This window comes from Meles meles, chromosome 8 (assembly GCF_922984935.1).
Source record: "Meles meles chromosome 8, mMelMel3.1 paternal haplotype, whole genome shotgun sequence".
NCBI lineage: Eukaryota > Metazoa > Chordata > Mammalia > Carnivora > Mustelidae > Meles > Meles meles.
In genome coordinates, this window is record NC_060073.1 from 89,862,308 (window position 1) to 89,990,376 (window position 128,069).

The 128,069-nt window shown below is 46.1% G+C and overlaps 2 protein-coding genes across 4 annotated transcripts; one reads left to right on the forward strand and one right to left on the reverse strand.

Moving 5' to 3' along the window:
• The first annotated feature begins 34,871 nt into the window (after positions 1-34,871).
• B3GAT1 (beta-1,3-glucuronyltransferase 1) lies at positions 34,872-64,768 on the forward strand. Of its 2 annotated transcripts, none has more exons than XM_046017460.1 (7): positions 34,872-35,180; positions 55,587-55,682; positions 55,848-55,994; positions 59,294-59,802; positions 60,519-60,815; positions 61,584-61,684; positions 62,859-64,768. In XM_046017460.1, exons 2-6 carry the CDS (start codon positions 55,679-55,681, stop codon positions 61,668-61,670), a joined length of 1,044 nt encoding a protein of 347 aa, XP_045873416.1. In that variant the 5' UTR covers positions 34,872-35,180; positions 55,587-55,678; the 3' UTR covers positions 61,671-61,684; positions 62,859-64,768. The 2 variants fall into 2 exon arrangements, with proteins under 2 accessions (XP_045873416.1, XP_045873417.1); XM_046017461.1 differs by having other exon boundaries at positions 35,034-35,180; positions 55,587-55,699.
• Positions 64,769-67,129: 2,361 nt separating this feature from the next.
• GLB1L2 (galactosidase beta 1 like 2) lies at positions 67,130-115,787 on the reverse strand. 2 transcript variants are annotated; one of them, XM_046014106.1, is made up of 19 exons: positions 115,648-115,787; positions 101,069-101,266; positions 99,488-99,556; positions 98,841-98,936; positions 96,986-97,094; positions 92,046-92,138; positions 89,362-89,443; positions 82,372-82,442; positions 79,328-79,412; positions 77,579-77,716; positions 76,927-77,007; positions 76,406-76,512; positions 75,592-75,732; positions 72,236-72,307; positions 71,900-71,978; positions 69,528-69,615; positions 69,116-69,227; positions 68,574-68,690; positions 67,130-68,298 (listed from the first exon to the last, which is right to left on the reverse strand). In XM_046014106.1, exons 1-19 carry the CDS (start codon positions 115,731-115,733, stop codon positions 68,212-68,214), a joined length of 1,911 nt encoding a protein of 636 aa, XP_045870062.1. In that variant the 5' UTR covers positions 115,734-115,787; the 3' UTR covers positions 67,130-68,211. The 2 variants fall into 2 exon arrangements, with proteins under 2 accessions (XP_045870062.1, XP_045870061.1); XM_046014105.1 differs by lacking the exons at positions 67,130-68,298; positions 68,574-68,690 and having other exon boundaries at positions 68,700-69,227.
• Between the last annotated feature and the right edge of the window lie 12,282 nt (positions 115,788-128,069).

The following is a 128,069-nucleotide window of genomic DNA, read 5'->3' on the forward strand; positions in this document are numbered from 1 at the left end:
GTTCACCTGGTAACTTCACCCTCTGCATAACCCACTTCTAAGTCATGAGGAGCCCAGGCTTCCCAACCTTCAACTCTGTTCTGTCTGATGGCATCACACACCTGAATCATTCAGAAGATTGCCTACAAGTTATGGAATGCCATTCCTGACCTCTGTATTTGCTTTCTGTTGCTGTGGGACTAAATCATCACAAAATTAGTGGCTTAAAGCCACATATATTTCTTACCTTATAATAAATATTCAGGAGGTCAGGAGTCCAAAGCAGGTCAGTGGAGCTGTTTTCAGTGTTTCAGAGCACCTCTGTGCCCTCATTTCTCGACTGGTGTCTCCATCCTCCATCTTCAGATCTCTCTGTGACCCTCTGATCCTACTTCTGTCATTGTATCTCCTCTATCTCTGACTGTCCTGCCTCCTCTTACAAGGATCCTTATGATCACACTGGGCCCATCCAGATAATCTGAGATTATCTCCCTATCTCAAGATCCTTAGTTTGGTCAACTGCACACATTCTAAGGGCCCAGGAATTAGAATATGGACATCATTTGGGGCCACTGTTGCCTACCATTATGTGGATCTGGAGATTCAAAATTACCCAATGGCCTCCTATTTGAAAGAAACTAATGCCCTGACAAGGCCTGCACAATCAAGTTCCCAATTACCTCTTTGATGTCGATATCTAATATTCTCCCTTGCTCACTTGGTTCCAACCACATGAGCCTCCCCAGGATTCCTTAAGTATACCAGGTCTGTGCTCACCTCAGGACCTCTGTGTGGAAAGCCCTTCTCTCACACATGCACATGGTAATACCCTCTCCTTCAAGTATTTGGCTCAATATCACCTCAGTGACAACTTCTCTCACCATTCTTTTTAACACTGTCACTCCCTCCCTCCTCAGTGCTGCCATGGCATTTGCTATCTCCCTGTGCATTGTCCTTTTTCACCCTTATCACCTTCCAGGATGCTATATATTTCCCTTTCTCACTTGTTTACAGTACATCTTCCCTCATTAAGGAGTTCCATGAGGGAGCTTTTTTCTCTCTGGGTCTAACTATAACACCAGAGGCATCCAATTGTCCCCAAAATTCAGTGGACACTCAATAAACATCTGTGGAGTCTCATTATTCATTCAAAATAATCTCTTAAGCACCTACTGTCAGGGCCACTGGATCACACAACTCCAGGAGGCATCGTCCACATCATGACCCATGGACCAGTCCGTCTGGTGGGAGAAGTCCTTGGGCTTTGTGTTCCAGGCAGGAAACAGACATGAAGGAAGGCCTCTGCCCTCACAGAATAGGACATCTAGTGGGGGAGGTTTGTACAAAATCAAATAACAGCAACATAATGAGGCAGACACTAATTCAGGCAAGTATAAAATATCATGAGATTATTCCTCACCTCATCATCTCGTGTATGTGCTAACATCACAAGACACCATGCATGTCCTCAGCCTTCACAGCCACCTGCAGTAAATAGCTGGCTTCCTTCACAAGGCCCAGAAAGAAGATACGTGATGACTCAGAAGGTTTTTCCAACAGGAGTACCATAAAGCAACCCAATATTGCTGCTGCCGCCTGTCACAGAACTGGGTCAGCCCATCAGAGGCCATCAGTCATGCGGCCACCCATCAGTGAGAAGCTGGATCCCCACACCTCCTGCCCCAGCTCACCAGGAGCCATGGAAGACAGCCAGAGCCTGGGACTGGTGGTGGCTCCCAGCCCCTGTGCTTGTGTAATTGAGTAGACCCAAATATATGAGAAGGACATTTGTCATCTTTTATGAGGACACCTCTCCTTTTGGCTTCAAAACCCACATGCATCTTTCTTATCTCCTCTTGGAGATGCAATACACAGCTAAAATGAAAGCAATTAATTGAGGCCTTTTCTTAATACTAAAGCTTTTTTGAAGTACCAACTTAATTATTTAATAGCATAGAAAGCAAGTTGTGCAGTGCACAACAGAGGGTGCAGTGCACACATGTGAGAGGCCCCATTGGGAGGGGGCCTCCCAATGACCCCTCAAAGGTAAGGGCACTCCAGATTGGGCTGCCATTGCCTTTGGAAGCCCAAAGGCTAATTCCAAACCTGGAGCATTCCCCCTGTACAGCCAAGGAAGCCTGTCATCTGAATCAACTGCTCACATTTCTCCCACTAAATGGACTACTCAGGGATCCTTCTTCTTCCTTATCCCAGGAAGGTGAGGGGCAGAAGAGACTGCTGGACTCTGCTCATTCTGATCCTAACAAAAGAAAGATTGCTTTGGAGGACATTAGTGAGAGAAAAAGGCAGAGCCAATATTAAGCCTGTGACCAATGCCCCACATGGACCAGTGCGTTCTTGGTCCCATAGTCCCCACTGGCCACCAGGCAGCAAGCACAAGACTTCAGGAGTGAATTAGCCCTAGTTAGACAGAATTCCTGGAGTACTTAGGATCATTTAGTATCACACACTTACGTTGAGACAGACTTTAAATAGAATCTGTGTACTGAAGATTACACAGACAAAGTAGTTGGGATAACAAATCCTGCTCACTTGATACATATACAACTCTGGGAGGCACATAGGAAGTGGCAAGTAGACAGTTGAAAGAGTAAGTCCTTGGGACCCAGAAAATGCAGAGGCGAAGCAGTCAGAGAATGGCTTCCTGAGGGGAATGGAGATGAAGTTGGGCTTGCTATATAATCAGGATTTGTCAAGGCACACCAGTGGGTGGAAGAGAGGCATGCCATGTGCACAGACAAGGCACAAATGTGCCATATCAGGAGGACAACCCACAGACCCCTCTGCCTAGGACAACAAACTTATGCCACCAAAGTGCAGGAGGCAAGTTTACAAGGCAAACCAGAGATTCAGTTGGTTAGCATTCTAATCCAAACCATCTCCAACATCGGTATGCCTACACCACCACCATGCCACTAACCACTTACCAGTCTGGAACATTCACTGTATCCAAGCACTATCTAAGCACTTTTCAGGTCCTAAGGCACTTATTCAAACCAACCTCGTATACTAGATACCATTTCATACCCATTGACAAACAAGAAAACTGAGGCCCAGAAAGGGAAAGTAACCGAGCCAAAGTCATACAGCCAAAAAGTGTGGGAGCTAGATATTGAACTCAGGAAGTCTGGCCCCAGAATCCACCAAGTTGTTTTTATTCCCAGTGCCTTTATTTATTCAGAAGTAGCGTCTTTTTCATACAAATGGCTATCAGACACATGAAAAAATGCTCATCATCACTAGCCATCAGGGAGATTCAAATTAAAACTACATTGAGATACCACCTAACACCAGTTAGAATGGCCAAAATTAGCAAGACAGGAAACAATGTGTGTTGGAGACGATGTGGAGAAAGGGGAACCCTCTTACACTGTTGGTGGGAATGCAAGTTGGTGCAGCCACTTTCGAGAACAGTGTGGAGATTCCTCAAGAAATTAAGAATAGAGCTTCCCTATGACCCTGCAATTGCACTGCTGGGTATTTACCCCAAAGATACAGATGTAGTGAAAAGAAGAGCCATCTGTACCCCAATGTTTATTGCAGCAATGGCCACGGTCGCCAAACTGTGGAAAGAACCAAGATGCCCTTCAACGGACAAATGGATAAGGAAGATGTGGTACATATACACGATGGAGTATTATGCCTCCATCAGAAAGGATGAATACCCAACTTTTGTAGCAACATGGATGGGACTGGAAGAGATTATGCTGAGTGAAATAAGTCAAGCAGAGAGAGTCAAGTATCATATGGTCTCACTTATTTGTGGAGCATAACAAAGAACACGGTGGACATGGGGAGATGGAGAGGAGAGGGAGTTGAGGGAAACTGGAAGGGGAGATGAACCATGAGAGACTATGGGAGGTTGAGGAACCAGTTGGTGGGTAATAGGGAGGGCACGTACTGCATGGAGCACTGGATGTGGTGCAAAAACAATGAACACTGTTACGCTGAAAATAAAGAAATTAAAAAAAAAAAGAAGTAGCGTCTTTTTAATCATTACTCTATGTTGTAGCAGCATCAATTTTAACAGAAAACAATTATCCATTGTCCAACTCCACAAGTCAAAACTGTCCTGTTTCCTGTTTTCTTCTCTTCCCTTTCACTGAGTGACGTATTTGCTCCCGTACTGGCTTTCCCCTCTGCCCACTCTTAGCACCTCCTTAGGACCTCTAGGCCTCCCCCCTCCAGCAACTGAAAGATTAATACCTGACACATTTTTAACTGCTGTGATATATTGCCTCTTGCAGACAAGTGCTGATGGTGTCCAGAGGGAGTGATTACTTATCCCTCTTGAGTACAATAAGCAGGCTCCAGGTGGTACCCAGGAGGAAATGGGCCTAGATGTAAGTCAGAGCCAGCAGCAGCCATGTGAGATCAGACCCAGGAGAGAACATCTTCCGCAGTGGCAGCTCAGTGCCCTACATCTCCAGGTGCCTGCTCTCTCCTGCCATAGGAGGGACTATCGTGGACCCTGTAAATGTGGGACCTTCGGGGCTGGTGACAATTTTGATGGGCTGCACTAAAAAAAATCTGTAAAGATGGTTAAGATTTAACATGACTGACTGCCTAAATGCTTCTTTTTATGTGTCTATAAAAATGATATCATCAAAGGAGAGCCTTGGGACGATTAATCTGCCTGCAGTCTGCAGGGAGCCCAGGCAGAGATTATTGCCCGGGGCTGGGAGGTGTGGCCAGAGGGCCTGAGTCAGGGCTGTGGATCTGGCAGGAAGGAGGTGGGCAGGAAGCAAGAAGGAAAAGTCAACAGGTCACAGAGACTGGATGGACAAGGGTGAGGGGCAGTGGAGTTCACTGATGACTTGGGTTTGAGAAGTGACCGGGAAAGGGGTTTTATTTTTATTGTGATGAGCTGGAGGTACAGGTCAGCCTGGAACTTGGGGAAGAAGGAAGAGACTGTGTCTCCCTTAAGTTTGAAGGGAGAGTTTGAAGGGGGAGTTCACACCTCATTCCCATGGGCATACTCTGTGCCTGAGGTTTTGTGCTCTGGAAAGGAGTTTTTGAAATTGCAGGGAAGGGGATGACCCCTGTGGGAACATGCATGGAAAAAAGAAGGGTAATGAGGAGAAGTCCTCCAGGCCCCCCACCCCAGCAGATAGGAAGCCAAAGGGAGACCCATTGGGGGAGTAACAAGTGAACCAAGCATCGCTGTGTGCTGCAAGTTCCAGCTGGCACAGGCTGCCCAAAAAGGACAAAACCAGCCCAGTCCACCACCAGTTCTGCAGAGGTGATCCTTCCAGGAGATGTACTGACAGAAATGACCCTTTTAACGATGGTTCAGTCTCTGCACAAGAGTGAGAAGATCAGCGGTAGGCCCATCAGCCACCCAGAAACCAGAGCAGGGCTGGTGCTTGTCCTCTCTCTGGGCAACTTTATCACCTGTTCTCAGACCCTAGGTCTTCTTTCTTTTTGTGGATTGGGTTGGGGTCTGCCTACAAGGTCTATTTCTTTAACTGTTTCTTTCTCATTCTTAAATTCATCTTTAGGGGGGCGCCTGGGTGGCTTAGGGGGTTAAAGCCTCTGCCTTCGGCTCAGGTCATGGTCCCAGGGTCCTGGGATCAAGCCCCACATTGGGCTCTCTACTCTGCGGGGAGCCTGCTTCCTCCTCTCTCTCTGCCTGCCTCTCTGCCTACTTGTGATCTCTGTCTGTCAAATAAGTAAATAAAATCTTTAAAAAAAAAAAATTCATCTTTAGGGAAGACAAATCCACCATCATCCCCCCTCCCCACTTAGAAAGAGAAACAAGAGTAATCCCTGTGGCAAACCACAGAGGTGGGAGGGGTGCTGGGAGCCATGGAAGGACCACTCTGCCCAAAACCAACTGGAGGTGAAGCCGGTGGGTGGTCACTCATTTCTGGATGGTGGGGGCTAAATAGTTCCTCAATGTGCCTAACAAGCTGGATCTTGAGGTTCACCCAGGTTTATGAGGACTTGGGGGACAGAAAGGCCACCACCGTTAGGAACTATCCACAAACTGTGCATCTTTTAGTTCTCAGGTCATGAATATGAGCTGTCCAATCTGATGATTAGAGTGTAGAGGCCAGAAGCACACAGTCTCATAAGGAATTTTTCCTAAAGCTTCCAATATGCCCCTTCCACCCACAATCCCCGAAATAGGACACTCCAGCAGAGAGCAGACCTCCAAATCACTGACCATTGTAAAGGAACTCTGGTTCTCACTAATGCGGCTTTGGTGCTTCAGCCAAGAGCAGCAAAAGCCTCAGGGAAAATGCGGAGATTAGATGAAGGCTTTCTTATCTCTAGGTGGTTTAAGAAGCTACCATTACCAGGGGCGCCTGGGTGGCTCAGTGGGTTAAAGCCTCTGCCTTCGGCTCAGGTCATGATCCCAGGGTCCTGGGATCGAGCTCTGCATCAGCTCTTTGCTCAGCAGGGAGCCTGCTTCCCTCTCTCTCTCTCTGCCTGCTTCTCTGCCTACTTGTAATCTCTGTCTGCCAAACAAATAAATAAATAAAATCTTTAAAAAAAAAAAAAGAAGAAGAAGAAGAAGCTACCGTTACCCAGAGCACCAGCTCTCACATAGTCAAATAGTCAAAACTTTAAATTTCTGGGACCGAAGAATCAGGACCTCCCAACCCAAAAGCATCTGGGAAGTCCCCTGACCCTGAGGTGTGACTTTGGAGACGGAGGTCCCCTGACCCTGAGGTGTGACTTTGGAGACACTGCCCCTTATCCAGGCTCACAGCCAAGAACCCATCTAGTCCCAATCACCAAAGGTACAGTTCTATATTCTGTGTCTGCCCAGAATCACAGAGCTAGTTCAGAATGTAGGAGATAGAAATGTCATGCCACTCCAAATGCCACAGTGGCTTCCCCAGAACCAGTGGGGTGACAAGACCCACTAGCTGGACAACAGGGGTGAGGACACCCAGACAGTGACCTCAGTGCTGTAGGAAGACACTCTGCACCACTCTGGGAAGAATGACCACAAGGGACAGAGACTGCAAAGGGTTTCATCCAAATTACCTGACTAGATTCTCCAACTACTCTCATTTCATGGGTAATGAAACAAGCTCAGAGAGGTTTAAGTGAATGGCCCAGGAAATAAGGGGCAAGCCCATGTTCTGACTCAGATCTGTGTGACCTTGTGGGGAGGGGATGGCTCCAGGAATAAAGAGAGGGGTCCCCCAGCCAAAGGGATCTAGAAAAGTTAGCACTGCCTCAGAAGTATGATACAACCTGAAGACTTCTGTCCACCCCAGGGTGGTCTTTCTAGCCAGGTCTCTGAAAGGGATGAGGCAGCGTCAGCCCCCTTACCATAAACCCGGCTCAGGAATCAGCCTGGCATACCCAAAAAGGAATGGGGGTCTGTGTTCCATCTGGACTTCCCAGAATTTTACCTGACCCCAAATGGACATTATGCCATCCATTTCTTTCTCCACAGGGGTAGATTTGAAAGGAGCAGGAACTGCGTGGGTTGAGAATCCAAATTTCTATTCCCAACCCACCTGGCTTTGCTTCCTTAAGGAGTCTGAAGCCACTGCCATCTGTCTCTCTTCTGCATGTTCCCATCCGTCTACTGTTGCCAGCTCTCTTCTTATCCCTGTGCCCTATCTCCTTCTCTGAGTGGCCTGGATCTACCTCCAAGTCCTTCTACAACTCAGTCACCCAGCAAAGATTTCTGCCAGAACAACATGACCCAAACTCATGGTGTCAGGGCTCTTCCTATGAACCAGGGCTGGCTGGGGTCTGAACAGTAGCCTGGGAGCTGGGACCACTCCAGAAGCACCCTGTGCCTATGACCTGGCAACCAGCCAAGGCCCCTCACACCAAGGATGGAGGGGAAAGTCTGAGAGACTCTCTCCCTGCAGGATCTGCTCTCTCACAGAGGCAGGCTCTCCAATGGCTGTGATGCCTCAGCAACTTTAAAAAATAATGATCTCTGTGCATGCTTCTTTCTGAGAGCATAAGACCAAAAGAACAGCTCTAGTCGGGGGGGGGGGGCGGGGGGGGGACGACAAGAGACAGAAACTGTCATGTTAAATACAGCCAGTCAAACAGCATGACTCTGCTGAGCTAGAGTTTTGGGGGGTTTGTTTTATTTTTCTTTTCTCTTTGCTAAGATGCTTCGTGAGACTACTGTGGAGCACAGACACCTCCTCTCACTAAGATGTTCCTCAGGAAAAGGGAGGGAAAAGCTAAGGACTCTGAAAAGGGTCCGAATTAGCCACCTAGGCTAATAGCAGGTCCAGAGCTCGGACCCCTGTCTTAAGGGGTAAGTCAGAGTAGTAAGTGGGGATTTCCAGCCCCCTAGGATTGTTCAGGCATTTTTTATCCCAATTCTAGTCCTGTCCACAGCTGAATGTGTCATATAGGCAGGCAGGCAAAGGAGAAGTAGACCCAAACATCTGCTCCTGCCACCTGAGGCCCTCACAGGACATGATGGACCTGGGTGGGGAGCTCTGTAAGAGCAGGTCACCTTGGGACAGCAGCTGGACCCTAGTCAGAAGACCCTCCTCCAGATGCAGACAAGGGTTGGATTTAAATCTGGCAGTCCTCTTTGCAGATCACAAGGGTCTTCCTCTATAAACAGAAACAGCTCCAGAAAGAAGTCTTCCTTCATGAGAGGGAAAGGGATCAAACATCTACCTCATTCTGACAGACTTCTTTCAGGGATGGTAATATTGATGTTAATACTAAAGTTATTAATACATATATTGCAATTAATAAACATTTCATATTCATTAAGCACCTATTATATGCACAGTATTTCCTGTGTATAAAAACAAGAGCAGACCACAGCCAACCCATAACCTTTAAAGATTTTTTTTTTATTTGTCAGAGAGAGAGACAGAGAGAGAAAGATCACAAGTAGGCAGAGAGGTAGGCAGAGGCAGAGGGAGAAGCAGGCTCCCTGCCGAGCAAGGAGCCCGATATGGGACTCGATCCCAGGACGCTAAGATCATGACCCGAGCTGAAGGCAGCCGCTTAACCAACTAAGCCACCCAGGCGTCCCCAACCCATAACCTTTAACACACTGAAATATCCTCAAAAAGCACTCACTCATTTCCATTCATTCACTCACTGACTCAGCATTTAATTGCATCACCCTTGAGGCCCCAGCACACAGCTGGGCACCTCAGGAAATGCCAGGATAAGTCAGATACGCTTTCTAGACTTACCAGGAATACACTCTGGTGGATAAAAAGGAATTTTGACTCACAAAAAAAGCAGAGAGGAAGCCCAGGACTTTTGAGCTGGGCCTGGGAGCCATTTAGTAGGAGTTCTGCGGATGGGAAAGAGAATGGTCACCTTCTAAGTAAAGAGAATAGCATTACACATTGGAGAGGGGAGTTGCAAATACAGTAACTAATAACGGGCAATAAAGGGCAGATGTGATAAATGTCAAATGAGTGTTTCTGACAGTAAATGTCAGACAAGTTAGAGAAAAATGCCCATTTGAATTGGGGTGGTAAGGAAAGACAATAAAGGGAGTGAAGTTTTTAACAGGATCTTGCAAAACAAGCAGGCTTTGCTCGAGCAGCTAGAGAAAAGTGAGCACATTCCAGACAGAGGGTAAGGTTAATGAGGGCCAAATATCAGGACATCTGGAACCCATGGCCACCAAGGCAGGAGTTTGCTCATGGATGTAGCAGGAGTGAAATGTGAAATCCAAGGGAGTGGCTTGAGGAGAGGAGCATTTTCCCCATTCAGAAGCAGAAGATCCTAGAGATACGGTGCTGTGATGCCTAGCAAGTTCGAATAGGCACGGAGAAGGCAGGCCAACCACCAAGTTCTGCTCAGCCAGCTCCTGGAGGTGTGCCCCTTGCCCCTCAGCCACCAAGAAAGCAAGCACCTTTCTTCCAACATTAGTCATACCATGTGGAGCGTTTGCTGCTCTTTATCCAGAAAGAGGTTTTTCTATCAAAAGCAAAATGGAAACATCAAGGTCTCCTGAGCACAGTTTATCTTGAAAATACAATTTTCCACTTTGTCTCTGTGGGTAAGGACTCCCTTCTTCTTCCCTTATTGCTCTGGGCACTGTCTTCACAAGATACACCATTTCTCTTGAAGCCCTGGGAGCCCAGATGGCTGCCTCTTGTTGGTGCTACGGTAGCTGGCTGCCCGGTGGCCAAGCCTGAGGACTCACCAGCAGTTACTGGGGGAACCTGGGAGGAGAAAGCAGAGTTTAAAACTCTGCAGCCTCACTTCCAAAGAGAGGAAAAAGGCAGGAAATGAAGGCCATATATAATCCCTCTAGCCACGGTTAGCAGTTTAACAAATTTCCTCCTAGCATGTTTTTACAGATTTTATACTGCCAATGTTATGTTATACGTACAGTTGTATATTCATTTTCTTAAGCACTTCCTAATGTCTGGCATTTCTTCCAGGAAGACTTCTCCGACCACTCTCACCTCAGGTAATGGTCTCTCTTGTGGACTACCTCAGTCCTGACTTCTTTTGCCAGAGGCCCTACCAACAGTGTAAGAATTTCCTTGTTATGTGAGGGCCATGACGACAAGAAATATGACTGTCTTAATAATTCATGCCTCACATAGTTCCTGATACATATTGGGCATTTAATAAATATTTGTTGGATGGATGGATGGATGTCATTCTTTATATTTAATGGTCACATAATATTTTATTGTAAGGATATACTATAATTATACCATACTTGTTAAACAGTTCTATTTTTCTTTTTTCTTTTTTCTTGTGGTTTTATTAAGACATAATTGACATATAAATTGTACTAGTTTTAAGATTACCACCTAGTGATTTGGTATATGGGTATATTGTGAAGTGATTGCCACAGTAAATTTAGTCAATATCCATCATCTCACATGTTACAATGTTTTTCCTTGTGATGATGAATAGTCTCAGTTGTCTCATTTTGGTTCTTGCCTCCCACACTAAATGGTTAAGTTCACAAAGCACAGGAGCTATGTCCATTCTATTCACCAACATGTTTCCAACATCAAATATAGGATTTAGAATATTACCAGTCTTGAAATTTATTGAATAAATTATTTTAAAAAGAAATGAACATTTGGGTTGCAATTGTACTAAACAACAGTGGGATAAATATCCTTGTGGATGAATCCCAAACACAAAGGAGAAGTGTTTACTTAAATTGCTTAGACATATATAAGGGCTTTTAATATGTGTGTCCACACTATTTGAGGTAAAGCAGCACCCGCTATGCTCCTATCAGCAGCCAGCATAAGAGAATGATGCTACTATGTCCTCAACGCATTGCAGGAAATCCAAACTCTAACTTTTAAGTCTCTGTAAATGTAGTTGGTGAAACAGTATCTCGTTTATGTCAGTTTGCCTTTATTTCACTCCAAGGAAGAGTTAACATTTTTTAAAGGCATTGTTATTGTGACCCACCCATGTATGATTTTTGCCCATCTTCCTGCAGAGGTCTTAGTATTTTTCTTACTAATATAGGCATGAGTTCTTCAGATCATTTAATCTTTGTTTTTGATAGCTTTAACTTCTCCCATTATATTTGCCTTTTCATTGCCAAATATTTTTGATGCATGGAGTTCTTAAAATGTAATCAAATCCATTGTTATTTATCTCATCACTTTTATGCCTAGAATACCCTTTTTCACTTAAAGGCAAGCATGGACTTAAATTTTCTTCTAATTTCAATATGGTTTGATTTTTTTTTCCTATTAACATACATCTCTTTTGATATACAGTATAAAGTGAAATTCTTAGCTGCTTAGTTTTCCCAAAGAAAAAACCATTTTTTCCAACAATGTTCAATCACTCACCCCTTCCCATACTGAGATGCCATACCACCTATATTATATAAAGGCCTTTACCTGGGTTATCCTGTGCTGTAAATCTCTCTCCTCCTCCTTAACTACTACACAGTCTCAGTTAGTGATGATTTACAGTATGTTCTAATGCATGGTAAAACAAATCCCTCATTCAACTTCTCTGTCATAATTCTTAGCTATTTCCACCTGTGTATTTTTTCAAATGAACTTAAAATTTATTTTTGTCAAATCTTCTCCACCCCGTGAAAAAAACTGGAGTTTGAGGAAAAATTAAACCTATGAGTTAATATGAGAAGAACTGATATATTTATGATATCCAGTCTTCCCATTTTCCTTTCTTACTCAGGTTCTCCCTGCATATGCTCTGCTCTATTTAGGTGGGGCACGAGGGCAGGCAGTGGGTTGTGCTACGACTCTAGGGAGCACCCAGCCTTCTTGAGGCAGAGAGCACAGGGCAGAGCTATGCCCATCCTGGTGTGTCAGTATGAGCTCCATGTACCAATTATTCAGCTAATTTACAGCCCAAATGAACATTTTGATCTGAAATAATTCGGTAATTTGGGCCAAAATGAAGATGAGAAATAGGATGCAGAAAGTAGCAACATCATGGCATAATTACAAAAAAAAATTTTTTTAAAGCACTCGTAAACATGAATCCTATTCTTAGCTCTTCTGCCTACCAGCTGCATAACCAGAGACATCACTTCCCCTCTCTGGGCCTTGGTTTTTGCATCTGTGGAGTGAATAGGTTGGATTAGATAATGTTGAAATTCTTTTTCTTCTCTGAATTTCTACCAGCCAACTTGCAAACTATTGTGGTTACATTTCTTACTGATTAGAAAAAATTGGAAGATCCCATTCATTGGTTCCTAACTCCAGTTATAAAAAACACAATTTAACTTCAGCATTATTATCTGTGACCTTTACAGTCAAACCTAAGACACCTACAAGACATTGGACTGGATTCTTTGGATGTTTGCCCCTATGCTGAGTCAGGGCATAGGGACACGAGTCAGGGGATCATGACTGGATAACAGTGATCTGGCCAATCTCCTTTCCTCCATGACCAATGAAATGGGACCAGCATGGGGGCCACAGCCAAAGTGACAGAGCTTGGGAGGTTCTGAGAGGAGCAGGCACAGGGGACAGCTTATTACTACAGGACAGTAGTATGCAGAAAGTACTGAGTGCCACGGACACTGTAGTGGGCTCAAGGTCTTGAGGGTAAGTCTTCATACTCCTACAAAGTCTACAGTCAGATCCCCAGTGACTTCTAGTGACTTCTAGGGGAAGGACCCATTACCCAGGTCCTTGCTGCTGCAGAGCTGAGTTCTAATTCTGAAACAGCATGAGCCCAAACAGACAAGGCTCTGCAGAGGCCCACCAAGTAAAAGCCTGGCTAAAATAAGTAAATAGATAAAATAGCCGACTCCTCTACAAAGCTCTATCACATAGACCTAAGTAAGCTCTCAGTGCCTGAACCCACAGTATGCGTAGTGCCTGAATCACACCAAGTGGCAATTGATAAGGACCACAGTCCTGTTCCAGGGCCAGAAGTATCTGGGGACACCGTTCGAAGAAGCATGATATGGTGAAGTTGGATGTGAAGCTAAATCCCAGCTAACCACTCAGCAGCTGTGCAGCATTGGGTATATTGTTTAACTTCTTTGAGCCTCTATCTCTTCACCTATAAAATGGGTTTAGTCATTAAATGAGTTGGTACTGGCAAAGTGCCTACACAGGAGAGGTAATCAATAAATATAACTTTCTTCCTTTGCTCTTTCTCAAACCAGAGCAAAAATAAATCAGAAAGAAATGTGGTCAAAAACATTTCACATACCAGCTCCCCACATATGAACCATGTAAACTGGACCCTCTGCTCAACCTTCCCTTCCTCACCAGTGAAATGAGAACAATGATGCACACAGAAGACGGGAGATCAGTAGACAGGTGTGAATGTTCCTTACCCAAAAGAGTGCCTTGATAAGGTAAGGGAAGACTCTGGTTTTTAAAGAATGGAGAAGGGCACCTCTCTGATGACCCCATAGGGCATGCAGTTGATGTGTGGCTGCATGTGGGGTCACTTCATGGTAATTAGCGCCCAATTCCCATCATTAGACAGATCCAGCGGGCAGCCTGTGTCTCTGAGAGGAGCCTTCTGCCTGCTGAAGCTAATGATGATGTTGCCGTGTTAACCTTCCCCAGGGGTGTTCTCCTTTGCTGGGCAGCCAGAAGATGATCTATTTTCTGGCTTGGCTTTGCTCTCACAGCTGGACAGCCGCCTCTGGGCTGGAACCACAGGACTCTCCTACAGTAGTTTTCCTTCACTGCAACATTATTGTCCAAGAAAATAGGATCAGAGGATTCAGATACACTCCCTGACTCTCTGAGAAAAATTAATGTAGATGGCATGTTCCTCAGGTCACTGGCCATCTGTAGCTCCCCATGTGTGGAATGCCTTCTCCCAGTCCCTCTCCCCTAGGACTCCCCATTCCCCTTCAAGTCTCAGTTTGAAGGGTCCAGAACCTACCACATATATTCTGTTTATCTATTCTCATACTGTTTATCTGTTCTCGTTCCTAGGAGTGTAAGCTTCTCCAGGGAAGACTACACCTTATTCATGTTCGTGTCTCCACTCCATGGCTCATAATAGACACTCAGCAAAAGACAAATTTAAACAGACCTGAACTCCACCAAAAGTCTATGCACCAAGGACCTAGAGCTGCCTAACAGTTAACTTCAGGGGGCAGGGGCAGTGGGCAGGAGGGATGTTATGGACACTAAGGAGGAGAGGGACTGCCAGGAAATTGGATGCTTTCGCGATGACCCAGAAATACCATCCCACAGTGGGAGCAGTGTCCTGCTTTTGCCAAGAGATCCCTAAATTTTGAGTTCTACCTATAATGACCATATTTTCTAAACCAAAATCTAGAAAATTAAGATAAAAATTAAATAGCATATGGTGACCCATTTAAGGAATCCAATTACTGAAGTGAATATAATCAATTGAAGTCAACAGTTACAAAACCCAGTACCCAAAATCCTCTTAGGGGAGGGGATGTATTATCTTCATTATGCTTTGGGTTGGGCTGTGACAAACCCATCCTAAGCAAAACTAATAAAATACTTAGCAGGTTAATGCACTGACTGCTGATTTTGGCTCCCAGGCAACCCTGAAGCAGAAGTCATGAAAGACTATAGATTCACCTTCCTAATGCCCAAGGAGAAGAAATTTAACTGCAGAGAGAAGAAATTCCCTCAGATACCATCTCAGTTGACCAGACATATTAATTTGACTCACTGAAGGACCGAGAAACCTGGATCCTATTCGAAGTTCTTAGTCTGTGGTCTTGGGCAAATCACCTGAAGCCTCAGTTTCCAAGTCTAGAAAATGGGTGGATGGGATCAGTCAATGGTTTCTAACATCTTCTGGAGCTCCCCTGAGGTACTTGGAACACTGCAGGGTTCTCCAAGCCCTGCACCTGCCCCACCCCATCTCACCCCCAGCTCACATGGCTTCCCTGAAGCAGAAAGAGCAACTCTTACCTTTTTTTTTTCCAATTCTGTTATTCTTTTTTTTTTTTTTAACAATCTGAACTTTTAATTCTATAAGGTTGAGAAATCACAGAAGGTTTATGACAAGAAAGAAAGTTTTTGGAAATTACTTTTAACAGCTAATGTTTTGGAGGGATATATATATTATTATTATTTATTATTATTATGTTCAGTTATTATTTTTATTATTATTATTACTGTTTTCTTTATTTTATTTATTATTTTTATTTATTTTTTGTTATTATTATGTTCAGTTAGCTAGCATACAGTACCCATAAGCTTTTGTTGTAGTGTTCAACAATTCATTAGTTACATATAACACCCAGTGCTCATCCACAACAGGTGCCCTCCTAAATACCCTTCACCTAGTTACCTCATCCCCCACAGCCCCTCCCTTCTGTAACCCTTAGTTTGTTTCCCCATGTCCAGAGTCTCATGGTTTGTCTCCCTCTCTGATTTGTTCCCATTCAGTTTTCCCTCCCTTCCCCTGTGATTCTCCACACTTTTCTTTATGTTCCACATGTGAGTGAAAACATATGATAATTGTGTTTCTCTGCTTGACTTCTTATTTCACTCAGCATAATCCCCCCACCCAGTTCCATCCATGTCAATGAAATAGTGGGTATTCATCCTTTCTAATAGCTGAGTAATATTCCATTGTATATATGGACCACATCTTCTTTATCCATTCATCTGTTGAAGGACGTCTTTTACCCGTTTTAAATACTGGAGCATTTCATACAATTTTGTTTGGAAAAATCAAGTATGTACACCACTGGACTGGATGACTCTAAAAATCTTTCTGGCTCTTGTTCCTCTGGTATCCTCAGTGGACCTGGAGAACAGAGCAGAGCCTGGATAAAGTCAGTATCCTGGGCAGCCCCATGAGGAGACATCCTTGCAGAAGGAGGTGGAATGAAAGGACCAGGATGTGAGGCAACGCTTTCCCCACAGAGCAGAATAGCTTCAACCAGAAAGACTTGGGGCCTATTGCCCTCCTGCTACAGTTATGTGCCCTAGAGCAAGTGCTTTAGCGTCCCTGACATTTGGTTTCCTCATTTGTCAACTAACAAGAAAATGCTTCCCTGAAAGATCAGTCTGATACATGGAAGCACATGGGAGAGCCTTCCTGGGGGCAGATCTCCTTCCTCTCCTACTGAAAGGAAAGAACACTGGCTTGCTACCTCTAAGAAATAGCATTCCTTTGTTCAGAACTCTGTTTTTGGTGTTTTTCTTTATAGAGGCTTAATTGGGAAGAAAAAATATATAATCTTCTTGCATTATTATTAAAAGCATCAGTTAATCCTGCTGTGAAGAGCTGCAATTTACTTGGGAGGGGCTGAGAAACAGTGAGTCCTCCAGAACAGAGCCATCATTGGTTTATAAACCCTCCAGGCTGGGTTTATAAACCCTCCTGGCTTCTAGCTGGGCATTCCACTGTCCCTACTAATATGCCAGGTGCAGGGGAGGGTAGGGAGTAGTATGACCCCACCCTGATAGACATTCACAAAAGGGAAGGTGAGCTGGGTCCTCCCCTCACTTAGAGTGTGTGAGGTCCCTCAGCTAAAGATACTTAACACCCAAAAAGCAGGCTTGGATAGGGGTGTATTAGTACCTGTGAGCCCTGTGCATTGTATGCTCAACAGCAGTTCAACCCTCAGCCTCCTAGAAGCATCCCTGTCTGTTCCCTGCTCAGCAACTGCTTTCCTCTAGAGCTGTTCCTCTAGAGCTGGTACCCCTACCGTTTACCCAACCCCTTGGACAGACTAGAAACTTCAGTCCATACAGGAGGTGTCTTTCTGCAGCCACCAGACCTTTCTGTATCCGTGTCCGATAGCCTGACCTTCTCCTGGGTTCCTCTGTTCCAAGCTTCCCTATCTGCCAGGCTTTTAGCCTACCTCAGATTTGCATGGCCTTTGTGAACCACCTGGCTGGTTTCTCTGCTGCATAAACCTGCCTTATTGGCTGCCCTGCACTGCCCCATCTCTCGACCTCACCATCCCCAGATGTACTTGCTGCCAAGAAAAAGCCTCAGGTCCTGGAGACCTTGGCTCTAGAATATGCCCAGTTCCTTTTGAATATTGTCAAGCCCATCATCATGCCTCATTTACCTGAGGATCAAGGTTCTTTATCACTGTGATGCTAAACTGACTATGTCAGACTAATTTGCTGCAGAGTTACTAAGAAGTAATCAGTTTAGACATAGCCATACATGCAATCGAAGACATTTAGAATTAAGAAGATTCTTAGACCCAGCTCGCCTAGACCAACCACCCCATTTCAGAGTTAAAAAGACTGAAGGAGGGAAATAAGTGCCACCAGTCACACAGCAAGCCAATCACTTATAAAGGTAATAACAATTCCTCTGGACCCTGCAGCATGATGGAGATGGGTTAGGTATCTCCTGCTTGGAGACAGGAGCAGGATTAAATGGCAGTTGTGGAGACCAGGGCTCAACAGCAGGAAAATGGAAATGACACTTGGCTAATGGTACGCTTCTCTGGGCCCTTCAAGGTCAGTGTTGATAGAACTTGGGTCCTAAGAGATAAAAGGAAGGTTCTGAAAAACATTTGGTCCATGCCAATGCCTCCAGTCATCTCAGTGTGCTCACAGGCTTTCTTGCGAGCAAATTTGTTTCCATTCTCTTTCCCTTGTACTCAACTCAGCTAACATGGGCCAACGAAATGTACCCAATGAACCCGTCAACAAAGGTAAATGAAATCTGGGTTCCTGCATTCCTGAATGCTCATGGACTATGGGCATAAGGACAAGTGCAATTGGAGAATACACTCCTCTGGGTGACCCCACTTTCCACCTGGTCTTTGATCCAGAGCTGCACTCCCAGGGAGGTAAGATGAGGAAGGACATCAAGCTTGACCAAAGGAATAGCTTATACCTCCGGTCTTTTGTGTGTGTGTGAGGGGCCCCAGACCCGCAGGGCCTGATGGCTGTGTCAGTCTAAGTGGGTTGTAAGACAGGGAAGGAATTTGAAGCCCCACATGCTGAAGGATCCAGCTCAGTCTGCAGCTTGCACTCAAAAGCTAAATGACACGTAATTCAGTTAAAGGAGAAGGAAGCAAACCTCATCACAACAGTTGAAAACATGAAAACAACAAATAAACAGCTGCTTTGAGCCTGCTACAAGGAGGCCAATTTGATCTTTGCAGAAAGAAAAGTGCCATCTTGCATGTGCTCGCGCGCGCGCGTGTGTGTATGTGTATGTGTAGGGAGGGGCAGCTCTCTTCAAGAAGCTGCAGCTGTGAGCAGTTCAGAGCACAGCATTAACCAAGTTCCTGGAACAATTTGCTAGATTAGAACTATAGCATTCATAGCACACAGAGTAGGGTCCTGGGTTGCAATACTAATGTACTCACTGTAACGCCCCCACCACGCACACGCACACGCATTCTCCCTGCCCTGGCTGGCCTAGAAGAGGAGGTATCTGGAGTCTGAGAGCCAGCAGTCCTGGTCCTGAAAATGCACTCCCACACTCCTCCCCCCTCCCCCCCCCCCCACCCTGGTGAACTGAGACAAACTCTTCCCACTCAATGTGTATGAGGCAAACAGCCTGTCACAGAACCATGAAGCACCAAGTGAAAAGGCAGATTCCTGGGCCCCCTCCCAAAATAGTAAATCAGAATCTCCTAGGGTCCTATGAGTCTGTTTGCACAGGAACCTCAGTGTTTCTTTGGTACACAAAGGTTGAAGGTGTACTGAGTGACATATTGTCCAAGAGCATCAGTTAGCTATTGGTATAATAATTCTACATAGTGAAAAGAGACCCGCAAAGCTTCAGTGGCTTAAAACAAGTCATTTGTCCTCACAGATGATCAGGCCAACAGGGGCAACTCAACTTCGAGTTATAGGTCTGCAAGTGGGGGGTTCCACGTGTAGTTATTCCAGGGCCAGGCCTGGAGGGGGCAGAAATTCATCTCACAGCCCTGGTAAAGGTAAGAAGAAGAGGAAGAGGAAGAGGAAGAGAAAGGGATGGAGAGGGAGAGGGAGGGGCAGGGGCAGGGGGAAGGGGAGGGAGAGGAGGAGACACTAGTTTTTAGACCACTTTCTTCAGCCTGCACCTAGGATTTGGGTCCTTATGCATTTCCATGGATTCATGAATATCACAGAAGGAATGTAGCCTAAAGCCACTCCATTTCCCCCTCATCCCTTCATAGGAATGAGGAATGATGAGACCCACTGAATCCCTCCCAAAGCTCCTCTCAAGGTGGATGTTAAGGATGTCAGTGTGCTTAGAGATACTCATCTCCCTACAACTGAGAGAGATGTGGTGAAGATGAAGACATATGTTTTGCCTTTCTCCAGTGGATGCCTAGGTGGGAGATTTTTGTCAGTCTCGCCTAGAACTCATTGAGCTGTTTCAATCTTCAGACTCAAGTTTTTTGACAAACCAAGACAATTTTTCTGTATTATTTCTTAATTTATTGCTTCTCCATCTGTTTGGATTTCTTCTTCTGGCACTCTTGCTATTTGCATGTGAAGTGTCCAGAATTTGTCCTTCAGATTTTTTCTTCTTGCTTTTCTCCTCATATTTTCCAGCTCTTTATATTTTGCTTCATATTTGAGGCTTTTCTTCCCTTTGATCTTCTAAACCACCAATCTACCTCTCAGGAGTTGTTGCCTTCTTCTTTAATTTAGCTACTGAATTTTTCAACTAGGAAAACATGAGTTTTAGTCACAGAAAGTTTCCATTACATTAGTTTTAATCTCACTTGTTACCCTGGTTTTGTAGTTATTAAGGTTAGATTTCCCCTGTGTTCTCTAGTACAGCCACCTGCTCTGGGCATTCTGATTGTTCTCTCTCATGCTGAAGGGCCCCCCTCAATGTGCTTCAGTTTTCCATTGCTACCCCACATTTACCTTGTGGGTTTTGCTAAGCCGATGAGGTTTCCTGGGTAGTGACAAACCAGGATTCCTATGAGTCCCAGGGGTAAGCTGTCAGTCTTCCATCAAGGTTCATATGTCTCCAAAGGCAAATGAAACAAAAGCGAAAATGAACTTTGGGGACTCCATCAAGATCAAAAGCTTCTGCACAGCTAAAAAAACAATCAATAAAACGAAGAGACAACCCATGGAATGGGAGAAGATACTCGCAAATGACACTATAGACAAAGGGCTGATATCCAAGATCTATAAAGAACTCCTCAAACTCAACACACACAAAACAGATAATCATGTTTAAAAATAGGCAGAAGAAATGAACAGACACTTCTCCAAAGAAGACATACAAATGGTTAATAGACACATGAAAATATGTTCATCATCATTAGCCATCAGGGAGATTCAAATCAAAACCACATTGAGATACCACCTTACACCAGTTAGAATGGCCAAAATTAACAAGACAAGAAACAACAAGTGTTGGAAAGGATGTGGAGAAAGAGGAACCCTCTTACACTGTTGGTGGGAATGCAAGTTGGTGCAGCCACTTTGGAGAACAGTGTGGAGATTCCTTAACAAATGAAAAACAGAGCTACCCTATGACCCTGCAATTGCACTGCTGGGTATTTACCCCAAAGATACAGATGTAGTGAAAAGAAGGGCCATCTGTACCCCAATGTTCATAGCAGCAATGGCTACGGTTGCCAAACTGTGGAAAGAACCAAGATGCCCTTCAACGGATGAATGGATAAGGAAGATGTGGTACATATACACGATGGAGTATTATGCCTCCATCAGAAAGGACGAATACCCAACTTTTGTAGCAACATGGACGGGACTGGAAGAAATTATGCTGAGCGAAATAAGTCAAGCAGAGAGAGTCAAGTATCATATGGTCCCACTTATTTGTGGAGCATAACAAAGAACATGGAGGACATGGAGAGATGGAGAGGAGAGGGAGTTGAGGAAAATTGGAAGGGGAGATGAACCATAAGAGACTATGGACTCTGGATCAAAATTCCACCGATATTTTTCAAAGAGCTGGAACAAATAATCCTAAAATTTGTATGGAATCAGAAGAGACCCCGAATTGCTAAGGAAATGTTGAAAAACAAAAACAAAACTGGCGGCATCACGTTACCCGATTTCAAGCTTTACTACAAAGCTGTGATCACCAAGACAGCATGGTACTGGCATAAAAACAGACACATAGACCAGTGGAACAGAGTGGAGAGCCTAGATATGGACCCTCAACTCTATGGTCAAATAATCTTCGACAAAACAGGAAAAAATATTCAATGGACAAAAGACAATCTCTTCAATAAATGGTGCTGGGAAAACTGGACAGCGATATGTAGAAGAATGAAACTCGACCATTCTCTTACACCGTACACAAAGATAAACTCGAAATGGATAAAAGACCTCAACGTGAGACAGGAATCCATCAGAATCCTAGAGGAGAACATAGGCAGTAACCTCTTCGATATCAGCCACAGCAACTTCTTTCAAGATATGTCTCCAAAGGCCAAGGAAACAAAAGCAAAAATGAACTTTTGGGACTTCATCAAGATCAAAAGCTTCTGCACAGCAAAGGAAACAGTCAACAAAACAAAGAGGCAACCCACGGAATGGGAGAAGATATTTGCAAATGACAATACAGACAAAAGGTTGATATCCAGGATCTATAAAGAACTTCTCAAACTCAACACACACAAAACAGATAATCATATCGAAAAATGGGCAGAAGATATGAACAGACACTTCTCCAATGAAGACATACAAATGGCTATCAGACACATGAAAAAATGTTCATCATCACTAGCCATCAGGGAGATTCAAATTAAAACAACATTGAGATACCACCTAACACCAGTTAGAATGGCCAAAATTAGCAAGACAGGAAACAACGTGTGCTGGAGAGGATGTGGAGAAAGGGGAACCCTCTTACACTGTTGGTGGGAATGCAAGTTAGTGCAGCCACTTTGGAGAACAGTGTGGAGATTCGAAGAAATTAAAAATAGAGCTTCCCTATGACCCTGCAATTGCACTGCTGGGTATTTACCCCAAAGATACAGATGTAGTGAAAAGAAGGGCCATCTGTACCCCAATGTTTATTGCAGCAATGGCTACGGTCGCCAAACTGTGGAAAGAACCAAGATGCCCTTCAACGGATGAATGGATAAGGAAGATGTAGTCCATATACACAATGGAGTATTATGCCTCCTTCAGAAAGGACGAATACCCAACTTTTGTAGCAACATGGATGGGACTGGAAGAAATTATGCTGAGTGAAATAAGTCAAGCAGAGAGAGTCAAGTATCATATGGTCTCACTTATTTGTGGAGCATAACAAATAACATGGAGGACATGGGGAGATGGAGAGGAGAGGGAGTTGAGGGAAACTGGAAGGGGAGATGAACCATGAGAGACTATGGACTCTGAAAAACAACCAGAGGGTTATGAAGGGGCGGCGGGGGGTGGGGGGGTGGGGGGGTGGGAGGTTGAGGAACCAGGTGGTGGGTAATAGGGAGGGCACGTACTGCATGGAGCACTGGGTGTGATGCCAAAACAATGAACACTGTTATGCTGTAAATAAACAAATAAAAATAAATAAATGTAAAAAAAAAAGAGAGAGACTATGGACTCTGAAAAACAACTAGAGGGTTTTGAAGGGGCGGGGGGGTGGGAGGTTGAGGAACCAGGTGGTGGGTAATAGGGAGGGCACGTACTGCATGGAGCACTGGGTGTGATGCCAAAACAATGAACACTGTTATACTGTAAATAAACAAAAAAGAAAAGAAAAGAAAAGAAAAGAAAAAAGAAATGAAAAACAGAGCTACCCTATGACCTTGCAATTGCACTATTGGGTATTTACCCCAAAGATACAGATGTAGTGAAAAGAAGGGGCATCTGTACCCCAATGTTCATAGCAGCAATGGCCACAATCGCCAAGAGCAATGGAAAGAGCCAAGATGCCCTTCAACAGATGAATGGATAAAGAAGGTATGGTCCATGTATACAATGCAATATTACACCTCCATCGGAAAGGACGAATACCCAACTTTTGTATCAACATGGACGGGTCTGAAGGAGATTACGCTGAGTGAAATAAGTCAAGCAGAGAAAGTTAATTATCATATAGTTTCACTTACTTGTGGAGCATAAGAAATAACATGGAGAATATTAGGAAAAGTGAATTGGGACAAATTAGAGGGGAGATGAAACATGAGAGACTGTGGACTCTGAGAAACATACTGAGTGTTTTGGAAGGGAGGGGGTGAGGGGATGGATGAGCCTGGTGGTGGGTATTAAGGAGGGCAGGTATTGCATGGAGCACTGGGTGTGGTGAATAAACAATGAATCTTAGAACACTGGAAAAATAAAATTAAATTTTAAAAAAAGAATAACTTAAATCTAGCTATTTCTGGCTCTGTCAGCATTATGATTTTATGCAAGTTTCTGGACCTCAGTGTCCTTATTTATAAAATAAAAAAAAGTAGTCAATAACTCTTTTGGATGAGACAGTGTCTTCTAAACTTGACATTCTATGAGTTTATAAAATGTGTTTAATGTGAATTTAATTGAATGTAGGATTTTTATATTGGTGAAAAGAAATCAAAATATGGATAGTATCACAGCCTTCAAACTTTTATCCTGTCCTGTACCCGTGACAGAGACTTCACCCCTCAAAGTGAGCTTAGTGGACCAATGGCATCAGTATCAGTATCTGAATCGGAATCTGTATTTTAATCCGATTCCAATCAGAATCAGGAAATTCCTACATACTTTAAAGTCTGAGAAGCGCTGCTCTAAAGGACATGGCCAAAGAGCTTTTAAAAAGGCAGATTTCTGTTTCAATAGGAAGAACTTTCTAATTTGGAGACAGACTGAAGATGGAATAGAATGTCTTAAAGGGTAATAGGGCCTCTAGCATTGGGTTAACACAGAAACAGGAAAGACACCTCTCTGGGGTGTTATACAGGGGAATGGAGTTTAGATGGATAGCCTGTGATTTCTTCTAACTTCGGGGTATAAGGTTTTTAAGTGTAACCTCTGTGCATTGCCTTTGTTCTATCCGGGAGTAGAGCCAGAATAGAAGCTCACTACTCTACTTAGCTGGTTTTGAGATACCACTACTAAATACAGATGTAGTGGTAGAAGACAGCAGAATGGGGCAGAGGAAAGTGACAGAGGCCCATCCTGATTGTACATCATTTCCTTCCCTCCCAGAGACCCTTTCTTGGAAAGCTACTGGGCCTAAAAACCTTTTTACTGCCTAAAGTACATAAGACCCTTTTCTCCCTTCCTGGTCAAGGGCTTGGGTTCCTAATTTAGAACCTAATTCTTGTTCAAATTAGCCCATCTCATAGATAGAATTAGAAGCTGGGTGATGATTTGGAAAATACAATCAATTTAGTCCACTTGTTCTTGCATGTCAGCTCCATCCGATAATGAAGAATTTGATCCTCAGGCTCTAGGGCTGACAGTGAACCATTATCCGTGGGAGTGAGGTTAGTCTGACAGAACACAGGAGCCAAATGGGTTAAGGGCTGCCTTCTTCCCCCAGCAGAGGCTCCCAACCAGGGCCAAGAAGGGAGGTTAGTGATCAGATTCTACCCAAGGAAAAAAACCTGAGCACAGCAGGACAATTACCTCTATGAGGTCAGATCTTAAGACAGGGCCAGGTAAAGAAGACAAGGCACCCATCTGTACCTCAGCATCCTTATACCTAATTGGTGGGTAATGAGACCTACTCTACCCACCTCATGGAATCTTACTTAGGAACAAACCATATAATTTATGTGAAACCTCATTTACTCATCCATTTGTTTTTAATAAAGATTTATGACATCTGATATTCATTAGACATCCAGCAGGTACTGAACACTGCTAGTTAAAAGGCTGATTTAATGAATAAGTCACAGTCTGAACTTTCATGGAACTCATGTGAAATTACACAGCTACCTAATAAATAGTAGGGATGCTGGTGATGAAAATGATGATGACAATGATGATTAGGTATTCACCCCAGAAGATACTGCTAGCCAGTGCCTGATTGTAATGCACAGTGAAAGATTGTTTCTTCCATTGCTCATCTTGGCTATGAGCTAAGAGAGATTAAAATGCTTTTATACAAAGCAAACAATATACATATTTTATGAAATAATTTCTTTGCCTATTTAATTGTGGGATCTTCAAGAGAGGTAGAAAGATTCACCATTCACCACTGAGATGACTGGATTGGGTTTTAGCTTTCAGTCTCAGGGGGGCCCCTGACCATCGTAACATCCTGGTTCTGCAGGCCTGCTGAGAGTCTGAGCCTGCAGGAGGATTGCTACCATGCATGGCCTCAGTGTGCCTAGTTGTAAAACTATAATGTACAGTTCCCAATGTTTAAGTTTTCTTAATCCTGATTTATTACAAATGAATCTACTGAAACTCACAAAAATGATAGTAGTTTACCAGAGAACAAGGAACAAGTTCATTAGAAATGACCTACCCCAGCATCTCTGGTGGTCTTCCTAATTTCTTTCACTGCCAAGACACTCTCATCCTTCCCCTTAATCCTTAATAAAGACATCCAGTGTCCTCCTTCCTCCCCAAATTTAGGAGTCTTAAAGGTGGTTTCAAATTTGAAATATGCTGAGCCTCCTTGTAAAGCAACTGTGGAGTTCTACTAGGTGGTCTGTGGGTGACCAAAGCTAGGCTAGGCCTAGGAGAGGACTCTGTGATTGCCCTCACTACATCAATAAGCTAGTGTCACTTAACAAGGTGGGTTTGCCAACAAACTGATGACCCACAGTTTGGGACCTCTTTTCTCAACCTCAGAGTTAAGTCATAGGAAGCCTGCTTTCAAATTCTGCCAGTTGGGCCAGCAGTGTGTTGAAAGGGGTGTATTTTGATTTTGGACACCCTTTGTGCCAGGACTTCATTATAACTTCACTACACCAAAAATGTGGCATCAGTTACATAGAATTTGTCTTTATCCACTATGCTGTATCTCCTTAGTTGTCCTTTTTCCTTATTAGACTGCAAGCTCACTGAAGGTAAGTAACATGTACTGCCCAAGACAAGCACCTAGCAGGCCCTCAGTAAATGTTAGTTAAATGGGTGAACAAAGGAGTGGATTTTTTTAAGGAAGAACTAAAAGAAAAGAACACATAGAAACTGATTTTTAAAGACATAATCCTAGAAGTCAAAAGGATTTTAGGTATCACCTACTTAGCAGAAATGGCCTTCCCTATATCCTACCACCCACTCAAGGCAAAATCACTAATGGGTCATAGCACTCTGTCCTGCTTACCACAGATGTAGTTTCAGAACGCTTCACATAACACTTCACACATCTACAACCAAATTCAATGAAATTGACATGCAAAATAAAATTGATTTGCCATCCCTGATCTAGGTCAGTCCCCTCATTTGGAACATGGGTCCTCTTAACCTTTTCCAGTCAGTCCCCAAATATGTTGTTTCTACTCTATGCCTTATCTAGCAGTCATTTTAAAGAAGATTCTGTCTTTTTCAAAGAAACATAGCTACAGGGCCTGGAAACTGGGAACATAAATGTGGATGTCAGCCTGGCTCCCACAATGTGATGCCGTCCTGCCAAGCACAAGTTGGGCTTCCAGTGTCCTAATATTGCTTATGTCCAGATGCAAGAACATATGCCGCTCATGAGTGGCGCTGGCCTCGGTGCTGAAACATAGATATGTGTATATGAGACAGTAAAACCTACATTATTGAGGATTTAGGGTGTTTGCTTTGCTGAATGAGGGATTAGAGACCAGAAAGCCCAAAATGACCATCCATTTGCAGAAAATCAGAGCTGGAGAATTAGAACTATCAGATGTGTGCTCTAACCCAGAGGGTCCTATTAGAACTCTCCCTAACTCCTTAGCCCCCTATCCATCAATAGGCTATGTGAGGAGAGATCACCAGTTCACCTACAGAGATACTGAATGCATGCAGCCAGGAAGTAGTCATCAGGTGAAAGGCAGTTTACCCAGTTACATGCCTGGGAGCAGGCATCTGTGGGTGGGATACCTGGTGAGCAGCCACAGTGGCCTGAGGGCTAATCATCTGAGCAGGAGGTTCAAGACTGGCATCTTGGGGATCTCGCTGAACAGCCTGCTGCTGAGTAATGTTCAGGCTTTCAAGTGGCCTTGCCTCTACTTTTTCTTACCAAAGTCTGAGGAAAAGCTTGACACTCAACATTCAGCACCCTTTCCACTCATATGTCCATACTTTCTCTTTGTTGCCCTGAAATCCCGACAGAATTTTTGCTTGTTTGACAAAGCCAGAAGGGATGTATTCCTCAGTCCCCTCAGCTTCCCATGATCAATGAGGCTGTCAGAGAGTGTTTAGTGTAAGTTCCCTCTTTTCCCATCTTCCATGACACATAGATCAGGCCACATGCAGTTTGGGCAACGAGCATCAGTGCCCACTGATTCTGAGTATCCCCTCCTTACGTGGCTCCAGGAAAGAAAAGAAGAGAGAGGAGGGTAGAGAAATAAAAAAGAAGAAAATAAAGGGAAAAAAAGAAAGGAAAGAAAGGAAAAGGAAAGAAAAGGAAGGGAAGGGAAGGGAAAGGAAATTCACAGGCCTAAGGAATCTGGAGAGGGAGGAGAGAGGTGGGTGTCTGATACACTGAGCACAAAAAAAGATTTCTCAAACCTTTTAATCCCAAACTTTTCTTTCAGATTATGCCTGATCAAAAATCATTACTTGAAGTCTGAATTTCACCTACAACTGATACAGCCTCCTTTTCTTCCTCTCTTATCCAAAAGTCATGATACCAAGTATCGTGGACAATAAGAAAAATTTTGGAGGTCATTGCCCAGTGCTTCTCCTCTCTGTCCCTCCTACATTTTGTCCTGGTCATCAGCCTTTCCCAGGTCTCAGCCTGCCCTCCAGACAGCCCATTCCTCTTCTTTCTTTCAGAAGAATCCAGTGGTAGGGCACATGGGGAAAAGCAGATGGCAAATCAAAACACAGAAACCCCAGGTTTGAGAGGACTGCCAGACTGAAACAGAAGCCAAATCTTTTATTTCTCTATTTTTCAGCATGTACTAGAGGTTCTGGGACAGAGCAGCCTCCCAGAAACTGAGATGAATGAACGAATGAATGAATGAATGAATGAATGAAATCAAAGCATCCATAAGGGAAGACTCTAAGTCCTTCTTTATGTTTTTCAAATTCCAAAAGATGGTGAGAGCAGCTCAGGGGGCAAAAGCTCTGCTAACACTGAAGGTCTAAGATGTCAGCCCATCAACCTGGCTGTGGAGGGGGGTCTAGACAGGAAATTAAGCAACTACATCCATCATATTTATTGAACAACTCCTCTCTAAAAGACACTTGTAAAGGAGGTCAGTCATGCACACAAATCCTCAAGCTCTGAAAGGGAATATTCTTCTCCCTTTACATTGCTCTCTGCTTACTCTCCACACTCCAGCCTCACTTGACTTGTTTTGTTTCTCAAGCATACTGAGTCTTTTCCTGCCTCCTGACTTTGCCTGTTGCTGTTCTCTAGGACTGAGCCCCAGGTCTCCAGCTTTGCATGCAACTGGCCCTACCGCCCTGCAAATTATAGCTCAACTTTGACCTCTTGACAGAGGCTTTCCCTGATCCTCCAGTGTAAAAAGCCCCTCCCAAGATTCTCCTTAGCTCTTTGTCGTGTGATTTCCTTCTTATATCTTATTCAACATCTGTGTTTATTTAGCGTATTTGCCTGTCTATTATATCCCTACCATATAAGCTCCTGAGGTATACTGGGATGATGAACAGTATGAGTTCTAGAATTAGACTGCCTGCACCAAATGCCAACTTTGTCACTCACTGAATATGTGACCTTGATTAAATTACCTAAATACTATGTCCTGGATTCCTGACCTATAAAGTGCAATTCATAATAGAACCTTATCGTTAACAGTGCCTCATATACAAATGTCATGAAATTTGTTTATGCACACAAAGAATTCAAACATTGCCTGGTACAAATAAAGAGCCCAGTGAAGTTAACTTTTCTCATTGCTGTTATTTACTGCAACATCCATTATCTCTATCCTGGTGCCTAGCACAGAGTGTGGCATAAGAGGAGCTTAGAATAGACTCAGAATATCTGTTGAACAAATGAAAGCATGCATGCATGAATAAGAACCTCCAGAGAAGCCTAGAGAAGATGTGATGGCACTGAGAGAAAGGCAGCTTACTTCCTGAGGAGGCTCAGGCAGGAGAAGCTGCAGGATGAGGACAGCAGGGCCAGAGCAAACTCTTGGAGGAATTGAGGGAGCCCTTAGGTCTCACTGTGACTGACCCAGGCCCAGTCATAAGGAGTTCTAGAGGGACTTGGGAGGAACGGATTCTGGGGAATAGTTAGGGAGTAGTGGGAGAGATCACTTTACGTTGGTGAAGATGTAGAGAAAAAGGAACCCTCGTGCACTGTTGGTGGGAATGCAAACTAATGCAGCCACTGTGGAAAACAGTGTGAAGTTTCCCCCAAAAGTTAAAAATAGAACTACCCTATCGTCCAGTAATTGTACTATTAGGTATTTACCCAAAGAATACAAAAACACTAATTCAAAAGGAAATATGCACCCCTAATTTATTGTAGCATTATTTACAATAGCCAAATTATGGAAGCAGCCCAAGTGTCCACTGATAGGTGAGTGGATAAGGATGTGATATATATATTCAATGGAATATTACTCAGTTGTAAAAAAAAAAAAAAAAAAAAGAAATCTTCCCATTTGCAACAACATGGATGGATCTAGCGAGTATAATAACAAGTTTTTTAAAAAAAAGTCAGTCAGGGGCCCCTGGGTGGCTCAGTGGGTTAAAGCCTCTGCCTTTGGCTCAGGTCATGATCCCAGGATCCTGGGATGGAGCCCCCCCACCCCCAGGCTCTCTGCTTGGCAGGGAGCCTGCTTCCTCCTCTCTCTCTGCCTATCTGCCTACTTGTGATCTCTATCTGTCAAATAAATAAATTAAAAATCTTAAAAAAAAAAGTCAGTCAGAAAGCGACAAACACCATATGATTTCACTAATATGTGGAATTTAAGAAAACCAACAAAGAAAAAAGAGATAAACAAAGAAACAGACTCTTAACTATACAGAACATGGCTACCAGAGGGGAGGTGGAGCAGGTATGGATGAAGTAAGAGAAGGGGACTACATGTACACTTATCCAGGGGCTCCTGGGTAGCTCAGATGGTTAAGCATCTGCCTTTGGCTCAGGTCATGATCGCCAGGTCCTGGGTTGGAGACCCACATCCTGGGATGGGCTCCTGGCTCTTCGGAGAGTCTGCCTCTCCCCACCCTGCTCATTCTCTCTCTCTGTCTCTCTCTCTCTCTCTCTTTCTCTTTCTCTCTTTCTCTCTCTGTCTCAAATGAATAGATAAAACCTTTGGGGGGAAAAAAAGAGTACACTTATCCTGATGAGCACTGAGTAATGAACAGAATTGGTGAATACTATATTGTATACGTGAAACTAATATAAAACTGTATGCTAACTATACTGGAATTAAAAAAAAAAAAAACAGATCCCTTTAGGGGTCTAAAGCCATACAACTGAACCTTCCCCATAGATGCAGGGTTTTGAGAGGGCCAGGGTCAGTCTTCTCACTGTAGCTCAGGAAGAATGATGTCTGTGCTGGAAAGGAAGGGAGGGAGAAGGGGGAGGGGGAGGGCTGAGAGTCCTGGAGACCAAAGGACCATTTCTAATTTGTTATGGGGAGATGAGAATGTTCAAAATCCAAAGCTCTGACCAGAGACCTCCTGATAAAGGAGAAGAGCTTAAAGGTTTCCTCTCCTTTCTCTCTCTGGGCCATGAGCTCAACCACCCAAAACAACACAGGCACACACATCCAGTGAGAACCATTGCAGGAACAAGTCATGTGTGCCTGTCAGAGGTTCCGGGGCCCTGGGGAATTCACCCCAACTGCCCTATCCTCTCAATTCCCCCACTCTGGCGAGGGAGGGGCTGCAATAACTGGTGAGCACATGCAGCATATGGTAGGTGGGGAGAGTCTTCTGGACCAGGACTTCCACATCAAAAGGGGGGGGACTCAACAACTAGAAACGAAGCCCAGCCCTGGATCCCAGATAGGCAGAGAGCAGCTCAGCTGCTTTCTGTTACCTCTCTGGGGTGGTTGGTGAGCTGAGGAGGAAGGGTGGTCAGAAAAGGAAGTACCATTATAAATCAGGGGAAGGCCAAAACTCCTGCTGAAAGAGAGGCCTGCAGAGGCAGAGGGAACTCACAAGGGGAACAATTAACTGATAAGAGTAAACTAATTGCTATTCATATTAAATTAGGGCACAGGTGATTTGGAGAAAGCCTACAGACCCTCCCAGATGTTTTTTGGGTTTTGCATTGCAGATGATGGTTTTATGGAATCCTTCTGGGAGTCATATTACAGGAGCTGGGCCAGAACCAGAGCAGGGACAGGGCTCCCATTCCTGTTTAACTACACAATAAACACATAACAGCTTGTCCCAGAGGACAGACTCAGACTCTGCATACTAAACATTTTGGTGGTAGGCTTTGGGGGCCTCTAAGAAGAGGGGCTCACTTACTCCTGGCAGGGAAGAGGGGGAAGAGGAAGATCAGTCATTCAGGGAGATTCGGGGGCTGCTCCAGATGTTTGGAACAAGGGCTTAAATGGTGGGTTGCACTACATCTAGATGTGGAAGGGAAGGATTTCCACAGATCTGCAGAGGCCAAGCAGGAGAACGGAGAAGAGAGTAGAAGGCAATCATTACAGCCCCAATCACCCTGTGGGGTCTGGTGTATGTGTGTGTGTGTGTGCACATATATGTCTATCTGTGTGGGTTTTCAGGTATGCACATCTGCATGCATGCATAAATGCACTCCAGGAATAGGAGAGTTGTGTATGTCTGCATGTGTATCTGCCTCTGTGCGAACATTTTGTATCTATATAGCTGTTTGTGTATTTATATGTGTTCACGCACTTGGGGTATTGCCAAAACTTCCCACCGAAACTAATGGCAGGCTGTTTTCTCTTCACTGAGGCTTATCATACTAATTTTAATCCCACATTATTGTTTTAAGTTGGCTCTAAAAATTAATATTAAAAAATTCTGTAAATAGAGCCTGGGGCTAAATTGCAAGACAGGTCCCTAGAAAGGGGTTTTATTATCACTATTGTTCTTATAACAATAGTGAGGTTCCTGAAGCTTGCCACCCATCCTGTTCCACCTGGTTAGCCTCCCCTTAGTGAAAGGGAGAGCAGCCGAAAACACCTGCAGACAGTGTCCAACTGGCCACAGTCTGTCAGGACCAGACGGGACTGATGACCTTTTAGTCTAATGCTTGGTTTTATTACTGAAAAGAATGGCTGTGAAGGACTGACTACCCAGTCACCCAGGTAGTGTCTTCACAGTCAGCCTGAAGCTCTTCATTGCCTGAACTTACCACAAGAAGGCTGTGCCCTGTCCTGGGGGAATTGATGGCGAAATAGATGAAATCCCTGTCATAGCCTCACATAATCCACACATTGCTGATCCTGATATCCTCTGTGGGCTTCAGTCCCCTTGTTTATAAAATGATGGGCTAGAACCAGCAACTCTATAAGGGTATTTCTACCCTACTATTTGGTGATTGTATATCCAGGACCAGCGGCTTTAACTGGGGAGACGGGCAGTTTGTACTCCATGCAAACTCATGGCCACGTCCCTCCTCTGCATTCTCTTGATCTGCCCTTTCCTGCTCCAGTTGGTGCAGTGGGGAAGTAGAATGTGAGGACAAGGAAAACTTGATCTGTGAAAAGTTTCTCTTAGCAGAGTCTAAGGTGCAAGTGTTATTAAAATAAGGGAAAGAGAAAACAGAGTAGGGGTTGCTGTAATTCATACATCATTAAGAGAATGAAGAAATGATCCTATGCTATAGCAGAAGGTACTCAGGTTAGATGTGGAAGAACTTCCTTGATGGCAAGGAGAGCTGTTAAACAGTTAAGGAAGAGAGAATAGGAGGGAATAAGAGAGTGAGACAGCTGTCCTCAGAGACAGTAATTACATTTTCAAATATCTGTGAGATGGTATGGATGATGAGGCCCCTTCCTCATCTCAAGATCTTGACCAAAGTAGCTAATTCTGAAGCCCTTGCCCCTAGCCCATCCTCCACCCACCACACATACTCAGGTAAGGAGCAGGGCAGGGCCTGGCTGGGTAGTGACCAGAGTCAGGAAGGCGGTGGGGGAAGGGGTCCCGTGCTTCTCAGAATCAGCCCAGAGTACACAGAAAAACTGCCTGGTGGTACTACTTCGGCTCAGCAATGCCTGACAGTGGGTCTAGAGTTGGTGGAAGGAAGAAGGCATCAGACCTTGTGGGAGAGTTAGAGTTCCTAAAAAACACTGACATCCTCTGGCCCTGCCATGACTAGAACCCCAGCTACAGGAACTGGCCTCTGCTGGGGCTGTGAAGAGAACACAGGGTGGCCCTGACTACAGGTGTCCAGGAAGACGACAAGCCTGGGTGTACAAAACCTTTAAAACATTTATGAGGATAGCTTCTAAGTCTCTGGCAACTTGACACAAAAGCATTTGGAAGTATCTCCATAGCTAGCTACCTGCCATGGCTATATCTGTACCCCATACATATATGCACACACATGTGCCTACGCAAAGACTCCCTGGTTACACACACACCCAGCCCACCCAACACACACAGGCAGGACACATGCAGAGGCATCTTTGCCCAGGGAGCCCTGGGAAATTACTGGATAGCCTACTAGCCCCCTTCTCTCCATCTCTGCTCCTTCCTTCCCAGTACAGCTCCCTCTCTACTCCACCCGTTGCCTCCCTGCTTTCTCTTTGAAATGTCCAGGGCACTGTGGGAGGGGGAGTGGAGGCTAACCGTCAGCAGCTGGACATGCCCTTCGACAAGGCAGCAGTGCCGATAGATGGGGCCATTCGGTTGGCCGGTGCCTGAGGACCCCCATCTCTACCCCACGTAGACAGCCCTGTATCCAGGCAGGTACCACCCACCCCCACCAGTTATCTCCCACTCCTGGGTGCCTGACGCCAAGCAGAGAGCCGCACCCTCCCCACTCCCCAGCTCTGCCTCCCGGTCCCAGAGAACCGCCCCCCAACTGCCCAGCCCGGAAACAATCACCCTTTGAGAAAGGCTGCCAAGCTGGGCGCCAGGAACAGCCAGGATGGAGGCGGGGTGGGATGGGGGCGCAGGCAACGGGCCGGGAGAGCTTTAACTCTAGAGAGCCGAGGCCCGGTGTGGCTCGCCACCCCCCTACCCCGCCCCCGCAGCCCCTGCTCTAGCGCCTCAAACCCGAGCCGCCTAGTCTGGGGAGCACTTGTGTGAAGGGGGCGGGGGGGCGATACCAATCACGGGGGGGGGTCGCCACCTCCTCCTCGCGCCCCCCGCCTCGGCGGGAGAGGTTGGTACCGCCCATTAGCAGCGCGGGTCCCGCTGGCAGCTAGCGCGCGCTCCGGGGCGGGGGCGGGGGGAGTGGGGGCGGGGAGCGAGGGGTGGAGGCGGGGCGGCAGGCGCTGTCAGAGCCGCGGCTGCACCGGCGCATCCGCTGCCGCGGAGGGGACTCCGCGCCCGCCCGGTCGGCTCGGCTCCGGCCGCCCCGCGCCTCCCCCCTCGCCGTCCCCCGGGCCTGCCCCCCTTGCTTCCCCCACCCCGTCCCTTGTGCCTCCCCCGCCCCTACTCCCCCACCCCCTGTGTCCCAGCCTGCGCCCTCCCGCGCGCTCCCAGGCTCCGGCTGCAGCCTCTCCGAGCCCAGGAGCCGGGCCGGGGCGGCGGGCGGGCGGGCGCGCGGACCCCGCGGCTATGAAGTGGCCCCCAGGGGCCCGGAGCCCGAGAGCCCCCGGGGAGGGAGGTGCGCGCGGCCCAGGGCAGCAGCCGAGGGGCGCCGGGGCCGGCGCATAGGGGCCGCCGCCCGCCATGGACCGCGCCGGGGACGATTCGGACTCGCCGCCGCAGGTCAGTGCCCCCGCGCCCCCCGCGCGCTGCCACAGCGCAGAGTCCCTTTATGCGTCCCCATCAGTACCCACGCCATGTCCTCCCTTGTGTGTGTGTGTGTGTGTGTGTGTGTGTGTGTGTGTGTGTGTGCGCGCGCGCGCGCGCAGCGGGGGCAGCTGGAAAGGGGCCGGGAACCGGGCCGGGGCTGGGAGGCGCTGCCGCCAAGGGGCTGCGAAACAAAACCCCGGTGATGCCTGCCGTCCTCCGGCCGGCCTTCAGGGGAGAGAGAGCTGGTTCTCGGCAGCTTCCAACAACTGGCCCAGGCTCTGAGCTCTTGCGCCCCTTTCCACCTCAGCAGGTGGTTCCTGGTCTCCGGGAGGAGTCAGGGGCTAGCACACCCGCCGCACCCCTGCTCCCCAGCAGCCATTCCCAGTCGCTCTGTAGCCGCAGGTACTGGCAAGTTAACTCTCTTTGGGGAACCCAGCCTCTGCCACTCTACTGGGGAGCCTGAGGGGCTAGAAGGTGGTAAGGGTGGCCCTTTGCTCTTGGGCCCATCAGTGTAGCCAGGAAGGAGGCATGACCAAGTTCACCACCCACCCCGGTGCCCCTGACATCCTGATTCCTCTGAAGCCAGAGCATAAAACTTTAGAAAATGAAGCTGAGAGGTGAGGCAAGATAGAAGAAAGGAGAAAGCCATAGGATCTCACAGTGCCAGAGAAAGGAGGGGACAGCCTGGTACCAGGCAGCTTAGGTCAAGAGACACCCCTTCCCCCACACACATATGAACACATAAACAATCTTGACTAGCCTCCCCTTCCCCTACCTCCACCCAGCCAGGCCTACCATCAGCCATGAACTATTCTGATGAATTTTTGTAGAAGCTGGAGCTAAAAGATTCCAGGGATTTCCAATTCACAGGACTCTGAAGGGGACCTCTGCTGACAGTTGCTAGCCCTATACTGGTGGGGCAGCTCTATCTGTATGAGTACCAATCTGGATAGAGGAAGCATTGGGACCCGGTTGGGTTCCGTGGCTTGCACTGTGAAAGGATTAGGTGTGAATGTCCTAGTGCATAATAGCACTATGAAGTTATTATGTGTTTGTGTGGAAATGGGAAGCACACAGCTTCTTAAATTGGGGGTTGTGGGGGTGCGTGGCTTCACAGGACTGATGCTCTAATGTTTTCTAAGATTTGTCTTCTGTGCCCCATGTCACCCTACCTCTGTCAGTAACCACCAGAGAGACTGAGACATTTCCTCCCAGAATTTGATTAACTGGTGACCATAATTGGCCTTACTGGACCAAACAAGTTCCCCGTTCATATGGAATAAAGACCCTTCCCATGAGACCTTCAAAGAAATTGTCCACTCTGCCATGTCTGTGTCCAGCACACCCAAAAGTTCTGGAGTTCCATGCCATTTCCCTCTGCCCCTTTTGGTGGGAACAAGAAAGCTTGCCAAGGTTAATGGAATAGGGAAGGTTAATGAATTTGTGCCTCAGTCAGCCCAGGAACCATGTGGCTTGCTGTGCCCATTTCTCTACCTGATCCTAGATGCTTGGAAATCACTGTGTTTTCAGGCATGTTGGAAGTTCATATGTGCTGGATTGAATATATGCATATAGGTTTCTGGGTGAGCAGGCACTAACTGGTCCACTTGAAGCATGGGGCAGGTAAATCACTGAGGTGGGACAACTCCAATGACAGGATTGGAGCCTGCAGCAGAGACCAGGGGCTCCAGAAGAGCATGGGGGGAGGAGGGGGTAGCTCAGTTCCCTGTCTCTGGCATCTGAGGTAGTTTTACCCACAGTAGTTTGAGGGGTGAGGGGAACAAGTCAGCTGTACTTCTTGTTGTGAAGCATAAGGTGAGGAGGTTGGACAAGAGCTTTGCAAGTGTGAGAAGTGCAGGAAGATGAGCTGATTGGGAGTCAGGCTCAAAGATAGGGGAGCTCGTTGGTTCAGTTTGGCTAGGAAAGAGGAATGAGCAGGCATAGAGATGCCCGAGAGCTCCTGTCTGCTGACACTGGAAGAGAAGCAAGGCAGGGCTCAGGAAGAGAAGGAATCTGAGAGTCTGCAGCAGGCAGTGGAGCCAGCCTGAGACAACAGACAAAGACTCAGAAGCGTGCTCACAGAATGATGGGGTGGGGGGCCCAGAGGCAGAGCTGTGGCTTGCCCAGTGGTGCTGTTGGGGCCAGTCCAGGGCCCTCCCAATCTCCACAGTACCCGCAGTCATCCACCAGAGGGTGGAGGGGTCCTTAGAGGAGCCATCAGACAGTCTCCTGAGGAAGGCCCTTTCCAGGCCTCCGATGAATGCGAGGGAAGCTTAAAGGCAGAAGAGGGTTGGCTGTTGGATCAGTGTCTTCAGGAAGACCTTCTTGCCCAGGATCATCCCCCAGTGCTGAGGGCTTCCTCCATCTCCTGGCCCCTGCCCCACTACCCCTCCTCATCCTGGGATGCGTGGAGTGGGGAAGGGTGTGGACTCTGGAGAGACTGGCTCTGGGAAGAAGGAAAAGAAAAGCCTCTTTCATGATGCCCCAGGCCGCCAGACAAGACATTTGGAGACCCTGCAGAAGAACATTGGGCTGGGTGGGGGGGGGGGGGTGCACGGGTATGGAAGTAGTGCAGAGCACAGGCTCTCAGCCAGGTCTGGGGGTCCCTCCATGACCAGTTTAGTGGACTTTGGGAAAAACAGCCCTCTAAGGCCTGGTTTCCTAAAAACCTAACCTGAGGAAGCCTCATCTCACAGGCTGTTTTTAGGTGAAGTGCCAGATGAATGTTAATTTATGTACTTATTTCATATACCCTCCCCCACATTCTTCCAGGATCTGGATGGCTCTAGAATTTGGAGTAGCAATTCTCTGGCCAACTCTGGAACCAATTACACTGGGATGGTTATAGTCTCCATCTCCCACGCCACTCCACCCCATCTGCTTTGCCACTCCTCCAGACTCCAGGCCTTCCCCAGGCCCACCTGGGATGTGCCTCTGTTACAAGGACACTCTCATGTCTTCTTGGAACAACAGCAACTGCACTGTTTCCCTGTCTAATTAGTGGTCAGTGTAATTGTTTCAGCTCATCAGCTAGTGATTTCATAAAACAACTTATGCAACTTAGAAGAACCCTAGCTCTGTCACGTCTTATTATCCATGCTGAAAAACGGCAAGGTGGACAGATGTCACTCAAAATTCCTTTCACTTCCATCGATGTTGACTGAGCACCTACTGTGTCCTAGGCCCTGGGCCAGTGCTGGGAACATAAGCCATCAAATAATCCAAAATCAGGAGTTTTTATTTAGCTTTTGGAAGGGTTATGTGGGTTGCTTTTTTTTTTTTTTTTTTTTTTTTTTTGCAGCTACAGCAAATTTACTTTTCTAATGAGGTTCAGCTCTAGCCAATATTAAAATGAGTTTGCGCTCCCTGCGCACACCAGCTGACAGCAGGGCAGGCAGCCTCCCAGCCAAGTGCCTGGCAGGGATTAGGGCTTTGCCACCAATAAGCCCAAAAGTGGAGAGTTTCAGTCTGGATCACCAAGAGTTGACTGGATTTAGAGATAAACCTTGCCCACGGGGCTGTGTATCTCACAAAGTATTAGAGGCATGGGCAGGGCTTCTTCTTGTATGTGTGAACTGTGAGCTGTTCTTATCTCTTTATGATGGGAAGAAGGCTGGAAGGAGCAGAGATAAGACAGCTTGGCCTGGATTATTTGGAGTGGAAATATAGGACCAGACCTGAGGTTGGGAGCCTGGTTCAGCCAGTCCTCCCTGACTGGCTAGGTGTGGCTGAGCTCATCCCTTCTCCCTCCTTCTGCTTCTCTCCATCTTGCTTTTTTCCTTATGAGGCGGTTAGGCAATTGGACCTCTGAGGCCATGAGTCTTTTTAGGCTCAAGACCATCATTCAGAAACCTCTATAGCCCAACACTAGATGTGGGGTGAGCTGCTTTCCTTCCCATGGTGGGCAGCCTTCCATTCACACCAGCCATATTTTGAGAGCCAGTGGCCACCATATTGGACAGCACAGATACAGAACATTCCGAGCATCACAGGAAGTTCTACTGAAAGTGCCATTCTAGACTCGACATGGATGGTTTAGCAAGATGGCTAAGAGAATGGGCTCTGGGGCCTGACTGGCTAAACTCAAATATGGCTTTGCTACTTAATAACCATGTAGCCTTGGGACATCACTTGTCCTCTTGGTGCCTCAGATTTCTCATCTCTAAAATGGGGATAATCCCAGGGTGTTTATGAGGAGAGAATGAGTCATTACGGTTAATCATGATAATCACTCGGAGAATGCAATAGTAAGTGCTTTGCCTAGCAATTTCTATTAGTCATTTATTTAACAGTTCACTTAACACTTAATGAACAACACACTTTATGCCAGCGTAATGCCAGGTGCTGGAGCTGTCAGTCATCAGCCTGTGACCTTGCTCCCTGAACCTCAGTTTCCTCACCTGTGATGGGAATGTGCCAGATAGTAACCCCTCACCACTGCCCTGATGAGATGCATTGAGATGAGTAATGTCTTCCTTTGCCCACGATACTTCTGGATAAGCAGGGGCTAACATTTCTGGAAGCGTATACAACTTAAGTTCTCTTTTTATTGGAACTACTCTCACCAAAAAAAGCATTTTCTAAGCCTCCATAAGTCCAAAATAAAAGGGGCAAATGAGGTCCCAGCTGCCTCCAGCATCTTGTTGAGTGGGGAAAGAACCAACTGGGCGGGGGGGGTGGCTCTTGCCTGGGCTCACCCGCTCCCTGGTCTGGAGGAAAGGAAAGCTAGGAGGCCGCTGCCCTGGGCTCAACAGTGGGAAGAGGCCAGGAGGGAGCAAGGCCCTTGGCTGCACAGGATGTAAAAATCGGCTGGCTGACCCAGTGACTCGTCACAGCTCACTGTGTCAGCAGCTCACTGTGTGACAGAATCTTATAGAACCTCATCTTCCTCATCTAAAATATGAGGAGTGTGACTCATGTGAACATTGCCCCACCTGAATTATACCACTTACCTTGGTAAAGGAAGGAAATGTGTCTGAGAAGCAAGAATTCGCCATTTGTAGCCACAAACTATTGGATGAACACTGAAGACTATCTGGGCTATAAGGCTTTGCACAGAATTTGGATTCTGTGACTCTGGGTTGATTCCTTCTTTTTATAGGTAAGAAAACCAACACCCAGAGAGGTTCCAGACCTATCTCAGGTCACACAGCACTGTAGTGTCTTTTCCTAGACTGTGACCTCAGTCTCCCACCTCCCTACTTCTCCCTCTCTGTTAGGCTGCCTGTCCTTTTGGGAGGACAGAGATGCACAGCAGAGAAGCAGGAGTTGCCTCAGCCGGGGTGTGGGGTAAGAGGCTGACATTTGAGCCCCAGGGCTCCTTTCATCCAGTCTGGGAGAGGTCTTCTCTCCCCTCCTCTGACAACTGGCCCAAGAAGATGAACCTAAACTATCTCTGACAGGACCCCAGGGAAGGTCAGATCCTTCCGGCCACAGGCAATGCATTAAAAATACATAGAAAACTTTAATTAAATCAGTGAATCATTAACCTGCTACTGTATGTCCATGTACACTCTGACCAAAGGAATAAGTTCAGCCTGGAAATCATCAGTCTGAGAGAGCCATCAGGGGCCCTCCATAGCTTGACACAGGTTCTGGGGCCACCTGGCTCCAGCTCAACCCAGACCTGAAGCTTCTGGGTCCCTACTGGCTGATTAGGGGTGACCTATGGGATGTGTTCTGAAGCCTAAGGATATCCAGGCATCTTTCTCAGCCCACCTTCCCATCACCAGCATCTTGATGCCCTTAGATAAGTGCTGACTTCTGGAGATGTTAGCACCCTGTCCCCTGGAAGGTATAGTTAATAGGATAATACAGCCAGGGTGAGCAGACCACATGAGGCTCTTCAAGTAGACGCCTCTTCTCTGTGGCCATCCTGGGCACATATTTATTTCTCCCACTCACTACTTCACGCTCTCTTCTCCTCTACCCGCTTCATGCACAGAGCACAGACCAGGAAGGACCACCCTGGGTTCCAACGCAGTGGCTCGCCAGCACTCCCCCCAGGGCTGCAGAATCCTTGCTTCTGGGCATGTTAATTTCTTTTTCCATCAGTGCTTCTGAACTTAAACTGAAGTGTTACTAGCCTAACTCATCACTTGTCGATACCGACTTCTTCTCCCACTCATCTCTCTCTCTCTCTCTCTCTCTCTGGAAACACTTGCCCCAGCTTCTCTGTCTCTGTCCCTCCCTAGGCCCCATGACTGGGCAACACAGCAGGCTGCTCTATGTGTGAGTGCATGTGTGTGTGTGTATGCATTCATGTGTGCACACACTCCTCCACCATGCCTCACTCGGTCCTAGCAGCACCTCTGGAACCTCTGTAGGGTTCTCTGTGCATGTTTCCTCAGGGCAGCACTCCCCCGTGACAGCCAGCAGGCAGGTGCACCCAGCAGCCCCACTTGGGACTACACACAGGGGCCCACTCCAACCCTGCTGCCAGGAAAGCCCTCTGACCCGCCATCCCCTCTCCCTGCCCAGTATGCAGGCCATAAGAGATGTGTCATTGTTGGCAGATCTAACCCAGACCTTCTGGACAACCAGTTCTTTTTGGTGTGAGCAGTAAAACAAGAAACACACATAACATAAAAATTACCAGCTGAGCCATTTTCCGCATTCAGCGGTATTAAGTACATTCATATTGTCATGCAGCCATCTATCTCCATAACTTTTTCATCTTGCAAATTGGAAAGTATATTCGTTAAACAGCAGTTCTCCACTTCTCCTTCCCTCGGCCCCGGGTAAGCACTGTTCTACCTTCTGTTTCTGAGTTGACTCCTTCCAATAACTCAGGTAAACAGTGTCATACAGTATCTGGTCTTCTGTGATTGGCGTCTTTCATTTAGCATAGTGTCCTCAAGGCTCATCCATATTGCAGTGTCGCTCAGGATCCCTTTCTTTCTCAGGGGGAGTACTACTCCATTGTACGTGTACACTGCATCTTGTTTATCTGGTCAGACAGTTGACCAGTTCTTTGGTGCCAGGCCATGGAGCAAGAAGTGCTTGATAATGGTGGTTCTCCCCACTTGACCTTCCCATTCAGGGGGTGTCTCAGTATAAGGGCCCAGCAGAGACCTCTGTGCTCTGAGTTAACCTACATGACAAGCGTCATAGGAGCACAGAGAGGAGAAAGACCCATTTTATTTGAAGAGAAGGGTGCTCCCTTCACTGCCCAGTGCTGACGGAGCCTCCTCAGTGCCCAGCACCTGTGAGGCATTCCCCAGGAGAAATGTACCTGGCCCGGTCCTGGAAGGTCAAGTGGGGAACTGTTCCTTGAGGAACAGTATGGAGGAAAAACATTCCAGGCAGAGGTACCTGCCAGGGAGGTGAGGCCAACACCCTGTCCCAGACCCCTCCCTATCTGCCACCTTCTCAGGACCCTGAGAAAGAAATCTGTCCCGTGCTCCCCAGAGCTCTACCCTGGGGGAAGGAGCCCTTGGTGATCCCAGAGAGCCCCTGTGTATGTGGCAAGCCTGCCTTACTACCTGCCTTTGCACTGTGCAGGCTCCTTCTTGGTGATCTGTAGCCCCCCTGCTGCTAGCTGTATAACACACAGCCTGTAAAACACAGAGATAGTGTCAGCATAATCTACCGTCTGGGGGACTGAGATTTAGGGATCCTCCATTCATCACACTCATGCCAGCCTGCCCACGGTGGGGGGGGGGGGGGGTGGCGCACACTGCCCACTCTAGACTCACAGGCCTGCTGAGGCTGGGCTCCCCACACTCCCCCCTCCACCTTCAATGCCTTCCCTTAACTAGTCTCCACCCATGCAATAGGGTGAGCTAATGCCAGGAGGGATCGAAGGGATATGGCAGAAGTAACAGAGGAAATTGGGCAGCCTCCAAGGGGGGAGATGAAGCTTTCCAGGAACCTGGCCTGCTTCCAAGGGAGAAAGGACAGGGATGACAGGGCTCAGGGGTCAATAGCACCAGCCCCCTGCTGATGGCCAGCTCTCAGCCCCAAAGCTGCTGGAGTCTCCATGTCCTGACATCTCTGGAGACAGAAGAGAAGAAGGGGCATCTGACCTGAAATCCCCAGTCCTTCCCTGAGCGTGTGTCTCAGAGAGTTGGGCAGAAACCTGGACTGACATTGGTGGGGGTGGGGGCAACACAAGGAAGTGTCCCAACACCAGGGCAGGCCCGGCTGTCTACTCCTGGCACAGCCTTTCAGTTCTGTGCTCGGCTTCTGAATCTGTAAAAGAGGAACAAAGAAGGCAGTGCCTTCCCAAGGGAGCTGTGCTGAGAGACGACGCTGGGCAGCTGTATGTGAAAGAGCTTGGGAAACTACGAAGAGCCTGCGAGAGGAGTCAGCCCAGCCCAGAGGTCAGAACAGGGCCTGAGTGCTGGGTTTCCTAGGCATGGCCTCTCCCCAGGGCCAGTCTGCCTTCCCCGGGCCACAGCAGGCAGGCACCTCTCTTTATCACCCTGCTGCGTGCCCATGTGCCTACTTTCTGTGGGGCCATTCTCAGCACAGCCTCATCCTTGGGGGGAGGAATCTGCTAGAAACGCTGTCCCAGAGGCCGATTGTGCAGACCGGGGAGGAAGGAACTGAGATGCCCCCTCTCTCTTCCCCTTCTCTTTTAGGCACTTGGATTTAGCTGAATCTTTAAAACAAGTTGTAATTACTATTTTACATTACATTATCTAACATTTTTAGTACTCATCGTTTATAGGCCTCACGCTGGATGTTTTCCATGGTTCCCTCACTTGATCCTAAAAATAGGTCAGTAAGAGCTACAGATAAGGAAACTGAGTCACAGGGCTATCAGTGCAATTTTTGCTTTGTGTCAGGGCCTGGACCCTATGAAGGGATCCAGAGGTAAGTAAGGCCTGGTGCCCCCAGAAGAACCCATGGCCCAGGAGCTGGAGACAAACATGAAAACCAAAAAGCACACAGAAGTTTCCAGAGCTAGACCTTGCTTTCATGGACATTGAGTGCTCAGGCCTGGGAAAGAGCATGGCCAGGAAAGGCTTCAAAGCAGGAAGGGCAGGCTGAGGGCATAGGGCTCAGAATGGCCTCACCTAGTCAGCACCCTCACCCAGAACTGCACAACATCAGCACCAAAGGAAATGAGGCAGAGAGCAGCCTGGACAATATGAGGGCAGGAAAGACAGTACTGTAGGGACAGAGTAACATTGGCTGCTCACACCTTCTCCACAAGATGTCTGAATTCCACCCTCACCCACAGTCCAGGAGGCTCTGCATCGCTATCCCAGCCCACCCTTGTCATGGACCCTTAGTCCCTGGGCCAGACCCACCGGGTTACCTGGCCTGCTTGGTTCCAGTCCCCCAGGTCCTGGTCACGTGCCCTGCCCACCAGTCTGCAAGGGTCTAGTGGGTGCCAACTCAGTCATTATGACCTGTTCCCTGCTCCATCCTATGGGCCGTCACTGGAGTCAGTGCTTGGCACCTACCTATCCCAGCACTGGGCTTGTCTCATCCTCCCTGGGCCTCCTCTGTAGTCAAGTGCTGATGAGATGAGGGCTGTGTCCTCCCAGCAATCAGACCCCAGGAGGCTAGGATACTACAGTTTTTCTGGGTTCTGGACTGTACCCTAACCTCAGCCTCTGCAAGTAGCAGGCCGCCCCCTACTGCTCAGGCAGCCTGGCAGAAAAGGAGGGTCATACAGCAGCCTGAGTGGCCCTTGATACCACTGTTCCACTAACAACTGTCGGTTTGTGTGTCCTGCCCCACTGGCCCCTGCTGTTTGTCTTACATCAGAATCTGCTGAGCCCTCCACTCCTACTTCCCTCACTCCCTCTCAGCCAGGCAGGTGTTTGTGGTGTCTTGACCCCATGGGTGCATGCCACATAGAGGCAAGACCCCACCTTATGTCCCAAACTGCCCCTATACCTTTCACAGAGCAAGTGTTGCAGCAAGCTGAGCTGAAAGGCTGAAGAGGATTTTGCTATAAACGTGGGATCCAAGGCAGGACTACTGTATCCTCGTGTGGCCTTGACCTGTGCTAGGGTAACACACATTGCCAGTTCTGCTTCCCTGTCTCCAAGGGGGTGAGGAGAGGCCAGGGCAGGCAGAGGATATGGGGAGGTGTTCCCAGCAGCAGTGAGAACCCCAGTGCTCCCAGAGCTCATAATGCAGAGGGCAGAAGAGCTGTTCCGGATTTGCTCACAGCACAAACCAAGTATGTCGATTTGTGCTTTGGGCAGCCTTTGCAGGGGTGAAGACTGATTTGGGGAATAGGCAGAGGGGAGAAGGACTCAGTCTACAGCTGGCATTCATTCCCATGACTGGGTGCCACACAGTGGGTAACAGTGGGCTCCAGTTAGGGGACCGTTGCCCAGTGTGCCCAGGCCAGCCCCTGAGCATGCCTATTGTTGATGCACTGACTCCTCACCACAGTCTGGAGGGCCCAGTTTGGATAGTAAAATATATGGCCCCACCCATTCTGATGGACAGGGCCAAGGGCCGGGACTGAAGCACAGATGCCCAGCATGGGCTCAAAGACCAGGAGGAAGAGCCCTCGGTTCCACCCAGCCCAGCACAGAGGTGGGAGAGTGCCCCCCAGAGGCAGCCTGCAGGGAGCTTCTACTAGAAGAGAAAAGAGCAGAGAAGAGGGCCACTGCCACCCAGGGAGCAGGTCTCAGGCAGGGGTGAGGCTGGGCTGCTGTCAGACTGGACCCAGGATGCCCCGACATTCAACTCCCTTGTGCCTCAATTTCTTCATCTGCAAAGCATCAATTAAAACTTTGGAATTACAAGGATTTATTGATGAAATGAGATGACCAATGTGAAATCATTTGGGAAGTTGCAAATCACTACTGAGTTGTGTTCCCAGTAGTTTCTAGGGGAGGCTGCCCCTACCCACAGCACCACAGAGAAAGTGAATTGGCCTGTCTATATCTGTGTTCTGGTATCTGAGGCCACTGGAGGCCAAGGGCACATGAGGTAATCCTTCATTTGAGTAGAGACCCAATCACGGGATTCTCCAGCAGGGCTCAGAAGCAATAACCAAACCCAGCCGAGGGTGTGCTCGCGTGTGCCCATGAACACACGTGCACTCATTCAGATGGGATGTGGCTGTGAGCGCCGAACTGTGTGCACCTGTGTGTGAAGTAAGCTGTTGCCCTGTGAAATCACTCTGAAGGGGGACTCTAGAGTTTGCTGGCACAGCCTTGATGACTTGTTCGAATGGGAGACTCAGCCTGGCAATAGTGAAATGCCAAATGCCTTAGCAAAATGACAAATTTTCCACAGCCAGGAGGATGTGGAGCAGGGGACCTCAGTCACCTTCCCCAGTCGTATAGCGTAGAGACAGTGGTAAGAGGCAAGAGGGCCCCAAACACCCAACTGGTACTCAGACTTCCACAAGGCAAGGACCTGTGTAGGACCCTCTCCCACCATATGAGATGATGGCAGAGGTTCTAGCAAGAGGGACAGCAGGGGTCAGAGGCCAAGGTGAAGAAGCATGATTGCAGATGGAAGGAAATAGTGGGGATGCTAGTTTGTGAGGGCCAGGCCTGGCTTGCTCTCAGGACATCTTGACTCTAAATCAAGACCTCTGTCCCTGGGGCTGGCCCAGATGCTGGCCCTAGTTAGGAAAGAGCAGTTACCATGTAAATGAACCAAGCAGGTTTACCTGCTTCCAGAGCTTTCCCAAGTTTGCTGCAGGGAGAGGAGAAGGCTCTGGATGGTAGAGGTCAGAGACTGCCCTGGGTAGGAGATAGGAAACAGAAAAGGGTGCAGTTAGACTGGGCCACAAGGTAAAGAGCCTTGAATGCCAAGCTAAGTAAGTTGCAGTTAGCAGGAGAGACAAAAAGTTTTGAGTGTGGGGGCACCTGGGTGGCTCAGAGGGTTGAAGCCTCTGCCCTCGGCTCAGGTCCTGATACCAGGGTCCTGAGAACGAGCCCCGCGTCGGGCTCTCTGCTCAGCGGGAAGCCTGTTTCCCCCTCTTTGCCTGCCTCTCTGCCTACTTGTGATCTCTGTCTGTCAAATAAATAAATAAAATCTTTAAAAAAAAAAAAAAAAGTTTTGAGTGTGATCAAGTCAGTAAGGGGGGAGGGCCCAGGCAGTGAGCTGGAATCTGAAGAAAGATCACAGTAGGTGGCTAGGGGAGCAAAAGATATGATCTGGACCTGCATCAGAGAAATGCGCCCCAAGGCCTAGGGGCAGGCCAGACCAAAGGTGCTAACCCCAGCTGATGCAAAGAGGGGGAGGGATCTAGGGCATTCCTGGGACTGGCTGAAGATGCATGACAGAAGGAAGGGATGGGGAGCTACTCTAGGAGGAAAGATGATACTCAAATCTTAGTCTTGTTGTATTTGAGGTCACAGTGGAATAGGCCAGACAATAAAAGAGGCAACGGTTCCACACTGGAGATGCGGAACCTGAGGCTGGAGAAATCAAAGGTACTTCTCAATGACCCCATACTGTAAAAGGCCAAGTTCAGCCCTTGAGACAGGGAGATGTCTCTTCTGCCTAGCCCAGCCACCTGTCCTCACTGCCTCCTCCTTTGGGGGTGATACAGGGCTTTCAGGGCCTGTGGTTTCCACCCTGACTTCCAGCAGCCAGAAGTTCTGCTGGAGGGAGTTGGAGGGAAGCAAGGCCAAGCAGACCCATCTCGGGCCCTTTCCAGGGCTACAAGGTTGGCAGTTGTAACTGCTTCTCTTATTGGCACCAACCCTGTGTCAGATAGTTTATACGGATTTTGCCTCATCACCCTAAAACCCCTAGTGAGGGAAATACTGTTTTTATTCCTGTTTTATAGTTGGAAAAACCAAGACCCAGAGAGGTCAATTTGTCTAAGTCACACAGCAGAGGAGGAAGGACTCTAGTATTGTGCCCAAGGCTCTCGGGCTCCAGGCGCAGGCTCCCCACTGCTTCACTATCCATCTGTGTGCCACTTTGCTGGGCAGAGGAGAGCAAAGGGAGATGGAAGGGCGGCAACAGAATACTGTGACTGCGGTTAGACCCTGCCGTCACCCTCAGCAGCTATGGGGGCCAGACAGGAGCTGAAGGTCAGGTGGGGATCTGACCTCCTTGTTTTGGTAGACAGACTCTCAGGTGTCCCCCGATGACTCCTGACTCCTGTTGTTCTTGCCTTTTGATAATCTCCTCCCCCTTTGGTGTGTATGACACCTGTGACCAGCCTCTCGCAGTAGAACGTGGCAGCAGTGATGGGCTATCACTCCCATAAGTGTGTAGGACACTGTCTTGTTAGTTCAGTGGCTCTGGATCCTCCCCTTGCTGGCTCAATGGAGTAAGTAGCTATGTTGGAGAAACCTGTATGGCCAGAAACTTGGAGCAGCCTCTAGGAGCTGAGGGCAGCCTCTAGGAGCAGGAAGAGCGACACTCATTCCCATGCCTGAAAGGTAGAGGACTCTGCCAACAGCCTGAGCTTGGAAGTAGGTTCCTCCCAGGTGAGCCCTCCAGAGAATAATGCAGCCCAGCCAGTACAGTGCAGCCTTGGGGGCCCCTGGGCTGTGCGTGCCTGGGCTCCTGAGTCGCAGAAACTGAAGAGAGTAGATGAGGGTCACTTGAAGCGGCTGAGTGTATGATAACTAGTTAGATAGCGGCAGAAAATGAAGGCACTCAGGAGCAGCGACCTTCCTTTCAAAAAGTTGGCATGGCTGCTGGAACAGGCCTGGGATGAATATGGAAAGAGGACAAGCAAGGAGGGCAAAGGAGGTGAGGGCAGTGGCACTGTGCGGGCCCAGAGCCCCAAGGCCTCCTGGCCCCAAGGCCCCAGCCAAATGCTGTGCCAGGAACTGGGCTGCACAGCACTTTGCAGGGACTGCTTCCCAGTCCCATAAACTCCAAAGCTAGGCATGACCCTCCTGGCTCTCCCCCCAGCATGCAGGCAAGGGCTGAGTGGCCATGTGCTGCTGTTTGCCAGACTGGAACTCTCCACTGTCCTGCTGGTGACCAGGGCATCCCTGCTGACCGTCTTGCCCACCCAGCCCTCTGCTGTCAGCCCTCACATCCTGCCATAGGCTATCTCTGAACAGGGGTGCCCCATGGGCCTTGGGCCACTGCCCAACTCTCCACAACCCTCCATCAAGCCTGTGTCCTTCAACATGCTATCTCCCAGGCCACTGCGTCCTCCCTGCTGTCCCCACTCTTGAGGGAACAAGCTGGTCATCTGTGTGCTTGGGCCCCAGCCTCTGCAGGCCCCAACTGAGAGTAGCAACCGATGTCCCCACAAAATAAAGCTTTTTTTTTCTCTAAGGGCCTCCTGCCTGGAGGAGGCTCTGGGATGTGTGGATGCCTCCCTGCCTGAAGCCCACAAGCTACACAATTCAAGGAACTTCAGTGAAACCCGCTGGGGACCATCTCTTGTTCTGCAGTGAACCAGAATGCACTTGGCCTTTCAAAGTACCACACGAAACCAAACCCCAATTTTTATTTCTTACTGAATCATAATCCAAACTGAATCCAAAGGCTGTTTCAGAAAAACCAAAAAGAAAAACAAAGGAGTTACTAAAAGAAACAAACCATAAGTTGCATTTTCTGACATTGTTGGGCTGGAAGAAAACCAAAGCGTAAGAGTATGCTTTATGCCAAGCCTGAAGTGAACGAACTCTTCTTTCTGCCCAAGCCCTTGGATTGGTTTTCCTAGCTAGAAAGGGACAAGATGGGGAAAGATCTGGAATCCTTGCCATCCTTCCTTTCAGAAGTACCTAGGAGCGAAAGCCAGCAGTGGCTAGGCCCTGAGGCAGGACACGGACCTCCCCAGGGCCTGGATCTTCCTCTCCTCAGTGATGCACCATGAAGACAGGATGAGGGAGCTCCTCCCTGGGGCCCTCGGCCTGACCACCAGGACGGCAGGCCAGTGATGGGCCCCAGCAAGCTCAGGAAGCTGTCCCTGGGGCAGAAGTACCGGGTGGGGGAGGCAGGAGGCAAGCACCAGGTCTGTAGTGAGGCGAGCAGCATGGACCTGGGGGGCACGCTGATTCAGAGTCCAAAGGCCTGACCGGGAGCTCTGCCAGCAGCCGACTCTGAGCCCTGGGCCAGTCACACAGCCCATCTAAGCCTCCGTTCCCTTGAAGATAAAATGGGGATATGGTTGTCCTGCCCTCCTCACAGGGCTGTTGTGAAGATCAAAGGAAGATGAATCCTGTCGGCCCAGCATTAGGCTGTTGCAAGGAAGGCTTACAGTCCCAACCAGGTATCCCACAGGACCTCACTTCACTTTTTCTGAGGTCATGGGGACAAGAGAGGAAGAAGAGGAGCAGGAAACCTGCTCACTGCAGCTCCTTGGACACTCCCCCAATGAGTGTCCAATGCCTGTGTGCTGCCCCTTCCCCAGCAGGGGCTGGTGGCTGGAAGCCAGGGCCAGGTTGGGGGATGGAGAGTGGGGGTAGCCGGGACTGGGTGGTGGGGCAGAAGACTGGGGCTGGGTTAATGAAGTGTGGATTGACTGGCCCAGGCGCTGATTAGCTCTGGCATTGGGCTTTTCCTGAGCAGTGGCAGCAGAATCAGTACTAATCCCTTGATCCCATTACGGGCTCCTGCGTATCTCAGGGACAAAGTCTGTGCCTCTCTTTGAAAGGTGCGCTGTCTGGGGCTAAAGGGTAACGCTAGAGCCTTGACCAGCCTCCCTCCCACTATCTTCTTTTAAAATTTCCCCTCTCTCTGCCTTCTGTTGCCACATCCCTGCTCCCATGCTCAAAGGCCTTGTGCCTTCCCTAGCCACACTGGCTGCCCTAGTTCTCTCCACCCACCCACCCCCTCCTTCTGGGCCCAGACCAGTCAGGCTGGCTGTGCTTCTGCATGGGAAGGCCTCAGCATCTGCCTCATGAGCCCCAGTGTCTCAGGCTCCCAGATGACAGAGGACAGCTTTTTCCCCTCACACATACAGCAGAAGCTCTCTTAACCAGCCTTTCCTCGACTGACTGCACACATGACCGATGTTCTCCTCCCCATCTGTAAAGCACGGAACGGCTGCCTGTGCAAGCATGATGCTGGACCTCCCCTCTGGCAGCCCACTCCCGCTCGTACCAGCTGAGCCACATGCTTACAGAGAGGCCATAATGACTGCTCCCAGCCTGTTTACAATGATCATGCTTGCTGTCACCATCATAAGATATTACAGGAACCAGATATTGCAAAGAAATAAATGTGTTGTCTCTATGAAAACTGAGTTGAATGCTCTCAAAAGACTCCATAAGATGACTCTAGGGGAAAAGTTCTCCCAATTAGGTGAAGACGTGTGTCATAAAAAATGTCATAAAAAATCGTAGAGAGTACAGCACTTGAATTGCTCACCAGGTATCCTTCAGGTCCTGGACCACTTCAAAGACATCGGCACTGGAGGGTGCGGGTGCAGGCAGCGCGTGCTGGTGAGGAGGATGTCAGAAAGGCAACATGGAACTCAGCTCAGCTATCTCCTGGCTCTAGGAAAGGCCGAGGCCCTGTGTCAAAACAAGCTAGCTAGTGCTGAGTGGTTGGATTTGGGGAAAGTGACCACATACAGGGCAGTCCTGGGAAAACATCACCTATTGAGCTCTTGGCTCTTTAAGAGTTACTTAAGTTGAAACATGTATCATATGTGCGTATTTTGAAGGACTCTTCACTTTAATGGATTCCTTTGACTCTCCAATTACTGTTCCCAGTCTTATTGGGTGACATGGCTTTAACATCCTCCAGAGACAAGTGGCTTGGATGGTTTCTGAGCTTGTTTGTAACTAACCTCCATCACACACACACACACACACACACACACACGCACATGCACATGCACATGCACACGCATGCACTCTGCAACATGAGTACTCATCACACATTACCCTGAGTGTTGTTATGGGAGCCTTGCAGACACCTGTGTAAAGTCCCTACCTCCCTCTCTCTGGGCTGTGAGATCCTGGAAGGAAGCCCCTACCTCCCTCTCCCATGCTGCTGCTTTGCTTTGCCCATAGAACCTGACGCAGTGCCTGCCCACTACAGATGCTGAGTTAATATTTGTTGAATGTAATTAAATAACGTTCCTCTTCAGGGACTAGGGGCATTGATGTGGTTTTCGTTTGAACACCTGTAGGCTCAGGAGGAAGCCTTTCTATCCATTTGGAATCATTCAGCCTTGAAGCCAACCTGGCCTCCAGCTCTGCCTCCCCAGGCCCAGCATCTTCTGCTCAGCCTGACTGTCTCTGCCCCATTCTTGGGCACTTCCTTCAGGATCCCAGATGTCCCCTGGTTCTCATACACAGACCATGACACCCTTCCTTAACCCCAGAGACAAGTCCCTATAAATAGGTCTTCCCAGACATGGACACTCTCCATAGCTATTAAATCATGACTAAGTTCCATACAAAGTTGTTAGTTTGGCTTCCTGCCTTGAATGCCCACCTGACCCCACTTTTCCCACATAAGGCATTTCTTGTCACAGAGGCCTAAAGTTCTCAACCTCAGGTTGAGGCTGGTCACAGACAGGGGTGACCAGTGTCAGATGGAGAGTCATGGCACCAGCAAGGCCCCTGCAGTTTCCCGTCAGCCACCCCTTGCACCCTCCACTCAACACTTCCTCAAGCAACCCGTTCTTTCTGACCTTGCCTCCTCCCCTCTGCTGGCCTCTGGGTGTGGCCAAGCACCTGTTCCATCTTTGTGTTGATTCTTCTGCCCTAGCCAGTGAGGGCCCAAAAGAATTCTGAGGTCTGAGCCTGCAACCACGGGCAAGCTACTGCCCTCCCTCCAAGGCACAAACAGAAGAGTAGGCTGTGGCGAGGTGGTCATCCTTGCACTCCCGTCTCCCACCCAAGCCCAGGTCTGGGGTAGGAGTAGATCCAACTCCCAGGACCCTCCCCTGCCCAGGTCCCACTTTCCAGAAACCTGCCCCCAGCTGGCCAGCCAACTTTCTCCAAGGCTGAGGGCTCTCTGTGCAGCTTAATAACTGCCTGGTAATTAGCGCCACGATTTTGCTACTATGCTTATAATAGCCTCCATTAAAGTTATGGGGTTTTCAAGCCGTAATGGCTTCCAGAGTAATTAATGCACAACTGGGTTTATTGCTAAGTTTATTTTTAGAGCTTTTCTCCCTCATTCCCTCCTCCCCTTCCTTTCATAGATGTTTTGACCAAAAAGACTAGATGGGATCAAAATTATCTCCAGAGTCCCCTTTACACCCTTGCCTACATCCTTCCCCCAGAACCCGCTTCCTGCTCCCACCTCCAGGGAAGTGCTTGGACCCCACAGTGGAGGCAGCTTTCACGAAGAAGGTTGGCTCTGAAGCAGCTCTAGGCCAGGGTCTTTGTGTAGATCTGTGCTCACCCTGCACCTGAGCCGGCTTTGAGGCTCTGGGACTTGGAACCTCTCTTCCTATAGTCCCACTGACAGCATGGAGGCAAAGGATCAGCACTTAACGTCTTGCTCTACCATGACCTGATTACAGCCTTGGACAAGCACTGATCTTCTCTGGCCTCAATGACTTCCTCGTGAAATGGGGTTACAACCGTACCTGTGGCCAGAGGCGCCATGAGGATTGAGTGTGATGTGTTGAGCGTCATTTCTGAACATCACCAAGTGCTGCCTAACAGCTTGTTATTACTAACGACAGCCCGAGCAGACAAGCTTGGGAAGGTTGAGCAAGTGCCAGAGGTAGGAGGCATGGGATAAGAGGCTGCCCAGAGGGGGAAAATGTAAAAGCAGGCAAGTGCAGGCACTGAGCAGGCTGAATGTGCGTGCAGTAGACTGACCAGGACCTTGCCTCTCTGGTGCCTTCTCCACCCTGGAATTAACCCTCCCCAAGATGAAGGACATTTGGAAAAGCTCCTTTTTGTATCACTAAGAATCCAAAGGAACTCTCCCAACCAGGCCTTCCAGGAGCTCCCCTGTCCTCCATCAAATGTGGCCTGAGATCACCCAGCCAAACCGAGGCCTTGACTCAGCTCTTTGTAGCCTTGTCCGTGGCCTTGGAGTGGGGGGCGCAGGCTGGGGGTGGCGAGAGGTCACTCCACTTTGCCCTACTGAGCACACAAGTACCAGATAAGCCTCCTGGGGTAGGACATTGGGCTCTGTCACCTGTGGGGACCATGAAAGAGGAGTTTTAGAATTATTCTCCCTGCTCTGTGTCCACATCGTTTGTCCCTGCCTGTAACATTTCGGCCTGGGGGACCTTCCATTTCCCTGAGGAAGGTGGGGCAGCCTGTTTACCACCTGCCTACAAGGAGATGGTGGAGGCAGAGCAGGCCTCTCGTAGGTAGGTGGCTGGCGGGGATGTGGGCCTGACCCTGGAAACAGCAGTGCTCTTCACTGGAAGACATACTTCTTCCACAAGGTGACAAAATTATTTGGAGAGAGGACCAGAAAAGGAGAGGACAACACGCTGTTTCCCAAGCTGGGTGGGTGGGGATCAGACAGAGGTTCTCCTTGACCTGTCTCTTGACACTGCCAGAGGGGGAGAGCATGTGCTACCAGGGCTGGACGGGGCAGCTGCCATTTCTAAGGCATATCACTGCCCAGGGCTGGGTGCTGCGGGGGGGGGAATGCCAGAACCAGCCAGGCGCTGCCTAGATCCTGCATCTTGCACAGGGCTCAGCACAGAAGGAGAAAGGAAGGCAGAGAATAGGGTGTGACAGTCTCCATGGTGGTCATGAGGGCTCTGTGCCTGCTGTCCTTGTCACGTAAGACAAGGCCCAGAGAAGATGCTGCTGATAGACACTCACTCTGTAGTACTGAGGAGGCTAGCAGGCTCACCCTAATTACAGAAAGGGAATCTCTCCTGGAACCCCGTTGTTTGCACTGTGAGTGCTGTCTCCCAGCGTATGGCAGCCTCCACGGGGACCCTCTTCACCTTGCCGATATCCAAGCCATGTAAAATTCACAAAAATTCCCAATGTGACGTTGATGAAGGGAAGGCACTTGCTGCATTTCCTTCTGGGCCTATCCCCAAAAACATCTTTTGTTGGCTCTCACCCCAAAGTTGACCCCTTGTTCTAGGCTATGAAAGAAACCATCTGGACACATGTGGACATCAGAGTGGCTAACAGGTCTTGAGCTGAGTTACTCACTCAAGGTACCAGGCGCCATTCTGTGGCCTTTATGGGTATGAACTGATTTAATTCTCAAACCCTTGTGAAATAGGTAGTGGTCATACCCCGTTTCACAGATGAGAAAACAGAGAGGCGCAGAGAGCACCCATAACTTGGTAAAGAGCATATGGCTTGTTGGTGGCAGAGTTGGGGTTTAAAACAAGGCACATGTGTCTCAAGGTCATGCCCGTAACTTCTGTGCCCTGCTGAATCATGTCACTGGGCACCACCATGTCCCCGTGCCTGGGGGGGACAAAATCTCATTTCATTCAGGCAGGCAAGCTGGGGCAGTCCTCAGGGAGATGGCAGTCCACGCTCTACTGGGAAAACCCCAATGCTGTGAGCCCCACAGCAAGGCCCCAGGTCTCTGGCCATCCTGTTCTGCTCTCTCTTGCAGGTGTCTGCTTCACAGGGTTCCTGATCGTGCCCTTGGACAGCCACCCCTTCTCAGTCTCCGGTCTGGCCAGACTCCGCAAACCTGCTTCCGCAATGGGTGGGTTGTGAGTGCTGGTAAGACCTGCTAGCCAACATTCGGCTTCTCTGCTCTCCCTGTGCCTGGCCTGCCCGGCCCATTCCTATTCTTTTCTCCCCTGTGCTCACCACCGTCTGCTGCCGTCGCCCCTGGGGCCACCCTTCTCCTGACCTTGCCACCGCTCAGGTAACGAGGAGCTGTGGGCCCAGCCAGCCTTGGAGATGCCGAAAAGACGGGACATCCTTGCGATTGTCCTCATCGTACTGCCCTGGACACTACTTGTCACCGTGTGGCACCAGAGCACCATCGCGCCTCTACTCACCGCGCACAAGGGTGAGCCCCCCAACCTCTGGCCCCAAGTCCCAGCCAGGCTTCTGCTGTAAGAATGACCATACCCAACAATGATGGAGCTCATGTTTTCATTTATTAGGCAGCTGGGAGGTCAATGACCTTACCTTTAGGGATGTCTTGGTCCCTTTGGGAATGTGAAGAATGTCTCCACACATATGTATGCCCAGAAACACACACACATGCACAGAGACATGTACAGAGACACACACATGCAGAGACACACATGCAGAGACCCCATGCACAACTCTGCATCCAGTCTCAGGACGTGTAAGGATTGGTTGCTCTCAGCTATGGGTAGCGAAGGATGGATGGACAGGATTTCTGGCCTGCGTTTTAAAACTCTTCAGGGAGAGCATAATGTTTGGGGTCTTTTTCCTGCTTAGGCAGCCCTGACCTTGTCAGCCCTACCTAGTGAAAATAGACCTGGAGAGAGAAAAAGTCCCACAAAGCACTCGTGAATGAACAGGCTGGAACGAGGTTCTCCTGGCTCTGAGTCCAGAGCTTTCCCCTCCACCAGTCTGCCTTTCCTTCTCACACTGGGCTCCCTGTACCCTGGCCCCTTCCATGTGCCCCTCATCTGGCCTGCCCCCTCATTCCGTGGTCTCTCATCTCACACTCTTCTTCCCTCCAGTGTACTCCATGCACACACAGACTCAATCCTCTAAGGCAGCAATTCTCCTATTGAAACGTACATCATATTACAGGATAAAATTAAAAAGTGCCCAGGCCCATCCCAAAAAGTGGTTGGATCCAGGGTAGGGTCTGCCGATCTAACATGGAGCTCCTAAGCCCAAGTGATTTGGATGCCGTCAGTAGTCAAAAATCCTAGTCAGAAGCCAGGCTGTTCCACAGGTGTGCAGTGGGTCCTGCTCAGCCCCAGCAGTTCCTGAAGCTTCCATGAGGAAGACTTTCCAGGCTGAAGATCAAGGAATTCCCACTGCCCAATGCTGAGCACTTAGAGCCTTTCCTGACATTTATCCTCCACCATTTGTCTTTGGTGCTCTTCATTTTGGAATTGTTATCCTACAATCACATCATTCCAGAAGGGTTAAAGCTACCATATGCAAAGTGACATAATATCACGTGGATTCCATTCTTGGCTGAGCTCTAGGGTCAGAGGTGTCAGAATGTTTTGCTAAGCACTGCTGCTGCTGCCTGGGGTTGTGGAGCTGGCATTCTGTCTCCTGAGTATACCAATAGGGCCTCTGAAATCATGTCAGGGTGGCTGGGAGGCCTTTGTGACTCAGACATTGCAGAAGCCCTGAAGACAGTACAAAGTGCTAATATCACACTGTGGCCAGGTCAGAAGGCAGGAGAACCTTCCCAGGGCCCAGACCCACCTGTTTGGGAGGACTTAAATGGAAGAAAAAGTGGGAAGATGGCTCTGAACCTTTCTTCCCAGGCCTCAGTTTTACTGACTGCAGGATAAATAAACCCTTATATATCTTGATCAGAATCCCCAACACCCATCTCTCTTACCTCAACTTTGTTGTTTTCCCAGTTTGACCCCAAAACCCTTCCAAAAAGTCAACTTTGATCAACAGAGGCTGAGCTAGTCTCCTGATGTGTGTGTTCACACCCTTGGGGGCATGGTGTCTCCTGCCCCAGTTGCAGGTTCCATCACTGTATGTCTTATTGTACTGTTGGCCTGCCTGACTGAACTCCCTAAGAGCCCAGATCTGGTACCATCTCCCAGAGCCCAGCGGCACACCTCATACAAGCACCATACACAGTCCATCTGCTGAACAGCGATGGGAAGGAGGAGAGGTGACAGAATGGCTGACTCCCAGCATCCTCCCTGGGACCATACTTCTACCCCATGGTGAGAATGCTTCTTTCATCCCTTCTCTGGCTGCGTGAAGCCATCCAGACACAGGGCTGGCAACTGTCCTCCCTCTATACACAAGGAAAGAGAACATGCCTAGCAGTGTTCTGAGTCTTTTACGTATATTGACTTAGTCCTAGAGTAACTCAGTAAAGTTGATGCTTTTGTTAGCTCCATACTACAGTTGCTAACACTGAGGCATCAGAAGCTGAGGAACCTGCCCAAGGGCAGTAGTTAGAGATAAAACTGGACAGGGTCTGAGCCCAGGCATTCAGATTCCGAGATATGTCCTTTGACTTTTTACCACTTCCTGCTGAGATGCTGTGAGAGCAGTGAGGACCACACAGTTGTTCAAACAAAAAGACATAACTTGTAGAGGAGGGGCTCATTAAAAACAACAATACCAATGGCCCTGATTTCTCCTCTTGATAGAACTTGATAGCATCAGTAATGAGGAAAACGTCCAGGATCTAGAAAAATGTTGGGTTAGAGCTGCCCCAGCCAGAACAGGTTGCCTTCAGGAAGGAATGGGTTCCTGGTGGCTGTGAGTGTTTCACCAGAGGCCAAGACTCTGCAAGGTTCCACACACTGTCCCTCGTGGTGTCTCGGGGAGTAATGCTTATACACTAGAAGGATGTTAGCACAGCTGGGGTCAGTGGTACAGCTAATCTCCCAGACGGTTGAATGAGTCCAGAATGTACAGATCGGGAGATTGACATGGAAGCAGCAGAAGAGCTAAACCAGGTTTCCACTCTGTCTTTTGGTGTAGGCCAAAATTTAAGAACATCTAGAAGTACAAACAACGAGTTCAGCATTCACAATTATCCTGACAACCATAGGCATAACCCTGGAAGGAAGTATGATACTTAAAGATGAAATTTTACACCAGGTTTCATAAGACAAGGAAGGGGGAGGCCCCACTTAAATAGAAATTTGTGGAAAATCGGGCTGAGCCAAAGTCAGGCCTGTAGAGTCCACAGTGTGCTGTGGCTAGAAAAACCCTAAGGCTGGACTGGGGCCCTGTGGCAGCTACCCCAGTACAGGGGGCAAGTGTAGGCGGCTCTGGCCAGATGGCGAGGGCAGGGCACTAGAGTGGGCACCGTCAGGACACTGTGTCATATAAAACCCAACACATTTCAGAAGCGGGAAGGCAGTCTTGGAATTTGGCCAGCCTCGCTCAAATAGCTACAGAGCTGTCAAATGTGAGAAGGAGGAAGAGGTTATTTCTGTGTCCTTTCGGGAGTCAGAACTAGGAAAATGCCCGAGAGAATTCCAAGGATGTAGCTTTCTCTCTTAGCTTAAAAAGCTAGAGCCCCAGGCAGGTTTCGGATGACAATCCTGCAGGAGTGGAGGAGAGGTTTGTCTTAGCGGGGCGGGCGCCCTCCCGCCCAGTACCTGAGGCCGGAGCCAGGCCTGCGCGGTCTGTCCCCACACCGTGTGTCTCCCAACCCCACAGATGACGGCAGTGACCCCCGGCGCGACGCGCCCCCGGGCGCCGACCCCCGGGAATACTGCATGTCGGACCGAGACATCGTGGAGGTAGTGCGCACGGAGTATGTGTACACGCGGCCCCCGCCGTGGTCTGACACACTGCCCACCATCCACGTGGTGACGCCCACCTATAGCCGCCCGGTGCAGAAGGCTGAGCTGACGCGCATGGCCAACACGCTGCTGCACGTGCCCAACCTGCACTGGCTGGTGGTGGAGGACGCGCCGCGCCGGACGCCACTCACCGCACGCCTGCTGCGCGACACGGGCCTCAACTACACGCATCTGCACGTGGAGACGCCCCGCAACTACAAGCTGCGCGGCGACGCCCGTGACCCACGCATCCCGCGGGGTACCATGCAGCGCAACCTGGCCCTGCGCTGGCTGCGTGAGACTTTCCCACGCAACTCCAGCCAGCCGGGCGTGGTCTACTTCGCCGACGACGACAACACCTACAGTCTGGAGCTCTTTGAGGAGGTGTGGGATGGGGCAGAAGGTGGGGAAGGGGGGGAGGATGCCGGCTCAGGGCCTCTGGTGTGGGGCCCCGGGACTCCTCCTGAGGGGCCCTTTGAAATGGGCACATAGAGAAAACTTAGGATTTGGCGGAGGTGGGGTGGGGGCGGAGGGGGGGGCGGGTACCAGTGCCAATTGGGGTCGGTGTAGACTGTGGGGAACCAGGGAAGCGATGGAGAAAACTCGCTGCAAGTTTCAGCCGTCACCACTAGTTAAAAGGAAGAAAGTTGGTGGTGGTGAAGTTCTTAGACCAAAGTCTTGGCCTTAGAAGCATTGTCACAGTAAAGGCCTCAAGTGGGGTCATTCTATGTGGAACAGCTTGTCCTTGGCGTTGGTGAGTCATGGGAGTCTGGGGCAGGGGAAGGAGTCATTTTAGATTCGAAATTAGGAAGATGGAAGTTTTGCAGGAGAGGAAGCTGTGCTGCAAGTCTTGCAAAGAAGCAGCCTGTCAGCTGGGTGAGAGGTCAGGCCTTGTTCACAGTGTGGCAGGTTTCCCTATAGGTGCCCCCCCCCCCCCCCCCCCGTGGAGAATGCATCTGGAGACAGGGCTGGGCTGGATCCCCTGGTACGGCTTCAGATGGCCTGTCTGCATACGGTTAATCGAGTTCCCCTTCTCTGGGGACAGGCTCCATTCCACTTCAGCGGTGCCACCAGCCCTGACTCTGGATCCCCTCTTGTAGATGCGCAGCACCAGGAGGGTGTCTGTGTGGCCCGTTGCCTTCGTTGGTGGCCTTCGGTACGAGGCCCCACGGGTCAACGGGGCAGGGAAGGTGGTCGGCTGGAAGACAGTGTTCGACCCACACCGACCATTTGCAATAGACATGGCTGGATTTGCCGTCAACCTGAGGCTCATTCTACAGCGTAGCCAGGCCTACTTCAAGCTGCGTGGTGTGAAAGGAGGCTACCAAGAAAGCAGCCTCCTCCGAGAACTTGTTACCCTCAATGATCTGGAACCCAAGGCAGCCAACTGCACCAAGGTAAACCCTCCCAGAACTGACACCTATAATGCAAGCTTTTTCCAGCCCATCCAAACCCTCCTTCAGATCAGAGGGAAGGAAATAAAGACCTCAAAACAGCCCTGCAAAGGACCAGCCTAGAGTCATGCCTTCCTAGAACACCCTCCTAGGAAGGTAGTTTATTCCATCCAAGGCCATCACACTAAAGTCAAGCAGGGAAATAGAGTGGTGGTCAGTGAGCAGGGCCAAGAGTTGCCTTTCCTTACAAACCTCCACACAGCAAGGCTCCACAACCACCCTGCCAGACATGTGTACACATATGTACGAACACGTGCCTGCCTGGGTACATGCACAAACATGCATGGGCGCACACATGCATGCATGCACATGGACAGGCACACACTGCTTTTGGTTTGGAATTCTCCAGCTAGGGCCTAAATTATCACTCGTTTGATCCAAAACCTCCTGAAGAAATTCTTCCCTCTCTGGAGAGACCGATGAAGAAACACAGGGGAAGACAAAAAGCAAGAGATTTTGGAACTGATCTATTTTCTGTAGCTATACACCTTTTGTTTCCAACAGATATTTTGAATGCATCTTATGTACAAACAGCAAGAATGTGGGGGTGGGAGAGGTAGGTGGGAATAACAATGGAGAAAATCTTGATGGAACGAGGTCAGAACAGGAGAGGCAGGAAAAGTACTTGCAAAGCGTGGGAGTGAGCAGGGAGGTGGTGGGCTGAGGTCAGGGGGGCCTGCCCCATGTTGTTTCATGTCTCTGGACACACAGATCCTGGTCTGGCACACACGGACAGAGAAGCCAGTGCTGGTGAACGAGGGGAAAAAAGGCTTCACTGACCCTGCTGTGGAGATCTGAGCCACAGGATACAGGTATGGCAGGGACGAGGGTAAACCACACACTCAATGCACATCAAGTTTGGATGCAGAATAAATTTCCGGAGTCTTTTCCTCTCAGTTTTTAATTGTGGGAGGACAGGGCGAAAGGGGGCAAGAGCAGAAGGGGCATAACTGAAGTCCCCGTCCCATTGTGCCACCTGGAAGTTAACAGGAACCAACTTCCCTCACACAGCTGGGTCCTTCTGCCACCAGCTCCTTCGAAGGCCTCACCTTCTAGACATGGCCTCATGACAACCTCCTGTCATTACTGCTGTAATCTTGGCCACAACTCCAGTCCCGTTGCAGGGTGGTGCTATCTAGACTCTTTCTCCGAGGCTCTGTGTTCCCATGTGGTCTTCAGCCATGCTTCTGTGACAGGGACGCCTCACTCCCTGCCTCCACCTCATCAAGCACATCCATGTGTCTCCTAGTAGTAACCATGTAGTGCTGGGCTGAAAGCAGGGACCCTAGAGCCTCGTTCAGCCTCCAGGCCTACCACTTTTCACCCTTTGACTTAACTTTCTTTCTCTCAGTCTGTTTTTTGATCTGTAAAATGGGTTTTGGGGGCACCAGGAACAATCTTTGGTACCCAAGGAGTCTTATATAGGTATTGCTTCGTTTATTTGATTCTTTAAAACGTTCTATGGAAGTAAGCCACAGGAACTATCTATATTTTAGAGGTAAAGAAATGGTGTTCAGAAAAGCTATATGAAGTGAATTGTGCCAGCTGATTATCCAAGTCAGGAAGTTTCTGTGGGCTTTTCTATGTCATCACAGAGGAGGGAGCTCAGACAGCGGGATACACCTCTGTCCTCTGGCCCCAGAGTTAAGCTTTAGCTTTCCTGTCATGTTCACAACTGCCCTGCCCACAGGAGACCACAGGGGTCAGTCTGCCTGCTTTGTGCCCTGAACCAAAAAATTGGCTTGACCAATGGGGCTGAAAAGGCATCAGTTCAGAGCCCTGTTCCCTGCCTCCTCACCTGGTCAGCAGAAGAACCCACCTGCCTCTCAATAAGGGATCCACAGAGGACCCTGAGGGTTGGGCTTTGCAGAGCTCCTGGGTGAACTCTGATGGGGGCTCAGGATTAGGCAGTTTGGCCAGAATAGCTGCCCCTCACCTGCCTTCCCATGTCATGCCTCACCCATATTCCTCCTCTCCCCTTCACAGGAGCCTCCCTCTCAGATCCTGTGTCTGGCCTTCCATCCTCTCCCCATGGCTGATGGTCCCTCCGAGGCAAACTCCTAAGGAATCACCATCATTCTACTTTCTATTCTGGGAGCTTCAGAGAGAGCCCAGCTTGATGCCAGGACAAAGGACGGAGAAGCTAAAGCACAGAAATCCCAGACCTGTTGTTCTCTTCCATCTAGCATGACCAGGGGCCCAGCTGCTAGCCAAGCCATGCCAGCCAGCAGGGCCTGCGGGAGCAGATGCAGTGGGCACTGAAGCCCTGGAGTGAGGCCAGGCTGGGAGAGAGGTGAAAAGACCCTGGCTGTCAAGTGCAGTGTGGCCTTCCCTGGCTCCCTGCTCCTGGGGCCCAGCATGACCGCACAGGCCATCTGGCCAGGGAATTCTGAAGACTGGAGAGCAGCCCCCTGCCCAGGCATCAGGAACACCCCCTCCCCTCCTCAGAGAGCTGCTCTCAAGTAGACATACCTCTCTGGTTCTCATTTCCAGAGCATAAGGCTGTCTTTGATCCCAACTGGTGACCACCCTGCATGAGGGGAACCTGAGCCTGCCATCAGACTCCCCCATTCCTCAGGCTGTGGTAGGAGTGGAGCCCCTTACTCTGGCCCCACATCCCCAAGCCTGCTCCTTCCAGTACAGAGAAGGAGGTGGGTCCTTGAGCCAGCACAGGTCATGGACTGACCTGGACTAGGACATGCAGGCCCCTGTCTAGACACTGCCTCCCCACTGTCCACTGGGCTCCAGGGTCCCTCGCCTGGGCTAGGACTGGGGAGGTTAGGAGCCCTCTTTCTGGAGCTCTTGAGAACCACAGACATCAGGGGCTAAAGTGAGCCAGGGGTGGACAAGGTGGAAAGAAGAGGGAGGTAGGGGCAGTTCCATATTCCTTCCTGCCTCTGGTTGGGAGGGGTTGGGGGGAGGGGTAAGGGCTTTGGGTTAACAGAAGGATTTGTGGAAAAGGGGCAGAGATCATCTGGACCCTGAGGGGAAAGGAAACCTGAGCACACATTACTTTGGAAAATCATTCTATTTTAAACAAAATGGGAATGAAAACCTCCCTTGTCCCTAAGTTGAGAGCATGAGGAACAAGCCTGCTGCTTGTCCTCCTCTCTCCCCGGTCACCCACCCCCAAGAGAAAGAACAGTGTGCACGTGTTGCCCCCTGCACCAGGAGAGGCCCCTGACAGGGACAGGCCTCTTCTGATTCTCTCACTCATGCTCCTGAAAGTTGGAAGCACAATTTTCCTCCCAAGTAGAGGAAAGGGAAAGGCCTGAGCCTACTGAGAGGTGTTTATTTTTTAACGCTAACAGTCCCCCCACCCCCCGTTTAAACTCATAGGACCAGTCTGAAAACTGCTGAGAACCCACTCCTGGGTGGGGAGGATTCAGTCCAGCAACATAACATTCAAAAAATAGCATTGGCTGCCGATTTTGAAATGGATTTAACTTCCCACAGCATTCGTGAAACCATCCAGTGGGATCCTGTCTGTGAGAACCCTGAGACACCTTGCAAGATGTTCCCCAGCCTCTTACACTTTCAATGGCGGCTCTGGAATCAACCCCTCCGAGCCAAGTGGGGTGGTGCGGGAGGGAAGGGAGGAGGTGTGCACAGGGCACCCACCAAACGAGTGAATTTATGCCCAGGTATAGCACTGCCTCACTCACCAAAACCAGCCCTGAATGCTCAGGTCAGCCTGGCTGGTCTTAGGCCACCTTCTTAGCCAAAAACCCAGGGCTCATTTTTCAGGAAATTGATAATGAACAACAAAATGGGATATCCTCTCTCTGTTTTTGTTTTTGTTTTTTTGGCAGACGCTATTTCTGTTGTTTCCACCTAATAGCCTCTCTCTTAGCTGCATGTGTATTTATTTATAATTATAATCCTGGTGGACTGCAGCTTTCATCTTTGTTGGGAATGAATTTTTTCCAAATCAGAGCTGGGCCCATGACAACAATTTGTTTCCCAGACCCAGTCTGTTCCTGCTCCCCACCACAAAGAGTGAGGCTGGGGGCTCAGAGCCCCGAGAACAGAGCCGGGGGGGGGAGCAGAGCCCATGCAGCTGCACCATCTGGTCTGTTTTAATTTAACTGTATTTAATTTGTTTCCAAAATTAAAAGTCAAACATGGTTTTTAACAGCCCTAATCTTCTGCAGCCCTGCCTTACTTTATTCTCAGAAACTGTCTTAACTATCCAACAAGTATTTATTTGGCGGGCATTATTCTAGGATCTAGTACAGAGCAGTGAAAAACCAGAGCACTTGTCTTCATGGTGCTTCCCTCCTTGGGAAACGAGACAGATGGACACCAGGCAAACTGACAGTATTTCAGATGTGATCTGGTCTAAGGAGAACTATGAAGCCAGATGGGGGTGTCAGAGTGTAGCTGAGGAGAAGCTGATCTCCTCTCCAGGGTCATCAGAAGAGCCTCCCTGATAAGGGGACAGAGCAGAGCTGCAGAGTGCAGACAGGCACTTACCTGGGTCAGAGCTTTCTGGAAAAGAGAACTTGCTCCCCTCCAAGGTCATCAGAAGAGCCTCCCTGATATGGGGACATAGCAGAGCTGCAGAGTGCAGACAGGCACTTACCTGGGTCAGAGCTTTCTGGAAAAGAGAACTTGCTCCCATGGGGAGAGTACTTAGCATGTTTAAAGATCAGCAAAAAGGCCAGTGTGCCTGCAACTTACAGGCAAGGTGGGAAGAGTTAGGATGGGAGGTGGGATGGATGCAGTTGTTGGAGGGTGCAGAATATGCTGGCCTGGGAACCAGGGCAAAGCTTTGGGCTTCTCCCCTGAGTGAAAAGGTAACTGGAGCTATTGGAGGGTTTGGAGCAAAGGGCCAACATGATCTAACTGACCTGTAAAGAAATCACAGAGGGCAGGGCAGGCTAGGGGAGGCAGCCAATGCTGTGACCCAGGCAGGAGGTGATGGTGAGTCAGAAGAGCAAATCTTGCAGCAGTGAGAAGCGGTCAGGTTCTGGACCTGTTTGAGGTACAGCCATGAGAAGCACCTGATGGCATGGCTGTGCCATACAAAAGAGAGGAGCCAAAACTAATCTGAGACACAGTATAGAACTGCCCATTTCCTGCTACCGGGCAGAGTGCAGGAGGGATCCTGGAAGAGTCATGGGAGTTTGGTGTCACACGCAGAAGAGAAGGTGAGTGGACACTGAGTGAGCCTGGAGATAAACATCAGAGTGTGTGAATGTTGAGGCTGTTTACAAACCACGGGTCAGTGAGGCCACCCACAGTGAGTGTGGACAGAAGGAAGTAAATGTCCAAGGAGCAGGCCTGGAGACCTTCAGCATTTAGAGGCAGGGGTTATGAGGAGTCTTCTAAAGACCCTATGATGAGGCCATCCAGCAGGGAAGGCCTGGACAGACCATGAATAAACGCGCAAAGATGAGCTCTGCCAAGGGGCTCTGATAGAAGTTGCAGGGCTAGCTGACATATCTGTCAAGAACAGTAAGTTGGTGCAAGAGGAGCAAGGCAGCACTGCACAGATTTGGATAAAAGCAATTCAAGGGGATTCTTCACTTTGCGAAATGATCACAGTAAGATTCATTTAAATACCTGTTCCCTGTCACATTTTCCAAGAGAAGCCAACTTTTACATTCACCTTTGTAAAATCATGCTCAGGTGTAAAGTGAGGCACAGTGACACTGCTCCCCAGTGCTGGCCGTGCCCAAGCCCTGGTCTTATCCATGTGTTAGCTTTGTGTTTTCCGTTCCAAGGCAATTCAGGAATAGCAGATGAGTTTGCGGTGCAAGACTGGGGACTTTACAGTGGCTGTGCACCACAAATGCCCCCTTCCTTAGCCAAGCCCAAGATGTGAGCCATGGGGCTGCTGGGAACTTCATGGCCTCCTAGTCTCCAAAGGTCTTTATGGGCTCCTGGCACAGGCACCATCCCAAGGAGGTGTTGGCTTTCTAACTTTGATTGTTATTGAAGATAATTAGTTTGTGGCAGTACAATCCAGATATGACATGTGAAGAAAACTCACCTGCTAACTCACCCACTAGTGGAGAGCTTTTGGCTGTCCAGCAGATTCTTACCACCTGCCCACCAGCGCCAGAATGGCTTCTGGCCAATGATTTCTCCTCCCCAAGGGCACTTCCAATCCACAGTGACATTTCAGGCAGAATGAATGTCAGAAGGGAGGTGGTAAGGAGCCAGGGACTGGATCATCCACTAACCGGGTAAGTCAGTGTCAAGACTCTGAGTGCCAGTTGGGCTAAATAGGTGCCTGACCCTACAAGGCCTTTGCCTGTGATAAACAGGGGCACAGACAGGATCAAAAAAGTATCACCAAAAGGGGTTTGATTTAATTCTGCTTTATTGCAATTCAGAAGAGTGAACCTGAGCTAACCCAATGGATTCAATCCCTAGAACAAGCGCCTCAAATTTGGACAGACAATTGCAAAGGAAGGCTGCCTCTCCTCCCTGCTGCTTAAGTTACAGGAAGTAGAGGGAGCGAGACTGAGCTGGAGGCAAGATCCTGGGTTAGGCCTGCGGGCCCCGTGGCTACAGCAACATTCCGGGGAGACTACCTGCCCATGCCCCTGCATCTGGGCCTTTAGGTCAGGGTGTGGTTCCTACTAGGCTCTGCATTCCCTCCTCAGGTGATGCTTCTTCTCACTGAGTAAAACTGGAAAGACCTTCTAATTCAGGAAGGTAAGTAGCTGAGTATTTCTGTTTCTCCTAAGTTTGGCTTGTCATCTTCTCAGATGCAATTAGAGTAGAAATGAGAAGGAGAAAATGTGTGTCTCTCTCAAACGGAGTTTCTTCCAGAATCCCAGAGAAGACTTGGAGGGTTGAGAAGAACAAAGTTGATTCAGGCGAGACATCCACCTGCTTCCCTATCCTCTGCAAATGGTGACAAATCTTCTCTTTCAGATGAAAAGGGCCAGGAGGGGTGTGCTAAGCACAGGTGAGAACATCATAGGAACAAATCTGTGTCTAGAAGTCATGCCCAACTGAGGGCCCCAGGTGTCATCACGTGGACATCTGATTAGACATTCCTCCCTAGAGAGGCATCTCTCTGTCCTCTCCCAGAAGAGAAGGGAAGTAGGGAACATCCCATCAACAAAGCCCAGTCAAGAAGCCACTTAGGTAAGAAGTAGGTCCCTCCTTCTATCCCACTTTTCTTCTTCAGTTCTTCCAAGTTTAAGGTCTTGAACTGAACTAGTGGACTGCTGTAGCCATTTGGCTGCCTGAGGATGCTACTTCAGGAAACACTCCTGCATGGGTGGGTGTGAGGGAGCAGAGCACCAGGCTCTGGTCAGCTGGGAGAATGGTGGTGCTCTCCTGCTTCCCACCACCAGGGGGCGCGGGGCAGTGCTGTTCATTCAAGGTATTGGCTCCTGCCTAAGTGGGGTGTTTCAGTGAACTGTATCACAGGGCCTGCCATCTTCTCCTCGAAAACAATAACCTGGAGTGGAGAGAAGGGCTGGTATATGACAGCAGCAGAGGTTTGTCTTGGAGCCAGATGACAGTGCCTTAGGGGAAGGGACTGAGAACCATGCTGGAAGGAACAGGGACCCACAACTCATTGGCACAAGGAAAAGTGCAGAAGGGGCTGGCTAAACCTTCTGTCCCCTCTCCCACCCTAACAAGCCTAAATAGACTGTGATCTGGGCCTCCCTGGAAAAACACTGTGATACTGGGGAGAGCTGAGACGAGGGAAGAAGTTGCAAGTGCTCCCACCTGGTTGCTGCCTTGGTCCAACCAGGCACCTGGGAGGTAGAGGGTCTCCTGGGGTCCAATGTTCCAGTAGCGTCCAAGGTTTTGGCCATTGATGAATACAACCCCCTTCTCCCAGCCCTTAAAGCAGAATGGGAAAAGGATTAGTTGACCACAAAAGCCACCAAATATAAAGTCACATGGGAAGACAGAGACAGACACATGCCATGTGCTTCTCTCAGCTTCTAAGATATCAGTGTGAATGAATATTTCAACATCCATCAGGTTAACACATGGGTATTCTATCTCCCGAATCCACTATCTCTGAGCCTCCTCAGCAAGGTACCCAAGTGCACACCTGGACCCTGAAGTACCACCCAGTGGTTCTTCTGCTCTGAATCTACTCCCCCACCCAAAGAAGGCCCCAGAGGCCCTTCAAAGAGGCCAACGCAGAGAATCTCTGGGTGCAGGTGGTATAGAGGGCTCCAGTAAGAGCAGGTACAGGGCTTGGGTTCAGAGCTCTCTGAGGGAAGACTGGAGAACCCAGGCAGGGAGGAGATACAAACCTCCAGCTTCATGAAGGTGTCAAAAGGGGAAAGGGAAATTGACAAGGCACCCAAAAAGAAAGCAGGGAACATAGGTACATCAGGGATAGGGCTCCACTTGTCAACGCTGAACCTATGAACAGAATGGAAAACAAGAAAGAAAAGAGGACACTTTCTCAAATTTGGACTCTGTCCCAAATCTAACTATAAAGGCATTCCAAACCCCACCCCCAACCTGTTAATTAACTAAGGTATCACGGAAATTTCCTAGTCTCTAGCGCTGGTACTGCCCCTACCTTGGGCAAGTTGCTCTGGGCTCTGGGTCGGTTTATACTTGAGTGGGAAGGTCTAGGGCAGGGCAGTTCTCCAGGCCTTCCTGGCTCTTACTGCACTTTATCCATGGCTTCACACACTTCATGGGGTGGGGACTCACCTCTGAAAGAAGCTCCTTTTCATATCCAGGCTGTAGATTCTGAATTTTTTCAGGGGAGAATCATTCAGATAGATATTTCCTATTAAACCTGTGGGAAGAAGGCAAGGAAACATGAATGAGGTCAAAGGCAGGGGCACAACTGACCCAGCTAAGGCCCTGCACATACATGGAGAATTTCTGAAAAGTTCCAGTTAGGATTCCTCCAGAAGTATATACTCCCTACAGAGCTTTTCATATGGCATAAAACCTTCCTAGAAATCCAAAAGGAGGAAAGAATGAGTAAAAAGCAGTGTTTGCCAGGACCTCCCAAGGATTTGCACAGAAGAATAATTCTGAGGGTAATGAGAGCAGAGACCATCACTGGGTGAGAACAATCTCTAGTCTCTCTCTGAAGGGGAAGCTCCATTTTGGGGATAAGAATTTCAACACAATAAAATGAGGCCCAAAGGGCAGATAATCAAGAGGTCACAACAGTTCTAACTTAGCTTCAAGGTCAGATTTAGTAGGGTCCCAGACTAAACAGACCTAATAACTCAGCCAAAAATCTTCTACATGACCTAGGATTGAAGATAAATTAAATATTTAAATTGTGAACATATGGCAATATGACTTGGGTATCTGAGTCTAAGGATCCACACACACACTTGCACAGTGATTAGATAGTGGCTTAGGGAAGGGGCCAGCAATGTTAGTCCATGGAGCAGCTCCATGATGGTCCTCACAATCATGGAGCTGTTGAGTTTCTTGAGAGGTAATTTGAATAGGCTGGGGAGTGCAAACAGGTCTCATGGAGCCTGCAGAATCTTAAGTTGCAGGTACAGGCGTGGAGGGTGGGGGGTCTGTAACTTATAAACACTGAACTGTTCCAAGGAATAAGTACTCCACAGTGAGAGTCCAGAGCACATCTTATTCAGGAATGTGGGGAGGCAAAGACTGAGGGCAGGGTGAGGCGGGCAATCTCTTCCCACAGGAGAGTGAAGGAAGTGAAGATAGGCCTGGAGATGGAGCTCCTTAGGAGAAGAAGAGAAGATCTAGAGAGGAACATTGGTGGATTGTTTAGGGGGAAAGGAAGGTAAGCCTGGACAGTGCTAGAAGCTACCATGAAACCTATCTGAAGAGGGCCAAACCCCAGGACCCAAGAAAACCCCAATGGCTGGGGCCACAGTGCTTCCCAGGCAGGAAAGGAAGGGATGCACAAGTTTCCTCATTACAAACACAAACACCCATGAGAGAACTGGGAGGCCACCAGCATCTCTTACCAAAGTAGTATTTATTTATCTGAATTCTTATGTTATAACTTACATGAAACCACCTACATTTTGACAGATGAAAAGGAAGAGACAAACTTAAGCAGAGAAGGTTTAGAAGGCCAGGAAAAATAAAATAAGTTGGAATATTCCTAGGAGAGCACTCCATCAGGAGCATTTTGTTTACTGTATGTACTACCACTTCCTCCCCACCACAAATGAGATCATCAATGGGTTTCCACAGTGGGTCAAGAAAAGAAATTCTGGGGCGCCTGAGTGGCTCAGTAAGTTAAGTGTCCAACTGTTGGTTTCGGCTCATGTCATATTCTCAGGGTTGTGAGATAAAGCCCCGTGTCAGGCTCCATGCTCAGCACAGAGTCTGCTTGAGATTCTCTCCCTTTCCCTCCCTCTCTTCCCCTCCTCCCACTCACATGTGAATGTTCTTTCTCTTTCTCTCCCTCTAAAATAAATACAAAAAAAAAAAAAAAAACCCTCTAAAAAAAAAAAGGAAAAGAAAAACTCAGTATGGAGACCCAAGAAGGCAGGGGTCCTATGCCATTTTTGGCTTCCTGGGAATCCCCTTGCTTAAGCTTCACCACCCCTAGCCCAGCCCCAGCAGATAGTCCCCTGCTAAAGCAGACTACAACCCAGGGAGGTCTGGAGAGGCTTGCTCAATGTTCCCTGTGTGTTCACCATGGACATGTGAACAACATGCATAAGAAAGAGGTCAGAATGCACATGGGTCTTTTAAGAAGGCCCACTTCCACCTCTCTCCAGTGGGCTTCCATGAGTTACTCCATCCGATGGGCTTCAATGAGTTAGCTCCCTCCAATGGGCCTCTGCAACCTACCTCTCTCCAATGGGTCTCCATAACCTACCCCCTCCAGTGGGTTTCCATTATCTGCCTCCCTCCAATGGGCCTCCACAAATCTCCTCCAGTGGGTGTCCATGACCTACGTCCCTTCAATGGGTTTCCACAACCCAATTCCCTCCAATGGGCCACCATGACTCCACCTCACTATAGTCAGCCTCCATGATCAGCTGGTTCACTGTTGTAGTGAAGAAGAGATAGTGAGGCATTGCTGAGGATTAGAAGCTCTTCTCTCAGCACATGCTATGACCCACCTTTGCGCTGGTCATCAATGTTATTCCCGTAGTTGACTCGCCCGCGATTCTCCACCAAGATCCTCAGCCTGGTGTAACCCTGCCAGGAACATAGTGGTCGATAATGACCACCTGATTACCCAACCATAAGATCACAGCTGCACCTCAGAGTTTCTTTGTGGAACCCCAGTTCTTCCCTGAACTCTGGCGATGAAAGCAATGTTTTTCCCCTCTTTCCATCAGCAGCTCTGTGGTTAAGGAGCCTACTGTCTTCCAAGTCTTCCTCTTTGACTCCCACCAAACCTGCTCAGGAAGCAGCTGGTGCTAGCCATCACCCAGCTCCCCTGGATAACAAACCTGGATCAAGGGAATAACTATCTTCTTCCTTTCATAGTCCAAGAATCCTACAGACACTGTGTTCACAAATACCTGCAAATGAACAGACAGAAAGCATTCATGTGTCAACAGGAGGGAGGCATATGAGGGATCTCTGATAAGCAAGGAAAGGGGTAACACTATGTGTGTGCAGTGGAAACAGGGGTTAGCCAAGCACAGAAGAAAAATGAATGCCCATGATTATAGCTGAAAAGGACAGCAGAGCTGATGGTAATGGGCCATTTCTACACACTAGTAACAGGCAGATATGTGAGCGCTGAGGAGAGAGAGTCAGATGCATTTGGTAGGGCTTGATGACTACAAAGTCACGGGAAATAAGAGAAGATGCCCCTAGATTAGAGGAGAATTTAATGGTATAGAAATAAGAAAATAGTAGAACAGACCAAGGAAACTAGGAGCTGGTTTATTGAAAGAATCAGTAAGACCAATAAACCCCTAGTGAGATTTATCAAAAATAAAAGAGAAAGGATCCAAATAAATAAAATCATGAATGAAAGAGGGGCGATCACAACCAACACCAAAGAAATACAAACAATTTTAAGAACATATTATGAGCAACTATATGCCAACAAATTAGACAATCTGGACGAAATGGATGCATTCCTAGTGACCGAGGAAGTGAACCAGGAAGAAGTAAAAAACCTCAACAATTTCAGCAAAGAAATTGAATCAGTAATCAAATATCTCCCAACAAACAAGAGTCCAGGGCCAGGTGGCTTCCCAGTGGAATTCTACCAAATATTTAAAGAAGAATTAATACCAATTAATACCTATTCTTCTGAAACTGTTTCAAAAATAGAAATGGAAGGAAACTTTCTGAACTCATTCAATGAGGTCAGCCTTACCTTGATTTCAAAACCAAAAAAGACCCCACCAAAAAGGAGAATTACAGACCAATGATGAACATGAATAAAAAAAAATTCTCACTAAGATACTAGCTAATAGGATCCAACAGTACCTTCAAAGGATTATTCACCACAACCAAGTGGGATTTATTCTTGGGCTTCAAGGATGGTTCAACATCCACAAATCAATCAATGTGATATATCATATTAATGAAAGAAAGGACAACAACCATATGATCCTCTCAACTGATTCAGAAAAAGCATCTGATAAAATACAGCATCCTTTCTTGATTAAAACTCTCCACACTGTAGGGATAGAGGGAACATATATGCATAAAATATATATGAAAAACCCATAGTGAGTATTATTCTCAATGGGGAAAAACTGAGAGCTCTTCCCCTAAGGTTAGGAACACGACAGTCATGTCCACTCTCACTACTGTTGCTCAACATAGTACTAGAAGTCCTAGCCTCAGCAATCAAAGAACTAAAAGAAATAAAAGGCATCCAAATCAGCAAAGAAGTCAAACTTTCACAGCAACTTCTTATTAGACACATCTCCAAAAGCAAGAGAAACAAAAGCAAAAATGAACTGGGACTTCATCAAGATAAAAAGCTTTTGCACAGCAAACAGTCAACAAAACTAAAAGGTAACTATACAATGGGAGAAGACATTTGCAAATGTCTTATCAGATAAAGGGCTAGTATCCAAAATCTATAAAGAAGTTATCAAATTCAACACCCAATAAATGGAGAGGAGAAGGGAGTTGGGGGAAATTGGAGGGGGAGATGAACCATGAGAGACTGTGGACTCTGCACAAAACTCTGAGGGTTTTGGAGGGGTGGGGGATGGGAGGTTGGGTGAGCCTGGTAGTTGGTATTATGGAGGGCACGTATTGCATGGAGCACTGGGTATGGTGCATAAGCAATGAATTCTGGAACACTGAAAAGAAATTTTAAAAAAATAAAAATTTTTTAAAAAATTCAACACCCAAAGAAACAAAAAAATCTTGTCAAGAAATGGGCAGAACAAAGATACAGATGTAGTGAAAAGAAGAGCCATCTGTACCCCAATGTTTATTGCAGCAATGGCCACGGTCGCCAAACTGTGGAAAGAACCAAGATGCCCTTCAACAGACGAATGGATAAGGAAGATGTGGTCCATATACACGATGGAGTATTATGCCTCCATCAGAAAGGATGAATACCCAACTTTTGTAGCAACATGGACGGGACTGGAAGAGATTATGCTGAGCGAAATAAGTCAAGCAGAGAGAGTCAAGTATCATATGGTTTCACTTATTTGTGGAGCATAACAAAGAACATGGGGGACATGGGGAGATCGAGAGGAGAAGGGAGTTGTGGGAAATTGGAAGGGGAGATGAACCATGAGAGACTATGGACTCTGAAAAACCACCTGAAGGTTTTGAAGGGGCAGGGGGTGGGAGGTTGGGGAACCAGGTAGAGGGTAATAGAGAAGGCACGTATTGCATGGAGCACTGGGTGTGGTGCAAAAACAATAAGTACTGTTACACTGAAAGTAAATAAATAAATTAAAAAAAAAAAAAAAAGAAATGGGCAGAAGACATGAACAGACATTTCTCCAAGGAAGACACACAAATGGCCAACAGACACATGAAAAAATGCTCAACATCAGAGAAATACATATAACCACAATGAGACACCACCTTACAGTGGCCAGAATGGCTAAAATTAACAAGTCAGGAAACAACAGATGTTTGTGAGGATGCAGAGAAAGGGGGGATGTAAACTGGTACAGCCTCTCTGGAAAACAGCATGGAGGATCCTCAAAAAGTTAAAAATAGAGCTACCCTACGACCCAGCAATTGTACTACTAGGTATTTATCCAAAGGATATAAACATAGTGATTTGAAGGGGCACATGCACTCCAATGTTTATAGCAGCAATGTCCACAATAGCCAAACTATGGAAAGAGCCCAGCTGTCCATTGACAGATGAGTGGATAAAGAAGATGTGGTATATATATATATATATATATATACAATAAAAAATGACTCAACCATCAAAAAGAATGAAAACTTGCCATTTGCATCAACGTGGATAGAGCTAGAGTGTACTATGCTAAGCAACATAAGTCAGTTAAAGAAAGACAAATACCTATGATTTCCCTCATGTGGAATTTAAGAAACAAAACAGATGAACATAAGGGAAAGGAAAGAAAAATAAAGTAAGATGAAAACAGAGAGGGAGACAAACCATAAGACACCGTGAACTATAGGAAACAAACAGAGGGTTGATGGAGGGAAGGTGGGTGGAAGGACAGGGTAACTGCGTGGTGGACGTTAAGGAGGGCACTTGCATATATGAGCACTGGGTGTTACAAGCAACTGATGAATTGCTAAATTTTACCTCTGAAACTAATAATGCAGTATATATGAATTAATTTGAATTTAAATAAAAATTTTTTTAAAAAAGAGAAATCACCCCTACCTGTCCCCGGTCACGCACAAGACCACTAAGGATGCCCGATGAAGAAATGGTGGTCTCATACAGAGTGTACCCAAAGGACTGTCCATTTCCATTATTTACTGGCAGATTTTCCATATTGACTGGTTTTTCAGAATTGACTGGCTGCATAGAGGAGAGTATGGAGAGTTAAGGCTAGGCAGAGGAGAAAAGAGGCAGCAACCTCACCTTGAGACTTCTGGGGGAGTTCAGGGTAGCAGACAGATCCCCACCTGGGACTAGGGGGTTGGGGGAAGAGGCCCTCTAACCTTTTCTTCTAGTTTGACCTCTCACTATACAAACATGGAGAGCCAATCCAGCTGATAGGCTCTCCAAGCTCCAAAATTCTGATTTTTGACTTCTCATCTCATTAGCCCTATGGCTGTCCAGGATCAAAGGGATGGCAGATGTGTGATAATAATAGAATGAAGCCTGGAAATGTACCAGACCTGTAGCCTTTCAACCTGCCTTCATTTCTGCATCACTGTACTCCATTAGGTCAGCTCCAGGGGTGCGCCCTCTTCTCAGAGGGGATAGAGCCCATTCACATGCCTCTTTACCCTCGTCCCTGTCTACCAAGGCTGGAGAGAGACTACTACCTACTTACTGTATTACCCAGTTTTTCTTCAAGTTCTTCTTGTTCCTTCCCACTCCATACTCTAACACAAGTTTATTCTCTTTCCTCTGACCTCTAAAGTCAGAGTGGATCTTAAAGCTATCAAACACTCGTTTTTCTCCCTCCACAGTCCCACTGGCCCACCTAGCGACAGTCCCAGCTTCCCTGCCCCAAGACACTCACCTCCTCCATGTACTTAAGGGCGTCCCACAGTGACAGGTATAAATATGGTCTCAAGGGCTCATACGCAGTCTTGGGAAGAAGGTCGGGTTGGGGAGGAAGAGGGACACCTGCAACACAGACAATAGGGTCATCCCAAGAGGACCCAAAATCACTGCCACCTCCAACCTCCCCAGCCCCTGCCTCCTTTCCGCAGCCCAATGTGCTCCTTTATCCTAGAGCCAAGAGGGAAACATTCTTAGACTGCTTGACCCCACTTAGGAAAGCAACACAGGGGTGGGGGATGCAAGGGACTTGACTTCCTCATATCCCCAGGAGTCTTAACACCCATTGGAAGGTGAAGCTGGTGACACACAGACCATGATGAAGAAAACAGTCTCTCAAATTTGCCTGTCCTTGTCTAGGGACATTCTTGCATACAAGTCAACTGGGGCTAAGGTAGGCTAGTGAAGAAGTAACTATTTAGGGAGCCTCAGAGCAAAAAGGGCCCAAGTTGGTGCTTGAGTCTTCTGTCTTCCAGGTACCTGAGATAGAGCCAAAGAAACCTCGGAGCTTGAAGTACTTGGCTGTGTAATCCCCAGCCTCTGTCAGCACCGCATCATAGTCTGCAAGACACCAGGATGCTGTCTGTCACTGGTCACCTGTGTCACAGAACAGTGTCCACAGCAGCAAAAAGAGAAAGGAGAAGCTGGGTATGGCAGCAGGGTCCTCACCCCAGCAATTTGGGAGCCACAACACTTTTGGTGTGAGCCATCAGTCCAAATACAGTAAGTACTAAACACTATGAAGTACCATCAACAGTGCCATGGCCATGGCATGACCCGCAATTTCCTGCATCTTGCCTAACTTCAGGGGACTGTCAACCTAAAGGGTTCAGAGGTCACACATTTCAAGGGCCTGAGTAGGGAGAAGAGGCTGCCTTCATCAAAGGACCTTCCCTCACCCTGGCTGTACCTCTCACTTCCTCCAGTGACTTCCAAAGGCTCATAGGCATGTCAGTGGGCTTCAGTACCTCCTACTGCTCTGAAGTTTAAAACTGATAATCCGAGCAAAACCATCCCTGGTCCTCAGACACTGTAGAACCAAATGCATTAAAGGTGCTAGACTCTGCATAAAAAGCTCCAAACATGCAAATGTGGGGGGTTCCACGAAGGGCCAGTGTTGGGGAATACTTGCCGTAGCTCGTGACATCAGATTTATATTCATGAAAGTGCATGGCTCCATTTATGAAGCCAAAGTTGGTACCTCCATGGAACATGTAGAGGTTGATGGAGGAGCCAGCATCGAGGATGGCAGACACTGTTTTTAGAACCTCTGCAAAAGGAGGGGAGACAGGGGATGTGCAGAGCGAGTCAAAGTTTAGGACAAGCCACAAGTCCTGTTGACATCTCAGCTTTCCTGATCTCCCCCCAACCCCATCAAATTCAACTCCCTAGCTCTTCCCTTCAGCTTCCACTAGAGCTGCAATCACAGAAGATGAAGGGTATGAAGAGAAAAGGGCCAGCAAACACCAAAGCCCCCGAGCTGAAGCCTTCTAGTTGTTTGTTTCACCATGGCCAAGTCTCCAATGACTATGGTCTGAACAATGGCAGTCTTCTACCTCCACACTTCTCAACCATTACTCACACTTGGTAAGATGCAAAAGACTGGACTCCTAATTGCAGCTGTAACTTCTGTGATTTCCCCAATCCCGCCTCTATTATAGAATTAACCAAAGATGTGAAAGATAACATCAAAGGAGAAATATACAGTATTAACATATATACACACACACATATAGGCAATCAGATTGACAAATATTAAAAATTATTTTAATAACCAGTGTTGTTAAATCTGTGGAAAATATGTATCCTCATTTAATAATAGTAAGCCTTACTGTAATCTTCTGAAAGAGAAGTTTGGTACATATATATCAAAATTGAATTAATGCAGCATTCCACTGGTTAGGGAATTCTATTGGTTATCCTAGGGCACTAATATGCCAGGTATGCAAAACTGGATGTTCAAGCATGATCACTGCAATGGCGTTCAATTAACAAAACCACTGGAAACAACCTAAATGTTCATCAATAAGAAAATGGCTAAATAAATTGTGGTTTAATCACCAATACTACAGGGTTCTTCCTATTCTTAAAAACAGTGATGGAATCTCTCATAGAAGGCTGTTCATTTGTGTCCATCAGGGCACAAGCAAGTAACAAAGAGCAGATATGACTGCGAGTGTCCGTATCTCTGTGCATGCATATAGGGCTACAGACAGACACACAGAACTGCCTGCACAGTATACAACTGACCCTCAAACGACATGGGTTTGAGCTGCACCGCTCCACTTATGCATGATTTCTTACAGTACAGTGCTGTAAAGTATTTTCTCTTCCTTATGATCTTCTTCATAGCCCTCTCTTTTCTCTAGCTGGCTTTATCATAATAATAGAGTATATGATACAGATAACGTACAGAATATGTGTGAATCAACTGTATGTTATCAGTAGGTTTCTGGTCAATAGTAGGCTATTAGTTTTTAAGTTTAGGAAGAGTCAAAGTTACACCCAGACTTCAAGTGTGCAGGGGGCCAGCACCCCTACCTGCTGCATTGTTCAAAAGTCAACTGTATGTGTTTTCTCTGGGCTCCGGGCTTTTTATTTCTTCTTCCTACATTTTCTGTATTTGCTGGGTGTTTGCAATAGGTGTGCACTGCTTACCTAATTATAAAAACATGGTAAAAGCAGTGTTAAGAGTCCTACCATTCACGTCAAATGTCAGGACATGTGACTCTGGAATACCAACAGCTGCTTTTGACATGCAGATAATCCAGGAGCCTTGTACCCTTACAGCTCATTTACATCAATTAGCAGGTTATTTGGAACTGATTTTTATTTCATAGGTCAATACACATGCTGGGTTTAGGAACCGCAAAACACTCACCAGAAGAATCCAGGATGTTGTGTGGGCCTCCCCACGAGTCAAACCACCCTGTCCAGTACTCCATCACCATCTTGGGCTGAACCCTCTGGGCACCACAAAATGAGAAGTTAGCTGGCCAAAAGAGGCAAGGGGGAGTTCTTCCTTCAGGGGCATCCCAGCCCTTCTACCCTCCCAACTCTTCCCTGACCACACACTCCTTGCTGTAAGAGCCATCAAAAGCAGTGCACAGGTGAGGACCAAAGGCATCTGCACCAGCTTATCTTCCACATGTGGCCTCCACACTGCAGGTAGAAAGTAGAATGAACTACCAAAGCTGGTGCAGGAGATCCTGATGCCTTAATGTGGTTTTAATGTTACATACAGAGCGGCAAGAGAACACAGGGATATAAGCCTGCACCGGAATGCAGCGCGTACTCTGGGAGGCTTTCCCTACATGGCTTTCTGGGTCAAGCCACACTCTGCCTATCCTCTCTCGGGGAAAGACAATGTTCTATCAGGATAATTCCATTTCTGACAGGCACCCCAGAGATGCAGACCCCTCAGCTGCTGTTTCCCTTTAGCTGGAAGAGTCAGAGGGCTGTAGAGTGGGTCCCTCTCTGAGGTCTAGCTTAAACATAAGTTTACAAAACTGGACAAGAAAATCAGGGAGTTATTTAGCACAGTGATTCATAGTACAGGCCCTGCAGCCTCAGTATCTGGCTTCATACCTTGGCTAGGATGTTTGATAACAATTAAGTCCTTAATATTACTTCAGAATACTGCCTTTGGTGCCGGGTTGCCCCAGGGATGCAGAAACGATTCCCAGAACCATGCTCTACTGTACTGTTACTGTGCTGTGTTTGCGGGAGCACCAGAGTATCAAGGGGAAGATATAAGGACTAACATGCTGGTGTTTCAGGTTCCCTGAGTGGGAGATACCAACCATGCCAGAGGAAAAGCCAAAGTAGTCACAATAATTTTTTTAGCAAGGCTGGTGGCTGTCTACCTCCCAAGAAAGGGATACACTGTACCATGTTTAAGTCACTAAGGGAGAAGTAGATTCTCTGTGCCACATGTCAATAGTCTCCACAGCTAGAAGGGGGCTCCCTGACTTGAGGGTCCCGGGGTCAAGTGCCGGGGTGCCTGCCAGTGGCCCAGGTCACTGCCTTGCATGTTGTGGTTAAGAGCTGAAGCTCTGCCTCAGTCAGACTGTGCTCTGCCTCCTCATGTGCCACTTACTAGGTGCTCTTTTTGTTCTCAAATCTGTCTCCTTAACTACACAACCATGACCAGCATGACCAGTAGCCAACAGACCCGGTTCCTGGGAGAATTACATGAAATAATGCACCTAAAGCCTTTAGCACATGGTGCCTAGCACTTGGAAAGTACTCAAGAAACACTCATGTTAATTATCTTCATCACCGGACATGCACAGGAGGGCGCAGTGGGGTGCTGTTGGACATCCCGAAGTTTAGCAGAGCTGTGCCTGTCCTGTTTGATCATCCAAAGCAGACTCTGATCCAAGTCCCCTTCCTTGACGAAAACAGACATCACTGAACTGCGGACAGAAAGGCCATTGAATGGAGCCTGTCTGTCAGCAGGATGACCCGGCCTGGGTACATAGGTGTGGGGCCCCTATCTAAGGATGACCATAAAGGAAACAACATGAAACCTTGCTTTCCTGGGTGCTTTCCAAATATTACTTCATTTGATCCTCAAACAAACCCATGAGTAGGAACTGTCATCATCCCCACTTCACAGAAGAGGAAAGAGAAGCACAGAGAGGTGACACTCTCTATCCAGTGGGCGGAGACTGCTCACAGTGTCCTATACCTGCCTTAGACAGCACTCAAGTACGATCCTATTTAGTTGCTGGGTAATTGTTTCTTTTTATCTCCCTAGGTAGGTCACAAACCCCATAAGGACAAAGACCTGCCATCTTAGTCACCACAGGGTAACAGGGCCTAGCCACATTCCACACACAGAGCTGGCACTCAGTCAACACTGGAGGAAGGAAAGAAAGGGAAAAGTGGCTAGATCTGGGCCCTCTGGGAGAAACTGTCTCTCCCTTCATTGGCCTAACAAAGTCTGCCTGGCATCCCATCCTGTCTCTTCTCTTCCTGGTCACCATCCCTGCGCATTCCACTTATCCCTCTAAACTCAGGTAGTAGCCATATCATACACACAGGTGACCCTCATGCTCCACAGCTTCACACTCCTCTGGTGATTTCATATGGATGTGCCTTTGGGCCTACTTCTGCTCCAAGAAATGAACATGTAGAGTAGAGAACAGCCCCAGCATCTCTGCATTTATGGGTGATACTAATGTTCCAATAGCTCCATAGTAGACCCGGGGAATCAATGCCTACACCTAATAGGTGGTGACAGTTTGGGGCATTCACACCCTTTAGCCTCCTAAGGAGAGATATATGAACTCAAGAGAAGAGAAATCAATCGGAGTAGGATTTAACTGTAAATTCCCATCAACCTGAAGGATGTGAACCTTATACTCAGAAACTCCTCTCTCTTGTGACCCGGAACGGCCCAGGCCTCCCATCTTGCTGATGACAATGATCTTTCTAGGCCCACGGGGGTCTTACAGGTTAAGGTCAGACACACACAGTATAGGTCAGGAAAGTTTCTCTCCTCAATCCCAAAATGAGCATATCTGGGGCTAATGGAGTCCACAGAATTCTAGTCCAGAAACTCTGTGAACACACCAAGCCTAGGCCTCCAAAAAGGGCCCCTTCTCAAGAGGCAAGAAACCACATCCATGCATCAGTCTATACAACACCACCTTGGAGAAACACTTACACTCCTACAGCGCTTCCCTGCCTGAGGGCAACACAGGGGCCACAGGGGTTGAGAGTCACAGTGCAGAAGGTTGGCTGTGAGGTGAAAGTCTGAGTGAGCCCAGAGTCCTTCTCTCCCCACCCCCAGAGCCCTGGGTATAGCTTCAGGTACCTCACAGCACTGCACAGTTCCTGACAGAGGCTCCACTTAGCTCTAGGACTTTATACATGCATGCCAAGCAGGGCAAACAGCTGCCCCTGGGCCAGACTTACCTGCACACTTAAGAGAAAGTTGGTTAATAACTGCAGCTCATGGTGTGACTGCAAGTTGATGGTGGCCAGCACTGTGAATGGGAAGGAGAAAGAGAAACAAAGCATGTCTTAAAGGCAAGGAGACTTTCTGAATTAAGCCAGACCTTTCCCAATTTACTGGCAAAATAAATTACCTTTGGCATTGTTTCCCACCTCCAATTAGAGTTTAGTTCCTCGGATGTCAGGAGATTCATCTTGTTCCTCTCAGAAACTCCACCACTCAGCACAGAGCTTACAGGGCAATCATTCACTAGGCATCTGTTCTTGACTAATGTAATTTTTACAAGCAAAGGGTACATTTCTGGTAATTATTCTTTCATAGGAGCCTAGAGTCTGATCTTTGTGTACCTCAAGCATCTAGTGCAAAGTAATGATCTAAATGAAGACTCCCCTTTTATTTCTTAAATGAGGGCTAATTTCTATTCCATCCCACAATGTGTCCATTTTTTAGTTTAAAGTTATATTTTAAATGGCATCAGTGAAAGGTATGCCCAAGAAAGATGTGCTATGTTTGGCCTACCCCAGCTGCAGAACTTGGCTTCTGAGGCTCCTTGCCTGCCTGTTGTCTGCTTGGACAGCAGGCCTCACATGGACTGGGCTTGGCCTGAGCTCCGGCAGGTCTGGGAACGCATGAAAGAGACTGAGCAAGCCTGCCAAGCTGGCTATCCTGATACTCTCCTATTGGACATAAGCTACTGATTACCAGTGATTAAAAACAAACAAACAATAGCTGAGGCTCCAGGAAGTTAAATAATTTGCCTCAAGGTCACACAACTGGTAAGCAGCAGAGTAGGGCTGCAACCCAGACCCATCGGACACTGACCCATTGTCCTGTGATAGCACCATCCTCCAGCAAGTCACTGGATAAGACCCTACATCCAGACCCCTCCTCACCTAAAGGAGGAACCTCAAAGACAGGAGGCCTGTCTGAAAATAAGAAAGCAGAAATCTCAGAAGTGAACAGGATTAGCATGGCTAACAACATGTCATCTATTCCTAGTCTTTCTGAATCCTCACTAATATAAAAATAAAGGAATCCAAAGGTGGAAGGCCATAAAGAACAATACCTAGAGAGGAGACAAAGCAGAGAGGAAGTTTCAAGAAAATCTCAGGAAGCTGCAAAGAGCAGTGGGTCAGTGAGTGGCCCAGGAGAGTGGAAGAACCTTCAACCAGCTCCCCACCTCCAGCTGCAGTCCTTGTCTCATGTCCCAGGCTCTGTGCAGCCAGGAGCACACTTCCTTCCCCTGCCTCACACACTCCTCAAACCTCTTCCCCACTGGACCCCTACCCCAGGGGACCACATTCTCTGGGAAAGCTGAGCACAGGTGTCTCCAGGTTGGAATTGGCACAGCAAGGTATGAAATAAGAGATGTGCCATGTGCTGGGTATTTACCCCAAAGATACAGATGTAGTGAAAAGAAGAGCCATCTGTACCCCAATGTTTATTGCAGCAATGGCCACGGTCGCCAAACTGTGGAAAGAACCAAGATGCCCTTCAACGGATGAATGGATAAGGAAGATGTGGTCCATATACACAATGGAGTATTATGCCTCCATCAGAAAGGATGAATACCCAACTTTTGTAGCAACATGGACGGGACTGGAAGAGATGATGCTGAGCGAAATAAGTCAAGCAGATAGAGTTAAGTATCATATAGTCTCACTTATTTGTGGAGCATAACAAAGAACACAGTGGACATGGGGAGATGGAGAGGAGAGGGAGTTGAGGGAAACTGGAAGGCGAGATGAACCATGAGAGACTATGGACTCTGAAAAACAACCAGAGGGTTTTGAAGGGGCGGGGAGGGGGGGGTTGAGGAACCAGGGGGTGGGTAATAGGGAGGGCACATACTGCATGGAGCACTGGGTGTGGTGCAAAAACAATGAACACTGTTACGCTGAAAATAAACAAATAAAAAAAATCTTAAAAAATATATTAAAAAAAATAAAAAATAAAAAAGAGATGTGCCACGGATCAGTAAGGGCCATATCAGCCAAAGTATTCCTGTCTGTATCTCCTGCCGACTCCCAGGATATCTATAGCAACAGACCAAAGGATTTGTCCCTGCAAACACTTAATAGAGCTAAAGACAGTATCTCCAACCACCAACATTTGGCCTTCCCTCCTGGAAAGAGTATACCCCAGCCCAATCACCCCTCTGGGAAGCACACCTTCCTCAGTCCCTTCTGGCACTCAGCTTCCAACTGGCCATTTAGTGCCTCCTTTTTAAACTGCTCAGTCAAGAGCCAGACAATTGAGAAAATCCCCTCACATGGAAGACTGAGCAGAACTAGTAAATATATATATATAAAGTAAAATATCCTCAAAGCAAGGTAAGAAAGATAGTGTCCATTTAAAAAGTATGCCATGAGGGCACCTGGGTGGCTCAGTGGGTTGAGCCGCTGCCTTCAGCTCAGGTCATGATCTCAGGGTCCTGGGATCGAGTCCCGCATCGCGCTCTCTGCTCAGCAGCGAGCCCGCTTCCCTCTCTCTCTCTCTGCCTGCCTCTCTACTTGTGATCTCTCTCTGTCAAATAAAAATTTAAAAAAAAAATAAATAAATAAAAATAAAAAGTATGCCATGAGAAAAGAAATATATTAGAGAAAACAAGACCCAGGAAATAAAAGAAGGATTACATGACAGAAATTGAGGAAGTCACCCAAAAAGTGCAACTAAAGGGCAGAGATACATCAAAAAGATAAGCAACTTAGAGAATAGATATGAGAGTCCAATCTACAAATAACAGGAGTGATCAAAAGATCAGAAAAAAGAAAGGAAAGCATACCAAAAAAAATGCGCTAACTGGATATCCCACTGACAAGTACCACAACTGTGTCAATTCAAATAACGCACAAAAGTTCCACAGAAGAAAAAATAATCTCATACCAAAGAACATCATTGTGAAATACCAGGATACCGAGGATAAAGAGAAAATCCTGTAATTTTCTAGAATGGGAAGGAAACACACACACACAACAACATATAAAAGGATCAGGAACCAGAATGTCCTTGTAGTTCAGCAGTGGCTGCAGGTGCTAGAAAATCTGGGCACAGTGCAGAGAAGGGATGGGGCAGGAGACCCAGAGCTCAGCCTCCCTTGGGTGAAGCCAGGTAGGGGGCTTCCATCAGGTCAGGGGTGGTAGGGTCTCAGACCCACCGGACTTGACACAGAATCCGATATGTACAGGTATTTGGACCACGTGTGACAGGAGTTTGGGAAATCTTTGGTAAAGGGTTTACTTTATTTTATTTTTTTAAAGATTTTATTTATCTATTTGACAGAGAGAGATCACAAGTAGGCAGAGAGAGAGGGAAGCAGGCTTCCCAGGACGCTGAGCCGAGCATGACCTGAGCCGAAGGCAGCGGCTTAACCCACTGAGCCACCCAGGTGCGCTAAAGGGTTTGTTTTAAAGAGAAGGTGTAGGGAACACCTAAAATTAATGTAACATGTGTCAGCTGTGTGTGTGTCAAGTCAAATTTTAAAAAATAACAATAAAAGAGAAAGGGGAGAGAAAAGAGAATGGAAAGAAAAATAAACGGGATAAATACACCGAAAGTTAAAACTAACCCCACCGAAAGCGAGTCACTTCACAAATACTGCCCTGAACACCGCTCGCACCGCTGCACCGCACCGTCCGCACCGTCCGCACCGAGTCAGAATCGCCGGAAGCGGGGCGCCTGGGTGGCTCAGTGGGTTAAAGCCTCTGCCTTCAGCTCCGGTCAGCCCCACATGGGGCTCTCTGCTCAGCGGGGAGCCTGCTTCCTCCTCTCTCTGCCTGCCTCTCTGCCTACTTGTGATCTCCCTCTCTGTCAAATAAATAAAGCAAATCTTTAAAAAAAAAAAAAAAAAAAAAAAAGAATCGCCGGAAGGCACCGGCCAGGGTCCTGGCTGGGTGGGTAGGAGAGGGAGGGGGAGAGGGAGGAGGGGGAGGGGGAGGGTGACGGGAGGGGGAGGAGGAGGAAGCGTTTCTGGGATCTTTACACCTTACTTTAATTACATTTTTAAGTAATTGAGAAAAGTTCTGCGAACAGCAGGCAGAGCTCGGGAGGTCAGGGCTGGGGTACAGGGCGCCGGGAGGGAAGGCAGGGAAGGGCAAGGGGGGGAGGTGCCGACGCGGGGCGGTAGAAGAGGGTAAGGAGATAAAGGGGCACGCGGGGCGGGGCATCGGGGAGGGCGGCGGCACTGAGAGGGCGGAGGCGGGGAGACAGGTAAGGCAGGGGCGGAGGCGCGGTGTGGAGGGGTGGAGGGAGGCGGCACGGACAGGACAGAGGCGGGGAGGCGGGGAGGCGGGTTGTGGGGGGACGGGGAATAGGGAGAGGGGTGGGAGGCGGGGAGGTGGATGGGGGGCGGGAGCGGGGAGTGGGGCACGGCGGGGGCGGCCGTGGAGGAGGGCCTGGAGTCCCGCTGCGGGCCTCGCTGACTCCCTCCATGCCCCGGAAGCCACGCTCGGCACCGTGCAGACGCGCTAAACCTGTGCAGTAGCCTCCAAAAGGGTCTTGCCTGCCGGCCCTGGCCGCAGCCCCTCCCAGGCCACCCGGAAGGACTGGGCCGGCGGAGGCTTCGGAAGCTGCCACAAGGGGACAGTGCCATCGCGTGGAAGTGGCGGGAATCGCTGCTGGTCCTTGAGAAACCCAGTGGGTTTGGGGAAAGGGACTGACTTCTCTTGCCCATTCATCAGGTCACACCCTGAGCGCCCCCGGCAGGCCGGCGCTGGCCTAGGGCTGTAGAGATGAAATCTGTCCAGTCTACTAGAGGGGAGGAGGACGCAGAAGGGACCGGAAGCGCGGAGTGCGGCCGCGGAGTAAGCTGGTGGGAGCCGTCGGGAAGCATCAGGCTGCTGATAGGAGGCCCTTCCACCACCATCGTCCTTAAAAGCATGAACCATGTCCAGGCACAGGGGCACAGCCAAACAAGAGGGAATCCAGGCCCTGGCGGAACTTACAGCCGCAAACAGTTAAATAAAAAAATAATAATAAAATAAAATAATTAAAAAAAGAATCTACAATGTTAGAAGGCAAAAATAAAGCAGGGCCGAAGGGCTGGGTGAGCTCCAGAAGCAGCTGTATTTCAAATGGGTTCTCAGGGGAAGCCTCACTACAATGTGACCAGGCAGAAAAGTGGGAGGATAGGAAACAGCCATAAATGGCTCTGCAGGAAGGCTGGGGGTGTCCAGTATGTTCCAGAAACAGATAGGAAGCCAGGAGGACAGTGGAACAGGATGGCGGGGGAAGGGGACCAGGAGACACCTAGACAGGTCACAGGTCACAGACAGGCCTTTGAGGACTTTCTCATAACTTGTGCTTCAGTCTAAGGATGGCAAAGTAAACCTGCAGTTAAGGTGAGGCCTGAGGGGATCCAAATGACATTTGCAAATGCTGTCATGTTGAGAAAAAGTTGTGCAGGCGTCAACTGTGAAGAAAGATCAGTTCAGTGCTGTTGCAACAATGTACATGAAAATGATATTTATAGCGGAAGTGGTACAACGTACTTGGATCTGGATAAATTCGAAGATAAAACTAAAGATAAAAAGGATTTGCTGTGTGTCATGCATACACAAGCAGAGGCCTGAGAGTGCCTACAAAGTTTAGGGCCTGGGCAACTGGGGGAAATGGAGTTGCAATTTACTGAGAAAAAGACTGAAAGTGCGGCAGACCCTGGAAGAGAGACAGTTCAGTTCCTGGCAGGTTCCACTGATACGAGCAGACTTTCTGGGGCGCTGTGTGCAATAGGCAGATGTACACCTGAGGCAGGAGTTCAGGAAGGTCGCTCATGATGACATGCGTCCCATGCTCATCAGCACACACGTCAGACTTAAAGGCACCTAGATCACATCACCAGGGTGGTGAATGTAAGGAAAGAAGGAACGTTCATTCCAAGGAGTGAGAAGTAAAGAATTTAAATATCAGAACGCGGGGACAGAGAAGTGACCAGTGGGAGATATCAGGTGGGAACAGCCTGTGAGGTCAGAGAAAAACCAAGAAATTGGGGCTCAGACACCAAGGAAGGAAAACATTTCAAGGGAAAGAGACTGATGGTTGCTGGCAAAATCAGAGAGGTCAGAGGCGACAAGGACAAGAATTTAAATTTGAAACATGGAAGTCCCTGGCAACCCTGAAAAGAACAGCAGCAGTGAAATGGCAAGGGTGGTAACATGACCCCCACAGTTTAAGAGAGATGGAAAGGAAACAGACTGGGGCAGCCATTGAGCATGGACATGGGGAGATCTCTTGAAAGGAGAGTAGAGAAACACAGCAGCTTCTGGGTAGGGAATGAGTCAAGAGAGTTGTTTTAGAAGAGAGAAATAACAACATGTTTATATGCAGATGGGAATGACTCAATAGAGAGAGAAAATCTGATGACCCAGGGGAGAAGCAGCGTTGCTGGAGCAATGTCCTTGAGTAGCTCCGGGACAAGGGACTCAGTGCACAAGGGTGAAGCTGGGCCAGTGCCTCTACAGTAACAGGAAGAGACTCAGAGTAAGGGGAACAGATGCCCTGTACTACTGTATACTCGCTGCCCAGCCAGCTGCCATCACCACAGGGGCTACATACCCCCTGGACAGTGGTCAGCCATCTCCATGATTTTGGCAGGGTTTGACTAAGCTACCCTAACAGGACACCCCATCCTGATTCATCTGCTCTGCCTTCTCTGCAGACATTCAAAAAGACCTTCCTTTAGGATGACCAACTCACCATTCCTGTCTTGCAGTTTGCAGAGCACTATTAGTGTCTTGAGTGAGTGCTCAGCAGAAGTGGGAGACCAGAGATCCGTCTGCCACAGATCCTCCAACCCTCTGAGGCCCAGAGCTTCGGGCCCAATCCCATGCAAATGGGAGAAGCTCAGACATCAGGGAAACTCCACTGGTGGCCCAGGTCATTTGGGGAAGAATGCAGAGTGAGGCCAGGGTGCTGCCTCCCACCCTCCCCCTGCACAGTTTCTAGGCAGGCACCTCCATCCATGACTCCCTTTTGCAGGCCATCCTTGTTGTCTGAAGTCAAGAGCAATTCCACAATACCTCGATCCTCCAAGGCCTGTGGGGGAAAAGAAAACAAGTCAATATGTCATTCCTCAGAGTTGGGAAGGGACAGTTAGAAAGGAAAGAAGGAATAAAATAAAATAAAATAAAACATTTACTTTACCACAGAAAGTGGACAGAAACCTAGAAACCTATCCTGTTTGTGCTCAACATGTTCAACAAAGCTCCTATCAGCTGAAGTCCATCTGAGGCAGGGGCAGGACTGTCAGACTTGGCTGCCACAGATCTGGTGAGGGGCCAGTTCTGGCTAATGTGCTGTTCCTAGACGGGACTACTCAGAGTAACTGCTACATTTATGAACCACTTACAATCATGGCAGGCCTTCTGCCAAATACTTTACATAGACTGTCCTATTCACTCTTCACAATTAATAACTGTACAGACAAAGAGTCTCAGAGAGGTTGGACAAAGTGTTAAGGGATACAGAGCAAATAAGATAGTATGGATCTGAATCCAGAGTCTGTCCACCTTGGAAGGCTCTGCTCTGGGGCTGTGGGCTCTTCTGGATAAAAAACCCCAGCAAGGAGAACTCTCCTCTAATTTTCCCTGCAGATATTTTGACAAGATGCTTATTTTAACCAAATTCTTTGGGAAATAGGTGAGATAGAGATAATCCAGTAGGGTACATAATGTTCATGTCCAAAGCCTAAAAGCCATAAAGGCAGAGAGGGCCCTAATTCTCAGAGACAACAGAAGCTGCAGAAGTTCAATTCATTAAGCAAGGTGAGATTTTATCAAAATCTGGACTCAGCACCTCACAACTTTCGACCCAGTCATTTGCCGATATATAACAGGCTTTGCCTCAGTTCCTACCTTACACATACAGCATCGTGTCGGTTGGGAGGGTGTAATCTTCTTTTACAGCTGTACTATTTACACTTGACTTTTCACAGGCATTAATTCATTGACTGCATACCATAAGGGGTAATTACTATTTCCTGAGCACCAGCGATCTGTCAAACAGAGTTAGGGATCTTGTGTCTGTAATCTCACTTCATTTCCAGAGCAGCCTTAGAGAAAGGCATTCTTGACTCCACTGAGCACATGATGAAGCTAAGGCTCAAAAAGGTCAGGTGTTTGACCCAAGGTCATCCTATGCTGATGATGTCTGTATATCTGCAATATCCAGGAAAAGCTGCATGGCAGCTCTAGGAGGGGCTCCTCCCAAGAGCTCAGGATGACAGAGGATGACAGAAGCTGCAGCTTCTCTTTGTCCATCTGTCTCACATGTGGATACCTTCCCCAGACACCAAGGAAGTTGAACTGGAGAAGCCCCTGAAGGGATTGCACTCTCCTCTCCACCCATCAGCAAAGGTCTCCTTCTCTACAGCTCAGGACTCAGTAAACACCTGCTGGAGAAACCCCAGCATTTGAAAGCCAGTCCAAGGGAAGGAGTTACAGTGGGAGAAGCCCTCCTATCCTGAGCCCTGGCTGGGATCTTTCTAGCTAATTCAAAGGCAAAGAGGAAGCTGGAAGTATGATCTAAACAGGCTGCAGTTGGGCTTGACTATCAGAATGGAAGCTGATTCTGGAGCTCCCCTTCCCAGCTTTGGGAATGCCTCTTCCTGGAGACAGGCTTGTTCCCTACAGACAGGGCTTTCTGCAGGTGATAAGAAAGGGCAAGACTACATGAGAGCCTATAAGCTGGAGTGCGTAAGCCTGTGTGCAGGGACTGAAGTAATTTCCAAATGGAAAATGAATCTTCCTATGACAGCAGAAGAGATGCTGATATCAAGGGCCAAAGCTAAAGCAGCTTTAATTAGGTGGATTCCCTAAGGCCACTTACCATTTCCTCAACCCACACCATGGCCTGTCCTTCTAAGTACTATAAAACCACTGCCAATAATCTATCAAAGTCTTATTTACTGACTACTTACTATGTGGCTAGAATAGTCCTGAGCCAAGTGATCTCACACACATGCACAATTCAGAGAGGCAAATTGTCTCATTAGTCCCACTTCAAAGAAGAGAAAATGGAGGTTTAGAAAAATTAAGGCATTTGCTTAAGGACTTAGCTACAACTGGATAGAAACCAGAGCAGAGTATAGCCCCGTTATTTTAAGTGTTGTCTAGCCCTGCCCTACCCTGATCTGCCACACATTAAATCAGTGGTTCTCAAAATTACCCACACATTGGAATAAGAACCCAGAGATTCTTATTTAATTGGTACGGTACATGGCCTGGGCATAGGGAATTTTAAAGTGATGTTCACATGTTTAAAGTGATGTTTAATGTTCACATGAAGCTGGGAACCCTTGCATTAGATGCTAGAATGAGAGCAGCCTCTACAGAGAGACTTCACTAGTCATCACACTCAATGAAACCCATCCCTTTATTTTCAGCCACTGCAATACCATATATGTACTAAAACCCACAATTAAACTCAATTGAAAAATGGTGATAAAAGTGATGACACCACTGAAATAAAAGTATGGTGAAAGGATTCACTAATTAATAAAGGGTGCTTGGAAATTAATAAATGGTGCTAGGAAATGTGGTATTAATATGAGAAAAGAATTAGACTAACATGTCACATCATAGCCCATACTACATTTCAGAGGAAGGAATATGAAGAAATAAACCAAACTGACTCTTACTTTCTTGATGTAAGGCATATAGGCGGGGTCTTTGTTATAGGAGCCATATTCATTCTCCACCTGCACAGCAATGATGGGGCCTCCATGCTTATACTGGGGAAAGAGATAAATAATCAAAAGCTGAGTTCATAGAGGAAACTGTACTAATTTCACCACACTTATCACCAATTACCAGCAAAATATTCCATTTGAAAGCAAAAATCTCAAAAGATTTGGTAATATAATTGAGAATGATGTCAGTAAGACAGAGTAGGTAGGGAGTTCCAGGTCCTCATTCCCTTATGGGAACATCGAATAAACAATTACAGACCAACTAAAATAACTTTATAAGAGCTCTGGAAACCAGTTAAATGTTTAAGCAAATCAAGAAAAATGAATGTTTAAAAGCATAAGAAATCTCCTGGTGTTTTTCCTCACCCTTGCCCCACCTCCTCGCTGCCATAGCATGGCATAGTCAGAAAAAAGCAACCCAATTCCCAGTTCCCTCCCTCAAGACAGAAGGAGCAAAATGGAACTTGTTTGCAATATTCTGGACGGTCTGTACTTCCCAGTAGACTAGTTTCTGTCTCATCTGACTTGGCGCTCATACAGGAAATGGCATAGCTTGGACCTCAGGTTGGAAGCTATACAAGGTAATGAAGATTACAACATGTGAAAATTTCAGGGGGTCTAAAGGCCAGTGTATCCCAGGTGCAAGGGGTTATAGATAGAGGAATATGATATAACACCTAAGGCCACACACACACACACACACACACACACACACACACACACAAAGCTGAGGTGAGACTCTTTGGGAAATTAAGACATGTAAAAGCAGCCAGGGAGAATTAGGAGGAAAAAAAGGTGGCACACACACAGGTCAGACTAGACACATGCCCAGAAAACATCTGAGAAGATCTAAAGCCATCACCCCATTTTGATCTTAATGCTTAGGAGCCCGCCAAATAATGAAAGTGTTCCCTGCTATTCTGTAAAGACTGAGAGAGGTGACTGTTGTTTCAAATGACCAATTTTCAACAACAACAAACACAGGCAAAGAAACAGCATAACATAGCTCATTCAAAAGGATAAAGTATATCTCTAGAAACAGTCTTTAAAGAACATACACTGGACTTACTAGACAAAGATTTTAAAACACACACACACATATATATATATATACACACATATACATTTTTTTTTTCAAAGAGCTAAAGAAAACATAGACAAAGACATCAGGAAGATGCTATATCAACAATGTGAAAATATCAATAAAGAGAAAATACAAAAAAATAAGAATTCTGGAGCTGAAAAATACAATATCTGAATAGAAAAATTCACCATAGAAGTTCAACAATGGATTCAAACAGGAAGAATGGGAAAACTTGAAGACAAGTCATTTTAAATTATTCAATCTGTAGAGAAAAAAGTGACAGAATGGGGGAAAGTGAACATCAGTAGGCAGATAAATATACACATTGCAGAAATCCCAAAAAGAAGAAAGAAACAGGGCAGAGAGATTATTTGAAGAATTAATGTCTGGAAACCTCTCAAATTTGAGGAGACATAGATATACAAATCCAAGAATCTTCAGTTAACTCCGGGTAGCATTAACAAAGAGACCAAACCAAGACGCATTATAAACAAAATGTCAGAGCCAAAGACAAAAAGAGATTCTTGACAGGAGCAAGAGAAAAGCAACTTGACATGTATGAATGATCCCCAATAAGAATATCAGTGGATATCTCACCAGAAATCTTGCAGGGCAGTGACAGAAGGACGATACAGTCAAAGGGCTGAAGGAAAAAAACAAAACAAAACAAAACAAAACAAAAACCTATCAACCAAGAATTCTACATCCAGCATAACTGTCCTTCAAAAAATGAGGGAGAAATTAAGACATTCTCAAACAAATAAAAGTTGAGGGAGTTTGATAACACTAGAATTGACTTATGAGAAATGCTACAAAGAATCCCTCAAGTTGGAATGAAAAGATGCTAGACAGTGACTTGAAGACACAGGAAAATACAAAGTTCTCCAATAAAGGTGAATGTCAAAAAGAAAGAAACCTTGTCATTTACAACAATGTGGATATAACTAGAGGGTATTATGCTGAACAAAATAAGTCAGTCAGAGAAAGACAAATATCATACAGGGAGGTAGAGGTGTAAAGGAGTGGTTTTTGTGTGTAACTGAAGTTTAGTTGGCACTGATATAAAATAGAATGTCATAACTTTAGGACAGTATTTGTAATCTCCATTGTAACCACAATGAAAATACTATAGAACATACACAAAAGAAATGAAAAGGGAATTAAAAGTTGTCATTATAAAAAATCAACTAAACACAAAGGGAATTAGTAATGGAGGAAATATGGGAGAAAAAAAGCTATACAACATAGAGAAAACAAATAAAAAATGACCAAAGTAAATGCTTCCCTATCAATAATTCCTTTAAATGCAAATGGATTAAATTCCTTAATGAAAAGACCTAGATTTTGACTTGAACAACGCTATAGATCAAAAGAACCTAACAAATATATAGAGAACAGTCCATCCAATAACACAATACACATTTTTCTCAAATGTGTACAAATGGAACATTCTCCAAGACAGATGATATGTTAGGCTACAACACAAATTTTAATAATTTTAAAAGACTGAAATCATACAATGTATTTTTTCTGATCACAACAGAATAAAAACTAGAAACCAACAGCAAAAAGAATAATGAAAAATTCACATCTCAAATTCCCAGAAATATGTGGGAATTAAACAACACACTCTTAAAAACAACCAATGATTCAAAGAAATCGGGAAATCAATAAATTTCTTGAGACAAATGAAAATAAAAACTCAACATAAACTTACAGGATGCAGCAAAAGCGGTGCTAAGAGGGAAATTTATACCAGTAAACACATTAAAAAGGAAGAAAGGTCTTAGGTCAACATCTAACTTTTTACCTTAGGGAACTAGAAAAAAGAAACAAACTAAACTCAAAGGTAGCAGACAGAAGAAAATAATAAAGATTAGAATAGCACAATAAGAGGTAATTTTAAAAAAGAACAGAAAAAACAACAAAACCAAGAGTTAGTTCTTTGGAAAGATTAACAAAATTGACAAAACTGTAGTAAGATTAACTAGCATAGCAACATTATTCACAATAGGCAGAAGCAACCTAGGTGTCCATTCATGAATGAATGGATAAACAAAACGTGATACAGACATACAAAAAATTATTATGATTTTGTCTTAAAAAGAAAGGAAATTCTGACACCTGCTACACGTGCTACAACACAAATGAACCTTGAAGACATGCTAAGTAAAAGAAGCCAGTCATAACAGGACAAACACTGTATGATTTTACTTATATGAGGAACCTAGAGTGGTCAACTTCATAGCAACAGAAAGTAAAATGGTGGTTGCCAGAGGTTATGGAGAGGAGGGGAGGGATGTTAATGTTTAATGGAAAGTTTAAGTTTGGGAAGATGGAAAAGTTCAGGAAATGGACGGTAGTACTGTTTGCACAACGATGTAAATGTATGTGAACTCCACACTTTAAAATGGTAAGAGTAGTAAATTTTCTGTTATGTATATTTTGCCACAATAAAGAACAAAATAATTATATTATACCCAGAATTTTTTTTCAATTTCTGGTACACTACTTCCGTATTTAAGAATGCTTCTGAACCATATTCCTGGATGACCTTCCCTACAACCCCCGCCTCTACCTCCAGCACCCAATCTACTACAACCTGCTGAATCATTTCAGTAATCCCATCTTCCTTGCAAAAATCTAGGCTAATAAATTCCTGGCTTCTTACTTCTTTCGTGATTAGGGTTTCTAGGTTTAATTAAAAAGTAAAAAATACAAGATAGTCAGCTAAACTTGAATTTACAATGAATACATTTTTATGTAAATTATGAATTTTTAAATGTAGGTACATCCTATGCAATATTAAGGACATATTTATACTAAAAAACATACTCCTTGTTTATCTGAAATTCAAATTTAACTGAGCACCCTGTGTTTTATTTGCCTACCCTATAAATGGTCAAGGAATTCCTTTGGTCTAGTGTGCTCTGAACATTGCAAACGATTGACTCAAAAGCATTGTTTTTTTAAACATTTTATTTATTTGTCAGAGAGCGAGGGAGAGCACAGCAAGGGAGCAGTAGGCAGATGGAGAAGCAGGCTCCCTGCTTAGCAAGGAGCCCGATGTGGGACCCTGGGATCATGTCCTGAGCCGAAGGCAGCCATTTAACCAACTGAGCCACCCAGGCGCCCCAACTCAAGAGCAATTTTTATAGATGTACTATTTTTTTTATAAATGTACTAATTTCTCAGCACGATTCTTCTAATTTTTATATACTATTGGATCCCATTCCTGCCTTTTTATTGCCTCCAAATATTACATGCAAGGATAAGATACTTTCTCCCCAACACTGATTTTTTGTCACCTATGTTTTGAATAAAATGTGTACCACACAGCACTTTTTTGGTAGGTAGCCAAAAGATGTACCTTGAAAAGTCATCAACTGTAATTTTATAACCACAAAAAGTCCTGCTGTCTTACAGGTAAGGGCCCATCCATTTACGCTCCTCTCCATGTAGGACCAAGCCAGTAAGTACGCTACTAGTACTGGTACTGGGACACCAGTTGGCGGGTTTTTCAGTTACCAAGACATCACATGTGGCAGCTCTGACACTGTGTGCATGAATATCAGTCCTTGTGCCTGTTTATCCCTTCAGCATTTTGCCACCTAAGACAATACTGAAATAATCTTTTAGAAGACAACTATTACAAACCCCTCCAATTACAGATCTCAGACAGTGGAATAGAATGCATTCCTGTGTTGAAAGGAACTGTGAGCCCCTAGTCTGAGAGGTCATCTAGGACTATTTACTCCCAGTAGGAAGACCGCTGAAGATCAAAGAGGAAGCTCCTTGCTTTTACCTGGAGTGGCACCACCCTGGACATCAGGTGATCAAAATAAAGGTCCACTGCTTCCGTGAAGCCCTTGTAAGTTGTTCTCAGCCTCATGCCAGAGTCTTGGAGTAACCAGCTTGAATAAAAGGGGGGGAGGGGGTTGGGAATTAGTTTCACTGTCTGTGCGTTTGTTCTGGATAAGATGATGGTGGGAGAGAAAAGCAGCTTCAGAGCCCTGGGGGGAGTGAGACCATTCCCACCGCACTACCTCCAGTCAGCCAGGAAGGCAGGAGATTGTGCAAACAGATCCAGAGACAAACACTGCCACAGCTCCAGCCCTGCACTCTGCACTGCTTCCCTATGAAAAGACAACCAGCACTGCTAGGATTCCAGCTTTGTGGCTATATAGATAGGTCTGGCTGCCAGGCAGAGTGAGAAAAGCTTTTCACTGCACTCAAGGCCCAGCATTGAAGCATTTACTCTAAAATCTCATTACAAAGGAGTGAAGCCAAAGGGGTTAAGGAATCACTGTGGCCAGATGCCACCTTCCAGTATCACCCAGAAAACCAGTCCTGACACAGAGGCCATCAGAGGCTAATCGGACTTCTCTTCACTGCTCTCCTGGCTGGGGGGAGGGGGGGTCGTCCTCATTAGCATCAGCCCCCTCAGCTCTTCAAAGCTCAGCTCAGGGGAGTTGCCCGTGAGGAAGAAGGGGAATGTTTCCCACAACTTGTCCATTGTGATTGCATTCCCCAGACCATATCATTCCTTCCAGAGCTGGAGTCAGAAAGTTCTCCTTCTCACTTGAAATTTCTGAGAAAACACTTTTATTTTCTTATAAAGGCTCTGATGGTTCTCCTAATTTGGAAGCCCTGAACAGGTCAGAAAGTGATCAATTTATGTTGGGTAAAAATGCCTGAGGAAAGAGCAGTTTCCTCGAGACTGATCCCTCCACCCTCCGTCTCACCTAGAAGGGTCTAGCTTCTCATCAACACTGGGTCTCTGCTTATTTGGGCCTCCCTAGGGTGTGCCCACGTGCCGGGATATGAATGGACAGTGCTGCCCAGAGGAGGGCTAGGTGCTGGAATTCCCGCTGCTTCTGAGCTAACACTTTAAATTCTGTCCTCCTGGCAGCTCCATCTGAGCCTGAGGACATCGCTGACACAGAGATTTCTAATCCCTAGGTGCAGGGGGAGGGCACTCTGGCTGTGTGCATAGCCTTGTCAAGGGCACAGAGACAGGGAGGTGATCCTAGGGATCAAAGGAGATGGAGATAGAGGCTGCTTGGATCCCTAGGGTAGGGCTGGGTTGCACTGGAGACGAAGGAGAAAACAAGGCCTGGGCTGGTGGCTGTGCAGTGGGGAGAGGCCATTCCCGAAGGAGACCACAAGGCAAACAGGACAAGTCTTCCTCCCTCTTGGGGCAGCATGGAGTAGGGAGAAAGTGGATCTTTCTTAGGGAACACCCTAAGGATGGGAAAGATTATGCCTATTAAGAAGAAAGTCTTTTTTGTTGAAAATTAATGGCAGTAATAATGAGGACAAGGAATGAATGTGGTTACTGTCCAGATTTCTACTCCAACCCCAGAGAACTCTACTGACCTTAGTGGAGACTACACATCCTAACATAATTCATTAAAGCCTGAGATTTGAAGATAAAACATAAAACAAAAACATTAATTTGTTTCTCTTATACTTTATCAAATAAAGTGACATCATTTAAAATGGCCTCCTTTGGTACCACTTATTCTGAAAAATAACTTCAGTACAAAATGAAAAATATACTTTAGCAGCAAAATTAAACCTACATTTGTGATCACCATTTTGCACAAGCACAGAGGACAGTTCAAGCCACAGCTGGAGCCCCACATAGCCCCACTCACCTGGGCAAGCCCCCGAGGTCAATCTCACTGCAGATATAAGGGCCTGGACGCAGAATCACCCACAACCCGATCTCCGCAGCCATCAGCACAAAGGCCCTAGGGAGGTCAGTGTCAGCAACTCTCAAGACACAGAGGAGGAGGGTGGAGACAAGTCCAGCATCCCAAGGTGGTGGAGCTTCCCAGCTCCTCTCCTCCCTGCCTTCAGAGGCCCTGGAAGCTGGGTTCTCACCTGCTCCCAGACTAGAACCTTCTGCACAGCCCCACTGGGGGCATAAGGATGAAGGGTATTAGGTTACGGGGGTCCTAACAGTGAACCTGACCCCAACCGCCTTGCTACCATAGAGGGGTAACCCCTGTCCCAGCCCAGGTGGCTGGACCACACTGAAAAGCAAGGCAGACACTGGGGTTTAGGCACTGCTGGGCTACAGTGAAGAGTTTGGGCTCAGAGGAGGCAGACCCAGACGCCCAGGAGTAACAGGTTCATGGTTAGACAGAATGCGGGTCCTGAGAATAAGGCTCCTGACCCGCCTTTCTCTGGTTCTCAAAGCAGAACCGAGATGATCCCATGGTTCCTAATCAACCCCAAGGGGCCACCTCTCTGCCTCCCCCACCCCAGGCCAGGCCATAGAAGCAGCAACAGCACTTACTCCAGGTCCAGGTTCCCAGAGAAGTCAAATTTGCCTCTTTCTGGTTCATGGAGGTTCCATGGAACATAGCTATAATAGAAGATAATTACAGGATTGAGCTTTTCATTTATTCCACTTTGTCTTCTACATTACCTTCTTTACCCCTAAAATGTCTGAGGATATATTAGGTACATTGTCATAATGGTGTCAAGATTGTAACCAAGAACTAAGTGAAGAGATCTAGGGACCTTAGAGAATCCAGGGCTAGTCCCTGGATGGGGCGTGGGGGCTAATATGTCATCTCCTTAGGAGAAGCGAGAGAAGGCCAGTAAGATTTCAGTAAAGCCTAAGATGGAACCACAAGTCAGCTTGAGCATGCACTCCACTCCCCCTATTTCCTCCTCCCTCCCCACCTCTCTCATTTTTTCTTCATCGGAGGAAAAAAAAGTAACTTACTAAGAGAAAAAGTTAAAAGTAAGATAAGAGGAAACCTCAGTGGTCAGTCCTATTTTTACTGAAGCAACCAAAATTCCAAAGAATTCTTTCCTTGTGTTCTCTTTAGGAGATAAGGAAATAAAATGAGTTCTTTAAAGGGCCCAACTCAAGAGTCAGAGGTATGGGGTGATGTAGGATAGTAACACACATCAGTAACCAGTAACCAGTAACAGCTGGTCCTCTCCTGGACCCCCATCCACCCCGGCTTCCAATGGAGCCCTCTCCAGCTGCAAAAAATGTGCTCAGGTATAGGGAGAGGAGGTTTGCTTGCTTCCAATTCAGACTCAGGAGTTCCGTGTTTGAGAAAATACAGATTACCTAGCTTTAATAACATAAAATGCTTAGCCTGCCATATTCCCACAAGATTGAGGAGTCCTGTGATATGTGAATGTACCCCTAGGACCAGAATTTACATATGCAAATAAATGGATCCTTTTAAGTAATCTTTCTGGAAAATTATATACATTTGTTTCAGCTATGCTGTGATGGCCCAGAACATTCCTGTAATTCTTTTTAGAAATTGTCTACAAATCTACCTCATAAACTGCTCAAGAAAATCCACATCCTTGATCTATAATCACATATTTTTGCCTGAAAATGCTTTCCCAAGGAAGCTATTTTGAAAAAGATCTTACTCATTTGCTGAATAAACTGAGGGGTAGTGTGCTTGTTTATAGATATAGGTATATTTATCTATACAGATATATCGACGTATATAGATATAGATGCATGTATGTTCAATAATTTAATCACCTCCTACACCTACATTCACCCCCTTCACTGTATACCTTTGTATGCCGTTGCTCTTTCTATTCCTCTAAAGCTTATACATCCAGCCTGTCTTCTCATCCGCACAAACGGGGAGCGCTCTGCAGGTGAGAGAAGGTGGTTGTCGTACCTGGCAGTCCTGAGCAGAGGGCTGGGCTCCTCCTATATTTTTCCTCAAAAAATTCAGCCCAAAGATTCTCTTCAGGGACAGCTCACATTCAGGATCTGGCAGGGCTGATCCTGCCAGATGGAAACCCACAGTCTGGGCTGCCTTAAAGAAGCCCAAGACACAGATGACACAGATGCCCATGCTTGGTGGTGGGGTGGGGCAGCACTCACGTGGTGAGGGTATTCAAGCCACAGGCTTTCATCTTCAGCAAGCGGTCCCTCCAGTATTCCCTGGGCACCCGGAAATAGTGCATGGAGCCCCCAAAGATCCAGAAAGTGGAGTCCTCCAGCATGAAGTATTGGCCATTGGCCTGCAGCCCTGACTGCCGGTGTCTTAGCCATGCAGGGATCAGATTATACCAATCCGACCTGCAAAGAGAAAAGGCAGCTGAGACCTTGGCTCCTTCTCAGCAGTGAGCAGGGGTACAGAGTCTTAGGAGAGAAGGTTTTCTCCTCCTCCACAGGCCCTCCTTGTTTCTAAGAGGTCCTGCTTCCGAGGCCTTCAGAAAAGGCTCCACACCCTCTGATTTAGTCTAACGTTAGAAGGAGTCTTTCTTTAGTACACTCATCTGCACCCCACTGCAAGGGAAGAGCAAGCTGAGGCCATAGTCAGGAGCAAAACAAACACAAAAGTCAACAGGGAAACTATGTGCTAACAGGGAGAGGACATGGTGGGGGCACACAGCATGGAAAGGGTATTCTCAGGGGAGTACAGGACTTGTACAGGACAAGTGTGGCACACAGGTTCCTACAATGGCCAGCTCTTCCAGGCCATTCAACTTAACATCAAAGCAACAGCTACTTCAAATGGTACCTCTGAGCCACCCCGCGGTCACAGCTGCCCGGTTTGAGGTGTAAATACCTAGAAGGAGGTTAGAAACAGCATCTGTTCATTGACCAACTTTCCAAGTCTTAATTATTATCTAAAGATTAAGTTCAAGAGATAATCCAGCACAACAGAGAGCCCCATCTGGGAGGGCTGTTGGAAAGTGTTAGTCCCTAAAAAATCAGGTCTTGACCAAGGGGAGTCCCCTCAAACTAATCCTCATGATTAAAATTCCCTCCCTTTTTCTTATCCCCAGTCTCTTAAGGCCATGGAAGAAACCCAGCCAGAGACGCTGGGGGAGCCCAGAAATTGAGGAGTTTGAGGATAGGAAAGAGCAGTGTGAGTCTGAGAAGAAAGCAAATTTCAGCGGATCTGCCTTTTCTGCAACCACTTTTCATTACAGTTCCTGACGCTAGAGGGCATATTGCCCCCTCAGGGCTCTTCTGCATTAAAAAAGCTCCCTAAACTGCTGCCCACCTGTCTTTCCATTCATTTTGTAACACTGGCTACAACTGTACCACTGAGAGACATGCTCTGTTTAAAGCCCAAATTGCTCCACTCGATCAATATTGATATACACTGACTGGAGACTGTCATCTCTTAGAAGAAACAGAGATGCATGAACAAAAATTAGGCTGAGAGTTTCTGTCTTGATTCTGGATTCAACAATTTTCTGTGTCCTTCAAAGGGGCAGCTCCTGCACAGAGCTTTGGTCTCTCTGAGGACCAGAAGTGCAGGTCACGGGGGTAGAGGGCACATCCATAGATGACTCTCCCAGTATGATCATGGGATGAGCCATCCCTTCCACTCTCCATCTCTGCCACAGCTCTGTCCTCTTCCTACGTCCTTTTCCTACATGGCAGCCAGCTTCTCCTCTGCCTACAATGCCAAGTGCTTCAGCTCTGAACATAAACTTGCATACACTACACTGCAAAACAGCCAGAGCCCTGCTATTGATGGGAAAAATATTTTAATGGCATTTAGTGAAAACCCACTGCAGGTGTGCATGCTCCTCAGGAAGCTGGCTCCCATCCTAACAAAGCTTCCCCAAGCCACAGACCTCACGGTCCTATAAGGCATTCCGACACATACAATCTTTCTACACCTCAGTGCACACTCAGATAATTACAAGTCGGTGTCGGAGTGCTGTTGTAAGGCAAGCACAGAGATAAGCCCAGGGCTGGCCTCTGGGGCATATGACCCATAGAATCCTCCAGGTCCCCATGCTTAGAAGGCTCCCTTGCGGAAGCAAGGGCAAAAATGAACTATTGGGATTTCATCAAGATCAAAAGCTTTTGCACAGCAAAGGAAACAGTTAACAAAACCAAAAGACAGCTGACAGAATGGGAGAAGATATTTGCAAACGACATATCAGATAAAGGGCTAGTATCCAAAATCTATAAGGAACTTAGCAAACTCAACACCCAAAGAACAAACAATCCAATCAAGAAATGGGCAGAGGACATGAACAGACATTTCTGCAAAGAAGACATCCAGATGGCCAACAGACACATGAAAAAGTGCTCCACGTCACTCGGCATCAGGGAAATACAAATCAAAACCACAATGAGATATCACCTCACACCAGTCAGAATGGCTAAAATTAACAAGTCAGGAAATGACAGATGCTGGAGAGGATGTGGAGAAAGGGGAACCCTCCTCCACTGTTGGTGGGAATGCAAGCTGGTCCAACCACTCTGGAAAACAGCATGGAGGTTCCTCAAAATGTTGAAAATAGAACTACCCTATGACCCAGCAATTGCACTACTGGGTATTTACCCTAAAGATACAAACATAGTGATCCGAAGGGGCACGTGTACCCGAATGTTTATAGCAGCAATGTCTACAATAGCCAGACTATGGAAAGAACCTAGATGTCCATCAACAGATGAATGGATCAAGAAGATGTGGTATATATACACAATGGAATACTATGCAGCCATCAAAAGAAATGAAATCTTGCCATTTGCGACGACGTGGATGGAACTAGAGCGTATCATGCTTAGTGAAATAAGTCAATCGGAGAAAGACAACTATCATATGATCTCCCTGATATGAGGACATGGAGAAGCAACATGGGGGGGTAGGGGGATAGGAGAAGAATAAATGAAACAAGATGGGATTGGGAGGGAGACAAACCATAAATGACTCTTAATCTCACAAAACAAACTGGGGGTTGCTGGGGGGAGGTGGGATTGGGAGAGGGGGAGCGGGCTATGGACATTGGGGAGGAGAGGCGAACCATAAGAGACTATGGACTCTGAAAAACAACCTGAGGGTTTTGAAGGATCAGGGGTGGGAGGTTGGGGGAACAGGTGGTGGGTGATGGGGAGGGCACGTTTTGCATGGAGCACTGGGTGTTGTGCAAAAAGAATGAATACTGTTACGCTGAAAAAATAAATAAAATGGAAAAAAAATAAAAAATAAAAAATAAAAAATAAAAAAAAGAAGGCTCCCTTGCAACAAGTAAATAAGCCATAGAGATCTAATGCACAGTATAATGAATATAGACCATATTGTACTATAATTATGTCACGTGATAAGTATTGTTAGAGTAGCAATCACATTACAATATATAAAAGTATCAGAGCACACGCTGTATACATGGTTTCAGACACTATCTCCATCCTGAAATTCTCAATGTTTTTTAGACAAAGGCCCTACATTTTCATTGTGTACCGGGCTCTACAAATTAGGTAGTCTAGCCTAGCAAGGGCAGAGGACAGTAGCTGAAATAAATATACATATACACACACACATATGTAATTGTCAAATGAAGAAATTATCAAAATTATCCAGGTAGAGTCAGAGAAAGCTTCGTCCAGAAGATGACACTGTCACAGGTTTGAAGGCAGACAATACGAGAAAGCAGAGGGAACTAGGGGCAAAGCATTAAAAAGTGAGAGCATATCTACTCAAGGACTAGCGAGCAGACAGGTGAGGAGGCTGTGTGAGCATGTGGACCAGCCTGGGGCCCCTCGGCAACACGGGCCTGGCCTCGCACATACCAGTCCCAACCGCCGGCTACTAGTCTGTGACCGGTACAGAAACTGAGATACTGGGGCGCCTGGGTGGCTCAGGGGGTTAAGCAACTGCCTTCAGCTCACGTCATGATCCTGGAGTCCCAGGATTGAGTCCCTCACGCATCCAGCTCCCTGCTCAGTGAGGAGTCTGCTTCTCCCTCTGACACTCCCCCCTTCATGTTCTCTCTCTCTCTCCCTCTCCCTCTCTCAAATATATAAATAAAGTCTTAAACAAAAAAAAAAAGAAACAGATACTTTTAGAGCAATACATGTCATTTTGTGTCTGTTGAAGCTCATCATAAAAGACTGGGGCATGTACTTTGTGAATCTTTTCATTTCCTTTTTCTAGTACGTGTTTTCAACGTATTCAATAAAGTAACGGTGAGGTGGGGGAGACTTTTAAAGAAGAAAAGGAAAATGATGCTGCAGCACAGAGAGATTGAGAAGTACTGCTTGAGACCAGAAACAATAGTCTGTCTTTGGGCAGTTGTGATCAGAGCTGAGAGAACAAACATATTGACCCATTGGGTTTAACAGGCTTAGTAACCAAATGGATGCAGGTAGCTTGAGACCAAAACGGTGTGAAATCGCTTCATCAGCAGGCTTCCTAGCAATTGACTGAGGTCGGTCGTAGGACAAGAAAGGAGGTTCGGGTTTAGCCACAGCGCTTTTCACAGCTGGCCCCATATCTGAATCACCTGGGAAGCTTAAAACGAAGGAATGTGCAGGCCCCACCCCTGACCAATTAATGACGGTGAAGGTGGAGCCCAGGGATCGGTGGTATTTACAAGCTCCTCCACAGACCCCGTGAGGCTGAGCTCCTGGAGGTTTTACAGGAGGGCTTGAGGCAAATCAAGGGCCTCAATGGCCAGAGATGGGAGAGCAGGAGGTCAAGAAGGCAGAAGTGCCATAGATATCACTGAGCACTTGGAAATTTTGTCAACAGCCACTCATGGGCAAAGAAAATTAATTTGACTCCCTCCTTTCTTCTTCCCACAGCCTCCAGGACCCAGAACTCCTATTGCTCCACAGGACTGCAGTTGTGTTATATTACAGTTCAAACGTCATTTGTGGATAACCTGGGGACCTCGTTACTGTTTTCTCTAAAGAGAAAAGTTCCACTTTCCAAGTGACTTAGAAAGGATATTTCAGAATACAGTTCTAGGGGCACCTGAGTGGCTCAGTCCCTTAGGCCCTGAGATCAAGATCTCAGGTCATGAGTTCAAGCCCCAGGTTGGGCTCCACACTGGGCATGGGACCTACTTAAATAATAATAATACAGTTCTTCCAAAGGACCACCTATCTGGGGAAACAAAAACAAGAACAGTATCTGTAAGAGGAGGATCTGGACACGAATCCTGGCCCTACCCTTGTAGCATGGCCTCCTTGGGTCAGTGACACTAGCTGTGTGGGAATGAATTTCTTCCTCTGTGAAATGGGGTGAATGCCTGTCCTAACTGCTGTGAAGGTCAGATATAAATGGAATACTCTGTAATGTGTTATAACAGAGTTTGTCACCATTTGAAATAAGTTTATTTTTGCATGCTTTGCATATTAGAGAATAGCCTCAGTGAGGTTTTTTATGTCCTTAATGTGGAATAATCCCAATCTTTCCATTCTTAACCATTTAACTTATTGTATAATCACATTTTATATGGAAGATTTTGTGCCATCATATTACAGTTTCTAAAATGTTACAACAAAAGGTCTACCCACCAGGACCCTGTCAAACCAACCCAGCCCCCAGACCAGTGTCAGCAAAACCCAGGTGTGGGCCAAAGCCACCCTGCCTCCTGTCTTTGTGCAGCCAACAAGCTACAAATGTCTTTCACATTTTTAAGTGGTTGGAAAGAAACTTAACAAGATTTGGGGACGCAAAAAATTATATCAACTTCACATTTCACATTTCAGTGTCCATAAATAGTTTTACTGACACCCCGCCATGCCCACTCTTTCCAGTCCTGACTATAGCTACTTTGGGCCACAGTGACGTTGCTATGATAAAAACACTGTACAGTCTGCAAAGCTGAACACATTTACAGGAAACTTTGCCAACCCTACCCTAAAGGATGAGGTCTGGGATACTCAAATGAGGCTTCAGGTCCTCCATGACCACAGTCTGGACCTCCTAGCCACCCTCCTTGCTCTGGTTCTTCCCAACCCCTTCACCCCTCCACCCCACTCTTCTCTTTGGCCACAAGCTCCTGGTGTTCTGGCTGTGTCTGAGGTTTCTCATACCGCACGCCCAGGACAGTTTGGTGTCGCTTAGTTTTCATCACATCGGCTCCAAAGCACACACTCTGCCTTCTTGCCTCATGTACTCACTAGGCTTTATGTACTCTCCCCTCCTGACACCCCCAGGCATCCCCTCAGGTGCCCCACCCTCCAGGCTGACCCCAGGCCAGAATGAGGAAGAACTGATGGACAGATTCTCTTCTTAAACTCAGGGAGTATACTGACAGTCCAGTGGTGAAAATGCACACATGTACACACAAAATTTCATTATTTTTAAAGACAGTGAAAATACAACTTAGCAATCGCTCCACTGGGCAGCACTCCTTATTCACTGGCCAGAGCTTCAAAGAAACAGTCTCCAACTCACCAAGCTCATATCACTGACCTTAACTTTAAGGTGTCTCCCAAATGCTGTGAGAGCCTCCCCTTCCCTACCCACTCAGCGCAGAGGTTTATACAGGGCTGGAAGTGCTCTCTGTGACCCCTTGTTCCAACATAATCCCTGCTAGTAACACACTCTCCCTAATCTGTACCCTAGCTAATCATTAGGAAATCTCCTTCGGGCAGGGGGAGTGTTGTCTCCAGATGTGGTCTGCACCTGCAGAGTATCTTCATCTGGAATTTGCTACAAATGCAGAAACTCAGGCCTTAACTGAGACCTGAATCAGAAACTGCATTTCATCCAGACCGCAAGGTAAAGTTTGAGAAGCACTAATCCATATCTTGTCCTTGATATATGTATTTATCATCCCTTCCTGGATAGAGCTTCTATTTGCTACTCTCTTTATGTGCTATCATTTTCTAGATTTTTTAAAAAGCACTTCCTCACAGTGCTTCTTAAGAGGCATGAAGTTAACACTGCAAACAACTAAAGCCAGCTCATATCAAATTCCAAATTCTGGAGAATTCAACTATTTCCTTTCTGAAAATCTTTTGGTAGGTTACTAAAAGAGTTTTTAATATATTAATGAAAAGGATGAATTCATTGAGAAAATGAGGATGATAAATGTGAGGTTTCTCCAAGGAATTCACTGTGAGGAAGTGAGATAATACACATTAGAACTTCATAAACGAGAAAGCACCATGCAAACAGTTATTAATACTGATAACAGTCATTAGTACTAGAGATCATAAATTAATAATAACCCCCATGCTTCCTGAGTAATTAACTCAGTAATAACAAAATAAAGAAAGTGGAAACTGTGTGGTTACATCAGGTCAGAGAGACTTTCCTTCTAAATTAGGCCAGTTACCAAGGAGTTAATCAAATCTTTAAGAAGCCCTTATTTCTGTTGCTTTTCCCAGTGAGCAAGTAATTCATGTTGAAACTTTTTTCTTTGGATTGTAGAAAGCTTTTATTAGAAAGATTTTATTTTTTTTTATTTAGATTATGGAAAGTTTTGTTTTTTGTTTTTTGGGTTTTTTTAAGTAATCTCTGCCCAATGTGAGGCTCGAACTCAAAACTCAGAGATCAAGAGTCACATGCTCCACCAACTGAGCCAGCCAAGGCACTCCTTGTTGAAACTTTTTTTGATGAAACCAGGGCATCTGCCTTCTTTCTAGCTGGAGCATATATTACTTTTTCCTGGAAGTTTTGTTACCTTGTATCTTTGCTTCATTGTAGGCTAAGTAAATTTTCAGTCTGAAAATAAACTTCTTCCCGGAAGAAGCCACATGTGTCACAATTTCTGACAAGGCCTCACACCATGTAACAAGACCTCCACACTCTGGTTGCTACCATTCCTTTTGGCAGGTGATAAGAGGTTGTGCAAGCTATAAACTTAACAGGTTACAGCCGAAACTAGGCAGAGGACTTGGGGTGTGCGTTCCCTATGGTGAGGAGTTGACATTAGGCAGTGACTGGGAGGATGTTGGGGGTAGAGGGACCAATCCTTCTTATGCTGTATCCCTTTCGTGGATCATGATGACAAAGGACACAGCACAGGCTCCACACAGGCCGGATGACAACGGACAGGATCAAAAGTGCTGGGTTAATATGCTTGAATGGAAAAAGGCAGATAAGCTGGTGACAAGCTTACAACTTCTTTCATGTGAAATGGGCCCCTGAACTGATTCTCAGCTCTCAGAGGCAGTCTTTCAGGTGGGGTGGGGAAGAGCCAGATCAGTCACCTACTTGAATGATCTCCTTGAACAGAGTGTGCTCATCAAGGTGGGTCTGAAATGGCCCTTGCCATGCCAGAAGGCATCCCTGTGTCACCTGCAAATACTGCTCAGTAATGGGGGCCATAATAGGACTGGGAGGCTTCACGTGGAGCCACAGCCATCTCCTTCAGCTTTCTATCATACACACAATGTGACCAGATTCAGACAAGCCAGTATCCACTCAACCAGATGTGGTAGAGACACCATCATCAACTGAGGCATACTGGCCTCCAGCAGAGACCAGGTAATGCCCATGCAATTTTAGACTGGCCAAGGGTATGGACCAGCTCGGTACATGTAGGAATCTGCAGATATAGTTCTTCAATTTACAGAATATAAGTCTTCACTGATCCTAAAGATTGGTTCTTTACATATTATACATAATGTATAATTGAGAGATAACTTACAAATCCAATTTCCAGGTGCACTGTGATCCTACTAGGGCCACCCTATGCAGAGGTTCACCTGCATCTGAGTCCAATGCATCATATTAAAGATACTGATCAAAAAACACTCATATTTTTATTCATCCAGGTGGTCATGCCAGAGACTATTATTCAGATAGCAGTTATGTTAAACTGCCCAAAAGACATCATCATGCATAGAAATCTCCTCACTTGGATCTAAAATACAAATTTTCTAGTCATCACTCCAAGATTCTGATATGGTTACAGGTTCCCATGAGGTCCCATTTCCTTGGGCATTCCCTTCCTTCAACTGCCCCCTTGGGGATGCTTCAGCCTTATCAGACTTTCAGCTGTACACTCCTCCCTCAGCAGGGGAACTTGAGGGCCTAAGGAAGGAGCAGTCCCTTCTTTGGCCGAGGCCAGTACTCTTAATGCCTCTAATCCAGAATAATGGCTCTTGGATCAATCCTGGAACCCCAAAAACTTCAGCCCCAGCAAAACAGAACTCTGTCCTTGTAGCTGATCCAGCTTCCTAATTGTGATCCTTGGCTTGGGGCCCAATGTTTTAGGCTCCTGCTTTGCTGGGACAGCATTAAATATATCCAAAGGGCTTGAACCTTCCATTCCAAAAGCTAGTATACTTGTTTTGCAGAGATGTGAGGTCATTTTGCAGCATTTTGCAGGTCAATGGCACTACTGCAACCTTCGTACCTCTGTCCTTCCCTCTGAAAAGGCTTCTTGGTAAGCCAGGAAATGGCATAGCACCCAGGCTTCAGCAAGTCAGGCCAAGTGGCTGTCTACATGATCCAGGGACATGCTCTGGATCATTTAAATACTATAGGAAGTTTATATGTGAATAAACACTAATTAGACCAAAACCTTGAGATGCATGGATGAAGCAACAAAACTGCCCAACCACATGTTAATAATAGTAATCAACCAAATGTTAGTAATAAAAAGTATCCTGATGTTATGGGACAGAAATTTTTCATTTGGAGAAAAATGTCTATTGTGGCATCATCAATAAAAAAGGGTTATATCTCAACCTAGAAAGGGGTGAAAATTCTGCTAGATAACCCAAAGGACTCTACTGATAGCAAGACTCTGCTCTTGAGATGCTTGTGGTATCAAAATAAAATTATTTCATGAAACAGGGGAAACATAAATATGTTCAATATTTTTTAAAACCCACCACATGATACTTATGTACATAGATATAGAAGAGATGGACTAGTTCTTAAAGATACGAAGAAACCATATACATGCAGATTAAACAGTATCTCCCCTTCAGAGGACCGAGCTGAGAATCTCCCTCACATTGATCCAACGAAAATAGAATGTGCTACTTTACTTATTTTAACTTATTTTTACTTACTTATTTTAAATGCCTGTCAGGACTTAAAGTGAATATCTTTTTTTTTTAAGATTTTATTTATTTATTTGACAGAGAGAGAGATCACAAGTAGGCAGAGAGGCAGGCAGAGAGAGAGGAGGAAGCAGTCTCCCTGCAGAGCAGAGAGCCCGATGTGGGGCTCGATCCCAGGACCCTGAGATCATGACCTGAGCCGAAGGCAGCGGCTTAATCCACTGAGCCACCCAGGCGCCCCTAAAGTGAATATCTTGTATGGTCAGCAATTCTAGGAACAGAAATATACCCAACAGATATTCATTGCAACTTTGGGGGCTTTTTGTTGTTGTTTTTACTTTACATTATTTTGTTTCAATTCCATTGTAGTTAACATACATTGCAACTTTGCAGTAGCTAAAAGATTGCAAACAATTGATGCCCATCAATAAGGAACTGTTTGAATAAATTATATCCCTAATGGACAATGGGGTAATACATATAGCTGCCTTCTTATATATGCACAGAATACCCCTGGGAGAAACCATTATTAGTAATCACCTCTGGTGGGGTGGAGAAGGGTGCCTAAGGGCCAGGAGTAGGGATTTTATTTTTCTCCTTATATTATCTGAATATTTAATCCTTTACATAGATTACCTACTCACAAAATAAACTTTGCAGGAAAACACAGCATGTTCTTGAAAGCAAAAATGCCACTATCTATCTGTGGGAGTATGAAAGCAGGGAATATCATCAACTAAGAGTCTACTTAGTAGACCCCAGTGAAGAGTTATTTGTTTCATTACCATTAGCCTCTAAAATACCCCTGCCCTTCTTTCCCAAGAGAAGTCTCACACAACAAGAACTCTTTTTCAACAGGACCTTTAATATCCAGAGCAATAGATTTAAGCAAGAAATAAAACTGAGTGGGGAGGAAGCAGCAGAAGAACTGTGCTGGATGATGGGGGAGGAACAAAGAAGAGGGGGGCTAGCCTCCAGAGTCTGTTTCAGGTGCAAAATGCTCTGAAAAGACCTCTCTAAACTCCAGCATCTCCTAAATCTTTATTAGAAGAGCATTCGAGGTGATACAATGGAACTCTGAGTCATTTCATCAAAGATTAAGTGCTTTTATTTCACTTGCTACTTCCTTGACCCAAGGTACAGAGAACTCTTTGGCCAACCTTCTGATACTTCTGCTGCCAAGGCTGTGTAGCTTTTGCCCTGAATCTCCTGGGTATCCCAGTCCCTTTAATCAGAAATATAGCAATAATGTCCATGCTCTTGCTCTAAGACACTTTGGTACCCTTCGGTTGCCAACTCTATCTTCCCAGCACAGGGTGGCTCGGACATCCTACCTCTCTTTCTCTGACTAAGCTACTGCCCAGGTAGCCATGTTTCTCCACTTGTGTCAGAGAAATGACTACCTGCTGAAGACACTTCCCAGATGCTGAAAACTTCACTACTAGAAGATGAGAGGAACAGTGTTCAAAGAGTTTGAACATTCCAGGGAATATGACTCAGGCCTCAAGCAGGGTAGAGTCCTAGGACAGGTAAAGCTCATAAAATCAGTGACCTCACAGAAGCGCAGGAAGAGAGACACAATTTGCCCACACATCCTTGGAAGGCAGGACTGGCCATGATTTGGATCAAAGGTGACAAGGTCATGTTGCTAAGTTATCCACCTTCTTTAGAGAGAAGATTTTTATAGGCTCTCCTCTTTTTTCCTTCAGGAAGAGCGTGGGGTCTAGAATTCAAATAATGCCAGTGTAGGAGCACTGAGTGAGGTAGAGGTGGGCAAACAGATGAACTTACCTTTGAGAAGGCATGATGCAGGGTGCCTACCTTGCCACTTTCCTCTCCTGACTTTTGCCAGCTAAAATATTAGGTATAAGAGATGCAAAGTTAATTGAAATATTGCTCAGTGATGCATTTATATTAAGTAAAAGAATCACAAGTGGAACCATGCCTTGATCATATCAAGCAGGCATTCTTGCGTCCAAGGAGTGGGAGGAGGAAAGACAAGGAAAGGCAACTAGATCAGACATGGTTCACACTGATATGCATCAAAGATCTCCAAATGATATACTGAGTAAAAGAAGCCAAATCAAAACAGAGTACATATTTAGGATTACATTTCTATAAAACTCTAGAAAATGCAGACTTATAATACATGGTGAAAGCAACAGATCAGTGTGCTTAGGAGTTGGGGAGCAGAGAAGGGCTGGAGAGAGAGATGCATAGGGGCACAAGTAAATTTCTAGGACTGATAGATATTTTCACTCTCTTAATTATGGTGGTGTTGTCACAAGTGGATATATACACCAAAACTTATCAAACTGTATAAGCTAAACATGAACAGTTTATTGCATGACAATTATACTGCAATAAAGGTAATTTCAGACCACTGTTCAAGCTAAAAAATAGCAAAGGTTGAAATCATCCTCAAAAGTCATCTTGGTCTTCCTATTTCTCAGATATGATATAATCAGTCAGCTTTGATTGACCGTGAACAAGCCCAAGTTAAAGTTCATGGGAAAAAAAACAAAAGCTGGAGCCCAGAAGGCCCCTCCCCCAACCAAATACCTGCCTTCTGAGGTACAGGAAAAGGCTGATCCTGCCAGCTCAGCTCCACAAACCTGCGTGCTGAGTAGCAAATTCCATGTGACCTATATTCCACTGGTCATATCCACATTTCCAGCAACAGCTGGGAGGGGTCCCCACTTCCCTTTCAGTTAATGATCCAGTCAAAACTAGAGCAAGGCAAGAAGAGGAAGCCACAAAGAGTGAGTCCTTCTCTGCCCTCCAGAGATAATCCTTGGTTTCCAGCCCATGGCAAACAGGAGGAGGAATTAGGCAGAAAGGCCAATACCATGAAGGTGATAAAATTAAAAAGATGCCCAAAAGACACATATTCTGAAAGACCCTAAGAGATGGCCCTGAATTGGGGTCAGAGCTTCTCTGGCCTCTGTCTTACCTACTGAGAAAGGAGAGATATCAGGAATAACGACTTTACTAAGTATCTCAAACTATTTCCTCAGGCTTGAGTTATAGCTGTTCCCAGGCACCTCTATAAACCCGGAGTGACTCCTGTTACGGCCACTCTAACCCAGGCAGGGACATGGTTAACTCAGTTATGAGAAGCTCAGGCTTCTTCACAGCATCAATTCCCTGACACCTCATCTTCTTTCCTGCCAGATACCAGCAAACACTCAGCCTCCTTCTTATAACCTTTCCTGTGGACTATTAGGGTGCACTACCTGGCCCAGCTCCAGCCCCTCAGAGCTGCCCTTCAATGGCCCTGCATGGACTGCCATATCCTTGACCTCCAACAATGGACAAACCACATGCTACTTGCACAATTCTGGCCTTTCTCTCCGGGGTATGGGCTTCTTGATACCCTACTGTATTAAGTAATCCTCCTGGGCTTTGCATCAGCCTTGCGTCAGGCGGAAGGCTGAGCATCCTACAAGAGCCAGGAGCAGTCTTCAAAGAGGAATGGATTAGAGATCACTGACAAGATGGGAAAAAGTCTTGGGAACAACTCAGGAAACAAAATGCCTCATTAAGTTTTCTGGACCCCAGAGTGAGAAGAGCACCATTTCTTTCTCTCAAACAATATTATGACATCCTCATCAATTCCAAAGCCAAGAAGAGGTAAAACAAAGACACATAAGTCTGAAAAGGGGGGAAGTAGAGTCACTGAATGTGTTCTGTGGCAGCAAAAACATTCAGATTTTCATGTCCATCAAAAACTTCCCTATTTTCCAGAGGAAATTCAGAGAAACTAACAAAGGGGGTTGGAAGAAACAAAAGATAAAGCTGAAGGGGTAGTGTGTCTGCCCCATCACCTGCTTCAAAGTTAACTTGCAGTGCCAAAGCATTTGATACTGCTGGTCTGCCTTCCCAGAAACACTGGAGGTTTTGAATATGGAAAGTGCCAACCATCGACATGGTCAGGACAGTAGAACCCTATAAATAGATACAGTTTATGAAAGTTCTGGGCCACGGCACCCACTGGCTGTGGGTAAGTCCTATTGCCATTAACACAACCACTTGCCACAGATAACACTTTGTAAAAGGGGGTTGGGAAGGAGTGAGCTGATGACTGATGAACGTGGGAAAGTGGAGAGAGAACACATATCAATCTTAAAGTGGGGCTAATAAATCCAGAGTTGAGGACCTTGAAGGACCCATGGGACAGCGATTCATGACTGCGCTGGGCAGGCGAGATCAACCACATCTCTGAGCCTTGGAGCTCTGGCTTCTGATGAATAGAGAAGATTCCCAGCAGGCTTGGCAGGAAATGTGGGGACCCGGGAGAACAGCAGAAGTGGGCTCCCCAAGGAGGACTAGAGAAAGAGCAGTGATCGGGGGACATCTGACAGAGTCCTGAAGGCTAGCTCTGCTGCCTTCCCAGAGAGCTGGGGGTATCCACGAGAAAAGCAGAGCCGACATCACAAGCCTCGAGAAAGCCGGGAACCTAGGGCACAGAAGCCTGGGGACTGAGAGCACAACGCCTGTTGTCACCCGGGAAGCCTGAATCTCGAGGTAGGAGCAGAGTGCCTAGTGATAGAGAGGGACGCCAGACCCAACAAAAAAGAGGCCGAATACGCCTTTCCAGTGGGGTCTCGCGATTCGCGGGACGCGGACTCCTGGGGCTGCCTCCCTCAAGTGAGAGGGGAAGCGAAAACTGTGGGTGTGGAAGGCTGAAATGTCCGGAGTCCGGCAGGTGTCGGGCGGGGCTCTCTCACCTGCGGAGTACCAGGAAACCCACGATCACCAGCAGCAGGAGTCCGAGTGCGCGGCCCGGCTTTCGCCCGATGCTCCACTTGCCCATCGCGCGTTCCCGCGGCTCGCAGGGACCGCTGCTAGCACTGTAGCCAGCACTCAGCCGCGCGCGGGAGGCTCGGGGCCGGGGGGGGGGGGGGGGGGGGGGGGTCGGGGCCGCACTCTAGTCGCCTGGGCGACCGGACCGCGTCCCCCCGCCCCCGGCCCCCAGGCGTTCATTGGTTGAGCCCTTCGGCCACGCCCACCGCGCTTCTAGTCAAGCATGGGCGGAGGCGGGGCCTGACGGAGGCGGGGCGCACTGCCTCCCTGAGCAGTTTCCAGCTCTAGGAAGGTTCCCGGGAGGCTCTCCGGGTCTCTCTCGCCACCTCCCCCTAGTCTCCGGGAGGCGCTGGTTGTTTCTATTTTCCTTCAGGTGGTATGCAAACAGGTGCAAAAATACTGGGCGCCTGTTGCCCAGTCCTTGCCGATCGTCGAGCACACCCACCATCGCTCTACACTAGCAAGCATGTATTGAAGGCTTGCCGGCAAAGCCGACACAATGTTTTAGAACAATTCAGATTTTGAAGAAAAACATTTTGAAGTAGTGAACTACCATATGAAAAGTGAAATTTCCTTTAGACATGTTTTATGACAGTGTGGTTCACGTTTGAACAGCGTGGGGGGTGGTGAGGTGCAGAGGAAGGAGCGCCAAAATATTTTTTGCCTTTAGTTTCCGCAAGTCTTGTTCTGGTCCTGATTCCCAGTAATTTCGGTTTCTCATCTTTTAAAAGTCCAGATAAACCCTCAAATTTTATGAAAGGACAAATACAATTCTTATGGGACAGAATTATGTCACAAAGGATATTGTGTAATATTTGGACAAATTTATGCTTTCTAACAATCACACACCCAATTCATCCCAAGAACAAAATTCAGATTTTACTGAAAGAAAATCTGAAACATTTTCTAGGAAGGCTAATGCTATTTCAGAGCATCCGAGGTTCCCCTGTGGCGTGTTTCAAAGATTTTTTTAATTTCATTTGTCAGAGAGAGCACGCACAAGCAGGGGGAGCAGCAGGCAGAGGGAGAAGCAGGCTCTCTGCAGAGCAAGGAGCTCAATGCGGGACTGGATTCCAGGACCCTGGGATTACAACCCCAGCTGAAGGCAGTCAGGCAGCCCTCTAATGGACTGACCACCCAGGTGTCCCTATTGCATGTTTCAAAACCATTTCCTACACATGTACATAGTTTTGAACTTGTAAAGCTGGTAGGGACAAAATGATATTTTACTTCTCAGAACAAGTTCGAGTTGCAGAGTTTGGTGTGAAGGATCCTTTTACAAGCATTAGGCAAATATTTAGTATGGAGAAAGTTAAACCAAGGAGAGGAAAAAACAACCAAACAAGGGTGGGGGTGGGGGGAGAGATAGCAGGGCCAGAAACATTCCTGGAGACATTTAGAGAAGTAGCTCTCCTTTCACACTCTATAAAATCAATACTTTTCTCCATTTTTTTAAAGACATATAATTGCTTGGTAGTTATTAGGACTATGGTGAAAATATTCTGCTATAACTGAGATAAAAGCTAGCCCATGAAATATGGAGAAAGTGTCAAAGGTTAGCCCCCTTTTTACCTTTGGAGACGTATCCCTGGCACATACCCAACACTCACCCTTCCCTCCTTGTGATATTGCTGGGCAGTAGTACAATCAATTACACATCAGGGTATCCTGAAGTTAATAATCAATACCATGGGGCTAATAATACACTACATGTTAATTTAAAAAAATTTTATTAAGAAATAATCAATACCAGCATCTCCATATTTTCTTCAGATATTAGTAAAAACCTGATAATATGAGCTAGAAAACCTCTAAAATTCTTAGCCCATCCCTGTACCCCTCATTTTTATTTATGAAAGAAAATAAAAATAACTAAGCTCTTTAAAAAAAAAAGGTCATTAGCCCTTCACTTTCTGGGAAACTCAGAACCATAGATACAGCTACCCACAATTTAGGAACAATTTCACTTTATCTGGCTTTAATGATACCACAAAGAGTGTTACAAAGATAGCACTAGTCTGAGAGATGTTTTCCTGAGGAATTGAGACTTTTGGTTTTTAAGATATTAGCAAGATACTCCTTCAAAATACTCCTTTCCAAAATATGTAATGAATTTAACCCAAAGTAGACAATAACATACTCAAATCCTGGGAACAGAAGCTACAGTTAAATGAGCAGGCCTGGTAGACATGTAAAAACTGTGCTCTGGCAAAGTGTGTGGGATGAAAACAAATCCCTGATGTTCAGGAATCAATCTTCATAGGCTACCTTTCTGGTGTCATTGGTTTAGAAAACATGCAAAACTTTTTTTTTTTTTTTAATGAAGTCCTGTTGTCATCCTCAGCCCATGACTTTAGTTAGAGCTCCAACAGACGCAGAGAGCTCAGCTCCTTCTTTGAGAAGTCACCTATCCCACGTAGTATACAAAGAACTGAAGAGGGGAATAAAAGCTATAGTCATTCAGAATCAGTACAGTGGAGGCTCTCAAGAAAAATAATCATATCAAACTAACCTTATTGGCTTTTTTAATAGGTAACAAACAGGTTTATAGATCAATTATGTCTTATTTTTTAGTACATTGTGCTAATGCCTTAAGAATTATGTATCTGAATTTTAGAAAAACATTTGATGAAATCTTTCTTAAAGTCATGAGAACAAGATGCAAAATGTGGCTTCTGTGATAGAGCAGGTCCTTGGGCCCCTGGATCATGATACAATCAGCTCTTCTTCACCCTCCTCCTTATAGATAGACACTTGCACCAGCCCTCCTCACCCATTCTCTCCAGCTCTCTTGCTCCAGGTTACATGACAAAACTAGTTATGATGTCAAGTTGCCGAAGAGTCTTGAACAAAGAAATTAAGAACATGGAGGAATTTCTGGGAATAAATGAGGGCAGTTTCAACCGTAGATAGAAAATAGAAAGTCCCAAGAAGGTGATTTAGGCCTTGGAAAAAGAAAAAGAAAGCAAATCCAAGTTAAGATAAATAAGTCTTCTCACCCCAAGAGATATGTCAGTGGGACTGGAAGGGACATGTATGCATTGGGGAGGGATGCACTGAACTTCATCATTGGCCTTTGCAGTCCAAAAATATCACTTTTCAGCCTCAGCCTTTGAAAGGCAGAAAGGCCAAAGACCTAATTCAATATTTCATTCATTGAGAAGTAAGCAGCAAATATTTAATGACTACTATGAGCTGAACACTGTTTAGATGCTTGCAGTACATCAGTGGAAAAAAGAGATGAGGATAAAATATAAATTTCCCTTTGAAATTTATATTTTAGCTGAGGAAGAAAGACAACAAAAATTAACAAATTAATAAGTAAATTTTAGAGTATGTCCAGAGATAATAAATTGCATTGCAAAAAGAAAGTATATAAAGGAAGGAGATTGTGAGTGGGCGGGGCGGACGGTATGCACAGAGGAGGCCTTACTCAAACGATGTTAACTGAGCAAAGATCTGAAAGAGGTGAGAGTTAACCATGCATGCAAATAACTGGAGGAAGGGCTATGCAAGCAGAGAGAACCCAGAGTCCAAAGGCTCTCCGGCAGGAGCGTAGCAGGGTGTTCTGGGAACTGCAAGGTCCGTGTGGGAAGTGAAAGGGAGGGGGAAAACTACAGGCCGTGAGGACAGAAAAGTACAGGGACCTAATTATGGAAGGCCTTTCAGAGGACTCTGAAATGAAATGGGAGCCATTGCAGGCTTTGGCCATCAGTTGTTTTGAAAGACTCCTCTGGCTCACCAGGAGTGGGCAAGAACAAAAGAAAGAAGACCAGCTTTGAGGCAGCAATCCCAGTGGAAGATGATGCTGGCTCACACAAGAGTGGTAGGAATAGAAGAGGTGGAAGGGTTGGATTTCTGGAAATAGTTTGAAAGCAGAAACTGGAGGACTGTTGTGATTCCAGGATCATTTGTGAGGTGAGAGAAATAAGGCAGATTCAAGAATGACTCCAACATATCAGAGGCACAAATTGGGCTGGTTGAGTTTGAGATATCTGTGAACGTGCTAGGAGAGCTATCACATAAGCTCTTGAATGCACAAGCCTGAAGTTCCAGAGAGGTCTGTCATGGAGATATAAATTTAGACATTGACATAGAGTTGGTATTTAAAGGCATGAGTTTGGGTGAGCTCACCAATGAAGTAAGTGCAGACAGAGAAAGAGGACAAGGATGAGCCCTGGGGCACCTGACACTCAGGAGAAACCAGTGAATTTGAACTAAAAGGAGCAGCCAGTAAGGCAGAAAAGATGCGAGAGAAGTTACCAAGGAGGAAGCAGTAATGGCCTACATTACATGGTGCTGACAGGTCAAGTTAAGACTGATAATGAATCAATGGATTCAGTACATGGAAGGTTTCGGTGACTAGGATGCATGCAGCTTAGATGGAGGTTGGGGTTAGGGGCAGAGAAGCTGATAGGAGTAGGTTTATTTTTTTTTAAGATTTTATTTATTTATTTGGCAAAGAGATAGACAGCACAAATAAGCAGAGCGGCAGGCAGAGGGAGAGAGAGAAGGAGGCTCTCTGCTGAGCAGGGAGCCCGATGTAGGGCTCAATCCCAGAATCATGACCTGAGCCGAAGGTAGCCGCTTAACCAACTGAGCCACCCAGGCGTCCCTGGAGTAGGTTTAGAAAGGATGAAGAACCTAAGAGTGAAAGGGGAATCAGTAATTGGAAGAGTAGCTGGTGGTCCTCAACTTGGAGTCAGGGGTAGTATTCTATCTTCATTTCTATTTTGGATAGAAACTACCACATACTTGTACACTGACAGTGATCATGACCAAAAGAGATGAAAACTGTGAAGCAGCAGAGCCCTTACAGAATCTCTGGAGCAATGTCCTTGAGTAGGTGAAGTGGCTAGCGGCTGGTGACCGAGTCAGCATACGTCAGCGTACGTAGGATCATTTAAGGTCTCACTGCATTCTCTGTGATAGAATGATCACTTAGGTTAATTTCAAATACAGACAGTACAACATTGTCAGAAATGAGAAATGGACTCATCATTTGAATTTGTTGTTAATATCTGATTATTAACTTTCAAACATAGGTATACATTTGAGATGTGACATGAAGTAAAACAATGAAATTTTATTGATAAGTTTAAGCAAAATAAAGTAATAATTAATGATTATTATGGAAACATTACCATAATGTACAGAAGTAATTATTAAGAACTTTCAAATACTTAAGCACATAGAGAAGTATATTAATAGCCAGTAAGAATATTAAGAGAGTACATTAGCGTTACAAGTTCAAAAGAAGAATATGCTATCTTCTCTGAGCCAACAAATGTATGTAAATAGATGGTCTTTAGAAAATAAAGAAGATAGGGGCACCTGGGTGGCTCATCGGACTCTTGGTTTCAGCTCAGGTCATGATCTCGGGGTTATGAGATTGAGCCCTGCATTGGGCTCCACGTTCAGTGGAGAGTCTGCTTAACATTCCCTCTCTTCCTCTTCCTTTTCCCTCCCCCTACATGCACTCTCTCTTCCTCTCTGTCTCTAAAATAAAGAAATACATCTTAAAGAAAATAAAGAAGATGGACATCTATTTATATAGCATACAAATTAAAAATATAAATAATAATTAAGAGCTATCAGTATTGATATATCACAATTTTACAGCTTTAGAACTGTTTGATGTCTACCATTCATAACAATAAATAACATACTTTTTATAAGCTGAATTTAATTATTACATAATTTCATTGCAGCTGGGAGTCTTGGAAAAAAGTATTCCTTGGGAATTCTTGCCATCTTGAAATTTCATGAGGAGGAAAATCTGCAACATGACAGGCAGCTACATCCACGATAAATCACATTCAATCCAGACAGAACAAAGAATGAACATGTGAAGAAAAGATGAAAACAACCAAAAATTAAACACACTTTTCTCAATACCAAACTTCAAAAGGAAAGACTTATAGTATTTTAAGAAGACAATTTCTTATTATTTGAGTCTATGGAGGCTAAATAAATCGTCTCAAAATAATTGCTCTATCTTGCTATTTTCTGTCATTTCCAAACGCCAAAAGATTTTTAAAAATCTGCCCAACTTATGATTTCCAGGTGTGAATTTCCTTCTATAAGACATGTCACTGAAAACATTTTCCCCAAATTATTTTTTGCTATGCACCAGTTAGTGATATGAAATATCCATATTTTATCTATCAGGTATCTGGATATATAGGAACAAATAGAAACTTTCTTAAAGTTTGACATCATAATAAATTAATGATGAATTTAGCTGTTTCTCCTTTACTTTGTTACCATGATATCTTAGTTTAGCACAGCAAACTAAGAAATATTTATAAAATGAAAAATTAGGAAATATAGATGCTATGTATTTGTCATTGGCGGAGGACACACATGGCTAAAGCCATAAATGATTTAGGAATTACAAATATCATTTATGACCTTCAGCTCCTTATTTAGAAAGTAATTTCAGCATGGTATAAAGTAAGCATTATTCAACCAGAAACAAATTTCATAGCATACAAGATATTTTGAAACTCTCTTGTCCCTTTACTTTATGCAAGATGTTCAGAAAGATTGAATAGCAGCTAATACATGTTTTTAAAAAAATTTAAGCTTTACAAAAGAAAATTAAAGTTAAGAAAGGAAATAAAGAAATAAAAAGAAATAAAGAAAAAACTTAAGCTTTAGCAAAAGAAAACAAAACAAAGCCTTAATACTAGACTTTACAGAAAATAATTGCAACATAGAAGGCCATACAAACAGCAAATGATTCATTTTCTTGAACCTGCTGAAAAAGGAGCACATTGATAAGCTTTGAGATGAAAAGCTATCCTAACATGACACTTGCTGAGGAATACTAGTACTTTGTGAAAATGAAAACTGAAATGCAGATGAAGTTTCAGAGATTATGTTTGTTATCTTGAAGTACAGTTACATTACTCCATTGTTAGATTTTTATATTCAGTATTTAAAAGGATATATGTTTGGGGGAGTGCAAATCAATGTTACAATGAGGCAGCATTTCACACCTACAAGGATGGCTATACTGGTTAAAAAAAAAAGATTAAAGCAAGTGTAGTGAGGTGATGTGGACAAATTACAACCCTCGTTCATTGTTGGTGGGAATGTGAAGTGGTATAGCCACTTAGGAAAACAGTTTGGTGTTCCCTCAAAAAATTAAACATGTGTCCCAGCAATTCCACTCCTAGGTATTTACCCAGGAGAACTGAAAAGATATGTTCACACATAAACTTGAGTGTGAATGTTCATAGCAGCATTCTTCACAATGGCCAAAAAGTAGAAAGAACTCAAATATCCACTCATTGATGAATGGATAAACAAAATGTAGTATCCATATAACAGAATTTAATTTATCCTTAAAAAGGAATGAAGTACTGATATATGCTACATAAATGAATCTTACAAACGCTATGCAAGTGAAAGAAGCCAGTCACAAAGGGCCACATATCATATGATTCCATGTACATGAAATATTCAGAATAGGTGAATACATAGAGATGGAAAGTAGATTAATGTTGCCTGGAGCTGGGGAGGGGAGAGGGGAGTGACTGTTAATGGGTATAGGATTTCTTTCCAGAGTGATAAAAATGTTCTGGATTTAGACGATGGTTACAACAACCTTATGAACATATGACACTAAAAACTACTGAACTATAAAATTTAAAAGGATGGGTTTTCTCATATATGAACCATATCTCAATTTCAAAAACTTTTCTCAAATATAAATTACTTCTATTTGTCCTTTTTCTATGTATGGGACTATAAATATTTGCTTTATATATTGAGGCTAAATGTTTAGGAACATGCAACTCTAGAATTATATCTTTTCATGAGTTCAATCTTTTATCATTATCAGTAATTCTTATATCTAGTAATGACTATTATCATTCAGTCTACTTGCCTTGTATTAATATGGTTACTCCAGCTTTTTTTAATATGAATATGCATGGTTTATGTATGTTTATATTTTTAATTGAGGCATAGTTGACACATTTTATATTAGTTTCAGGTAGACAACACAGTAATTCAACAATTATATACATTACAAAAGGCTCACTATAAGAAGTGTAGTTACCATCCATCACTATATGAAGTTATTACAGTATTATTGACTGTATTCCCTATGCTGTTTTTTCATCCCTATGATTTATTTTGTAACTGGAAGTTTAAAACTCTGAATCCCCTTTACCTATCTCACCCCAAACCCTCACTCTAGCAACCACCAGTTTGTTTTCTGTATTTATGAGTCTGTTTCTGCTTGTTTATGCATTTGTTTTTTAGATTCCACATATAAGTGAAATCATATGGTGTTTGTCTTTCTTTGTCTGACTTATTTCACTTAGCATAATACCCTCTAGGCCTATCCATGTTGTCATGAATGGCAAGATTTCAATCTTTTCATGGTTGAGTAATACTCCCTTGTGTGTATGTGTGTGTATGTATGTATATGTATGTATGTATGTATGTGTGTGTGTGTATGAAACATATATACCAGAACTTCTTTATCAATTCATCTATCCATGGATATTGGACTGCTTCTATATCTTGGCTATTTTAAGTAACGCTGCAATAAGCACAAGGTGCACATTTTTTTGAATTAGTATTTTTGATTCTTCATGTAAGTACCAAGTAGTGAAACTACTGGATCATATGGTATTTCAATTTTACATTTTTTTAAGATTTTATTTATTTATTTGACAGACAGAGATCACAAGTAGGCAGAGAGGCAGGCAGAGAGAGAGGAAGGGAAGCAGGCTCCCTGCTGAGCAGAGAGCCCAATGCGGGGCTCAATCCCAGGACCCTGGGATCATGGGATCATTACGTGAGCAGAGGCTTTAAGAGGCAGAGGCTTTAACCCACTGAGCCACCCAGGCGTCCCTCTATTTTATATTTTTTAAGGAACTTCCATACTGATTTTCATAGTGGCTGCAAGAAATTTACCTTCCCACCAATAATGCATAAAGGTTCATTTTTCTCCACATCCTCATTGACACTTGTTATTTCTTACTTTTTTTATACTAGCCAATCTCACTGATGTAAAGTGATATCTCATTGTGGTTTTGATTTGCATTTCCCTTGTGATTAGTGACACTGAGCATCTTTTCTGTGTCTGTTGGCCATCTGTATGTCTTCTTTGGAAAAATGTCTATTCATGGTTTTATTTTAAATCAGATCATTTGTTTTTTTGGTGTTAAATTGTATGAGTTCTTTTTATATTTTGGAAATTAACTCCTTATCGGCTGTATCATTTGCAAATACCTTTTCCCATTCAATACGTTGCCTTTTCATTTTTTGGTGGTTTCCTCTGTTGTGCAAAAGTTTTTAATTTGGTATAGTCCCAGTTGTTTATGTTTTCTTTTATTTCCTCCACCTGGGGAGACATCTAGAAAAATAATGCTAAGGCTGATTTTCAAGAGTTTACAATCTATGTTTTCTTTTTGGTGTTTTATGATTTCAGGTCTGACATTTAGGTAGTTAATCCATTTCAAGTTTACTTTGGTATGTGGTGTAAGAAAGTGGTCCAGTTTCAATATTTTGCATGTAGTTGTCCAATTTTTCCAACACCATTTATTAAAGAGAGTATTTTATTCTTCTTACCTTAGTTGTAAACTAATTGACCACATAGGTGTGAGTTTATCTCTGGGCTATTTTGTTCTATTGATCTATGTGTATATTTTTGTGACAGTTCCATACTGGATTACTATAGCTTTGTTATATAGTTTGAAATCTTGAATTGTAATATCTCTTTGTTCTTCTTTCAGCTAGTTGGGGTCTTTTGTGGTTCCATACAAATTTTAGGATTCTTTGTTCTAGTTCTGTGGAAAATGCAATTGGTATTTGATAGGGATTACATTGAATTGGTAGATTGCTTTGGGTAGTATGGACATTTGATAATATTAGTTCTTCCAATTCATGAGCATGGTATATTTTTCCATTTATTTGTGTTGTCTTCGGTTTCTTTCATCAATATCTCAGAATTTTCAAAGTATAGGTATTTAACTTCCTTAGTCAAATTTATTATTGGTATTTTATTCTTTTTGATGAGCTGTAAATGGGATAAATTTTAATTTTTCTTTCTGCTAATTCATGCACGGTATTTTAAAAGATGATTTTATTATTTACTTGCCAGAGAGAGAGCGAGAGCAAGAGCAAGTTAAGAGAGAGCGTGCACAAGCAGGGGGATTGGCAGGTAGAGGGAGAAGCAGACTCCCTGCTGAGCAGAGAACCTGATGGGACACTTGATCCCAAGATCCTGGGATCATGACCTGAGCCAAAGGCAGATGCTTAACCGACCATGCCACCCTGGCTTCCTGTGTGGTATGATTTTTTATCTTAACTTTCTATCATGTTGTATACCATGTTAAAGGTATATCTCTTGTAAAACTTATATATTTCATTTTTTTGTGTCTGATAACTTTTACCTTTGGAGGGTTTACTACATTTACAAAATTTACTATGGTTGCTAATATATTTCTATTTATTTCTACTATCTTAATATGTATTTTCTACTTGTACTTATTTTTTACATTATTGTCTACTCCCTTTTACCTTTTATTGGTTAAGTTTTTTAGTTGCCTTTTTTTCCTCATTCTATTTGCCCCCTTCAGGTTTGTTTGTTTTGGTTTTTTTTTGAAAGTTAGAAGCATTGTGTATATTAAACAGTTAAGCTAAATTTAACACACACATTCAACAAATTCAAAGTTAATATCTTAGCATTACAGAAACCTTAGTTCTCCGTTGTTTTTGCTATCACAGCCCTTCCACCATAGATATTTTCTCCTAGTCTTAGAATTTTATACAGATTTTGTCCTCAAATTAGACATTAGTATATTTTTTATTGAATTAATGTTTGTTGACCTGTATTTGCATTTTGTCAACATCCTTCCTTTGTTTCACATTTTTTCTTGAATCTCAGACCTTACTACTGGGGTCATTTTCTTTCTGCTGACATATATTCTTTGGGATATCTTTTCTCCACTGAGGTTTACTGAGAGACTTAAGAATGTAACATGTAATGCCCTAAGCCTCCATGGTCTGTAATGAATTAGCTTTCCTGGTATGCTTCTATAAGTTACAATAAGGAACTAATCACTGAAAATATTTCTTGTAAGGTGTTATCTTATGGAGCCCCAGTTACTAAAGGCTGCCTCAGAATTCCCTTTAGCACATGGATCTTCTGATGATATAAAATCTTTTAGCCCTTGTTTGTCTGTAAGGTCTGTATCTTGTTATCTTTTGCTTTGTTTTTCTTGAAGGACCGTGTTGCTAGGTAAAGAGTTTTAAGCTGTGAGCCCTTTTCTCTAAGCACACTGAAAACATTATATCTTCTGGATTGTATTTTTGCATTCATATCTGCATTCATAAAAAATGACATAGGTATGGAGTTGAGGTATAATAATAGAAGAAGAGGTATAAATCAGAGATACCTGTATTCAGACATCTCTTGAACCTTGGTTTCTCCATCTATAAAGTGGAAAAGCTGCATGGTTGCTAAGATTAAAAATAACATATATGTTACCTGAAATATAATACATACATATGATTTTCAGGATTATTATTTGTTTTTTCCCCTTGGTCTATAGATTATCCTTAGATTTTATGGGTTTGAGTCTTTAGCCTCAGAGAATAAAGTTTTATGTAGAAATTTTGTGGGTGCATGATAAAATTCTCCTTCAGTGAGCCAGACATTCAGACTAGTGGGAGAAAAGATCATCTGACTCCTTAGTTCTCATCCCAACCAGGAAGGTTCCTTCTTCCCTTTCAACACCAGATTATTTGCTAAATTTGTTGAAGCTCCTAGGCACCATATCTAGGTGCCTAGGTGATAAGATTTTGTTGCAGTGCAATGGTTCAAATTTAGGTCAAGTGCTATAATTTGATTATAAAAATGTGATTCATTTCCAAAGGTGTCATTTGAGGAAATTCGTTTGACTAATATTTGTCCACTATCAGTAAGAAACTTGCCTATATCCAGATAGCTGAGAAATAATAAGACACAGAATGCTCCATGGCAGGCTTTGCTGTCATACCTGTTAGAATCAAGCAACCAAATTGCTATATCTTCTCTGATTGGATATGACCCACAAGGTTGCCTTGAAGACACACAGGCTGTAGGAAAATGCCTGAAGACATTGTTCATGGCACCTTGTATTCCCCCCCACACACACACACATACACACACACACACACTCTCTCTCTCACACACACACACATCAGGAATTTGCCATTCAGCATATACAGTACTTTCTTTGGCATAGAGAGAACAGTAATCCTTACTCTCTCTTAAGCCAGAGACTCTTTTCTTCCTTCCAACTGAGTAAGAAATAAAATCTGGTATTATTTTATTCAT

Excerpts from the sequence above, each read along its gene's own strand:
- GLB1L2 (XM_046014105.1), bottom strand. The coding sequence starts at position 115,733 with ATGGGCAAGTGGAGCATCGGGCGAAAGCCGGGCCGCGCACTCGGACTC. Across the intron at positions 77,008-77,578 it reads ATCTGATGTCACGAGCTACG|ACTATGATGCGGTGCTGACA; the intron begins GCAAGTATTCCC and ends GGTGTCTTGCAG. Across the intron at positions 69,228-69,527 it reads AAAAGGAGCTTCTTTCAGAG|GTTCAGCGTTGACAAGTGGA; the intron begins GTGAGTCCCCAC and ends TTCTGTTCATAG.
- B3GAT1 (XM_046017460.1), top strand. Across the intron at positions 55,995-59,293 it reads TCTACTCACCGCGCACAAGG|ATGACGGCAGTGACCCCCGG; the intron begins GTGAGCCCCCCA and ends CCAACCCCACAG. Across the intron at positions 60,816-61,583 it reads AGGCAGCCAACTGCACCAAG|ATCCTGGTCTGGCACACACG; the intron begins GTAAACCCTCCC and ends CTGGACACACAG.